This window comes from Canis aureus, chromosome 32 (genome assembly GCF_053574225.1).
Source record: "Canis aureus isolate CA01 chromosome 32, VMU_Caureus_v.1.0, whole genome shotgun sequence".
Taxonomy (NCBI): domain Eukaryota; kingdom Metazoa; phylum Chordata; class Mammalia; order Carnivora; family Canidae; genus Canis; species Canis aureus.
Genome location: NC_135642.1, coordinates 29,064,639 through 29,208,817, shown reverse-complemented (window position 1 = coordinate 29,208,817; position 144,179 = coordinate 29,064,639). Strand labels below are relative to the sequence as shown.

Here is a 144,179-nt window from a genome sequence, read left to right as displayed (position 1 = left end):
AAGTGTTACAAACAAGCAAACTGAATAAATGTAAATAAGAGAGAGGTTGTAGGTAAACTTAGTTTTCCTAAATCTTTTTGGCAACCTAAAAGTTTTAAAGTTTTAGGAAGTTAGGTTAAATGAGAAAAATTCATTGAATAACTAGATAATTTCAAAACAAGATAAAATATTATTAAACATAGGTTTATTTGCTTTTGGTTTCCCTTTCAGAAAAACTAAAGATAAATTGGGGTCTGTTAGTAAACATTATCTGTGCTTTACTAAAAGATTGCACTACAAAGAGGCATGTTTCTAGAAATTCTGAAATGTATTCATAAATTTGCCAATCTAAAGAATATTGGTGGAACAGACAGTTCACAGTTGTTTACTTTTGGTTTTCACTGAAAATTAAAGTTCCTAAGGGCTAAAATATACATGTGGTTAAAGCTACTTAAAATAAGGAAAACTTCTCCATATGCAAAAAAAAAAAAAAAAAAAAGTAGAACATGTGCTTTCAGTAAACGAAAGGATGAATAAAATTACACTTTTATCGGGGGGGGGGGGGGGGGGGGGGGGGGAAGCAATTTTGTCCTCAAGTGAGGCTGACTACTTAAAGAAGGAAAACAAAGGGCAAAATCTGAATGCAAAAAGAGAAGCTGTTGGTTTATGAACAAGGAATTGGGAAAAGAAATTTTATGTGGGGTCAAACCAGATAAGACTCAATAAATTTATTACAAGCATTTTTAAAATAAGCTTTTTTATATAATTGTTTCCCAAGCAGACTAAAGACTCCATATCTCTCTGGCCTGTGTCCTCTAGTTTATAGCTTAACCAAATAGAATTTTTTTGGGATTTCAATAGAACAGGGACCCTGGGGAAACAAGGAACCAGATGTCCCTAGAGGATTGAGCTTCACCATGCTAGAGACTAGCCTGGCCTACTAGCAAGTCGGCTTGAGATCACATTAAGAATGCTTCCCCTGCCATGATCCCGGGGTCCCAAGGGGTCCCAGGATGGAGTCCCACATCGGGCTTCCTGCAGGGAGCCTGCTTCTCCCTCTGCCTCTTTCTCTCTGTCTCTCATGAATAAATAAATAAAATCTTAAGATTAAAAAAGAGTCCCTGCTGGGCTCAGGGTTTGGGAGATGGTTTTCGAAAATTTGTCCTCTATCTTCCCAGCTTGTGGCTTTCTGAATAAGGCAAATTTTCTTTCCAACTAACACTTGTCTCTCAAGTTTTGACTTTAGAGCGTAGAGCAGCTAAACTTGGGTTTTGGTAACAATATTAATAGCATACTTACATAAAATTAGAACTTAAATTCCCTTCATTTATTAAAAAGAAAGTTTTTTAAACTATTAGCCTACTTTTTTTTTTTTTTAGCCTATTCTTGAAAAGAGATTGTAAAAGGTTTTTTCCTCCGTCTTTCTTTTAAATTTTCTACCTAGAAAGTAAGGATTTTATGTTTATCAAAATAATTTCCTGGGCTTCATGATATCTTTATCATCAGGTCTTTGATCGCTTAAAAAAATAAAGTCTCCTAATGTTAAAATGACTATGGTTTTGGGTTTTTTTAAAAGATTTTATTTATTTATTCTTGAGACATAGGCAGAGACACAGGCAGAGGGAGAAGCAGCTCCTTGTGGGGAACCCCATGTGGGACTTGATCTTGGGACCCCAGAATCATGACCTGAGCCAAAGGCAGAGACTCAACCACTGAGCCACCCAGGCGTCCCTAAAAGAGCTAAGGTTTTGCTCAGAACTATGTAACTTTCTATATTTGCCTGGGAAGTCTTTAATGGTCACTTTGGTTGAACAGATAACTGTTTCGCAGTGAACTGTGATCCTATTGGATTAAGTATTTACAAAAACATTTTCTTTTTTTTTTTTTTACATAATTCCCAAAATCAAATTCTAAAATGAAGGTTTCGACCACAATATAATTAAAGTTTTCCAGAGGCTCCCTAGAATATTTCAAAGGATACTTTCTCATGGTAAAAGAAAGATACTAAATCAATTAGGCTTATGTGGTATGTTAAATTATATGTGAGGCATTGTCAGATAAGTGATGCTAAACTTTCTTAAATTATATTTGTATGGATATGTTATTAAAATAAGTGTTCTACATATTGTATAAAACTCCTAAAAATCTGGTACGCTCTGGCATGTGATTATCTTGAAGTGCTATGGGTCACAGAAGTGACTGAACTTCCTTGTTAATTATATTATAAAGAATTCTCATCAGCTCTTTAACCACAGCCATTTTTAAGTCTTTTGTCTTCTACAGTCCTTTTTATACTCAGATGCTTTTGCAAATGTGTTTCGCCTTCAGAGAGATTCTCAGAAAGGACTCTTGACAAATACAGGTTTCTGATAACCTTAAGATCATAAAACTCAACACTGGTAAGAATTTCCAGAATGAATCAAAAAATTATTTCAAGCAGAACAAGAACTAATAACATGGGACTGAATAAATATCATTTTTAGTACTTTTTTTGTTTAAAACATTGATTTTTTTTTTTTAGAAGGCTTTGTGGATTTTTTTTTTCCCCCAGATTTAAGAAAACTTTATGTTAGGCTAACTATGACCTACAGCAGTGTGAGAAACTATACCTTTGTAAGCAGAACTGAAACACTTAATCGTTTTCTTCCTACCTGATCCCTCCGAAATATGGAAACTCTCAGTGAGTATTCTTATATTTTCATGGCAATACATTTACTTGCCTACTTTCAGTAAGAATCTGTTTTTTCTTGTAACAGGACACAATTGGAAACAATTGATTGGCTTATACCATCAAGACTGACTGGAATGTCATTATTTGAGAATGTACATAGATATGACCAGACGACTTTAAGAAACTAAGGTTGACTTTATAGAGCCAATAAATCACCCAGAAAACACAACCTGATACTTTGGTTACAGGGTTTCTAGCAGCCTTACTGGGTGAGTAAAGAATGTTGCTTCCTGGCAGATGCAGGAGCCTCAGGACATTTGGGGGATTTTGAGAAAAGAGGAATTAACCCAAATCTATAGGTATTGCAGCAAAGTCTGATGGCAAGTGTTTGGCTTAGCCCTGCAGGGCTGTGAAAATTTCAATCTGGAAATTTCTTATGAAAAGTTCTGACAAATCTATTTAAAAGAGCCTATATGATCAATAGATATTCTTACTGCGCTTACGTAAATAATCAGGCCAAACTTACTGAAATTGGTCTTCATTTGGCTCTCTTCGGAGGAAATGCAGGTGATTTTAGAGAAAGTATGTAACACAACTTTGTGGATATTATTATTTTTTTTTTTTAACTTTGTGGATATTAGATTCTAGTTCTGATGGTCATTGAAGGTTTGTGGTCTGCCTATAAACTGAACTGGATTTTGAATTCATCAGGTTTCCTCAAATATTTGGCTACGGCTTCCCAAACTAACATTTCCAATTTTCTCTCATCCTTTTGGCTTGGGGTCATTGAGAACTAGGCTGCCCCTTTCCCTGAAGCCCTGCAAACTGAGTAGGAGTAACTTTAGGTAAACTTTAGAGAAACCATCACAACAGTTCACATATAACCAATCTCCATGCCTGCTGCTCTGTGAGCCACTCAAAAAGATCACCAGAGACATTCGAACTACAAACCAGGGAAATCTGTCAGTTTGCCTCTTGCTTGCCCTCACTCTCTCTGAAGATGCCTCCACCCTGGCATCTAGAAGTCTTTAAGGGCTGCCTTCAGAACTCAAACTGATTTATAATTTGCTCCAATCATTAGCCATCCCTTTTCTTGTGTTTCCATAGAAGCTCCTCAACAGACCAGGTGGCTCAGAGGTTTAGTGCCATCTTCAGCCCAGGGCCTGATCCTGGAGACCCGGGATTGAGTCCCACATCAGGCTCCCTGCAAGGAGCCTGCTTCTCCCTCTGCCTGTGTCTCTGCCCCCATAAATAAAATCTTAAATAAATTCCCCTGCCCCTCTCATAAATAAAATCTTAAAAAAAAAAAAAAAGGAAAAGAAAAGAAACGCTTCTCATTTAATACCTGATTAGTTAAGAAGGTAAGTTAACTTTGAACATACCTGCACCACCACCTCCTAAAATAAGTTTAATTGAACGGACATATTGTCAGGACTAAGACCGGATCAGCAAGACAAAATAGTCTCCTAGCTCAACTCTTAAAGTGTGACACTTCCAGGGATTTTTCAGAAGAGGGGCCAAGGGCAGGCTGCTCTGAAATGTGCCACTTTGGCATATTATTTTAAACAAAAGTTACTTAAGAAACCAATGCAAAAAAGAGCATGCTGACAGCCCCACCCCACTCTGCCTCTAGAAAGCAGGAAATAAATCTCCCATGTGAAAGGGGCCCTTCTGTACCAGGAGATGAGGAGACATCTTTATCACCAGGGATAGGAAATTCAGAGCCAAGAAGCCTATATAAACAATCTTGCTGCTTTTTACTAATTTACTACCCCAGGCCAAATTCTGCTTGGAATTCCTAACTGAAGCTTATTAACGTAAGTGTTCTTTATCCTGTCAATGTCTCAGAGACTTATTGCCTCTGTCTAAAAGGCATAAAAACTGCTTGCCTTGGTTATTATTGGGCCTCCATCCACACATAACTTTTTTTTTTTTCTGCTAGTAGTCTGGCTTATATCATTTTAATTCTTGGGCCACCTGGAAGAACCTTGATGGATAGAGAAAACTGTTTCCTCTCCAACACCCAGAGCATGAGAAAAGCCTTACTACTATTTTCATTTACTTTTGAGGCAGAGGGCCACATATCAGTGACAACAGAGCCAGGTTTTACCCATGTGCTCTTCACCATTCACGTTTCCTCTCCTGAAGGTGGGGGGAAAATGGACAACAAATTCTAGAGATAGTTAGAGGCAGAATTGACAGGACCTTGTCATCAACTGTGTATGAGAAAGGGAAGAGTCAAAAATGACTCCCATGTTTCCAGTTTGGGTAACTGGATGGATGGCAATGCCTTTCACTGAGAAAGTTGCATGGAAAATGGTCAACATCGGTTGGAGAGATGGTGAGCACAGTTTTGGACATATGGAGTCTGAGATGACTGTGGAAAATCCAAGTGGAGATATTCAGTAAGTGGCTGAATGTACAGTTTTGGAGTTCAGGAGACAGACCTGGAAAGGAATTCTAGATACAAGAGTCACTGAGTAAGAATGCCCAGGGAGAATATGAGTGAGAGGAAATGGCATTAGAACCTTGAGGAACTAACATTTGAAGAAGGGCCAGGAAAGAAAACTCCAAGGCGACCTTTGGAAGAAACCTCTGAAAAAATAAGTCAACAGAATGTGATGTGCTAGAAACCCAGAGAAGGCATTTCAAGGAGGAGGGGATGGTCAACACTGGCAAGTACTGCTGGAAAGTTACAAAAGAAAAAGTCTGAAAGGTTTATAGGTGACCTTAAGAGCAGATGCGGTGGATTAATTGAGAATGGGTTAAGGGGCCGAAGCAAGGTAGAGAAGTAGAGGATGTGTGCAAGCAACTCCAAAGAAAGTTCAGTTGTGAAGTGGGGGGGAGAGGGGACGTCCTATCAGGAAGTGCTTTGGTTTTGGTTTTATATGAATATGGCAGAGTCCTGAGCAGCTCCTGGGTCATGCAAGAGTGAATATGAAGAGTGAAGACTTAGGGGGATTCCCTGGCTGGCTCAGCACTTTAGCACCTGCCTTTGGCCCAGGGCACAATCCTGGAGTCCCGGGATCGAGTCCCGCGTCGGGCTCCTGGCATGGAGCCTGCTTCTCCTTCTGCCTGTGTCTCTGCCTCTCTCTCTCTCTCTCTCTCTCTCATGAATAAATAAAATCTTTAAAAAAAAAAAGATTGAAGACTTGGCTATGAGTAACTCAGGTGGAGTACAGTACAGAGTTAAAGTATTTGCTATCTGGTGGTTCCAGATTTTATGAATGGGGTGACTCATAAATTTGTTAGATGGCCCACCTAAGCTTTTACAGGCTTTTGTTGGCTGAGTCAGGACTAGGATCCAGATCACCCAGCTTCTACTTCTGGATTCCTTCTGTTACAGAACTTAAAAATTTCTTTTGCTTTTACTCAAGCAAATAGTTTTGGAATGTCACTTTTCTTAAAAGTGAAATTATATTTAGCATTTAAGTAATCTTGTTTAATAAACTGCTTTGTCTTTCCAGAGAAGACTTGACTTGATATAGATTTGTGGAGAAAGGAGGATGTACTACATAATATTTGAAATTAATTTTATATTCTTGAGGTCTGGAAGCTCACTTATTGAGAAGGAGAAGAAATCATGAATTTCAGAGTACAATATAGCCTTTAGAATTTCACTTATAAGCTATATACCCAAAAACTCTATAAAAATGAGTGGTTTTCTCCATTTTGTTTTGTAATAAAAAGAGAAAAAACTCTAAGGGGTCAAATTTAAGATCATGGATGATGTTTTTAACCTTTTATAGTAAGATTGGAGAGAAACTCAATGTCCAAGAACTACAGTCTGGGTGGCAATATATCTAAATACAGATAGGTGAGAGGGAGAGAGAGGAAAAGAGAGGCTTGTAAAAACTTAGGACAATTAAGGACAAATTTCATTCATCTCCTCATAAAGCAAAATCTTGTTGGTCTACTTCCAGTCTTTTTTTTTTAGTGAATAAAATATCTCGGTAATGCTCTTTTCACGTTAACATCACATGAACGGCAGCATGAGATCCCAGGCCAAAGATGTCCTATAGTCTATATTGCTCATTCATAGACTTGCTCTTCAGCAGTATTTTTTTCTCACCTGCTTGTTTGCATAGTCAGGTGGGGACCAGGGGCGTGGAGCTAATAGAAATGGAGACCTTGTCCTCTGAATAATTTCTTTGACTGGTTGGTCTTAAATTTTACTGTGTTAGAGCAGTAAAATCCACCACCAGGAAAATGCTTAAGTTTGATCATTCAGGGATTACAATTTCCCCCTTCATTCTATTTTCCAGGTTTCTGAGACAATATTTATTTAAAGCTCCCATGGGAACTGGGCCCGGGCTGAGAGTTTTGGACAAACTAGGATGTTGCACTTCACAGCCTTGAGCAAATAAGTTAATATGTTTAATGTGCTTTTGTTGTCCAAGAGGAAAAAGTCTGACAGATAGGAATCTGCAGGTCAAATAATAAATTATAACACCTACTCATTGCCACTTGCCACAATGCTTCAGAACTCTTCCCCATCCGTATCCCCAAAGCATAAACTATGACCTTCCTAAAGTATTCCAGCTAATGATCCAGGCACTGGTCCTTGAGCGTACTGGGCTTCCTCTCCATGTCGCAGCCTTCCCATTGGTCTAGTCCTAGCCCTGCCAGTGCAATTTCTCCAGGCCAAAAGGTCATCTGATTTAATCAATTGCTGGAGAATAACTGATTTAAACTCCAGCTTCTTAATCTATAAAAGGGGTAAAATATTACTTACATGGTTCTAGAAACTTCTGAAATATTTCTGCCAAAAGGAGAAGTAAAGGTCATGAGAAAGTAGTAAATGTTCCAACACAGAGGTGACCTTGATACTTTGAGGTGAAGAAAGTTGGTATTGCTTGTCATACATTAATTTCAGTAAATGCTACCTCATAAAGTGGATTTAAATGCACTGGGCCACTAAGAAGCCATTCTGCATCATCTAAAGGGTTAATACTGGGTGTGATTAAATTTAGTGAGGAAGGAGCCACCACTTCTGATGGAGCCACTACAGGAGTTTCAGAGCCCTAGCCTCAGAGGGGCCACCTCAGTGCATGCCCTCCTTGCTCAGCACAATGCAGTGGTACAGGCACCAGTGCAGGAGCAGAATGCTGGTTCAAATCCCAACTCTGCTACTTCTGAGCAGTAGGTCTTAACTGGATGAGCTATTTAACCTCTGTGTGCCTTAGTTTCTCATCAAGGAGTTCATATGTCATAGAGTTATAATAAAAGATAGATGTGAAGCCGTTAGAGGAGTACAAGTACCTGGACAAAAATAAATTCAGGATGCAAAATTAATATATGGAAATCTGTTACATTTCTATATATTAATAACAAAGTAGCAGAAAGACAAATCAAGAACAATTTGATTTACAACTGCAACATAAAGAATAAAATACCTAGGAATATACTTAATGAAGGAGGTGAAAGATCTGTACTCTGAAAACTATAAAACACTGATGAAAAACATTGAAGAGGACACAAACAAATGGAAAGATATTCCATGCTCATGAATTGGAAGAATATGGTCAAAATGACCATACTAAAAAAAAAAAAAAAAAAAAAAAAAAAAAATATGACTATACTACCCAAAGCAATCTATAGACTCAATGCAATCTATCAATATACTGATAACATTTTCCACAAAACTAGAACCACAAAAGACCCCAAATAGCCAAGGGAATCTTGCAAAAGAAAAACAAAGCTTGAGGTATCACAATCCCAGATTTCAAGCTATACTGCAAAGCTATAATAACCAAAACATTATGGTCCTGGCACAAAAGTAGACATATAGATCAACAGAGCAGATTAGAGACCCTGGAAATAAATCCATGCTAATATGGTCAATTGATCTATGACAAAGGAGGCAAGAATATAACAGTGGGAAAGAGATAATCTCTTCAATACATGGTGTGGGAAAAACTGGACAGTTACACGAAAAAAAAAAAAGAAACTAGACCATTATTTTACACCACATATGAAAATAAACTCAAAATTATTAAAGACCTAAATGTGAGACATGAAACCATAAAACTCCTAGAAGAAAACCTAAACAGTAAGTTCATTAAAAATCTCTGACACCGTAAGTAAAAGCAACAAAAAACAAAAATAGGGATGCCTGGGTAGCTCAGGAGTTGACCATCTGCCTTTGGCTCAGGGCATGATCCCAGGTCTGAGGATTGAGTCCCACATAGGGCTCCCTGTGAGGAGCCTGCTTCTCCCTCTGCCTACATCCTTAGTGCCTGGAGCTGTGCCCTGCCCATACTAGGAACTCAAATAAAATTATATTGAATCACATTATTACTGAAGTTGATTTTTCATCATGAAGAGATCTGTTTATCCAGGATATTTACATTTCTTGATTTGAACACAATGCCTGCCTGTTGTATTTTTTTTTTAACGTTCCTCCATTCAGCTCAACACATTTGCCTCCCTGACACATTTAAAAGTTCATTTATTCTAAACATGCTGTGAATTATCCCCACTATAGAGATTCCTCTAAGCAACTATTGCCATAGGACTCATTCTCGCTTCTTCTGATTGATGATGAAAAGCAGTCAGTATAGAAACTTGAGCAATTTGACAACTGCTACCAAGTCGCAGCTGTTCCCCCACCCCTCACCCCCACCCCACAGCATTCCTGTCCTGTGAGGGTTCTAGGTTGAAGGACACTTGGTTTCCTTTTCCTGCGGTAATTTGCACCAAGATGTGATGCTGTCCTGTCACCATCCCCACGCTCACCGGTGGTCTCAAGACCAACCTCGGTAGGTTCCAGCAGGGCACAGCAATTCATGATTCACAGAGAAGGATAAATACTGCTTCCACCATCTAGTCTGGGGGTGGGGGGCAATAAACAAAATATACAAAACTGATCCAAAAATCTCTGTACTTGAAAGGTTAAAAGAGGAGATTCAAGCCACAAAAAACAGATTCTAACAAAAGTCAGAATGAAAGAAATGCTTAACGGAAGCACCAGCAATGTTCTGTGAACAGGCATGCTGGGGGGCAGAGGAAAGAACCAGAGGTTTGATTTGTGTTTGGGGACGGGGATAGGGATGCTTGGGTTAGACTGTGGCAGATTCGAGGGGATTGGGAAGAATTTAAGACACAAGAGAGAACAGAGGTCACAGGCCTCTTGGCAAAGAGGACCACAAGTACTTGAGTGGACAGGGGACACCACGGTCTTCTCCAGGGAAGTGGAAGGCACGGTCACCAAGGGAGCGATGGCACAGGATGCATGAAGTTGCAAGGGCCAATTCCTAATGCTGGGGAGACCGTGAGAACAACTAGGGGTAAAGAAAAGCAGGAGACATGCAGGGTCTGGCCAAAGATGGATCATATAAGCTTGTGATGAAGTCGAGCAACATGGCTCCAGGTTTTGTTGGGCCATGTCTATTTCAACAGCTCATGTGCCCACGTGCAGGACATTACAGGTGCCTTAACCTGTGCTGGGAAATCGATGAGGCCCCTGACAGGAAAATCAAGGGGGAAAAGAAAGGAGGGTGATGAGAGCAGAGAAATGGTGGAACAGGATGCCCACGCTGGGTAGGCCAGCAAGACAGGCTCTGGGCAGATAAGGAATTGAGGAACAAGAAGTTGCAATGCTATCGTAGAGCAGGTGGAGAGGGGGAGAGGAGACACAGAGAAGGTAAAAGGTCACCCTTGCAGCAAGGAACTTCCGTGTAATTTTGTGTTCTGCAAGGGGACCTGCCCAAGAGGACTCCTAATAAGGTGGAAAGGAAGAGGACACAGGGAGGCCAGGGATCAGATGAGTCACTTCTCTGGACACTGGGGATGCCCCGGATGACAATCAGGAACTGAATGCTGGGCTAGTCTGATAGCCAAGGGCCAAAGGGATCAAGGCACCTGGAAGAGACTTGGAGGTACAGGCAGTAAGCAACATGGCCGGCTGGAAGCGCTTCCAAGGGGGTCATCAAGTCCCAGTCTGAAAACCATCCTTCCAGCTCCAGCATGCAAGGACTGTGAGGCTGTGGGGAGGGCTGTGGGGGTGGGGGGGTGGAGCACCCTGCATGCACTGGGAAGAATGAGCGATGCCAATAGCAGGGCTTCCCAGGGCAAGGGTGGGAGGGGCAGGTTGGGCCAGGGAGCCAGCGCATTTCACCAAGGCCCTTGCCTCGAATTCCTCTGTGCTCCCAGGGCTTCCCTCCTGCCAGCACCCCTTTAACCAGCTCACTGTAACTTCTTTCGCATCATGGGATTTCTTCAAGCTTTCCTCAAGTTAGGGAATCTGCGTTAGCCAGCTCCCTGCCCAAAGAACCCCCTGGCACTCACTTTCTGGGTCAAGGTAACCGATTGGAAAGAATTCTTAAATTACAGCTCCCCACTGTGCTGGGCAAGAATTCTTCAGTTAACCAGGAACAAGGAACTGTTGGTGAGGAAGAAGCCTATCCAGGAAAGAATTGAAGACCCAACTGTTCTCAACACTTCAGTCCTCTTTTCTCCCTCCCCCTGCCTCTCTGCGTGGCCATAGGCAAGGGCTGGAGTCTATCCCAGTTAAGCTACTAGCAGGCTGGAAGGAGGCCATGCTGAGTGGCATTTATCAGCACCAGTTTGGGTCTCAGATGCAGTTGTGTTCCAATTTTATCTCTGCCTCCCCCCACTCTTGAGCAAATTTAGTAATTTCTATCAGCTTGGAGGTACAGTACCTGAACCTCTAAGATACTGGTCATAAAATCCTATATGAAATAAATCATATTAAGTACGGTTCCAGAATCTCTGGCATATGGTAGATGTTAGCATTACTATTACTAGTCATGTTAATGTCAACACCATTAATAGTATATTATCATACATGTCCCTATATGTATCACACAGGTCCTCGGAGAATGTCTGTTGAACAAGTGAATGCTCATTCTCTTCTCCAGGGTTGCATAAATCTATTCATGGACATTAAAGATACAGAGAAATTTTTCATATGTAAGAAGCAGAAAACCAAAAATAGTTTCTCTATAGATATATTTCTCCATTGGATGGAAGAGTCAGAAAGGTCACCCCTGCTTGTCCTTACAACTAAGATCTATAAGGTCTACCATAGTTACCTGCATTTCCTCATCTTTGGATCAACCACCGCTTAGCGGTTAGTTCACTGTCCATGCTGCTCAGGCACCAGAGCTCCTTTCTGAAGGGGCACTAGCCCCAATAGCACTCTCTAGTACAACATCAAATAAAACCAGTAAGAGCACATACTCTTGACTTATTCCTAACCTTGGGAGGAAAGCATTCGATCTTCCACCATGAATACAATGTTAGCTATAGGTTTGGTTTGTTTGTTTCTTTGTTTTACTAAGATGTCATTTGTCAGAGGGCACCAGGGTGGCTCAGTCAGTTAATCATTCAACTCTTGATTTCAGCTCAGGTCATGATTTTAGGGTTCTGGGATAGAGCCCTACATCAGGCTCTGTGCTGGGCATGGAGCCTGCTTGAGATTCTTCTCTCCTTTTCTTTCTGCCCCTCCCTACCCCCCACTGGTGCTTGCTTATACTCTCTCACTCTCTTAAAAAAAAAAAAATCATTTGTCAGATTGAGGATTCCTAGTATGGGGAGAGTTGTTTTTTTTTTTTAAAGATTTATCTATTGGGGTGCCTGGGTGGCTCAGTTGGTTAAGTGTCTACCTTTAGCTCAGATCATGATCCCAGGGTCCTGGGTCCCCACATCAGGCTCCCTGCTTAGCCTGCTTCTTTCTCTCCCTCTGCTGCTCTTCCGGCTTGAGCTCTTTGGCCTTCTTTCTCCGTTAAATAAATAAAATCTTTTGAACATTTTAAATAAAGATTTATCTATTAGAGAGAGAGAGAGAGTGCACACACACAGGAGCACAAGGGGGAGAGGGAGAGAGAATCCCGAGCAGATTCCATTTTGAGCACCAAACCCAATACAAGGCCCTGACAACCCTGAGATCATGACCTGAGGTGAAACCAAGTGTCCGCTGTTTTACAGACTGCACCACCCAGGCACCCTGCAGAGTTTTTTTTTTTTTTTTTTTTTTTAAAGTAGGAATGAACCTTGTCAAATGCATTATCTGTATCTAACTGAGATAATCGTGTGTTTTCCCTGGTCTTTTAATATGGTGAAATGCATTGATATTTTAACATTAACCTTGAATTCCTAGACAAGTCTCATGTGGTTTTGATGTAGTATCCTTGTTATATACTCTTGGATTTGATTTGCTAATCTTTTAAGAATTTTTGCCTCTATGTTCATGTGAGAGATTTGTGGTATAGTTTTTCTTGCAAGGTCCTTGCCTTGCTTTGGCAGCTCAGAAACACTAGCCTTATAGAAATGGCAACTATTGCCTCCTTTTCAATTTCTGAAAGTTTGTGTAGGGATGCTATTCCTTAAATGTCTAGTAGAATTCACCAGTGAAATCACCTGGGCTTCGAGACTGCTTTTGTGTGTGTTTTAAACTACTAATTTGTTTTAATAGATTTAGGGATATACAGGTTATCAGTCTTCTCATGTGAGCTTTAATTTGTTTCTCTTGAGACGTCGTATTCATTTAGTCTAAGTTGTCAAACTCCTTGACCTCAGGTTGTTCATGATAGTCCTTTAGTGTATTTTTACTAGCTGTAGAATCTGTACTGATGCTGCCTTTTCCATTTCCAGTACTGGTAATTTAGGTCTTTTTCTCTGGATCAGTCTATAGGCTTATCAATTTTACCTTCTCAAAGAACCAGGTTTTGGCTTTTGATTTTCTGTTTCTTTTTTAAATAATAAATTTATTTTTTATTGGTGTTCAATTTGTCAACATACAGAATAACAACACCCAGTGCTCATCCCGTCAAGTGCCCCCATCAGTGCCCGCCACCCAGTCACCCCCACCCCCCGCCCTCCTCCCCTTCCACCACCCCTAGTTCGTTTCTCAGAGTTAGGAGTCTTTCATGTTCGGTCTCCCTTTATGATATTTCCCACTTATTTTTTCCCCTTTCCCCTTTATTCCCTTTCACTATTTTTTATACTCCCCAAATGAATGTTTCTCTTTTCTATAATTGACTTTTGTTCTGATATTACTTCCATCTTTAGGCATACTTTGAGTTTCATTCCCTGCTCCTCATCTAGCCTAATGTGGAAGCTGAATGGACTTGAGACCTTTCTTTTTGCTAATAGAGGTTTGGTGCTACAAATTTTCTCCAAGTATGGCTTAAGTTATGTTCCAGATACATCAATTTACTGTGATTTCATTTATTTCAAAAGTTGCTCATTTTACTTTTGACTTCCTCTTTGGTGTAAGGGTTATTTAGAAGCATTAAAGTATTTGCAGATGTTTGTTAACTTTCCATTATTTTTTAATGTTTATTTAAGTAAGCTCTACACCCATCATGGGGCTAGAACACACAACCCCAAGATCAAGAGCTACATGCTCCACCAAATGAGCCAGCCAGGCACCGCACTGTTATGGATTTCTAATTTCAGTGTGATAAGTTGTACCTTAACATTTGAATTCCTTTAAATTAAGAATCCTTTTATGGTCCAGAATTTGGCCTACCTTGGTATTGTAAGTACACTTTGTGTTTATTGGGGCACCTGGGTGGCTCAGTGGGTTGAGCATCCAACTCTTGGTTTCGGCTCAGGTAGTGATCTAATGGGTCAGGAGAGGGAGCCCTCGCATTGGATTCTGTGCTCAGCAGGGAGTCTGCTTGGAGAGTCTCTCCCTAGGCCTTCTGTGCTACTCATGTGCACACTCATCACATGCTGTCAAATAGATCTTAAAAAGAAAAAAGATGTATATTTTGCTGTTACGAAGGGTATTCTATGATCAGATAAATTTGGTTGATATTTCTGTGGCAGAGAAGGGAGAGCTGTAGGATCCCTCAACAGTTCTTAAATGCTTAAGCCACTAAGATTTCATTGGCCAGAATGGGTCACACAGCCTACCTAGCCTTGTAGGTTTCTTAGAATAGAGGCAGAAGTGACTTCTCTGAACACTCCCCTAGTAGAGATCTGAAATCTTAAAAAAAAGTTTCAAGAACTCACTTAAGATTTTATTTATCTAGTCATGAGAGACACACAGAGAGAGGAGAGGCAGAGACATAGACAGAGGGTGAAACAGGCTCCTCCCAGGGAGTCCGATGTGGGACTCAATCCCCAGACTGGGATCATGCCCTAAGCCAAAGGCAGACGCTCAACTGCTGAGCCACCCAGGTGTCCCTAAACTTTTTTTTTTTTAAAGAATTGAGGGAGAGACTATTTGCAAGGGGAGTGGGGGAGAGGACTCCCCACTGAGCAGAGAGCCTAACATGGGACTCAATCCCAGAACCCTGGAATCAGGACCTGAGCTGAAGGAGACACTTAACAGACTTAGGAGCTCAGGGCATCTGGGTAGCTCAAATATTTTACAACTTTTTATCTGCGACTGAATAGAAAGTGCTTTCGGATTTAGTTCTCACTCTAGTCATTTCTAGTGAGGGGATATTTAGTCTAGATTAAGTAAAAAAAATATAATATTTTAGTAGGTTGTGTTTTTTGGTGTGTGTGCATGCTTTATAGTCCATCTGTCCCTGGGAATTAGAGGTATTATCAAATAGATTGACTTGGAATTAATTGGAAGCAGCAAGAATACGACAAGAGCAAAGGTCATGGTCATTTATTAGCTTTACTTTTGAGATGAATAGAAATTATTATATAGAGTCCTTTATAATCCCTTCTGGTAAGTCAACACTGCATATGTGCAGGCTGGGACAATATTCAGTGACTTTCATGCCTAATATGGATTGAGTTCCTGCCCTCTATCACAAGGTCAGCTTTCAAAAATCCACATCTGTAATAACTGCCAGAAACCTGCTGAGCAGCCTCGTTCCTGTGACCCTTTCCCTTCAGACCTCCCATAGCACATCCTAGGCTTTACTACAGAGCCAAGGATGAGGTCACCCACAGAACCTCAGGTCTAGTACTGAATCCCTGGAAACCCACCTGATGTGGAAAAAAATGGATATTTACTGGCATTTCCCACTCTTTGTTTCATAACACACACACATACAGCTACCCCCGGTATTCTGTGACCACGTGATGAACACATGTCTTCAAGTCCAGCCTCTCTCCTCTGGAGTTTAGCTCTGTGCATTCCTTGCTCTTTAGAGGTCTCGTGCACTCGGACTTACAATGTCTACAGTTGGGGCACCTGGGTGGCTCAGTGGTTGAGCATCTGCCTTCGGCTCAGGTTGTGATCCGAGGGTCCTGTAGTTGAGTCCCACATCAGACTCCCTGCAGGGAGCCTGCTTCTCTCTCTGCCTGTGTCTCTGCCTCTCTGGGTCTCTCATGAATAAACAAAATCTTGTCTAAAAAATGTCTACATTTAGGATTTTGATACACCCTCCATTCACCAGCACCTCCTCCTCCAACCAAATCCATTTCTCTTCCAGTGTCTCTCCAGTAAATGGCACTGATGGCTTTTATGAGAAACCTAGGAGTGCTTTTTGACACAAACTTTTTCCTCCTGTCATTGTATCATCAGGTTCTGTCACTATCAATGCCCTATTTCCTTAATTCTAAAACACTTAGATATTCCACAAAGCAGAATTTTTTTTTAAGCAGAAGTGTTTTGAACAGAGAAATGGTTAATGTAAAGAGGGTGTTCAACATTTAGGATTATCTTTTTACAAGCCACATTAAGTGGCCGTTAGGCAGAAAGGTGGATTGTGGCACAGATGGCTGGGCTGTCACTGTTCTGCATGTGCAAACTTAGCTGGACAGCACAGGTATTCCTATATCTGCCACCCAATTGTAGGACTCCTCAGAGGCATTTTTGTTCAATTTGGGTTTGTCATGCTTTCCTAAAAATAGCTTCAATGAGATTGCAAGATAATGCAGTTTTCCTTTTAACTTTTACCTAATTCAACTTACAGAAAAGTTGCAAAAAAAAAAAAAATTTACAAGTATTTCCCCTATACCTTTCAGAGATTCCCCAAATATTGCTTGCTTTGGGGGCACTGGGTGGCTCAGTGGTTGAGCATCTGCCTTCCGCTCAGGTTGTAATCCCAGGGTCCTGGAATCAAGTCCCGCATCAGGCTCCCCAAAGGAACCTGCCTCTCCTTCCGCCTGTGTCTGTACCTCTCTCTGTCTCTCACGAATAAATATTTTTAAAATATGTTGTTTGCTTTCTGAACCATTAAAGGTCAGTTACAGACATGGTACCTTATACACCTAAAAAACGTTGGTTTATATATTTTTTTATTTATTAAAAATTTTATTTATTGATTCATGAGACACCCAGAGAGAGAAAGAGGCAGAGACACAGGCAGAGGGAGAAGCAGGCCCCATGCAGGGAGCCCAACACAGGACTCGATCCCAGGTCTCCAGGATCCGGCCCTGGGCTGAAGGCAGTGCCATACCGCTGAGCCACCCAGGCTGCCCTGGTTTATATTTTCTAAAAATAAGAACATTGTCTTAAGTTACCATAGTATAATTACACAATTACTAAAATCTAAAGACTAAATTATACAATGCTAATTTTTTTTTTTAATGCAAAACTTTGCACCGCCCCCTGCCCCCCCACTCCACCCTGGGGAAGAGAGGCAGAGGTTTATGGCTGGCCTCCCTTCCTGTAGTTCATCATGTTTTGACAGTAGTTGCAATGCTGTTAGTTTGAGGCTAAGCAGAATGTTATGCTATTGACAGCCACTGTGGAGAGGAGACCACTGGGACACGGGTGTGAGGGCACAAAGCTTGGGATTAGACATATTATCACATGTCTAACACTGGCTGTGGCCTGGTCCAGCTCCTCCCAGCACAGAGTCTGAAGTGGCTGAGGCCTGACATGAAGACAGGCTCAGTGAGGAGGGAGGGGCTGGGTCTGACTATGCCTAGGGAAAAAGTCTCCCCCACTGCTCCCAGCCAATCTGAAAATAGAATTGCCAATTCTCAGCTGAAAAAGTATGGCAATGCTTAGATTTTTTATTATCTTAGACTTTTATATTATTATTATTATACAGACCTTTATTTATTTGCTAATTGTATTAAGTCCTTAGCAAAAGAAAATTCCGGATCATGCATGGCATTTAGTTGTCACAGCTCTTGCCTTTCATCTTAAATGCAAAACCTGGGGAAATGCTTAATGACCTATGTTGGAATAGGGCAGGCCAGTTACTTTGTAGAAGGTCCCTCACCTTGAATTTGTCTGAGGCTTCCTCCTGATTGCATTCACTGTAGGCACTCTTGGTAATGATTGTTTTAAAATGCAAGTTTATTGAATACATATAAGCTCATCTAGTAATGCAAATAGAAGTTACCTGTTCTTTTCAGACTGGAGAGGTTAGAAAGATCTTGAAGGACTGTCACTCAAGGCTGAACGTCTAAAGGATCCAGGTAACTTTCAAGAGAAGCCATTTAATGTGTAACACAGAGGGATACCTGAGTGGCTCAGCAGCTGAGCGTCTGTCTGCCTTTGGCCCAGGATCTTGGGATCGAGTCCAGCAATGGGCTCCCTGCAGGGAGCCTGCTTCTCCCTCTGCCTATGTCTCTGCCTCTCTTTCTGTGTCTCTCATGAATAAGTAAATAGAATCTTTAAAAATAAAAATAATTTTTAAAACAGAATTCAATTAAGGATAAAAACCAGATCTAAGAGTTATGTCAAATAGGAAATGGAGATCCACTTTCTCTTCCTTAAAATTATACTTTTCATAAAAGTGGTAAAGACATCGAGATTGCAAGCACATGTATTTAGGAGTAGAGGGTTTTTGGGAGGGACACCTTGAGCTGTTAATGGCTGAAAGGGATTCATAGGTAGCTTTAGGCTCAAAGCTTCAAGATCGCAAACTCAGACTCTGTAATACTTAATAGTTATAAGAATAGATGTATACTACTGCCAGTTAATGTAGAACTGGTACATTTAGGAGAAAAAAAAATTGATACATTTAATGTCAAGCCCCTGTGCAAGTAAGTATCTGTATTTTAAGATTTTATTTATTTATTCATGAGAGACACAGAGAGGCAGAGACATAGGCAGAGGGATCCCAGGACCCTGGGATCACGACCTGAGCTGAAGGCAGATGCTCAGCCACTGAGCCACTCAGGTATCCCAAGTGTCTGTATTCTTATGCACAATGCACATTCATGCATATACCTAATCAGGAGAAACAAAACATTACTGTAGAATGGCAGGTACATGAGTAATCTTTAACAAATAGTAATATTAGATGAAGTTGGCACTCTTGCCAATTAAGTGTCATACAAGTAAGAGTCCTTAGAAAACAAAGAAAAAAGAGGCAGAGAAAACATCCATGGCTGTCTTCATGGAACCAGGAAGGTTAAATCCCTAAGATACTCATTTAAAATGTTTCCAATGTAGGGGGAAAATCTAAAAAAAAGTGGTTTATTTTTCAACTTCCAGGAAATCCCCAAACTCAAGTTCTTTTGGCGTCAGTGATATCAGTAGCATGGTAATACTTAGATTTCTATTATCAGCTCAGAATATTGACTTTTAAGCTGGCATGTTATTTATCTACAACAAAAGGAAACATTTCTCTCCTCTCACCACTGCCATTGCCAGACCATGTTCTCTAGTCTTTTAAGATACAAATGAGAAGGTGAAACAGGAAAACTTCTATGAATTAAAAATAAAAATCAGGCCTGTTATTAGATCAGAACTTATTCAACCCAATCTCCTACACCATTTTAGCTACAGCTTGTACAATTATAGGTGATATTAGTCATCAAGATTGTGATGTATAATCAAGCTAAAGTAAGGAAGTTATATGCTATGTAATTTTAGTGTAATGCCATTCGGTAGTCATGGATTCATTCTTTAAATTAAATTGCCCATATGTAGTAAACATAGAAGATCTCCACTGGTTAGAATTTTCAGTAAACCAGGCCATATCTGGTTTCCTAACCTTTTTGGGTAAACAGGCCAATGTATTGAAAGTGCTATGCTAGTAAATAGAAATTAATAGAATCCTTACATTTATAGTGTTTGCCAGTTTCTATGGTATAAAAACTTGAGATGAGACATGATAAGTGTCACTAATAGTTTACCAACCAGCTCACAAAATTTCCTAAATACAAAATTTAACAATAAGCTCTGGAAAGCTAATACAAGCAGACCACCAGTTCTGAAGAAAACCTTCAAATAGAAGCACAGAGTCAAAAGATGAAAAACAGACAAGAGTTAAGAGAAAGGATACAGTGAAACGGTCTTATGTTTGGTTTTAGACCCAGAAGAAAAGGAAAGAAAAAGGGATAGGAGCCACCTTTGACAAGATATTACCAGAGAATTTCGCAGAACTGGTAAGAGACATCTATGTATACTGGAAGCCTTACAAACCCCAAGCAAAATTAAACATAACCCTTTTCTAAACACAGGATAGGAAAACTGCAGGGAAACCTGGGTGGCTCAGTGATTGAGCATCTTGCTTTCAGCTCAAGGTGTGATCCTGGGGTCTTAGGATCCAGTCTTGTGTCAGGTTCCCTGGATGGAGCCTGCTTCTCCCTCTGCCTATGTCTCTGCCTCTCTGTCTCTCACAGATAAATAAATAATATCTTTAAAAAATAAATAAACCCAGGATAGGAAAACTGTAGACAACCAGATCCAAAGAGAAAAATCCTAAAATCTGGAAGCAACCAGATAGGAAAAAGGCTTACTGCTTCCAAACAATTAGACTAAGAACTAACATTGGACCCTACATGACAGAATACAAAAGATACCAAACTTCAGACAGAATAACTGCCAAAGTAAAATTCTATAACTAATGAAGTTACCCTTGAAGAATAAAAATAAAGGGGGGAGGAATTAAGATGGCAGAGAAGTAGGGGAACTCTGGGCTTTCCTCAATCCTCAAACACAAGGTTAGATCACTTGAAACACCCAAGAAATTGATCTGAAGACTGGGAGAAGGATCTCCATAGATGGAGAGCCACGGTGGCAGGTGTGAGGTACATGGAAGTGAATTGGAGAGAGAAAACTGTGGTGCCATGAAGGAGAGGGAGAGAGGAGTAGAGAGAGTGTGGGGATTGGGTTCAGCAAGGGACTTGCTCAAAAATCTATATAAGCAATGTATCTGAACAAGAATTTAGAAAAAGAGTCATAAGAATACTAGCTGGACTTGAAAAAAAGCTTCCTAGAAGACACCAGAGAAACCCTTGCTGCAGAGATAAAGACCTAAAATTAGTCAGGCTGAAATAAAAAATGCTATAATTGAGATGCAAAATCAACTGGATATAATCACAATGAGGATTGAAGAAGCAAAAGAATAGGTGATATAAAAGATAAAATTATGGAAAATAATGAAGCTGAAAAAGAGAACTATCACGAAGGTAGTCTTAGGGGCCTCAGTGATTCCACATAATGAAATAGTATCTTAAGATCACTTTTTTTTAAATTTTTGTTTATTTATGATAGTCACACACAGAGAGAGAGAGAGAGAGAGGCAGAGACACAGGCGGAGGGAGAAGCAAGCTCCATGCACCGGGAACCCGATGTGGGATTCAATCCCGGGTCTCCAGGATCACGCCCTGGGCCAAAGGCAGGCGCCAAACCGCTGCGCCACCCAGGGATCCCGTATCTTAAGATCATAGGAAGCCCAGAAGACAACAGTGGGGGTGGGAGGGTGGAAGATTTGAACAAATTATAGCTGAGAACTTCCCTAATCTGGGAAGGGAAACAGGCATTCAAGTCCAAGAGGCACATATAATGTGCTTCCAAAAAAAAAAAAAAAAAATCAACAAAAACAGGTCAATACCATGACATATCATAGTGAAACTTGCAAAATACAAAGATGAAGAAAGAATTCTGAAAGCAGCTAGAGACAAAAAGGTCCTCAACCCGCAAGGGTAGACACATAAAGTAAATAGTAAATCTGTCCACTAAAACTTGGCAGTCCAGAAGAAAGTGGCAGGAAATATTTAAACTGCTACATGGGAAAATTATGCAGCCATGAATACTTTACCCAGTGAAGCAGTCATTCATAATAGGAGAAAGTTTCCAAGATTAAAAAAAAAATTAAACTAAAGGGGTTTGTGACCACTAAATCAGCTCTGCAAGAATAACAGTAAAGAAAATTTTTAGACAAACAGGAAGAATGCTACAAGCCAGTTACACTAAAGGAGCCATTGAAGAAAAATTTCAGGCTGGAAAATTTGATCAGATGGAAGCATAAAAGTGAAGGAACAAAGCAGAATAAAAACAAATGAATCTAAATATAAAAATAGGGATCCCTGGGTGGCGCAGTGGTTTAGCATCTGCCTTTGGCCCAGGGCGTGATCCTGGAGACCCGGGATCAAATCCCACGTCGGGCTCCCGGTGCATGGAGCCTGCTTCTCCCTCTGCCTGTGTCTCTGCCTCTTTGTCTGTCTCTGTGACTATCATAAATAAAAAATAAAAATAAAAAAATAAATATAAAAATAGCAATGACTTATGCAGTTCAAAATAATACATATAGAACAAAAATATTTGCCAATAAGCATGTAAGTCAGGTGAGGTATAAATGGACTCAAAGTATGTTAAGGTCCTAAGATTGTCAGCAAAAAGGTAAAGCATCAATTAGCATTAGCTTTCCAAATAATAATTGGATTCAATGCAGTCCCTTCCAATCTAAGTCTCAGCTGCCTTTTTTTGTGGAAATCAATCAAGCTGAGTCTAAAATTCATGCAAAAGACCCAGATTAGGGACTCCTGGGTGGGTCAATGGTTGAGCATCTGCCTTTGGCTCAAGGCATGATCCTGGGATCAAGTCCCACATCAAGCTCCCTGCAGTGAGCCTGCTTCTCCCTCTGCCTAGGTCTCTGCCTCTCTGTGTCCCTTAAGAATAAATATATGAAATCTTTTAAAAAATGACTCAGATTAGCCAAAACAACTTTGAAAAAAGAACAAATTTAAGGGCTAATCTATCTGATTGAGACTATCATGAAGGGACAGTGATCAACACAAAACATTGACATAGAGATAGAAAATATCAATGGAAAAAAAGATCAATGGAATAGAGTCCAGAAAAGCTCATGTACATATGAACAGAGTTTTAAAAACACAGTGTGCCAAATTAATGCATTGGAGAAAAGATGATCTTTTCAATACATAATCCTGAAACCGCTGGATATCCATATGAACAAAATACTTACATAATTAAAAAAAATCATAAAACCAAATGTTAAATCTAAAACTATCATGTCTAGAGGAAATCCTAAAAAGAAAATATAAGGTTAGGTTAGGCAAAAAGGTCTTAAATAGGGCATGAAAAAACATAAGAAAAAAAATCAATATATTTAATTTCAAAATTAAATACTTCTGCTCTTTCTTAAGAAATGAAAAGACAGGCAGCCTGGGTGGCTCAGCAGTTTAGCGCCACCTTCAGCCCAGGGCCTGATCTTGGAGACCTGAGATCGAGTCCCACATCAGTCTCCCTGCATGGAGTTGGCTTCTCCCTCTGCCTGTGCCTGTGTCTCTGTCTCTCTCTCGCTCATGAATAAAATATAAAATCTTTAAAAAAGAAAAATGAAAATACAAGCCACAGACTGAAGGGAGAGCTTTACAAAGACTGTATCTGAAAAGAACCTGTAGTCAGAACATGTGAAGAACCCTCAGAACAAAGCAATAAGAAAACTTAATTTTTAAGATGTACTAAGGGTTCAGACAGATACTTCAGCAATGAAGATCTACAAATGGCAAAAGAAAATGGATGAAAGACCTAAATGTGAGACAGGAATCCATCAAAATCCTAGAGGAGAACCAGGCAGCAACCTTTGTGACCTCAGCTGCTGCAACTTCTTGCTAGACGGGTCTCCAAAGGCAAGGGAAACAAAAGTAAAAATGAACTATTGAGACTTCAACAAGACAAAAAGCTTTTGCACAGCAAAGGAAACAGTCAACAAAACCAAAAGGCAACCTACAGAATGGGATGAGATATTTGCAAATGTCTTATCAGATAAAGGGCTAGTATCCAAGATCTATGAAGAACTTATCAAACACCCAAAAAAAGAAAAAAAAAAAAGTCCAGTCAAAAAGTGGCCAAAAGACATGAACAGATATTTTTCCAAAAAAGACATACAAATGGCCAATAGACACAAAAAATGCTCAACATCATTCAGCATCAGGGAAATATAAATCAAAACCACAATGAGATACCACCTCCTAACAATCAGAATAGCTTAAATTACCACTCAGGAAACGACAGATGTTGATGAGGATGCAGAGAAAGGGGAACCCTCTCCCTGTTGGTGGGACTGCAAACTGATACAGCCACTCTGGAAAACAGTATGAGTTTTCTCAAGAAGTTAAAAATAGAGCTACCCTATGACCCAGCAATTGCACTCCTGGGTGTCTATCCAGAGGATACAAGCACAGTGATTCAAAGGGGCACCTGCACTCCAGCGTTTATAGCAGCAATGTCCACAATAACCAAACTACAGAAAGACCCTAAATATCCATGGACAGATGAATGGATAGCAAAAATGTGACACACAAACACAGACACACACACACACACACACACACACACACAGGAATATTACTCAGCCATTAAAAGAATGAAATCTTGCCATTTGCAACAATGAAGATAAAACTAGAGGGTATTGTGCTAAGTGAAGTAAGTCCATCAATAGGACAAATACTACATGATTTCATTCATTAGAATTTAAGAGGAAAAAACAACAGTCGAAGATAGGGGAGGGTAAGGAAAATAAGATAAAAACAGAGGGAGACAAACCATATGAGACTCTTAACCATAGGAAACAAACTGAGGGTTGCTGGAGGTGGGGGGGGGGATGGAGTAATTGGGTGATGGGCATTAAAGGGGCACTTGAGGGGCACCTGGGCGGCTCAGTCAGTTAAGTGTCTAACTTAGGCTCAGGTCATGAATCTAGGACCCTGGAATTGAGCCCCATATCAAGCTCCCCAAGCAGAGAGTCTGCTTCTCCCTCTCTCTCTCCTTCTTCCCCATCTTCTGTTCACAGTCTCACGCTCTCACATGTGTACATGCTCACTCTCTCAAATAAGTAAAATCTTAAAGGGGAGGCACTTCAAGTAATGAGCATTGGATATTGTATGCAACCAATGAATCACTAAATTCTACCTCTGAAAATAATAATATGTTAAATTGAATTTAAATTTAAAAAGTAAAATAAGAGACAGGTACAGGGGTGCCTGGGTGGCTCAGTCACTTAAGCCTCTGACTCTTGGTTTCAGCTCAGGTCCCGATCTCAGGGTTGTGGGATCAAGCCCCACATTGAGCTCTGTGCTCAGCACGGAGTCTGCGGGGGGATTCTTTTTCTACCCTCTTCCTCCCTCTCTGCTCCTTTCCTGTTCCATACACACACTCCAAAATAAAAAAAAAATCTTTAAAAAAACTCAAAAAAAAAAAAAAAGCAGGTGTAGAACAGCATGCATAATATGCTACTAGGTAAAGGGAGGGACAGTGAGAAAGGAGGACAATGAAGACTACTCACAGAGGTGAAGAGGATATCTGTAGTAGAACAAAACATTCCTTTCTGTGGAGGGGGAAAAAAAGTTAAAAGGGGAAAAGTAGTAAGGGATGTTTACAAGAGAGGATATCCAAATGGCCAAAACATATGAAAATGTGTTCAGCCTTATTAGTAATCAGGAAAGCACAAATTAAAACCAACATGAGAGGGGACACCTGGGTGGCTCAGTGGTTGAGCATCTGTCATGATCCTGAGGTCCTGGGATCGAGTCCCACATTGGACTCCCCACAGGGAGCCTGCTTCTCCCTCTGCCTATGTCTCTGCCTCTCTGTGTCTCTCATTAATAAATGAATAAAATCTTTTTTATTACAAAAAAAAATAAAACCAGCATGAGATACCATGACAGACTTCCTGAATGGCTCATGTTTGAAAGACTGATAATACCAAGTGTCGGTGAAGATGCAAAGTAACTAGCTCTCCTACACCGCTGGTTGGACTATAAATTGCTGTGGCCCCTTTGAAAACAGTTTGGCAGTATCCACAGAAATTCGAGATATTCCTGCTCTGACTCAGCAATTCCACTCCCAGGTATATAAGCAAGAGAAACGTGTTACATATTCACCAAGATACATGCATAAAATGGTTTCCAGGAGCCTTATCTTTCATAGTCCCTCTAAGTTCTGCACACCCAATTTTTTTATTTATTTATTTATTTTTATTTTTTTTATTTTTTTTTATGATAGTCACAGAGAGAGAGAGAAAGAGAGGCAGAGACACAGGCAGAGGGAGAAGCAGGCTCCATGCACCGGGAGCCCGACATGGGATTCGATCCCGGGTCTCCAGGATCGCACCCTGGGCCAAAGGCAGGCACTAAACCACTGCGCCACCCAGGGATCCCTGCACACCCAATTTTAACATACGCGGAAGGGCTGTCCCACACCACCAAACAATCCTCCAGCAGCACCAGCTGGGTATCCTACAATTCAACTCAAATCTGATGTGGAGCAAGAGAGCTCCCTAACTACAGACTCCAACAGCCAAGACCAGAAATAGGGAAGACTGTTTAACCCATGCTCTAACTAAAACTCATTGTGCTTATTTCTTATCACACTTTGAGGCACTGATGAACATATTTTACAAGGACTGGAATATCCCAACCACCAGACCAGAAAAGCCCTGATAGCAACAGAAAGCCTAGAAGGCCACACCCCCCACACTGCCTTCCCTGCCCAGGATCATGGGCTGGATACACACCAGTCCCCACCCATGCTCCCTGACTGCTCTCTTGCAGGTACCCCCCTCAACCCCTCTATAAAATTCTAGGTGTCCATCATGTGGGCACACAGGTCGGTTGTTAAGACTTGAAGCCTGCTACCTCCCCCTGGCTGCTGCCACCTGAAATTTCTCCCTTTCACTTTTCCAAACCCATTGAGTTATTGGCTTCTCTTATGAAGCATTTATCTGAGTTTGCCGGGCAACACTGTTGGCAAACCCAGCCAGGAGCCACGCTCTCAATTTGTCCAGTCACCTCAGGACTTCTCCATGGGAACTGGTGGCCATGGCAGCGCCAAACTCACCTGTTCATTTCCTGCATGAGCAGATCATTCAGCAACACCAACACTATCTTCTCAGAGTCAGTGTCCGATTCCACGGGTCAAAGGCCCAATCCCACAAGATTGCCCCCTGCTTCAGATGCAACTGCAAGCCCAGGCTACAGATGGGAGGTTCCCACAACCTCATCTTTGGGTGTGATTAATTGGCTAGAGTGGCTCACAGAATTCTGGAAACTCACCTACTCACTGGATTACTGGTTCATTACACAGGGTACTAAAAGGCACCTGAACAGGCACATGCAGTGAGGCCCCAAACAAAGTAGCTTCTGTCCTTATAGAGTTTGGGGCCCAATGTGGTGGCATATGAAGTATTCCATTTCCCCAACCCAGGAATTTGCTGAACCCACACTTTCTTTCTTTTTTTAAAAGATTTTATTTATTTATTCATGAGAGACAAAGAGAGAAGCAGAGACAAAGGCAGAGGGAGAAGCAGGCTCCCTGCGGGGAACCCAATGCAGGACTAGATCCTGGAACCCCAGGATCATGCCCTGAGCCAAAGGCAGTTGCTCAACCCCTGAGCCACCAGGTATGTCTCCCTCTGCCCCCATCCTTTTTTTTTTTATTTAAACAAAGTCTTCATTACATAAGCCTGACTGCAAATCTTTGTTCATCAAGGATTAATTCAACTTTACTTCCCTCCCTGGCAATTAAGGGAGTGGGAATGAAAGTTCCAACCCTCTATTCACTACTGGTTCTCCTGTCAACAGCTCCCATCCTTCAGTGCATTGCTAAAGCCACCTTGTTAACAAACCCTACTGTGATAGAAAGGGGCTCATTTCACCTAAATGAGGGAGTCTAAAGGGATTTCAAGAATGGAGCACAACAAAAAAACAAATATAGTAACAAAAGATACTCCTATCACTCAGAAAATACCAAGTATTTTAGGAGTTATGTGCCAGAATGTGAGACAAAGACCAAATATTTAGAAGAATTAGATGTTTTGACATCTGAACAACCAAATACTAGTTCTCATAAATCACATTATCACGGGCCCAAATGGAAAACTGCTCAAGTGTTCACCAACAGTAGAATGGATATGTATATTACGGCATCTTTACAAAAGGGAATCACACACTCAACAATAAAAATTAATCACAGGGCAGCCCCGGGTGGCTCAGCGATTTAGCACTGCCTTCAGCCCAGGGCCTGATCCTGGAGACCTGGGATCGAGTCCCAGGTCGGGCTCCCTGCGTGGAAATTGCTTCTCTCTCTGCTTCTGTCTCTGCCTCTGTGTGTGTGTGTGTGTCTCTCATGAATAAATAAATAAAATCTTAAAAAAAAAAAAGTTAATCACAGCTCTACACAAATGTATGAATCTAAGCAAAGAAGTGCAATACAAGAGTGTTTGTAAACTGTGAATCCAGGAATGCAACAAACACCAACATCTAGAGATGCACATCTAGGTGATCAAACTCTACAGCAAGACAGGGATCATCCTAATAATCAGGCTAGTGGGCACCTTTCCAGGAGAAGTTGTGATGAACAGGGCTTATGGGTGGTGGAGCATTCTAGGTCTTGACCTGGAGGATGGGTTCCGTGTACACTTTAGGATTTACTTAAGCAGAGCATTATGTGGTCTGTTCTTTTCTATATGTGCCATGTTTCAACATAGAAATATTTAGGATATACAGTGAGAAATCCTGCCACCACCCATCCTTTTCCTCTGCCACCCCCTTCCCACAACCTCAGATGCAAAACCACTTTTATTAGTTTTCTATGTATCCTTCCATAAGTTTTTTAATTCATATAGGAGGACAGAGAGATATACATCCTGCCAACTCTCTTTTACACAAGATGTAAGTATATAGCTGTTTTCCACCTTGATATTTGTGGAATTTTGTTTGCTTGGTCTTTTAGTTACAAATTCATCTTTCCACATTAATCTATGACTGCATAGCTTTCCACTGTATCTATGCACATGGCTAATCCTCTACTGAGGGACATTTGGGTCGTTTCTAATTCTATGAAAAGAATACTACAACTAATACATTCTCATATACATAATTTCATACAAGTACACATACAATGTAGGATTAGCCCCAGAAACTGAATTGCTGTAACAATGAATGTGTGCATTTGTAACTTTGACATTTTCAATAGGGAACCAATTTGCACTTACACCAGCCATGTATGAAAATGCCTATTTCCCCACCGTCCTGCCAGCAAGTGCTCAACCTGGCATTTTTTTTGCCAATCTGACAACTCTGCAAAGGGGAGTCTGCTTCTTCCTCTGCCCCTCCCCCCGCTCATGCTTGTTCTCTTAAAATCTTTATTTTTTAAAAAGATTTTATTTACTTATTTGACAGAGCACAAGCACAGGGAGCAGTAGGAAGAGAGAAATGGAGAAGTAGGCTTCCTGCTGGGCAGGGAGCCCAATGTGGGACTCGTTCCCAGGACCCTGGGATCATGACCCAAGCCAAGGCAGACACTTAACCAACTGAGCCACCCAGGAGTCCCTCAAATAAAATCTTAAAAAAACAAAACAAAACAAAAAAAAAAAAAAAAAAACAAGGCAACCTGAAGAAAAGAGCTATAATATCTATCACAGAATAAGGGTAAAAGGCTAATGTCCCAATATGTAAAGAACTAGAAACTGAGAAGTAAAACAAACTCAAAAGAAAGATATGTGAAGAACATGAAGAGTTCATAGAAAGGAAACAAAAATGGCTCTTAAACATATGGGAAGTTGGGACTCAACTTTACACATAATAAAAGTAAACTTGGGGCACCTGGGTGGCTCAGTGATTGAAGGTCCGCCTTTGGCTCAGGTCATGATCCCGGGGTCCTGGGATCAAGAACCACATCAGGCTCCCCACAGGGAGCCTGATTCTCCCTCTATATCTCTGCCTCTCTCTGTAGGTCTCGCATGAATAAAATCTCTTTAAAAAATACAGGTATTAACCAAGGTTGTGATGACATGGTGAATACATATTCCCATTGAATTTAGTGGACAAAATCAGAGCAACAAAGACCTGTGGATAGGATCAGATGTACAGTTTGGAAAGGAATGAAAGAACAACGTGAATTGTAGAGGTGCCAGAGAACCAGGTGTTTTATTTTCTCCAAAAAAGGTATTTCCCCCTCGATTTATCTTTCTCTCATTTGATCCACAATGTTGAGTACCTCCTGGGGGCAAACCCAGGTGAACCCCTACTGAGCTGTGGGTGAATATCATTTGGAGGAAATCTGAACAAACATAACTAAAGAGAAGTTATTTCTTTCAGTGGTGTGTTTTAGTGGAAAGGACACGGAAGAATATGAAACTTGTGTTTTGCACTTTATTCATTGAATAACCTAGGACAAACGCCTTAATCCTTGTCCAAACCCTAGTTTCTTCATCTGTAATATCAAGGAACAGTTGTTCTTCCATCTACACCCATGATTGGGTTAAGAATTCAATGAGCTAGTTGATGCAAAAAGGCTTTTTTAAGACAGAGAAGTAGGATTCAGACTCTTGGGGTTGGGGGAGGAGCCATAGGCTCTAATCCAGCATCTTCGTTTTACTATATGGAAACTGCCAACATGGGAGGGTCTGAAAGCCTTAGCAAAAGGCAGAGTTGGAATTGGAACACTAACTTCCTGATGCTAAACTTAGTGCTTTTTCCAAGCTGCATCGGCAAACTTGGCATGACATTATAAGTCATCAGCAAGTTGACAGGACAGTGAGGCTAGAGCATCACTCCGTCACATGGTCCGGTGTGTGTCACCAACTGTGTACTTTGGATCAAGGCCCTTCTTCCCTCCAGGTTTATCAAACCAAAGTAGTTGGGCTGAACTGATTCTATGTGGCCTTCCAGCAATTATATTCCAGAGTGTTCAGTCAATGCAAATATTCTCATTCTCCCCACATACCCCTTTTACTTATTGCATAAATCACAAGCCACAGAATGGGCACATTGGTTATAGGCATTCCCAACCCCACCCTCATCTTCCAGGGCTTCTTCTCCTTGCCTTTGGATCAAGTCTAAATTCCTTTTCTGGACACATTCAAGATCCTACCAAACTGCCTTTCTGATTTCATCACTAACTCACTGGAACTTCTTAGCCCACTGTGCTTCTCACCATCCCCAAATACTCCCGCCACCTTCCCACTTCCATGCATTAATGCTATTCCTGAATTGCCATCCTTAATGAAGAACTAAGAATGGAGTCAAAGGACCTGGACCTAGTATTTACCGCTGTACTCTCTCTGAACTGGAGTTCTCATTTATAAATCTCCCTATCCTCTAAGACTCAGATCTTATTTCAAATAGGATACAACCAGGGGCGCCTGGCTGGCTCTTGATCTACGGGGTTGTGAGTTCAAGCCCCATGTTGGGTGTAGAGATTAAAGATAATTTTTTTTTTAAATAAGTGGGACACATCCATACCTTGGAATTAGTGTAGACAATAAAAAGACTGGGGATAGATCCCATGTAGGAGTATGGAAAGGGCACCCAGAATCCATCAGTTAGTGAAAGAAAATAGTCACAGAACAAAATGTGCTGTGTTGATCCTGCTTGGGTAGAGGATAGGAATTCTATGCTCTGATGTGCTAGGGGCCTTACGCATGGACTCAGAGACAAGGCAGAGAAGAGCAAGCGTCTTGTCTTGTCTTGCCTTGCCTTTTCATACCGTGGGGTTCAGCCTGATTTCTAGCTTATCTTGTGTGTTACTTTACTTAAAATGTAACTTAAAATGGGTAATGGTATCTAACTCATGAGTTAGTTGAAAATTAAGCAGTAAAAAAAAAAAGTCTGTATAAGACACTTCTGCAGAATAGAACACAATTCACTGATAGTCCTTTTATCATTCTAAATAGCACCATTTATTGAACTCTTTTTTTTATTGAACTCTATTCTAAAATTAAATGAGAACAGCCCAATTTAGAACTTTCATCTTTCATATTTTTGATAGTTTGAAACAGCAGACTAGCCGCAGTCCAAGGATGCCATGCAGGCCACAGAGAGCTTGGCGGACTCCTCTGTAGGACCACCCTAAGACCACACCACCATCTAATGGGGCTCCTTCTTCTAATCTTGACCCTGGCTGTTCTCTCTATAGCAGTTACAGGGAACAGGCAAAAATGTAAACCAGATACGTCCCTCATGACTTTCTAACAGCTGCCAACTCAGCCAAAGCCAAATTCCTTACAAGGCCCAATAAGGCCTTATGTAACCTGCCTCTGCCAATAGCCCTCAGCACACTTCTTTGCCCTCCTTGGGAGCCACACGTGGACACTAACACCTGGCTCCCCCAGGGCCTCTGTACATGCTCATTCCATGACCTGAACCTCATCCTCACTTACCTGAGTGGCTCACTGCTTCAGGGCATTATTGAAAAGTCACCTTCTCAGGGGAAACTTTGCTGGTCACCCACTTTTTTTTTTTTTTTTAAGATTTTATTTATTTATTCATGAGAGACACGGGGGGGGCGGGGGGAGACACAGGCAGAGGGAGAAGCAGGCTCCATGCAGGAGCCCGATGTGGGACTTGATCCCGGGACTCCAGGATCACACCCTGGGTGGAAGGCAGGCACTAAACCGCTGAGCCACCCAGGGATTCCCCCCGCCACTTTCATATTACACACACACACACACACACACACACACACACACGCACACACACACACATGCACACAGAGAGACACTCTATTCCCCTTTCTTGGTTTATTTACCTCCATAGTCCTCTTCACTATAGATCTTATTTATTCCTCCATGGGAACAGAGAAACTTCATTTTGTTCACTGCTGTATCCCCAGGCCCTACAACAGTATGTGGCACCTAGAAGGTGCTAGATAAATATTTATAGAATTCTGGCCCCCGGGAGATGGGATACTGAGTTAAACTAGTTCACTTAGATACCTGCCCAAAGAAAAGGTAGGGAGGTGTGATGGTAGAAAAAGAAACAAAGACTAGACTTTGTTGTGGGTTGTAGTCTTCAAGGATTCCTGTAGGATTCTTGAGGTATCCAGATTCTAACACTTACAGCTCCCACAGGACGCCCTTTCATGTTCACCACCATGCTTTGCTCTGGTTAGTTACTTCCCTCTGACAACTGTAAACACCCTCACCCAAGATATAAGCGAGCCATCATCTTTCAAACATATGTTGATTATCTTTACAGCAGCTAGCCCCTCAAGGTCCTGGAAGCCTTGCTTCCAAATTTCTTAAAGATTTACACTATTCCTAAGTCCCACTCATAAAAAGTATATACAGTTGCAGTCACTCCTCACAATCCTAGTGCAGCTCTTTCTGCTCACAGGTCCTATCCTCATGTTATATAAGAGAAGCACCTTTCTGCACTGAAAAGGTCTCAAGATTTCTTTCTTGACCATTTGTTCTCAGCCCCACAGCAGATGGGCCAACCACTTTTGGAAGATACTTTTTAATATTGGAGGAGTGTGTATGTAATGAAAGCAGGAAGAGAACCAGCCAGAAGAGACAATCACTTAAACAAGAGTTTAGGCATGAGTCATGCCTTCACTAATTGTCATAAAGAGCTTCCAACAGTCATACAAGGTCTTACAAGGTTTAGCATTATAGCTCTCCCAGAGGGAGACGAGGGAGCATTCTTGCAACAAGTGAACACAGAATGGATACAAGTGGTAAGATAGATAGTAGGATAAAGCAAGTGAAGTTCAACATTACTCTGGGTATGGTCATTTTTCCAGGGTGGGAAACAGGATGCATTCCCTGAGTAGATGGAATCAGATTAGACATAGATTTTACCTCTCCTCTGAGGATGCCACTGGGGTTCCAGCCCTCGTGCCAGGGTTGCTGGGAGCTTCACAGCTCTGCTCACCCAGCTCGTGGCTCAGGACTCTGCTTATATCTGTCCAGACCACAAATAGGAAGCCCCTGAGAAGGGGACAGTGGGAGGACCAATAAGTCAATGAGTGACTGTCTCGCTGGTGTAGTAGAGTTGGTCACTGCGGGGCAGGACCCCCACCTTTGTGTGAGTCATGAGCACACCGTGAGCAGGAGAAAGGACCCTTAGACACCTCTGACACCCAAATAGGAGAAGCTGCACTTTCTTTAACATACCTGTACACAGTGCTTGTGTTTGGCCAGGTCAGTGCGGGATGCTCTTTGTATTGCTTGAGGCCTGATCTTCTAGAGCTGGTTGAAATCACTCCTGAAGAATTAAATTCCAAATCTTAACTATTCTAGAAGATCAGACCTCCTCTGTAACCTCTAATTTCCCCTCCCCTGTTAGATCTCAAATGTAGTCCTCTCCCAGTCTCCAGTTGGAAGGTGTTCGTTGGGGTGGGGGTGCAGGGGGAAACTCTTCTATTTCTTCTGGAGGTGTTAAATTTCGGGAAGCCTAAGTTAGTGTTCATTTATTTACCTCCACCCATGCTTTTCCTAAAAAGAATTAGTATATAAAATATACTAAAGTAACAAAAACTAGGGATGAGTAAGAAAGCATCAGCAAAGGAACAGGAAGGACAAGACAAACAATGGAATCCAGAATGCATACCAGGAAGTCTTAGGCCTTTAATAAAAAGGTTACAAATCCAATTCTAAATCTTCTAACTGGGGATCCCTGGGTGGCTCAGCAGTTTAGCACCTGCCTTTGGCCCAGGGCATGGTCCTAGAGTCCCGGGATCGAGTCCCACATCGGGCTCCCTGCATGGAGCCTGCTTCTCCCTCTGCCTGTAACTCTGCCTGTGTGTGTGTGTGTGTGTGTGTGTGTGTGTGTGTGTGTATGTGTGTGTGTGCGCGCGCGGGTGTGTCTCATGAATAAACAAAATCTTTAAAAAAAAAAATCTTCTAACTGGAAGGAAAAAAAGAAACCCCACAGAGTAACATGAATCCCGGGGTCTGATTCAAAAAATAAAATGCCTTGGGAAACATACCCAACAGGAGAAAATTTTCTACAGGTATGTAATGAATGAATGAGGTCTCAACAAGCTTTTGTTTTGTTCTTAAGATTTTACCTATTGGAGGTAGGGGGACCTGAGGGGTCGTTGGAGGGGGGGCTTGGTGGGGGAGCTGAGGGGAAGAGGGAGAGTCGAGCAGACTCCTCACTGAGCATGGAGCCTGACATGGGGCTCCATCTCAAGACCCTGAGCCCATGACCTGAGCTCAAACCTAGAGTCACTAACTCAACCAGCTGAGCCCCCGAGGCACCCCTCAGCAAGGTCTTTAGAATGGACAAAATGACAGTTTCACAGAAATACCCAGAAGATACCTCAAGGAAAACCATGGCCATCTCTCCAGAGTCCCCTGTTAACCGCAATTCTAGCAAGTCTGGGCTCCAGAGCACCTGCTAGTCTGGCCACCAGCCTTAAGCCCAGAGAGGGGTTCGGTTGGGGTGGGGGTGCAGGGAGGACTATTTTGATTGTCATCACTGTGGTTTTAAAGTTAAAGCCTTTAGGAGGGGCCTGGGGCTTCAATTCCTCACCCTCTATTGACTTTTCCTCCAGTGGCTTCATATATTTATTTTGCCTAACTGGCCCCAAAGGCATTGCCTTAGAGACTCAGTCATTCATCTACTCATCCAGTAGATATTTTCGAGCACTTTTAGTTTGGCACTCTTCTCTACAAGTAAGCAAATAACCTGCCTCAGGAAGCTTAAATCCTCGTGGAAATCAATAGGCAACAGATAACAAGTGATCCATCAGAAGGGTCAGGGATACGGCAAATAAAAAGGGGAGGAAGGGCCAGAGAGAGGAAAAATGTATGGAATTACCAGGAAAGTGCCTAAGGAAGATCACATTTGAATAAGCACCAGAAAAAGAGAAAGCTGTGGCTCTCTAGGGGAAAGGCAAGTACAAAGGCCCTGAGGTAGGGAGGGGCTTGCCTCAGAGGACCAGCACACAACCAACCGTGAGCAGAGGAAAAGGCACGGGTGAGCTCTAAAGAGAGAAGAAACAGTAAAAGGGTAGGGCACAAAACACAGGATCTGCTAGATCATTGCAGGTATTTCAGAGGAAGCCACTGGAGGGATTTGAGGGGTAACAGGACATCACGTAAGGATGTTGCCTGCTCAGACCCACCAAAGATCAGCTAACAGAGCATTACAATCACCCCCTGATTTAGAAAAACAGTAGTTGTAGCTTCTTCAAGAAGTTTCCTATAAATATGTTGGCTTCCAGACTTTGTGGTGGTATCACTGGCCTATTAGTAGTAGGTGCCCTCAGGGCGAGCCAGTGGGATCTAGTGGTCAGCAGAGCTGAGAGCGTGAACCGAAGAACCAGGCCAAAAAATGATCCCGGTGGAGACAGGGACTCCTCCCCTTCAGAGGTGAAGGGGGAAAGCCCTCGCCCCTACAACTACAAAGTGTTGGCTGGAAAATGTTCAAGTGGCAGGCCAAGGGAACTTTCATCTCTTAAAAAAATAAAATAAAATAAAATAAAATAAAGGAGGGGTGCATCTTTGGAATACTTGGAGCAAAATTACTTCCTGGGGAGCCCTCCAAGACAAAGGAGCCACAAAACAAACTGGAAGGTAACTTAAAGCAAAGACCGGCTTCCTAGGATCAAAAGAACCAGTTTAAAAAAAAAAAAAAAAAATTGGAGTAAAAGCCAGAGAGCCTGAGTTGGTCATGGGCCTGAGAGAACAATAGCCCCTTTGTCTTACCTGAAAGGGAACAGTTCCCTGTGTAACTGCCACCTGAGCCACCTGAACACGAGTAACCCCCCCCCCCCCCGCAGGGGGCCCGAGGAGCTGTGAGGGCACCCAGGTGAGGTGGAAGAGGGCTCCCAGGACCCCACCTCCCCCTCTCCCTGGGTGCCTAACCTAGGGCCACTCACATCTCTGGGAGTCAGTTTCTCTCCTCTAAAAATTTCACATTTTAGGAGGATTAAGTGAAATTATAACTGTGAGGGACATAGCACGTTTCACAACAGGGAGTTCATTTATGTTGGTTGCCTTGGCCCCCCCCCTCAGCTCCTCCCAAGCAGGAAACCACGGCCAGTCCCCAGGCACACACCCCTCCCTCCATTGCTCCTGCACGTATGACTGCTTCTCCGCCTGACTTGCCTTGGGTGCTGGCTAAGGGGGTCTGAAGCAGCCCTGTCCCAGGTAAGGCCCAAGAAACCTGCCCCACAGCCCTCCACGCACTGCCCTTCCCCCGAAGCACAGGAGGCAAGAAGGCCCCTGAGGCCCGGCCCAGTTCACTGCTCCCGAATTTCGGCTCCTGGAAACCCCACACAACGGTCTCTCTGAATGTCTCACTCTACCCAATAAGAAAGAATACTACTAAATAATAAAGAAATAAAATAAAATAAAAATAATAAAGAACTCTACTAAATAATAAAGAAAATACAAGGTTGCCTGAGAGGACTGTGTGCTTCAAGAAAGATCAAGGAAAAAAAAAAAGTTTTCCCAGGTGTTTGATATGGAAGCCAAGTCCGTTCGGGTTGAAAGGACGTGACCTGCCCAAGGTCTCCATCTGGTCTAGGGGAGCTAGGAATGAGGCCACGGTCCCTGGACTCTGGGGGTCGGGACATGCCGCAGCATGGTGGAAGCTGGAGAGTCTGGGGAGCCAACTGGCACAAAAGACAGACATACAGACACAGAGGGGAACAGAGCTGTGCAAAAGGAAGCCCAAGCAGGAAGCTCTAACAAGTCATGCTCCACCTGCAGAGCACCCGGGCCCAGACCTCCTCACGCCAGCACATGCCCTGGGTGGGTCCTCACAGTGAGCCCACGTGCTTGAAAGAATTGGACCCTAGTCCTTCCACACAAGATAGTCAAGAGGCTACTGTTGCCCCTGCCCTTTCCAGAATTGCTTCTGTCTAAAGGGCCAGCCCCAGGCAACCCGGAGCTGAGCCCCTCTTCTCTGGATGGCACAGGCTAAACCCCCTCCTGCAACCCTCCCCCTGGTTCTCAGCCTCAGCACTGGTTTTTCGGCTCCTCATTGCCCACCTGTCTCCTGCCCACACCTGACTACCTCATATCCAATCACGGCAGGACATACGAGGGAGCTTTGGGGCCTGAGAACTTCGGGGTTGCCGCTGCTGGATTTGGGGGCTTCCAAAAATCTCCCATGCACACTTGCACAAGATGCAAGCCTCCCTTTTGTGGGCATCTCCCCACATTAGGTTAGTTTTTGTCAGCTTTGATCCAAGACCATATACTTGTACCTCAAAACATGTCTCAGCTCCACAGGTGCTGACTAGGCCCCCCAGTGACCCGATGGTCCTGCCACTTCAACTGGAGAACTCCGAATTGCAGGGTCACAAGGGAACTTACGAGTCATTGACTACAACATTGAATCCTTCTGCATAATTCAGGGAAGCGCATCCTCCTTGACAAGACTAGAAGCATCACCCAGAGGGACCAGCCATCAAGATGGACAGACATGAGTCCTCCTGAGCCACTAGCTTATCCTTTGGGACACAGAAAGCCAGTCCCCACCCCCACCCCTTCCTTGGGGTTGCCTTCCCAAGGTCTAAGGCACTTACCTGCCTCTTTCTTTTTCTTATCCCAGCTAAACATCTCCAGTCCCTCCATGCTGCTCAGATGCTTCAGCTTTGAATCCCCTTACCTGCCTACCTGCCCTCCTTTAAATCTGCACTGGGCTCACAGTGCTTTTCACACCGTAATGTGCATAAACATCACCTGGGCTCTCATCCTTCCCGCTCAGGTCTGGGCAGGGCCCAGGAGTCCAAGTTTCTAACAAGCTCCAGATGATGCTGGCCACCACGTTGACTAGTAAGACTTCCACTTGGGAAGGACTCTCCACTCGGAATCACCTCCAGCTTATTAGAAACATGACTCCTGGGCCCCATCCAGATAGCCCGAATCAGAATCTTCATTTTAACAGGATCCACGGGTTTAGAATATGCCTCTTTATTTATTTATTTATTTTTAAGATTTTATTTATTTCAGAGAGAGAGTGTGCATGAGCAGAGTGGAGGGGCTGAGGGAGCTGCAGACTCCCCGCTGCGCAGGGAGTTTGGAGACCTCAATCCCAGCACCCCAGGGTCGTGAGCCAAAGGCAGATGCTTAACTGACTGAACCACCGAGGCGCCCCAGTATCCCCCCACTAAAGTTAGAAAAACAAGCTGGCAACCATGGCTGCGTATTAGAAACACCTGGGAAATTAGAAAACCCGTGACCCAGCAGCACTCCAGACCAAAATTATATCAGAAGATGGGATCCAGGCATCAACAGTGTTTGGTTTTATTTTTGTTTTTCCTAAAGATATATTTATTTATGAGAGAGAGAGAGAGAGAGAGAGAAGAGCAGGAGTAGGGAGAGGGGCAGAGGGAAAGAATCTGAAGCAGACTCCCCGCTGAGCACAGAGCCCTGGGCAGGGCTCAGTCTCCTGAACCTGAGATCTTGACCTGAGCTGAAACCAAGAGTTGGAGGCTTAAAGGACTGAGCTACCCAGGTGCCCCCAGGCATCAGTAGTTTTAAAGCTCCTCAGGTGATGGCATTATGCAGCCAGGGTCAAGAGCTCTGCCACAGAGCATTTAAAGTGTAGGCTTAGGGACGCCTGGGTGGCTCAGTGGTTGAGCATGTGATCCTGGAGACCCAGGATCGAGTCCCACACCGGGCTCCCTGCATGGAGCCCGCTTCTCCCTCTGCCTGTGTCTCTCATGAATAAGCAAATATAATCTTTAAATAAATAAATAAACTGTAGGCTTACCCTTGAGATCGCTGCCAGAGAAAGGCAGGGATGTGTCATCATCTTCAGCTCCTCGGGTCATGGCTGGGTCTCCCCTTTGCTCTGGGCAACCGCCCACAATGCTGGCTCCTTTGGAGGCACTACAGAGCAGTGGTTAGCAGCTCTATTTTGGAGTCAGGTGAACCCGGGTTCAAATCCTGATTCTCAGGCTTATTAGCTAGAGGGCCTCAGAAAATTTACCTAATTTCTCTTCCTTATTCCCTCTTGTGTAGAATGGAGCCGAGATAGTATCTACCTCCTAAAGTCATGGTGAGGGTTGAGTTAAATGAGAGAAAGCAGATTTAGTTCTCAGCACGGCACCAGCCCCACGGAAGCGCTCAGCACCGGTTAGTTGCTGTTACTAACATTGATGCTAAAAGTTCTGGATATTTGGAAGGAGCCGCTGCTAAGCCACATTGACTCATTGTATCAGCCACATTGACCCTTTGTGAGTGACTCCTGTTTAACACATTCTGGCTTAACCCAGGCAGAAGAGAAGCCTGTTAGGAGGCTGTGCCCAAAACTAAGCACAGGAATGGGGCCAGTTCCAGGGACGTCAGCTGGAAACTCTCAAGTGACACAGTCCTTAGAGCTTCTTACACCGTTAGATTCGGGGTTAGGATTTCCAGGCCACAATCTGAGCTGGGGTTGTTTGCCCCTTCGTGGGAGGAGGGGCCTTGTAACTACCACTCCCAACATGACCACTGGGAAGAGGCTAGTTCTCCAGAGAAACCGGAGGTTGTCACCTAAAAGAAAGAGGAGGTTGGTCAGATGTCTACCCCAGCCCACTTGTATTTTGAACCCAATGGCCAGACTACACATGCATTATTACATTTTTAAATGGGAGCTTTTTATTTCTTTGAGTGTCTTTTTTTCTATTTATTTATTCATGAGGGACAGAGAGAGAGAGGCAGAGACATAGGCAGAGGGAGAAGCAGGCTCTGTGAAGGGAACCTGATGTGGGACTCGATCCCAGGACCCCAGGATTACAACCTGAGCCAAAGATGTTCAACCACTGAGCCACCCAGACGTCCCTCTTTGAGTGGGTTTGTTTTTTTTTTTTTTTTTTAATAACAACTTTATTGAGATGGGAGTTCCTGGTCAGGTTCTAGAAGGCACGACTGAGGGCCTGGGAGGTGCTGATGGACCAGCGGGGGCCTGAGGCAAGGACAAAGGGGCTGCCCCATCTGAGACTTCTTGGTGACTGTGGGGATCGGTGCCTAGCACAATGTGGGGCATATTCAAAAAACATCAGTAGGGGTGGTGTTGGTTTACGGGAAAGCCCAAGCCAGGAAGTTCCAAAGAGCCCCACAGCACCAGAGGAAGAGCATGAGGTGTGGACGAAGCATGACAATCACAGGCACAGTCCACTCTCCTGAAGCATTACGCTAGTTGGGGTCCTTTCAGGAAAGCAGAAACCTCACTGGGTGTTTCAAACAGGGAACTGAATCCAGGGAATTGGTCACCCAGGGTGTGGGAATGAGGAGCCAAGTGACGTTCACTTGAGACGTTCAGAGTTTCTCATGGCAGGAGGCAGGAGGCCCTTACTAACTAACTGTGCAGCTGGAAGGACAAAGCATTGGCAGCTAGATGGACCCCGAACACCTAAATTAGCTTTATTTTCTAGAAATGACAAGATGTAGGTAAATTCTTCTGCAAGTATCTGCCTGGCCCTCCCTTATCTCTACAGGTCTCTGCTTCTCAGCAAGCAAGGCCTTTTCTGGCCATCCTGTTTGGGTCTGCACCTCCCCTCCTGGCGCTCCCCACCCTTGCCTTTGCTGTGTCTTCCTCCAAAGCCGTCATCGGACACAGTTGGTATCTGACCTTCTTACCATCATCTGACATACTTGGTATTTTCTTCCTTGCCTACCTTCTCTCCCCATCCCCACCTCAAGCTGGATTTAAAATCCCATAAAGGCAGAAACCTTGGCCTGCTTTCCTCCTGCCAAGGGCCAGCCAGTGCAGAGTTGGTATTAAATCACTGTTATGGTTACAGCCTGTCATACTACCATACTCACTCCCCTGCCCACCCTACTTCTAACTTCTCTGGCACTCTGTTTTCTGTTCCAGAAAATAAGAGAATTGAGGTCCGTGACCTGCAAGGGCCTTTCCACTGAGGCGCTCCTTGGCGGTGGATTCTTCCTACACAAACGGATTCCCCGGGAGTTTCTATTCCGTCCACGCGGGGGCGTCAGAGGCCAGCGCATCCCTGAGAGCTGCACTCCCTGGAGGCCCTTCCTCGGGTCTCAGAGAGGAGTCAGGTCTTGGCTTTATTTGGGTCCCAACCTAGTTCCAGGGAGAATGAAGTCATGAGTCGGAAAATTAAACGAAGCATGGCAATTAGGGATAAAAAGTGAGAAGAGACCATCCGAGGCAATCAGAGATGCTGGAGATAAGCTAACTACAGTAACTGAGCCCTGACTTCAGCTCCAACTTTCTAGACATCTGGGCAGAGCAACAATCAGGATGAGATGAGTGGGGCACGCTCTTCAAATGCTAAATGTAAGGAGGGAAGCAGCCAAAATCGGGTCATCGAGACAATATGTTAATGAAATATTGCTAAAAATCTATATTAAAGACAACAAAAATCCACAATGAACAAAATGTCAAACATTTAAAATTACGTGCAACCTGTACTTAGAAGCAGTTTTCTTTCTGTGTGGCCTCGGTTCCAAAATGGCTCTGCACAATATAGTTGAATCTGGTCCTTAAGGTTTGAAATTTTTTTGCATTGATTTTGATCTTAAAAATACTGTGTTAAAAAATATATATTGTGTTAACACTTCTTAATCACAGCGTTCTTGGTGTCCCTTTTAATTTTCCAACATGAATGTCACTTTGCCTCCCCCTAATCCCAATCTGACAAGTCGCTTTCACTGGGGAGCCTGAGAATCACCCAAGAGTTCCCCTGGCCGACAACTCTTTGCTCCTGGTGTGAACCTGGCAGACATGCAACACACAGCCTTGCCTCTTGGCTGGCACACTGTGGCCCTTCCCCTGCAGTCTGGCACCAGCCTCCCCATCCTTCTCAATACAGTGCTCCCAGGAGCAGTATCCACTCATCAGAACCAGCAGGTATGACAAAACCTTATAAATGAAGACCTGCGAAATTCTAATAGGGACAACTGACGTAAGATTGTAGAGATAAGACAGAAGGAAAGTTCCAGGTCCAAATCTCATTCTAGGCTGACAGATAAAGGTACAGAGTTTGATCAGAGCTGTCAGTTGAAAGAGCAAGGGCTGTCAGAACTTTCTGCAAAGGAAATGTTCTACATTTGAATGGGACGATATCATAACCGCTAATCGCATGTGGCTCTTAAGCCACGTGATATGTGGCTAATGCAACCAAGGAATTTATTTAATTGTGATTATATTTAAATTTAAATGGGTGAAGGGCTACTGTATTACAGTCACTTCTATATCAGCAAGTCTCAAATTTAACTTGCACTAGAATCAACAGCAGGAGTTGTCAAAGTCCTGAGGCTGAGCCCATCTGAGTTGGGGATTCAGGAAGTCTGGCATGGGACTGATAGCTGACATTTCTAACAAGTCCCCAGGTAACGGTGAGGCTTCTGGTCTGGGGACACTTTGAGAACCACTAAGCTAAATAGTATTCTGACTCCGAACAATTGTTAGATATTGAAATCAACTTATGTGTAGGTGTTGGCTTTCTTGAAGCAAAATGGCAGCCTAGACTTTGAAGACATATAGATATGGATTCAAATCCCTGCTCCTCCCTTAATTAGCTATATGATCTTTGTTTCACGTTCAACTTCTATAAACAGCTGGCCCTTGAACAATGCAGGGTATTAGGAGCACCAACAACTATCCCCCACACCCCTAAAGAGTCGGAAGTCTGGGTATAACTTTTGACCTCCCCAAAACTTAACTACTAATAGCCTACTGTTGACCAGAAGCCTTCCTGATAACATAGTCAATTAACACATATTTTGTAAATTATATGCATTGTATATTTTTACAACAAAGCGGGATCCCTGGTGGCTCAGCGGTTTGGTGCCTGCCTTTGGCCAGGGGCATGGTCCTGGAATCCCGAGATTGAGTCCTGCATTCCGGCTCCCTGCATGGAACCTGCTTCTCCCTCTGCCTGTGTCTCTGCCTCTCTCTCTCTCTCTCTGTCTCTCTCATGAATAAATAAATAAAACCTTTAAAAAAAAAGCAAAGTAAGCTAGAAAAAAATTTTATTAAGAAAACCATAAGAGAAAATACATTTACAGTACTGTATTTATAAAAAAAAAAAAATCCACATGTAAGTGGGCCTTAGCAGTTCAAATCTGTGTTGGTCAAGAGTCAACTGTAATATTAGTCAACATTCAACTTTTCCCTCTCTGCTCCATCCACAAAATGGAAATAATAGTACACACCAAATAGGGTAATTACAAAGATTAAATGAGATAAGGTATATATGCCATTCAGTATAAGTTGTTAAGATCATGTCCTGCTCAGAAAATGTATTAAATGAGATTATATATGTGAACATGTCATTTGTAGCACAAGAAATACGCATTTCCACAAAACAGTTGTGTCAAAATTACCCAGTGCCAGTGCATCAGTTTTCTATTGCTACATATAACAGATTACCCCAAAATGTAGCAATTTCAAACAACAAATACTTATCATCTCACAGTTTCTTTGGGTCAGACGTGTGAGCATGGCTTAGCTGGGCACCTCTAGTTCAACATCTCTCAGAAGGGTGCAGTAAAGCTGCCAGGGCTGCAGTCTCATCTGAAGGGTCAACTGGAAGGCTAAGAAATCCATTTCTTTTGTTTTGTTGTTTGTAAGACATATGTACATTTTGGGGTGCCTGGGTGGCTCAGTCCATTGAGCATCTGACTCTTGATTTTGGCTCAGGTCGTGATCTCAGGGCCGTGGGATCAAGCCCTGTGTCAGGCTCCGTGCTCAGCAGGGAGTCTGCCTCTCTCTCTCTCTCTCCCCCTCTCCTTTTGCCCCTCCCCCCACTCACACATGTGCTCTCTCTCTCTAAAATGGTCTTTAAATTTTTTTTAAATAAAAATGGTTAACTAGTAAAATGTACATATATCTTTTTTTTTAAAGATTTATTTGGAGGGGAGGGGCAGAGGGAAGGGAGAGAGAGTCTTAAGCAGACTCCCTGCTGAGTACAGAGCCTGTCTCAAGGGGCTCAATCCCTGGACCCTGAGATCACGACCTGAGCCGAAACCAAGAGTCAGATGTTTAACCGACTGAGCTACCCAGGCACCCCTAGTTTAACCATTTTTTAAAAGATTTGTTTATTTTAGAGAGAGAGAGAGCACACAGAGGGGAAGGGCAGAGGGAGAGGGAGAGAGAGTCTTAAGCAGACTCCCCACTGAGCACAGAGCCCAATACGGGGCTAGGTCTCACAACCCTGAGATTACAACCTGGGCTGAACCCAAGAGTTGGACACTTAACCAACTGCACTGCCCAGGCATCCCTAATCCTTTTTAAACGTATGGTTCTGTGTCATTAAGTACATTAAGGTACATTGTGTCATTAAGTACATTAAGTGCATTAAGTTCGTTCACGTTGTTTGCAACCATCACCACCATCCATCTTCAGAACTTTTTCCTTTTCTCCAGCTGAAACTCTGTACCCATTTAATACTAGCTCCCCATTCCCCACCTCACCCCCAAGCTTCTGGCAACTATCATGCTACTCTGTTTCTATGAATTTGACTCTTCTATGTTCTTCATAGAAGTAGTATCATACATTTGTCCTTCGGTGACTTGCTTATTTCACTAAACAAAATGCCCTCGAGAGTCATCCATGCTATAACATGTGTCAGGATTTCTTTGCTATAGTATTCCATAGTATTCCATTGTACGTATATACCACATTTGCTTATTCATTGCTTCTACCTTCTGGGTCTGATCCCACCCATTGCAGCCCTCTCAACACTGGCCCCTCAGTGGACACACCTCATCCTAGGCTCAGTCCTGGGGAAGACAGCCTGCTCGAGATAAGCCTGACTAGCCTGAGGATCTGCCCAGAGCTCCCCCACTTTCAAGGACTATCCTGATTCTGGTCCTGGCTACTTATCTCTTCATCCAGGCTCTACTGCTCTTCTGTGTTTCAGGCTGGGATACCTTCTTGGAGGTTAGAGTCACTTCCCATAAATGATCCCAGCAGGTAATAGGATGCTTTGAACCAAAACATGGACCCCTCCCATTTACTTGCTATGTTATACCACCAGGATCTTCCCTTCTATACCCTATATTTGACCATTTAATACCCAATATTATATTAACTACTTCAGCATTTCAAAAGTTATAACCTAGCTGCCTCTTTTAAACAATTATAATTTCCATTCTGCAGATGAGAAAACAGAGATTCAGAAAGGTTAAGGGAACTGCCCAAGATCACACAGCTAGAAGAGGGCAGTGACAGAAGAACTCCATATAGTTACCACTGAGTTTCCAGGATGTCATAGGTGGTTTGTGGGTTTCAGACTGAGAGCCAAGTGGGATAACCAGAGTTTAGAAGGAATCATTCATCTGTTCTGCTCTGTAGTCACCCAACATGACTCACCTCCCAATACACAGAACCACAGTCCACTGCCTAGGACAGCCCAAGCACAGGGCATGAAATGCCTGGGACCCTACAGTCCTGTGGCACCAACTGACCCCACCTCTCTTGCCTCCGGATAAACCAGAGGAAGACATCTGACCCAAGTGAAGCTACTAAGGTGCCTCTCTTAGGTGTTTGGAACTGGGACATTAAAAAGCAAAAGGACTCAGATGGTAGAGCTGTAAGGTCATGTAGAGAGGGGGCTGCAGTTGGTGGCCTGATGAGTCAGTTACATGGGAAGCAAGGATGCCTCTTTAGAGGTAGGATAGTGGCATACTGGTTGCCCAGACTGGGAAGTAGGCTGCCTGGTGTGAATCATGGATCCCACTTATTAGCTGCAGGATTTGAGGGCAAGTTGCCCAACCTTTAGGCGACCCATTTTTCTCATCTGTAAAATGGAGAAGCGAATAGTACTTGTTGCTACAATGAAACAAGGGAACACACACCAGGTTAGCAGCAGCACAGGTGCACAGTGCACACACTGGCAACTGCCCGCTGGCATTATTCCAGAGGTGAGAAGGCACCGCAGCCTGGGAAACCCACAGAAGGAGCAGCTTCTCATGACTTTCCAGTTCCCAGGCGGTTGCCTCACACTAAAATACTTTTAAGTTTAAAAATTATGTGCCACATTTATTTGGAAATTCTATTCTTTTTATTGCAAATTTCTGGTAAAGGAAAGAATGTGGAAGCTGATCCTCTTTTAAACTTTGGTCATAAGAGTACTCTGTAGCTCAGTGGCTTACAACCTCAGCAGCCCCTGACATCCCCCTGGGGCCTCTGGTACCTACTGATGCCTGTCCTGTGTCCCACCTCCCAGAGGTTCTGGCTTCATTGGTCAAGGGGACAGCCTGGGCACTGGTAGCTTTCTGAACTCCCCAGGTGACTCCAACATGTTGCCAGAGTGGAGAACCCCTGCTGGAGCTCATGACAGCAGGTTGGCAGCGTCAGAAGCACCTGAGCAATTTCAGTGGACAGCCAACCACCACCTGTTCCTGTCACCCCCTGACCCGAGTCCAGCTATCCCGCTCTCCCCAGGAGTCCCATATGCTGGTTCTTCCTCCTCACGAGACCACAGAGAAGGACATTGGAGGGGGCATAACTCTCTGTGCTGTGGCTTGTGCTTCAACAGGGAAAACTGGGTTAAATGTGGTTACTCCACCATAAAAAAAATTCACTTTCTGATTGGAAAAGAGCATGAACCTTTGTTTTTCATTGTTAAGTGGAAATAGTTTTCCTATATAGAGATGCAAAGATTTATGACAAAATAAGGAAATATATGTTGGATGACACATTCCTTATATGATTTCTCAGGTCCAAATTAAAAAAAAAATGTGTCCAGCCATTGAAGGTAAAATATTATATACTTTAGCAGCATATTTTAAATGGGTAAACAGTAATAGCCAGTTATATATCTCATTTATGATTTATCCTAAAAATAGAAAATGCTTTAATTTTCCTGAGTCCTTGGCAAACAAAAAACAATTTTTTTTAATTTTTAAAGAATTGTTTTCCTTTTCTTGGGCACCCTCACAGTTTAGAACAGTGTGTCTCACCATTGGTTTGTACATACACAGGTGAACAATTTCACTGGTGCCAATTTTCAATGATTAATCAAATATGGCGATTGAAAAGAAAACACCCATCATCTACAAAGCTGCTCAAAATGAAAGTTTCTTGACAATGTTATAAATGCAATATCAATTTGATTCTCTGTCCATACAAAAGTATGAATTTCTATTTCATTAATAATACTGAATGATCAATGTCTTAACAGTGATAAAATTTTTAGAACATTTAAAAATTACATAGGATCCCATTTTTACATCATAATTCTGATGTATTATCATGCCTTCTATTTTGTCTGTAAAACTTTTATAGGATACAGTGCATTGACGTGGTAAAACCAAGGCACAAGAATACAGTTACAATAAGTGTATATAAACCTTAGTTAGCACTTTGTGCCAATTTTGGAAACATTTAGAGAAGAGATCATAAAGCCTGAAAAATTCTCACATCCTATTATGATTAACAAACAATTAATTGTGCAATAAACAGACTATTAACCACCATTCCATTATTAAATATATGGCTATCACTATACAGGCTGTGGATAATTGAAAAAAGTTTTCAATATTAAAACCTGGTATAACTAGGTGGTTGATGTAGACATTGTGCCTTGCATTATCTAGATAATTGTCTTAAGTTTCCATTTTAATTTGCAATGTATATGGCAGTTTTATCAATTTTGAAGCTATTTCCATTACATAAATGGTATGTGCGTGTGTGTGGGGGGGTGGTTTTCCAAAAGTTAAATCCCTTCTCCCTACAAAAGACAGAAGATTTACAAGAAGATAACCATATAAGAAATGCACAGATTAACAGTAATAAAATCCAAATATGGACTAAAAGTTTGAATTCTAATCTACCAGGACATTCTCTTAATTTAGGGTGAGGAGCAACACATTCCTGTGACAATTCATTTGTTTCTTAATTTAAAAAAAAAATCACCATGACATTTTTCAAAATAGTAAAGTCTTGGCTAGAGCGTCAAGCATTGAAGGAAATTGTTAAGTCTTTTCATTCATAAAATGAAGGGAATAGAAGCCTTTCCCAATCTAGGGGCAGGGAGGATATTCCATTGAATTTAGAGAAATGGAATAGAGTGGTAAAAATTGTACTTAATACTTTTAAAGAAAGTGTTTTCGAGACTCAAGGTAAACATTTAGACCCATGAAAAAACATTGCTTGGCACATGCACGCCATGAGTAGAACAATCCTGAATGCGGTGACAGCCTGGCTACAGAGGTATCCAGCTCTAGCCCCACTGGCAAAACCCCTTCTGAGGCCCTGGTCCTGGCTCCCTTCACAGGGGAGCTTCTGGCTTCTGCATCTGCTGGATTTGCTTCAGTAGCTGGTCCTTGTCCAACTTCATCTTGGCTTCAAGAACTTGCCTGAGGGATCCTATGCTTTCATAGATGGCTGTAAACCCTTTAGGAAGAGGTAAATTTCACCAGAGTTAATATGAAAAAAAAACAAAAAACACAAAAAAAAAAACAATGCTGCGTCAAATTCTACTGCATAGAATAATAGTTGACTTGGGCGAAGGTTACCACTAGATGCTGAAACTTCACTGGAGTAAAAGTTTGAGAGGGAACAGGATAGTTAACACAGTTTTGGATTATCTCCCTGCAGATTACTATTTGATTACAAAGGGGGAAGGGAACTCTTACAGTGGGGAAATCTGGCAGCTACCACTTTAACCAAGGGGTCAAAGCCAATGGCATAATACCTGGAAACCAACATCACATACCCCTGAGAAAGGATCCCCGATAAGTGAGGGACATGCCGCTTCTGTGGCATTTCTGTCCAAAATGCACAACCTGAATCTAGTAAGAGGACGCAGACAGACACAAACTGACACAACATTCCACAGAACTCTGGCCTATGTTCTTTAATGATGGAACAGCACCAAGGAACTGATCCATATTAAAAGGCACTAAATAGGGACGCCTGGTTGGCTTAGCAGTTGAGCATGTACCTTCTGCTCGGGGCGTGATCCCCCGGGGCTCTGGAATCAAGTCCTACATCAGGCTCTCCACAGGGAGACACACAGAGAGAGGCAGAGACACAGGAAGAGGGAGAAGCAGGCTCCCTGTGGAGAGCCCGATGCAGGACTCGATCCCGGACCTGGGATCACACCCTGAGCTGAAGGCAGACCTCAACCACTGAGCCACCCAGGCATCCCTAATAAAAATCTTAAAAAAAAAAAAAAAAAAAGATACTAAATAAAGAAACATGATAACTAACTATGCTGTATGGTTTGGGGATAGAACTTAGACCAGGAAAGGTCTGCATTAAGGAAACAGTAGTGAAAGTTGAAAATTGAGTACTAAAAAAATATTCCTCAATATTGCACTGGACTATAGTTATTTAAGAGAATCTCACTGTCCCTAGGGTATATAGATTGAAATAATAAGGGAGTAAAAAAGCATCATGACTTCAACTTTCTGTCAAATGATTTAGGAAAATAAATTATATTTACACACACATGCACTCCTATCACACAATGAGATTAAGCAAATTTCCAAAATGTTAACAATTGGTTAATCTCTATGAAAGATGTATAGAGGGGATCGCTGGGTGGCTCAGCGGTTTGGCACCTGCCTTTGGCCCAGGGCGTGATCCTGGAGTCCCGGCATCGAGTCCCGTGTCAGGTTCCCGGTGTGGAGCCTGCTTCTCCCTCTGCCTGTCTCTCTCTCTCTCTCTCTCTCTCTCATGAATAAATAAATAAAAATCTTAAAAAAAAAACAAGAAAGATGTATAGAGTTTCTGGACTGTTATACTTTTTCTAAATTTAAAATATTTTCAAGATAAAAAGCAAAACAAAAGGAAAAAATTCCCGGGACGCCTGGGTGGCTCAGTGGTTGAGTGTCTGCCTTTGGCCCAGGGCGTGATCCTGAGTCATGGGATCGAGTCCCACATCAGGTTCCCTGCATGGAGCCTGCTTCTCCCTCTGCCTCTGTCTCTGCCTCTCTCTCTCTCTCTGTGTCTCTCACTAATAAATAAATAAAATCTTAAAAAAAAAAAGGAAAAAATTCCCCATCAAAAAAGCATTTCATATTATTCTGTATTTCTATGGGTTTTATTTTTTTAAGATTTTATTTATTTATTCATAAGAGACACACACATAGAGAGAGGCAGAGACACAGACAGAGGGAGAAGCAGGCTCCACGCAAGGAGTCTGATGTGGGACTCGATCCTGGGATTCCGGGATCACGCCCTGAGCCAAAGGCAGACGCTCAACCGCTGAGCCACCCAGGCAACCCTTCTATGGGTTTTTAATATACAAGTTTATATTGGTCTTGTCTGCACTAGCAAGTTTAGAATTCTCTCTCAGGGGTGCCTGGGTAGCTCAGTTGGTTCAATGTCCAACTCTGGATTTCGGCTCAGGACATGATCTCAAGGTCATGGGATCAAGCTGAGTCGGGCTCCGTGCTCAGGACAGTCTGCTCCAGATTTCCTCCCTCTGCCCCTCCCACTCACTCTCTTTCTCTCTCTAAAAGTAAACAAATCTTTTTTTTTTTATAATTTTTATTTATTTATGATAGTCACAGAGAGAGAGAGACAGGCAGAGACATAGGCAGAGGGAGAAGCAGGCTCCATGCACCGGGATCCCGATGTGGGATTCGATCCCGGGTCTCCAGGATCATGCCCTGGGCCAAAGGCAGGCGCCAAACCGCTGCACCACCCAGGGAACCCAGTAAACAAATCTTTAGAGGAAAAAAAGAATTTTCTCTCAGAAAATTTTCTCAACTGACAATTCATGTCATCTAAGTAATAAATATTATTTATGAAAAATAATGTTCTTATTGAATAGAAAGATACAACATATAAAAGAATAGATGACAAGTCATCACATATGGCATGAGCTTTCACTTGAAAAAGCACATATATATCATATATGTATAAAATGATATATATAAAGATGACCTCTGGGTGAGAGGAGTTATGAGTATTTTTAAAAATATTTTGTGCTTTCTTATTTTCCATTAATAAATATATTGGTTTTGGAATAAGAAAAAGTAAATATTTTTATTTTTAAGAGGCTCATACGCCCTTCTTTTGAGGGACTGAATATTAACCACCTCAATGGCACATTGGATAGGATGGGAACAAACCCACCCAGGGAATTAAATGATACAGAGTTAAACACTGATGAAATATTCACATACCATATTCTAACAGCCCCAAGAAAAAAAGAAAGAAAATTCATTTTTATCTTCCGAAGTTCTTCAATGCGTAAATTTAATCGTGACTTCGTAGTGTCTATGTAAATAAAATAAAAAACTTTTTGGTGGTAACAACAGAACTTTTCTTGGGATAACTGACTACTGTTATTTCCACGTGGCCAAAGTAGAATGATTTTGCAGAAGGAAATGATGGAATTCTAGAACTGGAGGGAGCTAGGAGATAATGCGGTCCCCCTCATCACACTTGAAGACTGTCTTGTCTTTCCCGACCATAACCAACCAGCCTCCACTTGAAATAAGCCTTCAGGAGCCCCTCAAAGATAGAGGTTCATTTCTGAGACCTGCCAATCATGGCTATGAACAGAAACGAACCCACAGGTGGCACCAGAGAAAGTGCACATCCCGTGCAAGCTGAGCAGTTTTCGTCTGTGTGCCTGTCCCTTGGGTGGCTTTCTGTGTACTTGGAATTGAAACGACACTTCAGTTCACTACAGCACAGCTACTTAGAAAATCACCTAAGGACATTTCTCCGTGATTCCCATCAGCCAGGCTCACAGGGAGCGGCAGGGGGTGGGCTCATCAACTGGTTTTCAGATCACACTGAAAATGACCCACGAGGGTGGTTTGCTTTGTGGCCTACCAGCGTCAACTTCTGCCTTCATCTCCTTCATATCCTCATTCATCTGTAACTCCAGCTTGCTGATGCGCCCGTGCACCCTCTCCTCTTCTTGTTTTGTTCTCTGCACTTCCATGTTCTTCTTCTGACTCTCTTCTATTTTGTCCAGCCTGGCTGACATCTGGCTGAGCTTCTTCTCCATGTCCCTTTCACTGGCTCCCTGAGGTCGGTGAGAAGAATTGTACCTGGTTACTCCAAAAGGAAAGTCTGTCCTGCACCCACATCAGTCATAGTATCATTTAACAACCATCTGCAGGGGACAGAACCGCGAAGGTGGCTTGTTGCTCACTCTAACATCCACTCTCCCGTTTCCTTAACAGACCCCCGATTTCCAGGTGGGGGTAAGCTCACCCAGAGTTAAGAATACATTTTCGGCTGTCTCCTAAGTTTAGTGTGGCCATAAAGATGAAGTTCTGGCCAATGAGATGTAAGTAGAAGGGAATGTGGCTTCTCTGCTAGGAGAAGCTAAAAAGGTATCTGAGGCATATCCTCACCCCTTGTGTCTTCCTTCTGTTCCTGGAATTCAGACGTAATGACTGGAGCGCTAGTGGTCATCCTGAACTATGAGAACAAGGATCACTCTAGAATTGGCAGGGAATTAAGCCAGAAGAATCGTGGGTTGCTGAGGACTGAGAAGTTACCACATCAGCCCTGCATTCCCTACCCCCGCCCCCCCAGACAGCTTTTATGTGAAAGAGAAATAAGATGCTATCTAATGAAAGCTACTATTATCTTGGGGTTTCCTATCACTTATTCACCAATCCACAGAGAAAATAAACAGCGATCCAAAGACACAGAAGCCTACAAATGTAGTAGTATGAATCTAAGTAAATCAATCAGTAGATCTGATGATATATGAAAGAACACTTAAATATTTGAAACATTAAATATTGTCTTTCCTTTTCTTTCCAACATGCCTGGTTTTTATGGGAATCTGCATCTGCGGGTGAGCTTTGGAGGCCAAGACTATGAACACTGAGCTGTAAGTAGGCTATTGCATGATCTAGCTCTCGATGTTGTACAGTGCAGTCTGCATTGAGAGCTGCTCCGCACTGCGACACAGCAGAATCAGAGATGCAAACTGCACCAGATACTTCTGCTCCATCAAAGCCCAATAGGAGGAAGCAGTGAAAAGAGAAGAGAGAGGAAGATGGTCAGGCTAAATTACCAAACCAAAAAAAAAAAAAAAGTATATATATATATATATATTTTTTTTTTTTTTTTTTTTGCTTGCCAAATACCAATTTCAGAATCTACTGGTTCAGAATACTCTACATGCAAGGCTTTCTTGATGGCTTTTGAGCAGTGCTGCAAACCGTAGTCCCCTGGGAGAGGGGGGTAAAAAGAGAAGGAAAACAGAGAAAAAAAAAAACGGTAGATGTTGACGTGCTGCCCCGTGACTCCACATCCTGTGGTTCTAGCGTAGCCGAGGGGCCCAGCGGGAAGAACCTAGTCCACACTGTGTATTCCAGATGATGAAATTCAACCAAACTGGGATGACATTTGTAGTTAGTTTTATTTAGAAATGCAAGCAGACAATTTGGTTCATGAAGGCCTTGGTTTAAATGCATCTTAGCTGAAAGTCCTGAAATTTTCTGCTTAGCCTTTTGTTAACTAAAAGAAGTCCAAAAAAATAAATAAATAAATAAATAAATTAAAAAAAAAGAAGTCCAAGTGCTCTCCTTATAAACGAATACAGAGAAAGGAGGGATTCTAAAGCAAGAAACAGCTGAACAGCTTAAGGTGGTGCTAAATGAATCAATGCTGAGTTACTAGGGATTATTCATAAACATCGCAGCCGCACTCCCTACCCCCCACCCCCGCCTCCGCCAAACACCTTCACTGGAACACACTATACATCGATACCTACACTGTTTTCCTTCACAACCAAGGAAAGCTGATCAATTTTCTGTAAGAGTTCTTTCTCTATCCGTTCTTGTTCCTGTTGCAACCAATTCCGTGCAGATAAAATCTCATTACTGAGTTCCTCAATTGTCCCTTTAAATCTAAAATCAGAAAATTAGCAAGTTAGATGTAAAACAACTATAAAGTTATATCATACAACCTCAGTCTCCAGCTATCAAATTTCTCATAAACGTGTCATCATTAACCTTGGCTCCCTTAGAATTACAAGCTTACCTTCCCTTAGAATTGCCCTTAGCACTAAACTGGGGGTGGGGTTAGGGGGCAGGGAAGGAGTATACAATGGACAGGCACCTGATAACATTTCCTACCAGTGAAGAGCTGATGGGTGGGTGTTGAGGTGTTAATGGTGACACACGGCCACCCAGGTGTTCATCTTTGCCTTCACAGGGTCCCCAGCGCTCCTAACTCAGAGGACACCCTTCCAGCCTCTTCCCTTTCCCCAGGCTCTTCTTCATTTTCCCTGTTATCTCCCAGGCCCGAGCCTGGCTAGCCTGGCTACCTTTTTCTTGAATGTTCTCAAAATTGCTCTTGCCCCATGCAGATATTTCCTAAATTAAACCGAAAAGAAAACTGAAAGAAAACCACTCTCCATTCCGCTGGTCCTCACCCTTTCCAAATACCTTGAAATAACACTCCACACTGCTACTTCCCCTTCATTACTTCCATATTAATTTTATTATTAAATGGAATAAAAGTAGGAAAGAACATATGACTTAAATAATAATAGTAATAATAAAATGGACACCGTGGTATAAGATCCTAATTATCTGGTATATCTGTTTTTCTCTTCTTTCCTATTAAGAAATCCTCAGATGTGAGCTGTGTCCATGGCTGGCTGACCAGAGACTACATCCCCAGCCTCTCTTGCAGGTAGGTGTGGCCATATGACTAACTCAGGCAATGGGACACATGCAAGAGTAGCAGGTACAACTTCCTGGGTCATGCGACTATAAAAGAAGCTTCTGGGCCTTACCTGGGCTGGAAGTCAAGCAAGCCTGCAGCTCAACCCAACTGTGGAGCTCAGCCTGCAGCCCCTGTCTGACCAGGAAGACTGTCCACAGAGCACCACAACTCTAATGCATTCACTTATTCTGACAGTGTTTCTCTCTATAAGATCATAGCATCTGTAAACAGATAATTTTCCTTTTCTTTTTCATATTTGGATTCCTTTTATTCCTTTTTTTTTTTTTTTTTTTTGCCTAGGTGCCCTGGCTAGCACCTCCAGTACTATGTTCAATAGAAGTGGGGAGAATGAGCACCCTCCACCTTGTTCCCGATTTTAGAGAAGCTTTTAGCTTTTCACTGATGAGTAGATATTATCTGTGGGCTTGTCATATATGGCCTGTATTATGTCAAAATACATTCTTCCTATACCCAACTTGTTGGGAGTCTTAATCCCAAAAAGGATATCAATTTTGCCAAATGCTTTTTCCACATTATTGAGATAATCATATGATTTTTTAAATCATTCATTTTGTTAATGTGGTGTCTCACATTTATTGATTTGCATATATTGAACCATCCTTGCATCCCAAGGATAATCCCATTTGATCATGGTGTATGATCCTTTTAATTTGCTGTTGAATTTGGTTTGCTAGCATTTTGTGGAGAATGTTTACATCTATGTTCATCTATTGGCCTGTCTTTGGTATCAGGGTAATGCTGGATTTGTAAAATGAGTTTGGAAGTGTTTCTTCCTCTTTAATTTTTTAGAAGAGTTTGAGAATGATTGGCATTAATTCTTCTTTAAATTTTGGTGGTATTCATCCATGAAGCCATCTAGTCCTGGGCTTTTCTTTGTTGGGAGGTTTTTGATTAGTGATTCAATCTCCTCACTTGTTATTGGTCTATTCACATTTTCTGTTTCTTCCTGATTCTGTCTTGATAGGTTCTATATTTCCAGGAATTTATCCATTCCTTCTAGTTATTCAATTTGTTCGCATATGACTCTTCATAGTAGTCTCTTACGCTCCTTTGTATTTCTCTGGTATCAGTTATAATGCCGCTTCTTTCATTTATAATTTTATTTATTTGAGTCTTCTTTTTTTTCTAGATTAGTCTGCCTAAAATTTTGCCAATGTGGTTTATCTTTCAAAAAGAGAAAAAAACAAACCCCAACAATTAGTTTAATTAATTTTTCCCATTGTTTTTATATTGTTTACTATGTTCTATTTCATTTAGTTTTAGCCTAATCTTAATTATTTCCTTCCTTCTTCTACCTCTGTGCTTAGTTTATCCTTTGTTTTCTAATTCCTTGAGGTATAAATTTGGTTGCTTTTCAAGTTCTTTCCTTTTTCTTAATGTAGACATTTATTACTGCAAACTTTCCTCATAAAAGTGCTTTGGCTGCATCCCCTAAGTTTTGGTACATCTGTTTCTATTTGCATTTATTTCAAGATTTTCTAAATTTATCCCTTTTGATTTTCTTCGACCCATCTGTTATTCAAGTGTGTTAATTTCCACATATTTGTGTATTTTCCAATTTTCTTCCTTTATTGATTCCCAGTTTCATGTCACTGTATTCATTCCCAGTTTCACTGATCAGAAAAGGTACTTGATATGATTTTGATCTTCTTTAATTTTTAAGCCTTGTTTTGTGACCTAACATATGATCTATCCTAGAGAATATCCTGTGTACACTTAAGAGTATTGTATTCTGTTACAGTTGGATGGGAAGTTCTATATATGCTTGTTAGGTTTCTGGTTGGACAGGGCTTCTTCTTATGCTCTGAAATCAAGGAGTGGGAGGAAACTCTAGTTGGTCTCCCAGTCAAATGGGCCTACTTGCTGGGCTCCACATTCAAGCAGGGCTGCTGGCTGGGGTCCCTGGCCAGGTGGGGCTGCTGGGCTAGGCTACATGATCAAACAGAGCCACTAACTGCACTGGGCAATTACCTCTAGTTGGCTGAGGTCTCAGACTGTGTTCCCTGGCTTAGGCAGTGCTGCTATTTGGCCTCCATGATTAAGGGCTGCCAGCTGACCTCCACAATTGCACCAAATTGAGTGGGATCCCAAGCTGTGCTTCCCAGACAAATGTTGCTACTGGCTAACTTCCAAGCTCAGCTGGCTTCACAATCAGGCCTCGGGCTATGCTCTATGGTTGGGCAGGCTCGTAGTAGCGCTGCACTACTGAGGGAGGTACTGGCCAGGCTCCCTGGTCAGGTGGGGCCAACAGCTGGACCTCACAGCTGGGTGAGGCTGGGGCTGTGTTCTGTGATTAGGGAGCATCATGGCATGGACTTCACGGTTAGATAAGGTCTTAGGCTATGTTCTGTTTTTGGGAGGGGTTATTGGCTGAGTTCCCTGCTTGAGTGAGGCTGTAGGCAGTGCTCAACAAATAGGTGGGAGCAGTCTGGGCTCCGCTTGCCAGACGGGGCTGCAGCTGGGCTCTGCAGCTGTGAAGTACTGTGGGGTGCACCCCAAGGCTGCCTGGGGTCACTATTCCGGCTCCCTAGTCAGGTGTGGCCAGAGGCTACAGCTTTTATCTTCAATTATTATATTTTCTAGAAGTTCTCTTTGGTTGTTTTCAACTCCAGCTAATCATTTTTTATAATCTCTCATTCCTTAGTCATACTTTCAAAATGTGCGTGTGTGTGTGTGTGTACCCACAATACATATACATCCCATACAAACGTATGTACACACACATATACTTATTTTATCCAATAATTCCCATATATGCAGTATTTAGACGTCTGATTCCACTTTTTCCTGTTTCTTTTGACTCTATCGCTTATGTAGCTTTTTTTTCCTTGTTTTGTTTTACAATTTCTGATTCTATGCTCGTGTTCCTTGGAACTTCATCTGCCTGTGGGAAGCCTTGAAGACTATTTGCATTTGTTTATACCATGCATCTCAGGCCACCACCAAACAGGATCATTCTAAGATTAAATTATCCACTGTAGTTTTCAAGTTGCTTGAGTAATGTGAATTCTACCTCTGAAGCGATATAAAGGCTGTTTTGTGGGGGCAGCTGCCTGGCTCAGTAGGTAGAGCATATGACTCTTGATCTCGGGGTTGTGAATTCAAGCCCTGTTGGGTGTAGAGCTTATTTTTTTTGAATGAATGAATGAATGAATGAATGAATGAATGAATAAATAAATAAATAAATAAATAAATAAATAAATAAATAAATAAATACTGGATTGTCATCCTGGATTTTCAAAGAATATCTTTTACACCTTTACTTACAGCCAAGATTTAGACAGGTGAGTTTTCCTAGGCTCTCTTTGTAGAATGGGCTTTTTCCCTAGCTCACCAACCAGGGTTTTACCTATTGGGTCTCCAATCTGACCTTCTGCTCCAGGCTTTGCCGCCTCTCCCCTGTGAACAGCCTTTGTGTCTAGACTTCTAGACTTTAAATTTTGTAGGAAGAAAAATAAAGATGTTCATGTCTGCTGACTAGTAATATCTCCTAAGGAAGTAATTTACAGAGGAAAAAATACCAAGATGTTTATTTTTTTTTCCTCTGTGATAGAAAGAAGAGTATTGAAGAGATTTTTCAGTACTTGGCAAGCTTGTAGGATCTATGAGAAGTGGTGACATAACTCAACGATTATATAAATACAGATAATTAGAGGAAAAGAAACATGCTTTCCATAAGAGAATTCCTGTTAACTCAGCAACCACCCTAAAACAGCATTAAATTATGGTACAATGAGATGTAAGAACCAGGAGAATGATTAATTTAAAATTTCCACAAGTCTCTAACACAGATCTGCACTGAAATCATCTTTAAAAAATATATTAAGTCAAATATATACATATATACACAAATGTATATGTATATGTATATATACACACTCATCCAAACACATGTACACACACATACACGTATATAGTGACTACTGGCTCTGCTTTGGCAGGAAAATGCAAAGCTCATGAAGATTCATGATAGGAAAAGATGCATGGTTTTGTGACTGAGCAGAAGGGCAGATGATGTGTTTTACTGTGGGCAAGTACAGTTTAAAGCATCACTATAACAAAATGGGAAAATATAACAATCATAGGGTGCCCACTGGATAGCTCCCAATCACACTAGTGCACACCTCTCCCACCTACACTGCTGCAGCAATGCCCCCAACTGATGTTCCCACCTCTGCTTCAGCCCCTTGTGATCCATTTTCCAATTGTATCAAGTCCATTCTATCACCCCATATGCCTCAAACCCTCCAGTGGCTCCTCACTGAGCTAAGGCCAGAGACAGAAGCCCCACACATGGTCTACAAGGCCCTGCTGCAAGCCCGCCTCCTCTCCGGCCCTCGCTTCCCCTCCATTTCTGTTCTAGCCACCTTGGCCATCTTGCAGCTTCTGGGATGCCACACTCCTCCACCCCAGATGTTCTTACCCAATTCTTTACCTAGGAAATTCCAATCACTCTTCAGCTCTTACGTCAAGCATTGCCTCCTGAGGAAGGAGGCCCTACATCCAGGCCTCACTCTCAGAGTGCCACTATATTAGCTTCCTGTGGCTGTGGGGACAATTTACCCCCAAATTTGATGGCTTAAAACAACACATTTATTCTTACTCTGGAGGTCAGACGTCTAAAATCAGTTTGATTGGACTAAAATAGAGGTGCGAGAAGAGGTGGTTCCTTCTGGAAGCTCTCTGGGGAGAATCATTGCCTTGCTGTTTTCCACAGCTCATGGCCACCTGTGTTTCATGGCTTGTGTCCTCTTCCCTTCCTCATCTTCAAAGAGCATCACTCTTTTTTCTTCCTCCATCATCACATGCTCTTCTCTCATGACTCTGCCTATCCTGCCTCCCTCTTGGAGACACTCCAGGGATAACATCGGATCTTCCTGGTAACCCAGAGTAATCTACCTATCTTAAAATCCCTAATCATGGGGCACCTGGGTGGCTCAGTGGATGAACGTCTGCCTTCAGCTCAGGTCATGATCCTGGGATCCAGTCCCACACTGGGCTCCCTGCATGCAGCCTGCTTCTCCCTCTGCCTATGTCTCTGCCTCTGTCTCTGTGTCTCTCATGAATAAATAAATAAAATCTTTTAAAAAATCCTTAATCACATCTGCAAAGTCCCTTTTTGCCATCTAAGGTAATATATTCACAGAGACTAGGATGTGGTGATATTTGGGGGACCATTATTCAGCCTACCACAACCATGTACCTTTCCTTCAAAGCAGTAATCACCATTAGCAGTAATATAGCTGACACTCGAGTCAGTATTTGATTAATGCTCATCAACTCCCTAGACTATAAACTTCACAAGGATAGGAACAGAGCCTGTTTTTCTTAATTTCCGGATCCTCAGCACTCAACATATATTTACTGAATGAATAGATAATTATCTAACAACTAAAAACAATAATAAGGAATGTAAAGTGGCAATAGGCAACAAGGAAATTTTTTCCTCTTAACTTCCATTATTGTTTTCACTTTGTTTTGTGCAATAAATAAAAATGAAGAGGCAGAAAGCTGTACTAAAGTTCTGGAGGCTTCTCCAGAACTTTAACCAAAAAAAAGAAGTTTGTAAGTTGACTACTTACTTCGTATCCAAAAGCTGAAGCTGGTGGTTACTGTCTCTGTGGGACATCTTCAGTTTGGTGCTTTGCTCTGATATTGACAAGTCCACTCTGTTCAAAAGCTGAGAAATCTGTGAAAGAAGCTTTGCTTGTAATATCACATCTCATTTTCTCAGAGGTAATCTCAGATAACATTTAGTAAGCTATATTCTAGCTCATGACATTAAGGTTCGATATAATTTAATCAATTCATTTAGGAGCTTACTTTGTCTTTCCACTTCCATTTCCTATCATACACACTCATCAAAAATCAGGACCAGGAGCACTGCCAAAATATTCATTACACTCTGAGTACTTAACTTTATAGTTCTCTGCTGAGCAAGCCTACTTCCTGCCCGGGACCACTATGTCCACCTACTGGCACAAGATACAGTTTGTTTGGTATTTTTTACCTTGGAATTTCTACCACAAATGTGTCGGCTAGTCACAGAGAATGGAACCCTCATCATTTACAAATACCATTAAGGTCCCAGATTTACCTCCCTATCAAGTTGAGTCACCAGAAAATAGAATTTGTAAATTATATCCCTCCTACTCCTTTTTTTCACTATCTACCCCCTTGCCTTATCTTTCTACTAAAATTTAATATAAAACTAGTCCTATATGAAATGTGTTTACTTGTGGCAAAAATTATAATGTTCAATGTTCCTTATATAGAAGCTCATGAGGACGCCTGGGTAGCTCAGTGGTTGGGTGCCTGCCTGGGTCGTGATCCCAGGATCCGGGATTGAGTCCCACATGAGGCTCCCTGCGAGGAGTTTACTTCTCCCTCTGCCTATGTCCCTGCCTCTCTCTCTCAGTCTGTGTCTCTCATGAATAAATAAATAAATCTTAAAAAAAAAAAAAAAGAGATTCATGGAACAAGTATCTATTAGATCCAGAACAAAGAAAAAGTATGTCTTTTTTTATAGATTTCTATATGTATTTTACTTGGTGTGGCTACTGGGAAGCTTAATATTTCCTAAGCATTTATTTTCTGATGTGATCATTCTATCCTCATTCTTTGAAAAAAATTACTAGACTTGTTGTTTTGTTGTTTTCTTTTTCATGGCTTTATAGTATCTGTGTTTTTCACGTAAGTAGATTTAGATTTTTATTGAATCTATTTTGGACACAAGTACTTTTAATCCAATAGATTGACCAGATGCCCCATTTTACTGGAATGGTCTCTCTTTACATGAATAATGGCAAGTAGGGCAGATACTGTGGGGCAAATCTTAGAAGACAGGCCCCTTTATGGCAAAGGGAAACTTTAAAATGACCAAAAGCAAACTGTGAAATGCCAAGAGTTTTGCTTTATGAAATTGATCTGTGAATTTCAAGGTGGAATACTCTAAAATTCACCAGGCAGCCTACCTTCTAGCTTTGTCTGAGTTCTTTCCCACAACAGACTGTGATGAAGTAGCACGAGGTCCAGTACAGTGACTATTTTCTGAACCAAAAATTGGGACAAGGAGCATATAAAAGAAAGTCTGATCACTTACGGTACGCCAGGAGTAGTTTTGGAGCTATAATTTAGAATTTCTGAAATATATTAATTGTTTTAGGAATGAGGAAAAAGAATCTTTAAAATTAGGACTGTGGGCAGCCCAGATAGTTCAGTGGTTTAGCTGCCTTTAGCCCAGGGCGTGATCCTGGAGACCCGGGATCAAGTCCCACATCGGGATCCCTGCATGGAGCCTGCTTCTCCCTCTGCCTGTATCTCTGCCTCTCTCTCTCTCTCTCTCTCTCTCTGTCTCTCATTAATAAGCAAGTAAAAAAAATCTAAAAAAATAAAATTAGGATTGTACCAAAAATCTTGGTGCTTTGCTTGCCATACTCCTGTAGGGCCACTGCAGGGAAACAGAGGAAAGGAAGAAGCAAGGAAAAGAATGGCACATACTGGGTGCCCACGCTGGTTTCTCCAAACCACGTTATTCTTAGCTAACACAAATTACCTACTTTAAAAAGGCTACCTGAAATAGGCCATACCTGTCCCTCTGCGTCTTTGATTTTCGTCTCCAAGATAAGTTTGGCCGCCTGCTGTTCTTTGTTCAAGTGCTGGAGCCCCTCGTAAGTTGTTTTGTGCTCTGCAGAGAGTCTGGCTATGCTGGCATCACATCTGAAAATAACAAAGCTAACTCTTATTAAAGTTTAAAAACAAGCACTGAGGCCTCTTGACATACTGTAAAATGCATGACCCCACTCAACAAAACTGTACTATGACGACTGATTATTTTACACGGAAGTTCAAATGAATACAGAGAGCTACCCTCATTATGGTTTTTAAGTTAAACCACAGGGGTGTTGCTTAATAAGAGTAGGAATGTGACCATCAAAGTAGGAAAGGCTTTGCGAAGCCTTTCATAAGTACAAAACTGAACGTGCAGTGAGAGCCCAATGACGAAAGGCTTACATGATGTGCTGGATGTGGCCTGTCACTCTTTGGTACCACCTCCATCCTTTCAAGTGCTTTGGGTCTTCTTTGGATCTCAGAGGCAACTTCTACCACATTTCAAAGAACTGCTACAAACCTTTTACTGCATTGCCTATGAGGTTGTATGCTTTGAGTGGGGTCCAGAACAGGAGAAGGGTGTGCAGGTTGTCTAAGCTGCAGTGAGGCTGCTCTGCTCCTTGGGCCTTAAAACTTGGCAGTTCCAATGGTGCTCTAAGTATCTGTGGCTGTGTGGGAGATTTCTGTCAAACCCTAATAGGTGAGTCACAGAACAGTCCCCTAGGAATATGGAGCAAAGTCATGTCCCATTTCAACCCAAACATTCTGCTCTGAGAAGTAGCTATTGGCTTGCTACTGGGTTCTGGTAGAAACTACAGCCTAAGCATGGGACATTCGGTAACCATACAATCTGGCCAATCTATCATGAGCACCAAGCTATTAAGGAGGCATATGAGCAGCATGCCATCTTCAAGAGGGAGGGATACATAGATGGCAGGCTTAAATAGGTCCCAAAGGCATAAGTAAATTGCATGAGCCCAGACTCCCATGGTACATACTCTTGCTACTGTCAACCTTCCTTCAACTCATACATATGGGCTCCTGAGGAGTCCTGATGACTAGGTGGACTGAAGGAGGAAGAATCAGGCCTGGTTTACAGAAGGTACTGATATCCTGACCCCTTCCAGAAGAAGACTTAAAAGCCCACTCAGGAGTGGCCCTCAAGGGTATCAAGGAAGGGAAACCCTCAATTGGCAGAAGTTCAAACAATGCGTCTGAGGATTTGTTTTGCCTGGAATAAAATATGGCTGGGTACTCATGGCCATTGGCTAATGCAAGAGACATAGAAGAAAGATATTGGAGGATTGATGAAAAGGGGAAAGGTTTATAAAATGGCTCGCTCAGAATTGACAGAGCAGAGCATTTTTGTTTCTTGTGAATGCTCTCGGTATCAAAGGGGTAGAAGCCTAAAAACTACTTCCCAGACAACCTTGTCAGCTGGGTTCTGATTTATATCCCACCAATGAGAGGCACTTATCTAGAGAGGTGGAGAATCCCTTATGTTCCCCTGGCAGGGACGAGCAGACAAGTGGTAAACTTGCACAAGTGAGGTTAATAGCCACCTCCAGGTACGCTCCTGGAAATCACTTACTTCCATGATACACGCAGCTAATATCGTCAATGGCTCCTTTCTGTGACTCTTCTACATCCGACTGTCCTGGGAGCCACTAGAAGTTTCCTTCCCTTTGCTTCCTTAAATCTGCCAATGGTTTTGTAAACTCTAATTTCCTAGACTAAACCCCTTCCTGTTAAAATACTTAGAGTGGTTTCTGTTTTCTTGACTGAATCTTGATGCATATATAGTTATTAAAATTTTACAAGGAAGTGAATAAAATATTAACCAACTATCTCTAGATAATGTGTGATTTTTTAAATTCTTCATTCTTTTATAAGTTGTACAACTTTTCTGCAATATGTATATATAATGTTCTGATCAGAAAAACAATCATATGAAGAAAATATTTCAATCAACAGCCATGTACAAAGAATGCATGACAACTTCATTGAATATGCACCATCATACCATCTTTCCCTGGGCTCCCCATGAAGCAGAAATGAGGCTGGAGCAGAAGAAACGCAGAGCTAGAGAAATGTGGGTAGAGTCACTGTCATGAAAGTGAGGCCAGGGTCAAGGCAATACACAGCAGAAGCAGAGAGGTTGGAGTTGGAACCCCACATCATAATTCAGGCATTCAGTCAATCAGTATTTGTAGAATGACTACTATGTGTCACACACTAGTTACACAAAATGAGGGCATAGTGGGAACATTTTTTTTCTTCAAGACACATACCACACAATCTAGAAATTAAAAAAAATTCTCATGCCACTACTGTAATACTGTTATTCAGCTTACATGTGTATTTTTTCTATTGTTGATGGAGATCTAACATTTTGTTTTTGCTCATTATCCCCCCCAACTCAGACAAAGAAGCTCAGAAGACTGGGAACTTGCTGAACAAGTCATTATAAACGCACTTGAAGAACAAGATTGAAGAAATACAGGTTGAAGAACAAGCCTGTGACCGCTCATGGTTTCAGTAAGTCAGCAATCTATGATCTTCCTAAAAGCACTGGGAATGTGTTCTTTAAGATGTATATCTGCACTGGGGCCTCAAAAAGGTTCCCTAAATGACTAAGCATACTGAAAAGGATCTCACTCACTAAAATATATCAAGTATTTGCAACCAACTATCAAAAACAGTGTATTAATTGATAAAGGTTAAAGTATAAATCCCTCTAGAAGTTTGAATAATGAAATATTGATCTATAGTTTATAAGCCATGAATAAAAATGAGAGGGCATGCCAGTGCTTGGTAGGCTTTCTAATAAGGTAGAAGATTTAACCAATTTACCAATTATTTTGTACTAAAATGTTGTGAATTAAAACTACTACCTGCTTGGGGATTCCTGGGTGGCTCAGTGGTTTGGTGCCTGCCTTTGGCCCAGGGCATGATCCTGGAGTCCCAGGATCGAGTCCCACATCAGGCTTCCCGCAGGGAGCCTGCTTCTCCCTCTGCTTGTGTCTCTGCCTCTCTCTGTGTGTCTCTCACGAATAAATAAAATCTTAAAAAAAATAAAAATAAAAAAAACTACTACCTGCTCATGTCAGTTGAACATGGTGGACTCAACACATGCCCTCATTTTGGCTCCCTCCTGAAAACCTTCAAGATGACTCCAGATGAATAAAAAAGGTATAAATCCAAAAGGACAAAAAAGAATGGGGGGAAAAAAGTATGGGAGAAAGTAGAAAACAGACAGATGGTGCAGAAGATGGAGCAAAGCATATGTTTTGCTACAGCTGGTGCTGTAAGCTTGAAGGACTCTATATCTGAAAACCAACAGAAGTAACAAGTTTTAGTTTCCACGGGGCAAGATGGGTGAAAACCTGCTCCACTTGTGACAGAACACAGGAACCAGGGTAACAAAACCAGAGACCTGAATGGGGCTACACCATCTATAGAGAGCTCAAAAAAAAAAACCCAAAAACAAACAAACAAACAAAAACAAATGAAAAACCTGATCTACAGAGTTTAAAAGAAATATGTTTAAGATGCCAAAAAAATCAAAGACAGATTAATAGATACCAAGAGTTATTAAACAAAAATAGGCAGAGAGGAAAGAACAGGTGGACAAAAGAAAAATGAGAAATCCTAGAAGTAAACCACAGCATCTTCACAAACTTGACTAACTCTAGACCGGACATGACTGAAGACAGAGTCAGTGAGTTAGAAGACAGCAGCAAAGAGCTCACTTGAAAGGCAGCAAAGACAGAGATTCAAAACATGGAAAAATAGCTAGGAGACAAGGAGGATGCTAACATAAGTGAAAGAGGAGTTGAGAAGACCCCAAAGACGGAAACGGAGAGAATGGCCTCTCTTAGGCATGAGTGCTGCCAGTTTTCTAAAATTGAAGAAAAACATGAGTTTTCGAGTGTTCGGCGACTACAAAGTGGGATAAGTAAAAGTAAAGAGAAAATAGGGCATGGTGATAACAAATGATACAGATAACATTTTAAAAAGTACCAGAGACCAAAGACAGGTAACCTACCTACTGTAAGACTGACAGCCCACAATAGGTGTCAGAAGATGCCATAATGGTGGAAGTGGAAAAACACCTTCTTAGGATGGAGGAAAAATAACATCTCATCCGAGAATAAATGCAAAATAAAGACAGAGATAGTTTTAGACATGCAAACATTAAGAAATGTATCACCTACAAACCCCATACTAAAAGAGTCACTAGATCACGTACTTCAGTAAAAAGAAAACAGTATCCAGGGACACCCTCCTGGCTCAACTGGTAGAGCATGCAACTCTGGATCTTCAGCCTGTCAATTCGAGCCCCACATTGGCTGTAGAGATTACTCAAAAATAAAATCTTAAAAAAAAAGAGCCCCCAGCGAAAGGAGTGGGATGCAAGAAACAATGGTGAACAAACTGAGATCATTGGTAAGTTTAACTTTTTGGAGACTGAAGAAAGTAAGTTACCAGCTCAATTATTCCAACCTTAAAAGTCTCTTAGTCCTGACATTTACCTTAAACTGAACAACCTAACTCAGTCATTTTGTTAAAATGCTATAATCTTTATTGGAAGTAACAGGAAAAAAAATTAATGGGACAGATATTTTGGTAAATATTGACTTAAATGCCTAAAATTTTTTAAAAAGATTTTAAACAATCTGACAAAACTGCATATATGCACTTAATTTTTTTTCAGTATTCATAGACACAATGTATACAATTAAGCAATAGTTATGCTATTCTTCTGTATTGGAATTTTTTTTTAAGAGTTGTTTATATATCTGAGAAAAAGAGAGAGAAAATCTCAAGCAGACCACCTACGGAGCACAGAGCCTGATGTGGGGCTCAGTCCCACAACCCTGAGATTACAACCTAAGCTGAAATCAAGAGTTGAACAGTTAACTGACTGAGCCACCCAGGCACCCCAGAAATCTTTTTTTAATATGAATTGAATGCCCAGTGTTGGAGAAAGTTTGTAGATTCAAGCTACATCACACACTACTGTTGGAAAAATAAATTTTACAAGCTTTCTAGAGGGTAACTTGGCAGGATATACCCCAAATCTTGAAACATAAATATATTTCTATGTGCCTTTCAATCTAGGTATTAACCCCAAAGAAACAAAGCTGTGAGAAAAAAAGGCAAACTAAATACAATTCTGTACATGTATAAATTTCTGCTATTTAATTTGCTGTTATCTATCTATTTATCTACTTATTTATTTTTAACAGAGAGAGAGAGATAACACAGGCAGAGGGAGTGCAGGCAGAGGGAGGGGGAGAAGCAGATTCCCTGCTGAGTAGACAGCCTAATGTGAGGCTCAATCCCAGGACCCTGAGATAGTGACCTGAAGGTAGATGCCTAACTGACTGAGCCACCCAGGTGCTCCAACTTGTTGCTGTTTTAGAATATAGACCAAAATCTATTAAAATCCCCAAAAAGGGTTGCTCCTTACCCTCTAACTTCCAGCATCATCTCACACATTTCTGTCCCCTTCCCTCTTCAACCAGCCATACTGGTTATATGCCAGAGCTGTGAACTTACCTCACTCTTTCCCATTTTGTTCTTTGTATGGAATGTTCTTCTCTGACCCGCTCCTTGGTTAGTTACTATTCATCCCTCAGAGCTAAGCAAACAAGTCTCTTCCTTAAGGAAGCCTTTCCAGAGCCCCTAGAGATTAGGCACACCAAGTATACACTCTAAGAATGTCCCTCATATCTCTTTTGCTGAATTTCTTATAATTAAAACTTTTTGTTATTGTTATTATTTTGGATCTCTTACTCATTTTTTCATAATATACTCTCTTCATTGGCTCGTGCATGGCTCCCTTTATTTAGTTAATTATTTTTAATAACTGCTCCCATGAAAGTAAGCATTTTGAATCTTGTGTCATCATTCCCTTGTTTTTCCATTAAGAAAACTAACTGTAAGCCAAGAAACAGACTCTTAACCACAGAGAACCATCTGAGGGTTACCAGAAGGGAGGTGTTAGGGTGGAAGAGTGAAAGAAGTGATGGGGATTAAGGAATGCACTTGTGGTGATACAATACTCCCACTAGCAATATATAAGATCTCCTAAGAAGCTACATCCTCTTTAACGCTTGCCATCTTCAGATATTTCAGATGCCAATAAACTGGGTGAAAAAAACCACAGTATTTTGCTGTGTTTTTGAATTTTCATTTCCACATCAACTACAGATGTTAAATCTCTTCACACATTTATTGATCATATGTTTCTGCTTTGGTAAAAGGTCATTCACTTCTCTTACCCATTGTTATATTGGATTGTTTGCATTATTCTTATTAATTTGCAGGAAGTCTTTATATATTCTTAAACTAACCCTTTACCAGACAAGATCTTCCTCAGTTTGTTACATCTCATTTTCATTTTTAAGGGGTCTTTTGAAGAGTCATGTTTTAAATTTTAAGGTAAGCAAACCCATCAATGCTTTTCGTGCCAAGAAGAAATCCTCCCCTACCTAAAGGTCTAAAAGATACTCATCTATATTTTTCTGTTAAAAGTCTTTAAGTCTTACTTTTAGCATTTGGGCCCTTTACCTATCCTGGGTTGATTTTGTATCTGGTGTGAGGTACGAAAATTTTTTCTCTTTTTTGACAAGGATAATATATTTTTCAGCTCCATTTATTAAGCAACCCCTCCTTTCTCCACTGATCTGTTATGCCATCTATAACATATATCAGAATCCCACACACCTGTGGTTCAATTTGTGCACTCTCTATTCTATTCCATCGTTCACTTTCTCTATCCGTAAGCCAAGAGCATATAGTTTTGTAACAAGTCTTGCTATCAGGCAAGGGCAATTCTCCCTTCCTCAGTCATCTTCGGAAGTGTCCTGGATATTTTTGACTCTTAACCCCTACGTATAAACATTAGGGTCATCTTATCAAGCTCAGTGTAACACTCTGTTGGGATATTAACTAGAATGTCACTGACTGAAAATCAATTTGAAAGAATTGATATCTTTAAAAATATTAAGACTTCCTACCCTTGCATATAATATCTATCTCCATTTACTTATGTTTTCTTATTATTTCTTAATCAAATTTAAAAACATTTTCCCCACAGAGGTCTTGAACAATTTTTGTTAGATTTCTGCCTAGTTATTATATATTCTCTGATTTTAAACATGCTTTCTAGTTATTTGCTATTGTTTTATAGTAAGAAAACTGACTTTTGTATATTAATATATCTACCCACCTTAATAAGTACACATTAACAAATCAAAAGAGAAGAATACCTGACCTGAATGGATACAAAACACACTTGGGAAACACCAATACAAATTTATGAATTCTTAGTGAATTAGGAATGTAAGAAAGCTTATTTAATCTGATAAACCTATGTTTAAAAAAAAATTAGACCAGGAGTGCCCTCCTGGCTCAGTAAGTTGAGTGAGCAACTCTTGGTTTCAGGTTGAATCATGAAACTCAGGGTCCAGATCGAGCTTCATGTCAGGCTTCATGCTCAGTGTGGAGTCTGCTTTGGGATTCTCTCTCCCTCCGCCCCTAACCTTGCTTGTGCACTTTCTCTCTTTAAAATAAATAAACCTTAAAAAAAGAAACACTGGAGCAATTCAAAATGGAAAACCACTGGAAGAATTTCATTAAAGTAAAAAGAAAGATAAAGATGCCCACAATCACATCTATCTTGCCATTGCAAAATGACAAGAAAAAGAGACTAAGGATTCAAGGATCAGAAAAGAAGAAATAAAATTGTCATTATTTATAGATGATATAATTTCTATAGAAAACTCCAAATATCTACAAATAAATTATTCAAATCATAAATGAAATAAAATAATTGTTTTGCCATAAGTTGTTTGATGTCTGTCTTCCCTACTAGAAACAATACAAACTGCAAGCAAGAGGGATGATATCTGCCCTTTTCATCACAAAAACCCTAATGCCCAGTTCATGGCTATACATGTAGCAAAGGCTCAATAAATATTTGTGAATGAATAAATATAAAGAATATTTACTATGTATCACACACTGTGCAAGATCCTTGATACATATTACTTCATCTTCACAAATCATCCCCATTTCACAAATGATGGTTAAAAACACCACCAAATACAGACCCTTCTTTTTTGAGTTCATAATTTTTTACAAAATATTATTTAAATCATATGTGGGGACATCTAGGTTTGAACATATGATGAAATAAAAAAAAATTATAGAAAGGCTTTATTTTCCAATCCAAACACAGCTTACTGGGTAGAAACTGCCAGGTATCACTACATCAGATCAGTTCTGTTATCTTTGCAAAGTTGTTTGAGGGACAGACTAAGTCGTGAAGTCGAGCCCTGTGTCAGGCTCTGTGCTTAGCAGAGATTCTCTCTCCCTCTCCCTCTGCCCCTCCTGCTCATTCTCTCTTTCTCTCTCAAATCAATCAATCAATCAATCAATCTTTAAAAATAAAAAACAGTAGAGCAATCTACCAGCAACTAATGAGATTCTCTCTTCCTCTCCCTCTGCCCCTCCTGCTCATTCTCTCTTTCTCTCTCAAATCAATCAATCAATCAATCAATCAATCAATCAACCAATCTTTAAAAATAAAAAACAGTAGAGCAATCTACCAGCAACTAATGGAGCCTAAGAGCTGGGTGTGATACCTACAGAGGCAGACAGCTTAATAAAAGTTCAGGGAAAAGGGCACCTGGGTGGCTCAGTTGGTTAAGCACCTGATTTTCGCTCAGGTCATGATCTTGGGGCCCTGGGACAGAGCCCCACTGGGGGGGGTGTCCATGCTCAGCAGGGAGTCTACTTGTCCCTCTCCTTCTCCCTCTTCCCCTCCCCCTGCTCATGCATGCTCTCCCTGTCTCAAATAAATAAATAAAATATTTTTTTAAAAAGACCAGGGAAAGAGACAGTCAAAAAGAGTCTTGTTACAGCCACTGTCTTCACAGAGTGAATGTGCACCAGACACTTTCTATTGCAGGGGAAACAGACATCACTAAAATAATCCAGCCAAGTCACTAAACAAATAAATAACAATAAAAGCAAGCAGCAAGTAAGGACTGTCAATATCCAGTATCCAGAGATGCCTGGGTGGCTCAGTGGTTGAGTATCTGCCTTTGGCTCAGGTCGTGATCCTGGAGTCCTGGGATCGAGTCCCACATTGGGCTCCCCATATGGAGCCTGCTTTTCCCTCTACCTATGCTCTGCCTCTCTATGTGTATCTCTCATGAATAAATAAATAAAACCTTTTTTTTTTAAATAAAACCTTTTTAAAAAAATATCCAGTACCCAGGATTGCTATATTATCTAAAATGTCCAGTTTTTAATAAAAATTATGAGAGATGCAGACACCAGAAAATGTGAACTGAACACTGAAAAAAAAGCAGGCAAAAGAAACTGCCAGTGAGAGGGAACAGGTGTCTGATTTAAAAGACACAGACTTCAACACAGCCATTATGAATGCAGGATGATAAAAGAAATAGAGAAAACATGCTTTAAGAAGTAAAGGAAGGTATAATGATAACATCTCATCAAATAGAGAATATCAAAAAAGAGAAAGAAATAATTTTTGAGAAGGATTAAATGCACCCAATCAAGAAAATGAAAAGAAAACCCTTAGAATGGGGGAAATTTTTTCAGCTCAGATATCTGATAAGAGAACTGAAGTTAGAATATATAAAGAACTCCTATAGCTCAATAATAGAAAAGCAATTAATCCACTTTAAAAATGGGCAAAAGATCTGACTAAACAGTTCTCCAAGGAAGATGTACGAATGACCAATAAACATGCTGAATGATGTTCAGCACTATTAGTCACTAGAGGAATGCAAATCAAAACCACTAGACGCTACTTCACACCCACTAGATTGGCTCTCATCAAAAAGACAGACAAGTGTTGGTGAGGAAGCGGAGTGATCAGAGCCCTTGCACAGGGCTGCTGGCACCATAAAATGGTGCAGCCACTTTGGAAAACAGCCTGGCTGTTCTGTTCCTCAAAAGGTTAAATATAGAGTCACCACATTACTCAACAATTACACTCCTAGGTATATATATCGAAGAGAAATGAAAACATATGGCCACACAGAAACTTGTCTGTGAATGTTCGTACAGCTTATAAGAGCCAAAGATCTTTAATCTGCTAATGTCCAATTTCTCTATTTTCTCCTGTACACCTGGACTTGCTTACCTTGAGGGAACTTGTGCACCTGCCTCAGTATATGCAGCTATTTCTCCTCTAAGGCTCTGACACCATGAACACAGACCTCGTAGAGGAAACTGGAAGTGGCCTCTGAGCACTGGAAAATGAAGAAGGCAGGCCAAGTAATGGACCAACTGTTCCAGTAGAATAGGAAACCTGAACTCCCTTAGCTCTGCTTCAGGGGAAAGGGGAAACCCTATGAGGAAATCCTGTTCAGAGTGTGCCACTCTTAATGGGGTAAGGATGTCTCTCACCTCGATGGAGAATTATAGGGGAAGCAGCAGGCCTGTTTCCCATCAATGGCATCACCAATGAAACCATAAACACTAGAAAAATAAAACCTGAAATAAAAGAGCAGCCTTGTAATTTTTTTTAAAGATTGTATTTATTTATTTGACAGACAGAGAGAGCACGAGCAGGGGGAGCAGCAGGCAGAGGGAGAGGGAGAAGCAGGCTCTTCATTAAGCAGGGAGCCCTCCATGTGGGGCTCAATCACAGGACCCTGGGATTATGACCTGAGCTGAAGGCAGACACCCAACCTACTGAGCCACCCAGGTGCCCCAGCAACCTAGTAATGTAATACTATCACTTAAAAAGTTCATACTCTTGGGGCACCTGGGTGGCTCAGTCACTTAAGCATCCAACTCTTGATTTCGGCTTAGGTCATGATCTCAGGGTTGTGAGATCAAGCCCTGTGTTGGACTCCACACTCAGTGGGGAGTCTGCTTAAGATTCTCTTTCCCTCTCCCTCTTCTCCTACCCCCACTTGCATGTTCTCTCTCTCTCTTAAAGTAAATAAGTAAGTCTTTAAAAAAAAAAAAAGTCTATACTCCTCCAATTCAATGCAAGAAAGCCAAAACTTTGCTAAATATTTTTTTCACCTAAGTTGATTTCAACAATCAGTCTCATTAGCATTCCAGGGGAAAGACACAAAACGAAGCAAAAATGGCGGGGGGGGGTTTGCTCACAACCAATGTTTGTGATTGTTTCAGAGTAAAGTACTTGTTACTGAGAAGGAACCTGGCTGGGTAGGGAAGTTAATAAGAAAATGCACAGGAGGGATGCCTGGGTGGCTCAGCGGTTTAGCACCTGCCTTCAGCCCAGAGCATGATCCTGGAGTCCTGGGATCGAGTCCCATATCAGGTTCCCTGCGTGGAGCCTGCTTCTCCCTCTGCCTGTGTCTCTGCCTCTCTCTCTGTATCTCTCATGAATAAATAAATAAAATCTTAAGAAAAAAAAAAGAAAAAAAGAAAATGCACAGGAAAAATGCACAATACCTGGAAATATTTCAAGGTCATCTCTCCAGCTTCCTGAGGATAATTTCACGCTGCTGCCCTTGTGTAATAAGTGCTCTCTCATGCTATGAGCTCTTTACATGCCATGCCCTGTGCTAGGCATCATACATACTCTCCCCCACCAAATCTTCATCTGCAACTAAAGTATACAGGCAGATCTTCAAAGGTTTCCAAAAGTCTCTCCTCTGCCCTCTAGTCTGAAGCCCTTCTAACTCCTCACTCTTCTGAGAGGTATTACACAATGGGGTTGCTTTTAAGCCAACCACCACAAAAAGGATTTGAGTTTTTCAGTCCTGTTACAGTGATTTCCTAGATCATTAATTCACCCAAACAAACATTTATCGAGTATCTACTGTTTTCCAGATATTTTTCTATGCACACACATTACAAAGATAAAAGATAACATACTCAGCCCCAAGACGGTGAAGACAACAGAGAGGTTCGATAGAACAGAATAATGGGAGCTTAGGAGAGTGGGGTACCAGGAAAGACTTCCTGGAGGAGGTGACATTTGAACTGAACTTGAAAAGCTGACTAGAAGTCAGAAAAAAAGGGAAGACAAAAGGCATGCTGAGTGTAAGAACAGCATGTGCAAAGATACAAATAGGAGAGCACGGCCCATTCAGGGAATAACAAGTCGCTGATCACTGTTGGAAGTTATAGCACCAGAGTTGAGAGAGATAAGGAGGTCAGTGGGGGAGAGAGGAGTGGTTCGTCACCTAGGGTCATACTAAAAAGACTGGAGTTGACCCAAATGAGAATAGAAAACCACACAAGAGTGGCAACTAGGCCTACATTTAATCCATGGAGCCCTCTGCTATGAGACTGATGTTCATCCACCAGATCCAAACACACATGCCTCGCATCCAAGGTCCTTCATGTGTTATCTGCACAAATATACCCCCAACACTACCTTCCTCTGCTCCATTGAGGCCTTGGACCATGTGGGTCCTGTACTTTTTTCCATCCAACCTCATTTTCACCTCAGTCTGATTCTAATTGCTTATTGGCTCCGCTGCTCCTGTGTAGACTTGTGCTTGACTCTTAACAGCAGCAGAGGGCAGAAGAGGCTCATAAATATTTTAGAGATAGTGCATTTCCAACAAGTTCTTGGGTGATTCCAAAGCTGCTGGTCCACAGAGCACACTTTAAGTAGTAAAGGGCTGGAACAGCGCCTTTCATACTATCTGAGATCAAAGATCTCTTTTCTAAATTTCTAATCTATCATAGACCAGTATTTTCAGAAAACAAAATAAAAATAAATTACAAGGAAATGAAAATTTTAAGAGACACACTTTGTATCACTGGAGTCAATGAACATAATACTTCCCTGCCAACTTACAAAGGTCAGTTCCACTCTCCCAACACTTCCCTCCAAGAACACAACTCCAACTGTGGCAACATAAGAAATCATGGCATGCTCATAATCAGGTGTAACTTCTACCTTAGAGTTTACAGGCAAAGGAGGGGAATGTACTAGAAGCATGCAAAGAATCCGCTTTGGGGCTTTGTGAATATATACTTTGTGAAATGGAGTTGATGAAAAACAGCCTTTGATGCGTACAGTCCCATACATCCCACCACGTACCTTGCCACTCTTCCCCGAAGGTCTCCCAAACCAGAGAGCTGACGCATCTCCAAAGTCTTTAAGGCAGAATTAGTTCCATAGCTGATGTTGTCCCGGGCCCGGATCTGCTCCTGGAGTACCTGGGAAAAACAAAAAAAAAAAACCACCAAGGGGGTCATCTGAGAATTTACATGCTGCCACAAAAGCATTTTATACTTTTGGCAAAAATAAGAACATTTAACTCCATTCATAAGAGATTCCTTTTTAGGGGCACTTGGGTAGCTCAGTCAGTTAAGCATCTGCCTTCAGCTCAGGTCATGATCCTAGGGTTCTGGGATTGAGCCACACATTGGGCTCCCTGCTCAGTGGAGACCCTGCTTCTCCCCCTGCTTGTGCTCTCTTTCTGTCAGATAAACTAATTAAATTAAATTAAATTAAGAAAAAAAATTCTAAAAAAAAAGATTCCTTTCTAAGAGTCACCTGATATACATGTGTACAGAGTACCAGGGGCTTAGAGACCTCAGAGACCTCACACAGACCCAGTCCCTTGACCTACCAGTAAAAACCCTGAGACTTGGATGTCACTTGGAGACCCCACTCCCACCGTCACCCTCCAACTACTGCTGCAGGACAGGGCAAAGCTCAGACTTGGACTAGCGCCCTGGACCTTTGCTATTGCAGGTCAGAGCTCTTTCTACCACTCCAGGCTGTTTTTTGATAGCCACTGCTTTAGGTGAACTTTCCTAAATCTATCAGGAAGCAATAAATCAAGAGCAAGCAGGGACGAGGATGGCCAGGAGTTGTCAAACAGGTCCAGATTCAGTTCTTCCTGCTGTGTGATCCTGGGCAAGTGTGTACAAAGTTCTCTTAGCTTCCTTATCCTCATCTGTTAATAGTAATGGTCACTGTACTTTTTTTTTTTTTTAAGATTTGATTTATTTATTCATGAGAGACACACAGAGAGAGGCAGAGTAATAGACGGAGAAGTAGGCTCCCCATGGGGAGCCCGATGTGGGACTCGATCCCAGACTCAGGGATCACGACCTGAGCCAAAAGCAGATGCTCAACCGCTGAGCCACCCAGGCGTCCCGGTCACTGTACTTTTAAGGGAATTGTGAATGTTACACAAGGCAATGCATAGAAAGGACTTAACAATGCCTAGCATGCCGCAAAGACAGCAAATACCAATCTCCTTCTAGTACTGATCTGATAAGAGCATTCATGCTGGAATGGCAGCCAGAATGGTGTCCCTTAGAAAGGCATTCAGCGACAGCAGAACTGCTTGAAGATCGGGTGGCCCAACAGCAGCATGGCCTCATAGAGCATCCATCCTGGGAAATCTTCTATGGAATGATGGAGATGGAGATGGCGAGGACACCCCTGGTGTTTACTGAGCGCGTGCCAGACAGCGAGCCTGGGGCTGCACTGCACACTGCCGTTCACCAAATCAAACCCACACTCTCGGGGCCCCTGTGTTATGGGCCGGGATTGGGATTGAGGGTCAAGCAGCCGATAGGATACACCCAAAGTCGCATGGATGGCAAGTGACTAGCCAGGACTGACCCAGCAGCCTGGCTCCAGAACGTATGCTGTAACCGCTCTGCTGTGCTGCCTGCCAAAAACAGGAAAGAGGTTGAACAGAAGCATGACAGACAGACGGACGGACTGGAGAACCTGAGGCCTAGGTCACAGGAGGCCACTCAAAAGCAAAAGGTTACATCGATGTTTCTTCTAGTTCCTCATTCTTTTGTACATGCCTTCTTTCTGTGCTCCTCTTCTCCACCTTCATTGTCCTTCACACTGCCCTCACCACCACCACCTTCCCTCCCCTTTGCAAAGACAAAGCTCTTGATTTCTTACATCCTTTCCCTTTCAACCATTTAAACATTTTCATCTTTTTGATTAATGTCAGCTTCATATTTTTGAATTTTTCTTGCTTCCTTTTTGGTTTTATTCACTTTTTGTAACTGTAAAAGATGAGCATTGAGCTCCTTTATTTATATTATGTCTCCTTTAATAATGAAGACTTTAGGTTTTGGGTTTTGTTTTTTTTTTTTTTAAGATTTTATTTACTTATTCATGAGAGACACAGAAAGAGGCAGAGACACAGGCACAGGGAAAGCAAGTTCCCTGGGAGGAGCCTGATGTGGAAATTGATCCCAGGACCCCAGGATTACTGAAGCTGAAGGCAGATGCTCAACCACTGAACCACCCAGGTGTCCCTCCAGACTTTATTTAGAACAGTATTTGCTGTGTCCACAGGTTGGGGGTGAAGTGCTTTCCTTTTTACAGTTTTCAGCTTTGAATTCCTCATTGATCTAAGGATATTTAGTAACTAAGGATTAGAGTTGTGCTTTTTCATTTTCAAGCAATTAAGTTTTTTGGTCATTTTTCTTACTTATTTCTACTTTACTAGCTTAGGATCAAAAATATGGTCTGTGGAATAAGAAATTTTTTTAATGTATTAGAGTTTGATTTGTGGCACATATTTATTAAATGTTCCATGCAAAAAAACTATTCAAGGAACAAAAGGTTCAATATTGTCTGTTAGATTGAGTTTGCTGATTCCATGATTTACTTCTGGATCTTATTTATTTTTGTCTAGTAGATCTCTCCACCTCTGAAAGACATTTTATGAATTCTCCTCTTATAAAATATTTTCATCAAGTTCTTCTTAAATTTTTAACCCTTTTCATTTTACGTATTTAGCTGCCATTTTTTTTCTGGCACATACGGATTTGTGATAAAAGTGGCCATCACCATTTCACAATAACCTTCTCTTTTGATTTAGCGGGGTTTTTTTTTTTAAGATTTATTTATTCATGAAAGACACAGAGAGAGGCAGAGACATAGGCAGAGGGAGAAGCAGGATCCTCGGGGGGAGTCTGATAGGGGACTCGATGCCAGGACCCCAGGATCATGCCCTGAGCCAAAGGCAGACACTCAACCACTGAGCCATCGAGGCGTCCCTGATTTAGTGCTTTTAATGTTGTTTCTTCTTACCTAATATTAACATTGTGACTACGCCTTGTAAATAATAAAGCAAACACTTGCTTGGTCTGTCTACCAGGCACTATTCTGCTTGCTATTGGTATGTTCACCCATTTAATCTTCACATTGTACCCTCTGAAGTAGGTACTATTATGATCTCCATTTCACAGGAGGTGAAATCTCTAAGATATTTAGTATCTTGCCCAAAGCCACAAGTAATAAGTAACTGGGCTGGGATTTGAACTAGGGACTCTAGTTCCACAGACTGTGCTGTCAATCATGGCACACCCTGTTTGTGTTTTCATTTGACCGTTCATCTCACCTTACGTATACAATTTATGTTGCTTATTTTCTCACTCCCTTTCCTTATTTAGACTGGTTTAATCAGGTTGCCATCCATTGTCCTCCCTCTTGCTATGAATGTTTCTGGACACTGCTATTCCATGAATGGCTTCCTTCCCTTCCCCATGTCCATAACCACACATGTCTACTCCAGGCTCTGTTCCTGCATGGCTCCCCCCTCTCCTCTGCACAAGGTGCTCAACAGACCTTGTGTCCACCCTCCTTTACCCTCCAACCTAGATGGCTTATAGGGAAGGATTTTACTTTTCTTTCCTCCTCCCAAGTAGGCTTTGCTAACTCCATACTTCTAGTTGGGCTATAATTAGAATTTTGCTTGTAAAATGTCTCTTCTATTTCAATAATTTTTTCTCCTTTTCTCAGTGCTCCTGTTGCCCAGTCCCAGGCACCCTTCAATATCCATTTACATGAAATAATATAGATCTTGTTTTATGGATCATTGACTACCTTTGTGCTTCTCCTTTTCATTCTCCCCTATCTTAGGGTCTTTCCCCAGATCAAGTGCTTAGATGAAGACTCTGAATCCCTGCCACGTTGATAATCCTCCTTTCCTCAATCCAAAGGGTAGGGACAAATCAAAAGGGTATGGAATTCTTGACTTGAAGGTCTTTCCTCCCAGTGAACTTTGAGGCTGACAAGTCTAATGCTTCTTGCTCTGTACGTTTCTTGGATCCTTATAACCTAGAAGCTTTTAAGATTTTGTCCTATTTTGGAGTTCAGTTTTATAAGAATGTACCTAACTGGATTTTTTAAATTTTTTATTTATTTTTTATTTTTTTATTTTTTTAAAGATTTTTACTTATTCATTCATGAGAGAGAGAGAGAGGCAGAGACACAGGCAGAGAGAGAAGCAGGCTCCATGCAGGGAGCCCAACGTGGGACTCGATCCCGGGTCTCCAGGGTCACGCCCTGGGAGGAAGGTGGCGCTAAACCGCTGAGCCACCCGGGCTGCCCTGGATTTTTTTTTTTTTTTAATTTTCAATTCTACCTGGAACTCAGTGAAATTTTCAATCTTAGACTCAGATTATTCTTCTATGTAGCTATTGTTTCTTCTCCCATCTGTTTCCTTGTCTCCTTCTGGAACTCCAATTATTCACACGCCCTAGATCTATCCCCCAAGTCTTCATCTTTCCCCACATGGTTTCTCTCGCTTTGTATTTGGCTCTGATGTTCCAGCATCTCTTCTACTTTGCCTTGTGGGCAACTAATTCATGAAAGAAATCATCCTGGCCTCGCGCTCATCTACTGACTTTTGGGTTTTGTTTTTGTTTTGTTTTGTTTTTTGTTGTTGTTTTTTTTTTTTGAAGATTTTATGTATTTATTCATAGGAGACCCAGAGAGAGGCAGAGACAGAGGCAGAGGGAGAAGCAGGCTCCCTGCAGGGAGCCTGATGTGGGACTCAATCCCAGGACCTCAGGATCACGGCCTGAGTCAAAGGCAGACATACGACCATGGAGCCACCCAGATGCCCCTCATCTACTGACTTAAAAATTTAAGCTCAAGGGAGAAATTTTATGTTGTACCCAGATCACCTAAGTGTCCTGTCTTATTCAGTTGGGGCTGCGAGAACAAAATGCCACAGATTGGCTTCTGAACAAGAAACATCTATTTCTCGAAGTACTTAGGCTGGGAAGTCAGAGATCAGGTGCCAGCATGGCCTGTCCCAGGGGGGTCCTTTCCCTGGTTTGTAGATGGCTGTCTCCCTTCCTTCTCACTGTGTCCTCACATTGGAAAAACAAAGCAAATGAGCACATAAACAAATAAAAAGCAGAAATAGACCCATAAATAAAGAACAAACTGGTGGTTGCCACAGGGGAGGTGTGGGGGATGGGCAAAAAGGGATGAAGGGGAGTGGGAGATCTAGGCTTTCTGTTATGGAATGAGTACGTCATAAGAATAAAAGGCACAGCATTGGGAATACAGTCAACGATACTATAATAGCACTGCAGGTGACAGAGGGTAGCCACGCTTGCAGTGCACATAGCACAACGTACAGACTTGTGCACAGATGTACATAAATTGTTTTTGTGCTGCCTTTTCTCAACTATTCTTTTTTAAGTATGCAGACAACTGCACTTACATACATTTTTTTAGGATTTTCAAACTTCCTGACAAAAAAAAGCAGAAATTAGCAATGTGAAGCTTTTGTGCTTTCCTTATTGGAAACCTGGTTGGAGCCAGTATAGATGAGAGTAACAGTGACAGTAAAACGAATATTTCATTGAAAGGAATCTGGAACTGCTAGACCTATCTGTTATTTGCTATAGTTTCTAGCTTTTTCTGAATGAATCCACTCTATTAAGAAGAATGCAAACCAGCTACAATACCTGTGAATGACAAAACGTTAGTCATCTGAACACATTCTTGTAAGAAAACTTCAGATCTGACTAATCTGGTTCTGACACTCTCCCACTGATGAAAAAGTGCTGGTGTTCTCTTTTCATAGGAAGTAACACTTATTTGTTATAGTTTATAGAAAGTAGTACACATTTTTTATATGTAATGCTTCAAACCTTTGTTTATTATAAGGCCTAAGACCAGGGATTCTTAAGCATCTTTAAGGAGCATAAGAATCCCCAGGTGGTTTGTTAAATACACAAATCCCTGGGCCCCACCCCCCACAGAGCCAAAGCTAGGGTATAGGTACAGAAGGGCAGAAGTTCAAGGCCCACAGACTCCTGGAGGAACATTGCATCAGGTGCTGTAAAAATGGTAAAGACTATAACCAATCTTATTTCATCTGGGTTGTGTCTCAGTCAAGAAATCACAAAGCAAATAAAATGAACAGCAACACACAAAAGAGGTACTAAAAATAATTAAACCCAACATAGTTTTTAAAAGGTTTGATCTTGGGTGCCTGGGTGGCTCAGTCAGTTGAGCATCTGCCCTGGACTCATGTCTTGGTCCCCTGGGTCCTGGGATGGAGCCTCCCATAGGGCTCCCTGCTCTGTGGGGAGCCAGCTTCTCCCTCTCCCTCTGCCTGTCACTCCCCTTGCTTGTGCTCTCTCTCTCACTCTCTGTCAAATGAATAAAATCTTTAAAATAAATAAATGGTTAAATCTTTCTAGCAAGCAAAGAAACAAAAGTCATGCCATAATAATGCACCACTGTGGTGTGTTGACAATGGGGAATGCTGTGTAAGTGTGGGGACAGGAAGTATATGGGAATGCTGTGCTTTCTGCTCAATTTTGCTGTGATCTTAAACTTACTCTACTAAAGTTTACTGAAAATTAAAAATTAAAAAATCATACCATTTTCATTTACTAAAAAAGCAAATATTTTTAATGTATAATACTAAAATGTATGTCGAAATTAAAAATGCACAGCTGGCCCTTCCTGATACATCTTTCTGGGACATGATCCATCAAAATATATTCATAATGTTCATAACCTTTGATCCAGTAACTCAAGCTCTTGAAACTAATCCTAAGGGAAATAATAACAAAAATGACAAAAATGTATACCCAAAAATATCTTCCTAGTAAGATATACCAAGTATTTTCCAAGGTAGCTGTACATTATTATGCAACCAATGAGAAGTTCATGGAGAGCTTTTTAAAATAAGAGAAATATGGGACACCTGGTGGTTCAGTGGTTGAGCATCTGCCTTTGGCTCAGGGCATGATCCCACATCTGGGGATCGAGTCCCACATCAGGGTCCCTGCAAAGAGCCTGCTTCTCCCTCTGTTTATGCCTCTTCCTCTCTCTCTGTGTCTCCCGTGAATAAATAAATAAAATACTTTTTAAAAAAAGAGAGAAAATGTGTACAATTTAATATCATGCAAAAAGAAAGGGTAAAAATAAATATTCAGCATGATTCCAGCTATGTATAAGATACACATAAATACTAGAATATTAACATTTTGTTACTCTCTAGAGTGGGATTATGTTTGCTTTCTCTTTTTGTATATTTTCCACAAAGGCCTTATTTTTATAACCAGGAAATAGTGTGTGTGTTTTAATGCTTACAAATAAGAAAAGTCTATTGAACTTTCAAAATTCTTAAGCAGATGAATAAGATATTGTATTAGAAGTGCTTTCTTTGAATAATACAGAAAAGAATTACATCAACACTTAATGCAATATTCATGTTACTGAAAAGTTACATGAAAACAAAAGGTATTAGAGAATTCTATGGTGAAGCCTTGGAAAAACAAACCCTCTATACAGTCAGTGATGTTCCCTAATTTGTCATTTGAAACAATGTATCAAAGTGATGTGCTTACTGTAAAAAGGTTACATCCCTACTCTATCACTGACACTCCATTATTGTCAATTCCACAAACTATTTTCTGCATGCCCACCATGTGCTATGCCCCAGGCCTGCCTTCTTTTTCTTTTTCTTTTCTTTTTTTTTTTAGATTTTATTTATTTATTCATGAGAGACACAGAGAGAGAGAGAGGCAGAGACATAGGCAGAGGGAGAAGCAGGCACCCTGTGGGGAGCCTGATGCAGGACTCCATCCCAGGACCCTGGGATAATGACCTGAGCCAAAGGCAGACACTCAACCACTGAGCCACCCAGGTGTCCCCCAGGCCTGCCTTCAAAGAGGAAACTCGGCTGCGGCAGCAAAGACTACAGAGTGGTAAGTAAGTCCATGGCCTAAAACCATTCAATAATGTTTCACAGAGCACAGACACTTGGAAAAAGTGATATCCCTAGTCTTCATTTATTTTTTTCTAAGATAGGCCTATCTTTACAAAATCTCCCTTCCCAAGGACAGTAGGAAACGGCACTCCCGTAGAAGCCCCACAGCACTACATCATGCTGTGTACAGAAAGGTGATGTGGACCCATGCCTCCCCACCCACAACCTCGCCTACCCAGACAAGCTAGTATTACCTAGGAATGACCAGAAAAGAAACAGCTCTGCTTGTTTCTCCTTCTCTAACTCTTCCCAGATTTGTGAGGACTTGGAAAAGAAAGTGTAACTCCGGTATCACCTGGAGAAAGGTCCAACTACAATGGAGCAGGGCCTCATAAGGTAGTAGTTCCCTATATGGCTTTTTCATCTTCACAGTAGGTCTTAAAACTTCCCAGAGTTCCAGCCTTATATCAAACTGCCTTCTTGGCATTTCCATATGGACATTCAAGGGGTCCCTAAAATTTGTCAAGTCCTCAACGAAGTGTCTGCCTCCAATGTGCCAGATGTCCTGCCCAACCTACTTCCAAAACAGACCCAGAACCCATCCACTTCTCCCCATGTCCACCGTGACTTCCCTTATCCTAATCACCTTTGCCCCTGTATTGCCATGGCAGCCCCAACCCATCTCCCTGCTTCCATTCTTGCTCCCCTACAACCCATGTAGTAGCCAGGGTGATCTTTTTGAAACACAAATCAGTCTGTAAGCAACAGGAGGGCAAGGGTTTTTATCTGTTTTATTCACTAATGTATTCCCAGCACCAAGGTTTGAATTAAGTTCCTCTGCTTAAAATTAAATAATGCTTCCCATTTCCAAACTCCAAACTTCCCATCATAACTTTCAAGGCTTAAAGATCAGGTCCTATTCCCACACATCCCACCCACTTGCCCCACTCATTCCATGACTCTCTAATCCCATTGGTTCTTTTTCTGCTCCTCAAATATGCCAAGCTTCTTTCTGTTTATGGCCTTGGAACCTGCAGCTTCCTCTCTCTGGAATGTTCTCTGCCCTGTGTGTCTCCCCCAATACACACACCACCACCGTGGCTTGGCTGGCCCCTTCTGTCACTCAAGTCTCAGTTCACATGTTACCTAACCCACTCCCTTCCTGAAATAGCCCCACAATCACGTTCCTTCATCCTATCTTACCAGAGCACAGGACTGAGGCTGAAATTATCTTGGTTACTTAGTGTTTACTGGCTATAAACCCTACTAGACCATGCAGCAGGCCTAAGAGCAGGGGCCTTGCATGTCTGGGTCCCTACGGTAGCCCGGGTGCTGCTAACAATGCCTGGGTCCCAAAAGAGATCAATGAACTTAGCTCCATGTTCTAGGACTTGGTCTTCCATATTCAAGTCTCAGAGATTATATTTAGCCAGGCCCCAGACAGAGGTGATCAGGTCCTCAAAGGTGGACTTGGACAAGCTAAAATATATTAGAGACAAGGGCAGACAACAGAACACCAATTTATTAATTCACACTGAAAAACCTCTATCAACAGAACTGAACAAATACTCAAATTGCATTCAATTCACTGTCTTCTCTCCCTAGAGTCAAGGCATGACAAGCCACATCTAGTGGGTAGACTTAACACAAAATGAATTTTGATAATGTGATGGTTAATTATATGTCAACTTGAGCAGGCCGTGGGATGCCCAGATAACTGGTTAAACATTATTTCTGGGTGTGTTTGTGAGGGTATTTCCAGAAGTAATTAGCACTTGAACTAGTACATGTCCTTCCCAAAGCAGATAGTTATCATTCAATCCTTTGAGAGCCATGGTGGAAAGAAAGGGGGAAGGTGGCATTCCCATTCTTCCTGAGCTGGGACATCCATATTCTCCTGCCTTCAGCACTTCTGGTGCTCAGGTCTTCAGATATGGAGTAAAGTCTACACTATCAGCTTTCTGGATCCTAGGCCTGAGGGCTATACCACTGGCTTTCCTGGGTTTCCAGCTTGCAGATGGCATATGAAAGGACGCCTCAGTCTCCATAATCATGTGAGCCAATACCTTATAAGTAATAAATAAATAACCTATTGGTTCTGTTCTCTGGAGTATCCTGACTAATAGAGATGATAATCACCAAAGTCCCTCTGCTGATAAACCTGTTCCAATGGGACAAGATCACAGCTGCAGGCTGAAATTCCCTGGTTAGGTAAAATATATGAAGTCTGGCCACCTAGACTCTCTCTGCTGACAGTGCTAGATGCACACTGAACCAAGTTCCCATATGTTTATCGAACTGTACATTAACTTGATTGTCCACACCTCTGCTGTGACATGCTAGTAAGACCCAACTCCGCATTACCACTTGAGTTCAGAAAACTCTCCAGTAGTGGCCCATTTGCAAATTATTAAGCTAGCAATATGTACAATCAAGTTAATAGGTGAAGGATTGAGACAGTTTCCCATAACCTAACTAGGTTGAAGCCACCCCAAGCCTGAGAGACATTATGAAGCCTGAGCACGTGAAAACCAGGAGCAGATCTGCCAATTCCAACCAGCAAGGTAGCAAACTCCACTGCCTGGCTCCCCAAAGTCTAAAGACACAGGGAAAACCTTGCCAAGTCATCAAAGTGTCATGGAAGGGGAAGCTTACCACCAACAAAAGAACCATGGACTGATTATCAGGAGTTGGCGTCCAGGGATTGATAAAAGCTTAAAGACAGTACAGATAATCTAGACATGTATAATTCATAGTTGACCACATTACCTCTTCTAAATTTATAATGATGACAATTATTTGTGGAATGTTTCCGAGGAATAAATAATTGATAACATACTCCACATCATTAGGCAAACTGCCAAAGGAGACAGTGGGTGGAGATGCATTAAAAACAATAGATTCTTTCATTCAACATTTATCAAGCACCTACTGTGTACTAGCACACAAGAGTCATCTGTTTTGACACTGGAATCTGCTGGGCAGATAATCAGAGTTTTGGAAGGGCCATGGTCCTCAGGGCATTTGATTATAAAACATTTTTTGAGTTCCTACTATGTGCTAGACAGTGTGGTAGGTGCTAAAAATAGAAAAATTAAGATTCAGTTCTGGCTCTTAAGGATCACATAGGCTAGTGGTCAGACAATATATTTTACTTTTCTTCCTGTGTACTATGGTCAGAGCCACATGACAGAGAATCATAAAGACTTATCAAGGGATGCCCAGGTGGCTCAGTGGTTGAGTATCTGCCTTTGGCACAGGGCGTTGATCCCAGGGCCCCAGGATCAAGTCTCATATTGAGTCCCACATCAGGCTCCCTGCAGGGACCCTGTTTCTCCCTCTGCCTATGTCTCTCTGTATCTCCCTCTCTCTCTCTCTCTCTCTCTCTCTATATATATATATATATATATATATATATATATATATATTTCATGAATAAATAAATAAAACTCTTTAAAAAAAAGACTTATCAAGGTAAATTTGCCAAATTATAGTATTAACATACCTTAATTCAAATAGTTCTATTAGGAGCCAAGAGTGAACTTTACATCTTGATATGGCTACAGCTTTAGTTTGATGATACAAAATCATCTACGGGGACAGATTTTAACAAAACAAATACCCAATAAAATTTTATTTATTGAACTGAAAAACAAATGTAAACCAGCAATAAGAATAATTTTAAACAGGCAGTTCACTAAAGAAATTCATTAAGAATCTAAAGACAAGGGGCACCAGGCTGGCTCAGTGGGTGAGTATCTGCCTTTGGCTCAGGGTGTGATCCCAGGGTCTTGGGATGGAGTCCCACATCGGGCTCCCTGCAGGGAGCCTGCTTCTCCCTCTGCCTGTGTCTCTGCCTCTCTCTGTGTCTATCATGAATAAATAAATAAAACATTTTTTTTTAAAAAAAGAATCTAAAGACAAGAGGGCACCTGGGTGGCCCAGTCAGTTAAACGTCTGAATCTTGATTTCAGCTCAGGTTATGATCTCACAGTCCTGGGATCCAGCCCTGCACTGGGCATCACACTCAGTAGGGAGTCTGCCTGAGATTCTCTCTCTCCCTCTCCCTCTGCTCCTCCTCCTCATGCTCTCTCTCTCTTCTCAAACAAATAAATCTTAAAAAAAAAAAAAGAGTTTAAAGACAAGGGGCACATGGCTGGCATAGTTGGCAAAGCATAAGACTCTTGATCTTGGGGTCATGAGTTCAAGCCCCACATTAGGCATAGAGCCTACTTAAAAAAAAAAAAAAGAATCTACAGACAAAAATACATCTCTCACATCATTTAAATACAGTTTGAATATCTTCACACCTCTTTTCTTTAAATATGCAAATATTGCCTTTGCATAATACCCACATCCCAATTTTATACTACTTATAAATAAAGACTTCCTTTTAGTACTTTTAAAATTTTAATCTACACCATGATTTTACTTTAACAAATTCTGGCTACAATGTGGCAATTCTGATATGTCATCAAGCATCCTAATTTTAGTTATGTGTGGGTAAACATACTTAGGCTCATAATATATGTAAAGCCATATAATTAGTGTTTCATACTAGAATCTATTAAATTTCCAAATTTCCTTCTGTTACTTTATAATGATATATAGTTATTACCAGTTATAAAAAGTAAATGCTCATACATGCAAAGTATGTTTTTATCAGAATCAGATTTTACTGTTTTTCCTCTCTATAACCGAAATCGTTTCATTTGCAAAACCACAAATCCAAAAATATATGTAAATGGAAAAGAGTGCTGTCTGATTCAGGCAAGAATAATCATTCCATACAACGTGTTTCAGATGGAAAAACAGCAGAATTGAAATTACTTTAAAACTCATTACATAATAAATTGCCCAAAAATCACATTTTAAAAACACACCTTAAGACAAAGAATTAGCGGGCAGCCCCGGTGGCGCAGCGGTTTAGCGCCGCCTGCAGCCCAGGGTGTGATCCTGGAGACCCGGGATCGAGTCCCACATCAGGCTCGCTGCATGGAGCCTGCTTTCCCTCTGCCTGTGTCTCTGCCTCATTCTCTCTCTCTCTCTCTCTCTCTCTCTCTGTGTCTCTATGAATAAATAAATAAAATCTTTAAAAAAAAAAGAAAAGAAAAAGAATTAGCAAAAACCAACATGACTGATGACTGGATTTGCACGAATGTTTGCTAATAACTGTAATGAAGCAGTTTAATGACCTTGCATCAAAGGAATGAAGAGGCAGGAGAGAACTCAGTGAGAATTAAAGCCAGAATTCCCTATTTTCATGAAGAAATTCTTCCTGAAGGGGTAGAAATACTGAGAAAGCAAAGAATAGTTGATAACCATTCATGATCATGATTGAGAGTTGGCTATGTAAGATGAGATTTCTAGAAGAGCTTCCAAGAAGCAAAGTAGAAAAGAAAAGGAAAACATTTTTAGATTTTAACAATCTGGGTTTAGTCTTAGCACTGCCACTTACTGGTCTTGAGATCTCAGACAAGTCCCTTCACTTCCCTGGGCTTTGGATGCCTCATCTGAGAAGGTTGCAGTCTGTACAGATGACCTTAGGGTTTCTTCTTCTCTTTCTGCTACCAGCAAATCGGCAACTGGCTTCACTATGAATTGGGCATTTATTCACTTAATAAGCATTCATGGCATTTTGCTTCAAACGCTGTGCTGGACAATGCATAGATGAGTCGGACAAGGTTTCTTTCTTTTTGAGGAGTTCACAATCTATTGGGGGAAACTGACTTGTAAAGAAATAATGCCAGTCCTATTCATTAGATGCTGTGGTAACAGTGGCAAGTGCTGGGTGCACAGGATACCTTCAGGGAAAGGGAATTGGAAGCAAAGGAGGAGCTGGCAGGGAGGTCTTCCTAAATTAAAAAAACTATTAAATAGCATTGTGGGCTCCACTGAGCTTGGAAATGATATGTTTTAAAATGGTTCTGATCATTGGATTAGTACATAGCAGCTACCGAAGAGGAAATTATTCCCTGGATCTCACAGTTGCACCAAGACACTATTACTTTTTATGATGACAGCAAAAATTAAGTCCAGGGTTTTCTTGTTTTCCCTTTTTAAAAAATTTTTTTAAATTTTACTTATTATTTTAAGTAAGCTCTACGCCCAACATGGGGCTTAAACTCATGACCATGAGATCAAAAGTCACATGCTCCACCGACTGACCCAGCCAGATGCCCCAAGTCCAGAATTTTCTAAGGACACGGTTACATTCTATGCTTTTACCTGAGAACAGTACTGCCAGAATAGGTTGGCTCCAGTTTACAGTCTGTCCTCCACCCACATGAGCAGAGGGAGCCTAGCTGAGTACCTCCAGGGAAATGCTGGGCGTAGAAAGAAAGAAAAGGTCACACTATTTTCTAGCATGAAACAGAAGGATGTTTGTTATTTTTTTATGAAACACTTCTTTGCCATTGGTTAAAGGGATGGGAATGTGAGAATCATGATTTATCCCCAACAGCTTTGATTTTATCCATCTTCTTCTCTAGATTTGGGTACAGCAGGGATATCAGCCCCCTAATATATCTCTGCCTCTTTCCAAAATTGAAATCATTAAATTGGGGTTCCTCAGTTTGGTAAAGGCGCCAACTTGGGGTTGGCAAGTTATTCACCCTCTGCGATACTTCAGCACACAAAAAGGAAATTGGAAAGATCATTCTAAATACCAATACCACCTTTCAAAAACATGTATAGTATCTATAGCAATCTTTTAAACTTCCTATGCCCTTCTGATATCATTTGAGTTCTCTGGTTACAGGCAATGGAAAACTGACTTTGGAGGAAAAAAATGGGATTTAGTGAAAGGATTAGGGAAGAGAGGCACACAACCAACAGGAAAGCTGGGGATCCAGACTGAAAAGGACATAAAGGATGCTTCCTAGAGTCTAGGCAGCAGGAACACTGGCCAGTGTCCGCAGGCACAGCTGCTGCAGGGAAGATGCTCCAAGCATTTCCACTCTTTGGATCAGTCTGCTCAGGTTTCAAGTTCCAGGGAATGAGAGTCTCAATTCTCTGGCCTAATTTATGGGTTCCAATTCTCTCTAGCTAAAAAGGTGATACAGCACCTGAGGAACAGCCATCCAATCTGTAACCAATGGAAGAAAGGTAAACACCAAAAGGAAATCAAGTTTCTTTTTTTTTTTTAATATTTTATTTATTTATTCATGAGAGACAGAGAGAAGGCAAAGACATAGGCAGAGGGAGAAGCAGGCTCCCCATAGGGAGTCTGATGTGGAACTCGATCCTGGAACTCCGGGATCATACCCTGGGCCACCCAGGCATCCCGGAAATCAAGTTTCTAACCAAAAGAAGTTGGAGGGGTGCCTAGGTGGCTCAGTCGGTTAAAGGCCTGACTCTTAGCTTCAGCTGAGGTCATGATCTCATGGTCATGAGATGAAGCACCATGATGGGCTCCATGCCAATTGTGGAACCTGCTTAAGATTTTCTCTTTCCCTCTCCTTCTGTCCCTCCCCCCTTCTCTCCCCTTCTAAAAAAAAAAAGAAAAGAAAAGAAAAAAGAAAGAAATTGGAGTGGATGTCCTCAGACACCAAAACAACAAAGATTCACTACATCTCCTGAATAACAAACATATAATCCTTTTCTTTAAACAACGTAAGAAGTACAGACATTTTAGAACCCTGAAGACCAATGTATTTTAACTAGGGTACAATTACAAATGAAGCCCTGTTCTTGGTAAAGGTACGTGAGAATCTCAATGAACAGTGAAAGCTGGTAACCCCATGTGGTTCATCAGGACCTCATTTAGGTATAAACTAAGTGAGAATTATCACAAAAGTAAATTAACTATGCACACAGTAGCCATGAAAGTGTTGGGATAGCTATATTAATATCAGATAAAATCAGGGGGATCCTGTGTGGCTCAGCGGTTTAGCGCCGCCTTCTGCCCAGGGCCTGACCTGGAGACCCGGGATCGAGTCCCACGTCGGGCTCCCTGCGTGGAGCCTGCTTCTCCCTCTGCCAAATCGGAATAAATAAATAAAATCTTAAAAAAAATCAGATAAAATCAAATTTAAGATAAGAAATATTAGAAAGAGACAACTTATTTTTTAAGATTTTATATATTTATTTGAAAGAGAGAGAGAGAGAACACTAGCAGGGGGAGCAGCAGAGGAGAGGGAGAAGCAGATTCCCCACTGAGCTCACACAGGGCTCAATCCCAGGGCTCTAGGATCATGACCTGAGCCAAAGGCAGACACTTAACTGACTGAGCCACCCAGGTGCCCGGAAAGAGACACATTTTATAATGATTAAGAGGTCAGTATGTCATTATGAATGTATATGCACCAAATAAAAGAACCCCAAAACACTTGAAGCAAAAACTAACAGAATTGAAAGGAAAAAAAGATAATTCAACAGTAAGAGTCAGAGACTTAAATAATTGATAGAACAAAAGTTTCAATAAATTTAAAGAGATCAAAAATATAAAAAGTATGTTCTCAGCCCTCATGGAATTAAACTAGAGCTCCACAAAAGAAATAAATTTTGATAAATCCCAAACTTCTGGAAATTAAACAACACACTTATAAATAACACATAAACCAAACAGGAGGAAATTTAAAATATTTTCAACTAAATAAAAACTCAAACACAACATACCAAAATTCATGGGAAGCAGCTAAAGCAGTGCTTAGAGAACACTATATGACTTTAAACACCATTATCAGAAAAGACTAAAAATCTCAAACCAATTACCTAAGTTTCAACCTTAAGAAACTAGAAAAATAAAAGCAAACTAAATAAAAACAAGTAGGAAAAAAAAAAGAAATCATATGGAGTTGAAACCAGTGAACTAGAAAACAGGAAAGCAATAGAAAAAGATGAATAAAACCAGGAGTTGGTTCTCTGCAATGATTAACAACTCAGTGTGGTGAAGATAGCAATTCTCCCCAAATTCATCTATACATTCAAAGCAATTTCTGTCAAAATTTCAGTAGGCCTGCAACTAAGAGATTTACTTTCATCAGTTTGTATCACATAATTCTTCCATGCTTAAATTTTTTCATAATTAATATAATTATATAATTACCAAAAAAATTTCAGTTGGCTTTTCTACAGAAAACGATAAGCTGATCCTAAAATTTGTATGAAAATGCAAACGACCTAGAAAAGGCAAAACAATTTTGAAAAGGAAAACAAAATTGGAGGACTTAAGAGTACCTGATTTAAAAATGTACTGTTAAGCTAGAAATTAAGGCAATGGTATAGGAAAACCATGCAGATCAATAGAATCCAGAAAGAAACCATTATATTTTATGGTCAGTTGATTTTTGACAAAGGGACAACTGAGAAGATTTTCCTTGAGTGCTCATACAGGCGAAAAAATAACTTAGACCTTTATTTCACTTTTTATAGGAAGATAAAATAGATCTATAGACCTAAATATAAGAACTAAAACTAAAACTTTACTGTTTTAGGAACACATAGGAAAAAATCTTTGTGACATGGGTTAATCAAACAGCTCTTAAGACACAATACTAAAAGTACAAACCATAAAAGGAAAAACTGGTAAGCTGAACTTCATTAAAATGAAAAAAAAATGTTGTACTTCAAAAGATACCATTAGGGAAATGAAAATATAAGCCACAGAAAGGGAGAAAATATTTGCAAATCACATAGATGACATGGGATTTGTATCTAGTCTATCTTAAGAACTTTTACAAATCAGTAATAAGACAAACAACCCAATTGAAAATAGGTTCTGGTATATGCTACATTAAGCTAAGTGAATAATCCAGACACTAAAGGACAAATATTGTATAGCATACCTAGGATAGGTGAATTCAGAGACAGAAAGTAAAGTAGAGGTTATCAGGAGCTGAGAGAGGTGTGGAATGGGGAATTATTGTTTAATGCAAACACTGTTTCTGTTTGGGATGATTAAAAAGTTTTGGAAGTGGCAAATGGTGTTGGTTGCATACAACGCAGTGAACATACTCAATGTCACTGAATTGTATACTTAGCGGCTAAAATGGTAAATATCTTGCCATAATTTAAAAACTAATTTTTAAAAAATGGGCAGAAGACATAAGTAGACATTTCACCAAAGCAGACGTACAAATGACCAATGAGCACATGAAAAGGTGCTCAGCATCATTAGTCATCAGGGAAATGCAAATTAAACTACAGTGAAATACGACTACACATCCACTGTAACGACTATAATCAAAGAGAGAGATAATACCAAGTGTTGACAAGGATGTGGAGAAACAAGAAATCTCACACACTGCTGATGAAATTGTAGAATCTGTATAGCCACTTTGGAAAATTATTTGGCTATGTCTTAAAAAGTTAAACATAAGCTACTTTAAGACCCAGCAATTCCACTCCTAGTAATTTACCCAAGAGAAATGAAAACATGTCCACACAGGCTTGTACACAAGTTTCATAGCAGCTTTACTCATAATAGCTAAAGCCTGGAGACAATCCAAATGCCCATCAATAAATGAACAGATAAGCAAGATGAGGTATACCAAACAATAGGATACTACTCAAAAACAAAAGGAAATGAACTACAGGTATACCTTGCTTTATTGTGTTTTGCTTTATGGAGCTTCCCAGATACTGCATTTTCTACAAATTGAAGGTCTATGGCAACCCTGCACTAAGCAGGTCTGCCGCTGCCATTTTGCTAACAGCATTTGTTCACTTCATGTTTCTATGTCGCATTTGGGTAATCCTCACAATATTTCAAACTGTATTATTATTATTATTATTATTATTATATTTGTTCTGGAGATCTGTGATCAGTGACCTTTGATGTTACTGCCATGCTTGTTTTGGCACACCACAAACTGCACCCATATAAGACAGTGAATTTAATAAATGTGCATATATTCTGACTGCTTCACCTACTAGCCATTCCTCCATCTTTCTCCCTGTCCTTGGGACACAATATTGAAATCAGGCCAACGAATAACCCTGAAATGGCCTCTAAATGTTCAAGGGAAAGGAAGAGTTGCACATCTTTCACTTTTTAATTTTTTTTAAATTTATTTATTTGAGAGAGAGAGAGCGTGCGTGCACATGAGTGGGAGGGGCAGAGGGAGAGGGAGAGGGAGAGAGGATCTCAAGCAGACTCCATGCTGAGTTCAGAGCCTGACATGGGGCTTGATCCCACAACCCTGAGATCATGACCTGAGGCAAAACCAAGAGTCGGACACTTAACTGAATGTGCCACCCAGGCACCCCAAATATCTCTCACTTTTTTATTTTTTTAAGATTTTATTTATTTATTCATGACAGACACACAGAGAGAAAGAGAGAGAGAGAGGCAGAGACACAGGCAGAGGGAGAAGCAGGCTCCATGCAGGGAGCCTGATGTGGGACTCAATCCCGGGTCTCCAGGACTAGGCCCTGGGCTGAAGGCGGCGCTAAACTGCTGAGCCACCAGGGCTGCCCTCTATCTCTCACTTTAAATCAAAAGCTAGAAATGATAAAGCTTAATGAGAAAGGCATGTTCGGAGCCAAGATGGACTAAAGGCTAGGTCTCTTGTGTCGAAGAGTTAACCAAGTTGTGAACATAAAGGAAAAGTTTTTGAAGGAAATTATAAGTGCTGCTCCAGTGAACACACAAATGATAAGAAAGCCAAACAGACTTGTTGCTGATCCAGAGAAAGCTTTAGTAATCTGGACAGAAGATCAAAACAGCTACAGCATTCCCATAAGCCAAAGAAAGCCGAATTCAGAGCAAGGCCCTGACTCTCTTTAATTCTATGAAAGCTGAGAGGTGAGGAAGCTGCAGAAGAAAAATCTGAAGCTAGCAGAGATTGGTTCATGAGGTTTAAGGAAGAAAGCTATCTTCATAATATAAAAGTGCAACATGAAGCAGCATGTGCTGATGTAGAGGCTGCGGCAAGTTATCTAGAAGATCTATGTAACATAACAAATGAAGGTGGCTACACTAAACAACAGATTTCCAATGTAGATGGAACAGCCTTATATTGGAAGAAGACGCCATCTAGGACTTTCATAGCTGGACAGGAGAAGTCAATGCCTGGCTTCAAATCTTCAGTGGACAGGCTGACTGTCTTGTTAGGGGCTAATGCAGCTGGTGACTTGAAGTTGAAGCCAATGCTCACTTACCATGATGAAAATCCTGGGGCCCTTAAGAATTATAAGCCTACTCTTCCTGTGCTGTCCGTTAGTGGAACAAAGCCTGGATGACAGCACATCTGTTTACAACATGGTTTACTGAATATTTTGAACCCACTGTTAAGATCTGCTGCTCAGAAAAAAAAGATTCCTTTCAAAATATCACTGCTCACTGACAGCATACCTGGTCACTCAAGAACTCTGACGGGGAGGTACAATGAGATAAATGTTGTTTTCATGCCTGCTCACCACCACATCCATTCTGCAGCCATGGATCAAGGAGTACTTTCAAGTCTTTCAAGTTTCAAGTCTTACTATCTAAGGAGTACATTTCACAAGGCTACAGCTACCAGGGATCAGGATTCCTTCTGGAAATCCCCCTGGAAAGGATTCACCATTCTACATGCTGTAAAGAACATTCATGATTCATGGGAAGAAGTCAAAATATCAACATTAGCAGGAACTTGAAAGAAGTTGATTATAACCCTAATGGGTGACTTTGAGGGGTTCAAGACCTCAGGGAAGGAAGTAACCGCAGATGTGGTGGGAATAGCAAGAGAACTGGAATTAGAAGTGGAGCATGCAGATGGGACTGAATTGCTGTAATCTCATGATAAAACATGAAGAGCTGCTTCTTATGGATGAGCAAAGAAAGTGGTTTCTTGAAATGCGGTCTACTCCTAGTAAAGATGCTGTGAAGACTATTGAAATGACAACAAAAAATTCAGAATAGGTAGTTGATAAGACTTTTGAAAGAAGTTCTACTATGGGTAAAATAGTATCAACACCATCGTATGCTATGGAGAAATTGTTCACAAAACAAGAACCAATTAATGGAGCAAACTTTTATTGATTGATTGATTGATCTTATTGTCTTATTTTTAAGAAATTGCCCCAGTTGCCCCAACTTCACCAACCACCACCCTGACCAGTCAGCAGCCATCAACATAGAGGCAAGACCCTCCATCAGCAAAATGATTACGATTCACTGGAGACTCAGATGATGGTTAGCACTTTCAAGCAATAAGGTATTTTTATTTATTTATTTTAATTTTTTATTTTTTCTAAGTAAGCTCCATGCCCAGCATGGAGCCCAATAGTGGTTTTTGTTGTTGCCATTGTTTTTAAATTTTTATGTATTTATTTGAGAGAGAGAGAGAGAGAGAGAGAGAGAACGAGCATGAGTGGAGGGGAAGAGAGGGGAGAGGGACAAGCAGACTCCACGTTGAACAGGGAGCCTGATGTGAGGTTCAACCCCAAGACCCTGGGATCATGGCCTGAGCCAAAGGCAGATGCTTAACTGACTGAGCCACCCAGGCACCTCCAATAAAGTGTTTTTAAATTAAGGTATGTACATTCTCTTGATATAATGCTACTGTATGCTTAATAGATTACAGCATAGTATAAACATAACTTTTATATGCACTGGGAAGCCAAAACATTCATTTGACTTGCTGTATTGCAATATTTGCTTTATTGTGGTGATCTGGAACCAAACCTGTAATATCTCTGAGGTATGCCTGCACTGACACGTGCTAGAACATAGCTAAACCTCAAAAAGACTATCCGAGGTGAAAAAAGTCAGTTGCAAAAGACTTCATATTATAAAACTGGAAAGCCCAGAAAAGACACATTTAGAGACAGAAAGCAGATCAGTGGTTACCCGGGCCTTGCTTGGGTAGAAGTTCTGACTGCAGACAGAACTATACAAATTTCGGGGGTGATGGAAATGTTCTACAATTAAATTATGTTGATGGTTGCACAATTCTATACATTTTCTAAAAATACTGAATTATATACTTACACTGGGTAGATTTTTGTGCCTTATAAATCATACCTCAATAAAGCTGTTAAAAAAATGAATAAACACACTTTGACACTGAAAAAAAAATGAGGCTTAATTTCAGGAAGCATAATTCAGATACAATCTCTATGAGTTGGAACAAAGGTTTTCCTTAATCTATCCAGATACCTTTTATTTATATATATTTAAAAATTACATGTGAAGGATATTACCACTGTTCAGTAATGAAAGCCCAAGTCCTAAATGATCTTATTATGCTTCTGAACTAAACTGTGTGGTCTCTGTGATTATTCAATAAATAGCAGATTTACAAACTTTAAAAATTAGACAATATTGGCTTTTTATTGGGCTCATTTCAGAGAAAAAAAAATAAAGCAATAAAAGGAAAGTCTGAGAAGCAATTCAAATCCCTAAATTGTTTGAGTAATAAACTGTATTATATATATAATCATTATGGCCTAGAAACATTTCATCTGAAGCAGCAAAGGCTGACCTAGTAATGGACTTAATAGCTATCTTCGACGATACGAAGGGTTTTACAGAGAAACTATTTGACTAGTTCTTCTCTTTCTCCATTGAGAGCCAAACAAAACAAAGTGATTTAATAGTCAGCAAGGTAAATTTAGATTAAACATAAATAACACTGACAGTAACTGCTATCAAATACTGAAATAAATTTAATTAGGATATTTGCTCAAGCTTGTTTCCTTGGTGATCACTAGAATACACAAGACTGGAAAGCTCTGATGTGAATGCATTACTGCCTAGGAGGCAGGAACTTGACTTGCTGACCCCATGTGGGGAAGAGGAGCAGGTCTGTGAGGAGGAACGCAGCCACCCTGACTCTCACACACCTAACTCACCTCAATATCCCGATTGAGTTGCTTCACTATGGCAGTTATGTTTCTGATGTGCTCCTCCAAGAAAAGCCTGGCCAAGCGGTCACCTCCGCCTTTGTTTTGCATTTTCTGCAAACTGCTGACGATGTCGTCTTTAATCCGGAAGGCGTGCTCCACAAGGGCTGCAGTTGTTTTCTCGTGGCAGAGGATCCTATCTTCCAGTTGTTCCACTAGGCTTACAGATGAGTATGGTGCCATGGTCAGGGACTGGCTATGTCGGGGCATGGTTCTAACTCGCCTGTGGAAGGGAGCCACATTATTAGGGTTGTCAATTGGGAAAAGGTAATTTTCAAAGTCAGATTCAAAACTTCCCAAAGAAGGAAATGCAAATTATCTATCCCTACAAGCTAAATGGGGTTTGAGGCCGGGTTTCTGCCACAAAGAGTTTTCTCAGGGAGCCAGTTATCTTTAAACAGTGATACCCAGAGACTTAACTGTGCTGATAACAAAGCTCCATGGCCTCCAAAAGCAAGAGGCTGGTGGAACTGGACATACAGAGATATGCCCAATTCCAATATAAGCTTCTTAAGACCAAGCTTATTGGGGCACCTGCATAGCTCAGTTGGTTAAGTGTCCCAACTCTTGGGCAGCCCTAGTGGCTCAGCAGTTTAGCGCCGCCTTCAGCCCAGGGCATGATCCTGGAGACCCGGGATCGAGTCCGCATCGAGTCCCGCATCGGGCTCCCTGCATGGAGCTTGCTTCTCCCTCTGCCTGTGTCTTTGCCTCTCTCTGTGTCTCTCTCATGAATAAATAAATAAAATCTTAAAAAAAAAAAGTGTCCCAACTCTTGACTTCGGCTCAGGTCATGATCTCAGGGCTGTGAAACGGAGCCCTAGTTTGGGTTCCACACTCAGTGGGGAGTCTGCTTCTTTCTCTCTCCCTCTCTGTCCCTCCTCCTGCCCCTCCCCCTACTCACACATGCACAGGCTCTCTCTCTAAAATAAATAAATCTTAAAAAAAAAAAAAAAACACCTATTCACAAAGTCTCCTGACACGCCCTCCCCTCCATTCCCCTACAGCTATTTTTTAACATAACAACAAATTCAAATGCCTACAAGGGTCAAGCAGAAGACATAAACAAATGATGCATATCATATTTGATAGGACAGGGAGGGGACCTTGGAGACCTGGAAAGGGCATTCCTCCACTAAAGCAGCCACAGTTTTGCTCCATCCATGAATGACCAATGGGGAATGCAGGTCTATTTTTCCAGATTATCTCTTATTTCAAGAATAGTAGGAAATTCAGACTTGTATGTGAAATCACCTGATTTTTAAATGTTAACAAGTCATTTAAAAAGTATTTATGAGTTAGCAAATTGAATCCAAAAAATATATATACAAAAAAAGAAGTATATGATAATGCAGGCCAAACAACGTGCTTCCATGAGCCAGTTCTGGTCTATGGATCCCCAGTCTGCAACTTCTGATTTAAGAGGGTTAGTGGGACATTAGCCCCCAAGCGTCCAGAGTTGCATTTTCCTAGTGACCAGAGGTACAGCTGTACTGTAGGGCTATTACGAAGTCTCCACTTATCATCACTGAGCAGATCCTACAAATTGGATGCTGGAGAGGGGCGCAACTGTACTTCTCTTGCCCTTGAACAAAATCATCCTTGGGTAATGTAACAGCCACAAGGCTTCATTTATAATAACCATCACACCCACTAGCAGCCCTCATGGGATTGGTGGAAAGGAAAAGTATACCTTAGATGCATATTTTCCATATATTATACCTTTCCTCGGTGACGAGAGAAGGAAATACAGTGCTCCGTTGGGCCATTTTCTTTTTAATAATTCACATCTGTGGAAAAAAGAAAGCATTAAATTATTTAACAGTTTATATCTGGAATTTAAATGACATCTAAAGTTTATTATTAAATTACTAAGTGGATCGTATATTAATGCTGACATACTGATCAGTTATATTATTAAAGGTCTTATATCCTATACATGAAATAAACAGCAAATAAGGAGAAAAGGATCAAGAAAAATCAAAATTAAAACTGCTAAGCCTTGGGGCACCTGGGTGGCTCAGGGGTTTAGAGCCTGCCTTCCGCCCAGGGCGTGATCCTGGAGTCCTGGAATCAAGTCCCACATCAGGCTCCCTGCATGGAGCCTCCTTCTCCCTCTGCCTGTGTGTCTGCCTCTCTCTTTCTGTGTGTGTGTGTTGTGTCTCTCATGAATAAATAAATAAATAAATAAATAAATAAATAAATAAATAATCTTAAAAAAAAATACTGCTAAGCCTTGTTAGATCAACGAGGACTCTTAAACAGATTTTTTTGAAGTTTCCTCCTCCCATAACTGCATTTTAAGCTTGAGAAACCACTTTTACAGAAACAAGATAGTTTAACAGGCTTATTCAATCATGTAAGGTAGAAAACTACCTTAGTAAATATGATCTCAGCAAATTTAGTAAATTCATAGCAAATTAAGAGCACTTATTTCTAAATTCATCTTAAATCAATACGTAATCAACCGGATCTGATTCAGGAGAACCTATCTATCCACAAATAGAATAAGATTGATATTTATTAAAGCTTTATTAAAAGATATCATCATTGCCATTTTATCTCGCCTATAAAGAGCATTTGGTCATCCTAACACATTAGAAATTGGAGCAAAACTGGAGAGTTTTTAAAATATTTCATCACTTAGGTTTCTCAATAGTGATGTTAATTGCCTTAAAATAATGAATGCCTAGTAACCGTGATCTGATTCAGTAATTAGGTCTCATTTAGATGCTAGATTCACAGAGCATTTCTGATTGAAACCATTGTTTTGGCACCAACTCTTCCAGTATGTTATTTTTAGAGTTTCAAAATGTGAACATTTCATTTTCCTAGACAAAAAAACTTTGAATTTAAACAAATTACATTTAAGAAAAAAAAGTGATTCATGCCAAACAAGTGATGATGCCAAAGGAGTTCTTCAATTCTTAAGATAATAATCTCTGTCATTTAGACTACATGAAATTAGGCCAGTGTGGAAGACATTAAGATTTAGAATCATAGAATCTTTACCATTTTAAAGTTGGAATATACCTTAGTTGAGATATTAATCTATGGAATAGCCCAGTCTAAGAAACATTTATCTGGCATCTATTATGCAGCTGAGTAACCTAAATATATAAGACAAAATCCCAACCCCTCAGGGGCTTCACAGCCTACAGAGAAAGATAGATATATATCTCAGCCAAGCATGAAGCAATGGGATAAGCAGCTATGAACAAAAACACATGGGGAGGAAAGAAGGAGAGGCCTTACTTTTTCCCAGGTAGCAGCTAGGTCAGGGAGGAACTAATGAAAATGAGTAAGATTTCCACAAGTAGAAAACAGAAAGATTGTTCCACACCTTCTTTCAACACTCCAACATCACCTCTACTTTCTAGGCTCTCAGCACACTCTGGCCTAGTTCATTCCTCCAGTTCCATATGGTACCACTCCAGCCAATGCTAATCCTCCCCACTGCCACTCCACCCGCCACCGTCCTTGAATATGTCATGCACTCTTTTGCCTTCACACCTCTGTCGGTGAGCTCTATGAGAAACACGCTTCTCATCCCTCCTGCCTAGAAAACTCCTATTCATCCTTTAAGGCCCCACCTGCCCTTCAATTCAATAAAATAGCTCCTTCATTTGTATTTCTTCAGCACTTTATTCTATGTTTTTATACTACCTATTATACTGTTATTTTTAGCTGTTTAATAGTCTGTCTTCTCTATTAAACTACATGTTCCATAAGAGCACATTTCAAATCTTAATAGACATAGAGCTGACCCAGAACAGTCCATACATGTCTGCTAATGGGAGCATGACCTGCATTCCAGTATCAGAAACTGCAGCAATGAAGGCATTAGAGAATGTTTTGGTTAAAAAGTATAGTTCTTTACTAAGACTGCATCCCAAACAGCCACTTAATATAAGATTTATAAATGAATGGACACTTTTGGAATCCCTTTTTTAAAAAAAGATTTTATTTACTTATTCATGAGAGACATAGGCAAAGGAAGAAGCAGGCTCCCTGTGAGAAGCCTGATGTGGGACTCCATCCCAGACCCCGGGATCAACACCTGAGCTGAAGGCAGATACTCAACTACTGAGCCACCCAGGTGCCCAGAATCCCCTTTTCTGAAGGTCATTTCACCCTTCTAGAATTTTCCTGCTGGAGGTACAGAAGCCCAGCCACATCAACCTCCTGAAAAAGGATTCTATCTACTATGCATTGTCCGAGATTGTCTTTCAATAACAAACCTATTACCAAGCACTATGCACTCTCTATGACAGGAAATGTCACATGGCATGAGCTCACAACACACACTGAGGTCTGTTCAGAACTGGTGCCCTCTTCATGAAATGTGGTGGGAACTTGTTTATTAGCTTGCTTGGTTGGCTAGTATCCTGAGTCTGCTAGAACAATGGGGCTTATGTCACAAAGGAATAAGGCTTAAAAATATTAAAAATAAATAACTCACTGGGTTAAATAACTTCTCAAAGACCATTTCCAGATCTTCCCATTGTCAATTCTGGCTTATTTTGCCTGTGGTCATCAGTTCCTACACATTTATAAATCTGAGCTCTAGCACTGCAAGTTGGTCTGCGACATTATTAGGCAGATCTGGGTTGTATGCTGGTCTGTTTGTGCTGTATTTTGCTGTTATAACATTCATCTCCAGTTTATGAGTTTAAAAAACTTGGGGAAATTAGGGGAAGGGACAGGTAGGTAAAGCAAGGAGAGAAGAGTTGAAAGAAGAAAAAGTATCACAATGCCTACAGTGTGCAATATATCAATACAGTTTGGGAGTTCACCAAAGAGCAAAGGGATATGCTATTCTCTAAACCAAAATAACTTTCTGTGATTGTGAGGATTCTTATCATATTTTTATAAGTAAGATGACACTGGGGATGCCTGGATGGCTCAGTCTGTTAGGTCTCCAACTCTTGACTGCAGCTTAGGCATGCTTTTCAGGAGGTGAGATCAGAGCCCCATTTTGGGTTCCCAGCCCGTGGGAAGTCAGCTTGAATTCTCACTCCCTCTCTTCCTCCACCCCTCCCCTGCCTCTAAAATAAATAAATAAATCTTTAAAGAAAATCACTAAGATGACACTGGGTAGAAATAACTACAGTATCATTTCACGGAAAATGATACATCATTTTGATAATGATAGTTTTTACTGAAAAATTAAATACCAATTATATAAAAATTAAGTTAATTTTTCAGTTTACTATCAAAATACAGCACTGATGTGTTCTGCTGAGTGTCAGAACTTTTTTTAAAAATAGGCAAAGCATTCATGAATAAAGTGGTTGTAATCTGGCAGTAGGGGAATAAAGTCTATTTTCTTATAGTTAAAAATAGAGGGAAAGGATAGAGAGCAGAGAACAGCTGAAGGTGTGTCTAGAAAGATTAGGTAGGAGGGAGTCGTGCTTTAACTTACAGCTCTAACCCACGCTCAGGGATTGGGACTTTGTCCTTGGGGCAGTGCTGGGGCAGTGAGGGTGGGGCCAGAGCTGGAACTGGGAAAAGCAAACTGCCTTAGGCAAAGAAGAGGGAAGAAGTCCCAGGACCAAGAACTAACCAGAAATTCACCAGGAACTCTGGGGGGGGGGGGGGGGGGGGGGGAAGGGAAGGCTTCTGCTTTCCTCTCTCCTTCCTCTCCCTCTCCCCACTCTTCCACTCCCTGGCCTCTTGGCTTCCCTTTCCTAACCCTCATGGCTCTCCCTGCATTTTCCTTTGCCTCTTCCTTTTTCTTAACTTCCCATTCTCACTGTCCATTTATCTTCCCCCTAATGTCTGTGCTCTCCCTCCTCTCCCACTCATGCTTTGTGCAATCGCAGGCACACTTCTCCAGCATGGAAACCATGGGCGGTGAAGTCAGAAAGACCCTTCTTTGAATCCTAGCTTCCCCGTTAACAATGTGATCTTAGCAGGCTGGCCCTAGCTTGTTGGGCTGGGGACCACATAAATAATAGCTGTTCACTCTCACCAAGTGTTTACCAGTGTCAGATGCTCCCGGAGTACACTCATGTGCCCCAGTTGAATTCATCCTCACTATCAGTGAAGGAATGCTCTTATCATCACCATTTACCCAGAGGAAAGATATTTTAAAATGTTCAGCAACTGGCCCAACCACACGTGGCCAGGAAAGGAGGGAGGACAGATTTGAACCTCGGGTCTCTTCTTCACCAGACATAACCCACAGGAGGACCATGGGGAATCCAGAACACTGTCTGGCCTTAGGGCACTCCATATGCTCCCAGTAAGGGCTGGCTCCTTTCCTTTCTCTGGCTAATGCACATCTGATAGAAAATACACCTATTTTAAAAATTAAAATTTTATATAAATAGTTCAGCAAGTAGCATTTATTGGTTTAAGGACATATATTGTTTCCTGGGTGGGACTAGTGGGGAAATTATTGGGTACCTGCTTTAACCCTTTCATTTGGCCAATGCTATTCCTCTTGGCATCAGCATGTGTTGCTGCTGTTACCGCTCGCTACACTGAAGCAATGCTGTCACTTGTGTTTTTTAATCAGGGCACATCATGTGAAAAGAGCAATTTGTAACATACATATTTTGTATGAAGATATTTGAAACATGTTAAGAAACACCTTTTCTTTTTTTTTTAAATTTTTATTTATTTATGATAGTCACACACACAGAGAGAGAGAGAGAGAGAGAGAGAGAGGCAGAGACACAGGCAGAGGGAGAAACAGGCTCCATGCACCGGGAGCCCGACGTGGGATTCGATCCCGGGTCTCCAGGATCGCGCCCTGGGCCAAAGGCAGGCGCCAAACCACTGCACCACCCAGGGATCCCCAGAAACACCTTTTCTTAAACTGAAAAGTGCTTTCAATGATTAATATAATATTAAAATTTAAGTTCTACATAAAGGCGTAAAGAATACAGTGAAAACCACTGGAAATTGATGATGTTAATATATCAATTTACATTTTTTAAAGATCTCTCTCCAGGGATACATTTTCCTTTTTGAAAAACCATGAGATCATACGCTATACCATGTGTATCCTGCATTCCCTAATTGGCACTGTATCACGAACATCTTTCCATCTAAATATATAAAGACGCATCATGATTTTTAATGCCTGCATAATATTACACTGACTGAATGGATACACTAAATTTTTAGGCAGCCTCTTACTGATGAACATTTACACTGAAATGTTATTTTAAATCATGAGTCAGTTCAACTTTTTGGTCTCTTATTTTCCTTTCCTTTCCTTTGTTTTATGAAATGATGCAGGTAGGGGGTGCCTGGGTGGCTCAGTTGGTTCAGCATCCGTCTTCAGCTCACATCATGATCACAGGGTCCTAGGATGGAGCCCTACATCGGGCTCCCCACTGATCGAGGAGCCTGCTTCTCCTTCTACCTGCTGCTCCCCTGCTCTTTCTCACTCTCTCTCGCTCTGTCTCTGTCAAATAAATGAATGGAATCTTTAAAAAAATGATGTAGATAGTATAAAAGTTTGTGGGACAGAATGCAAGCTACTTTCAAAATTAAGGTTAAAGTGAGACTCTGACAATGAAATCTAAAGAATCAAGATGGGATTAAAATCAGTGGATCATTAAGAACAATCCAAGATACTGCTGACAACTAAAACAGGGCAAACAGTCGTCACACTTGTGATTACTGGTTCAATGTCAGTCTTTGGCTCCATACTGTGGGCTCCATGAAGAGCTGTATTTTCCACAGCTTTATTCCAAGCATCTGGCACAGTGATGATCAATGAGTGTTTGCTGGATAAATGAATCTCAAGGACAGATGACAAAAATGAAGACATTTCATAATGTCGACTTCAATCAAATGAATTATATTCTGACTAAAGAATGAATGTGCAACCAGAAAGGGGGATGGTATACACAGCATGTCTAGTAAAAGCAGAGTTTGCAGAGGCAAAATGTTTCAGTGTTTCCAACAATCTAAGAATCTGGAGCAGCAGAAAGAGTTCTCTGATGGAGAGGAACGCATTAAGTTCTCATGGTCCAGGGCACCTGGGTGGCTCAGTGGTTGAGCACCTGCCTTTGGCTCAGGTCGTGATCCCAGGATCATAGGATCGAGTCCCAATCGGGCTCCCCACGGGGAGTCTGCTTCTCCCTCTGCCTGTGTCTCTGCCTCTCTCTGTCTCATGAATAAACAAATAAAATCTTAAAAAAAAAAAGTTATGCGTTAAAAAAAAAGTTCTCATGGTCCAATGACATTAGCCACTAAGATATTCCTGCTCACTCCTCTTGCCCTGAGCCCACACTCACCAAGCACTTCATTTAGCTTCCCATTTGGATGTGTATAAAAGGAGATCATGCAGGAATTAGCACAAGTCCTAGTCTGCCAGCTACTTTTCTCACTGTGATGGAAACCAGACTTGCACGAGTCTGTTTCCTGAAATCTGACTGTCTCTGACTGCAGTAGCAGTGCTAAACATCCAAACCTATGACATTGAAATATGATGATCACAACATGGTAACTATTGTGGGGGACAGCCTAGTATGTAAGGTGGCCCCCATGATCCCTGCCTCCTGGAGTCTATATTTGTATGATCCCCACCCCTGGAGTATGGTGGGATCTGTAACATGCTCCTAACCAACAGAATAAACCAGAGACCAGTCATATGGCAGTCACCTGTACACAGTTGGCAGCTGTAATCACCTAGGATTCTGATACCAAATCACACAAGGTGTAGTTCTGCTCACTGGGAAGAGATTATTTATTTTATAGTCCAACTTTCAAGTCATTTAATAAATTTCCAAATGGTTGTTATGTTTTTTTAAAAAAATCTCAAAAAAATACTGCAGAAAGATAAGAACTTTATTTTTTTTTAAAGATTTTATTTATTTATTTATTCATGAGACACACACACGGGGGCGGGGGCAAAGACACAGGGAGAGGGAGAAGCAGGCTCTATGCAGGGAACCTGATGTGGGACTCGATCCCGGGTCTCCAGGATCAGGCCCTGGGCTGAAGGCAGTACTAAACCGCTTGAGCCCAGAAAAAGGCTGCCCAGAATAAGAACTTTAACAAGGCTGCCCAGGATAAGAACTCTAACAAGTTTTTTCATAACACTGGCTCTGTGCTGGCGAGTGAAAACAAATTATAACATAAATCTAATTTGCCACAAGAGATAAAGTCGCAGGGATACCGTTTCACCCCATCAGACTGGCAAAAATCAAGTGCAGCAAGATCAAGTATTGACGGGAATATATATGGAACAACACGAACACCAGATGGGAATGTGAATCAGTACCACTACTTTGGAAAGCGATCTTCAATATCTAGTAAAGCTGAAGATGCACAAGAGACAGAGGGGATTAGACATATGGATACAGAGGGTTTCAACTAAATGAATGATGTTTTACTTCTTAATTTTTCATTGTACCATTAAAAAAGAAAGAAAATTACTTACTCCCACGCCTACACAAACAATCATGTAAAGACCATGAGGAGGAAGGAAGTCAAAGTGTTAGTCTCTCCAGCACACACACCCAGAACTCAGTCTTGCCCTAGACGTTCCAAGGACCATGAAATTAGAACAGTAACTAATCTTCATCAAATCTCTAGCCATAAAGCATTTTATCCATACTTAATATGTGATCTTATCTAAATGTTAATATTCCTATAAATGGCTATTGGTTAAATGTCCAACAATAAAAGAGTACTTAATTAAAATATGGCACATCCACTTAAGAGAATATCAATAGCTATTTAAAATCATAGTTACAAAGACTATGAAGTAACATAGAAAATATTTATATGCTAGCTATAATGTTAAGGTTTTTTTTTTTTAAAAGAACACGATTTGAAAAAGGATTTATAGTGCTATATAAAACCATAATCAGGACCTGGAAACCAGGGCTTTGCTCTATGGCACCACAATTTAGATGGTACAAAACATTTTAACTTGAGTTTAAAGAACCTGTCAATTTTTAAGGTCTACCTCTGCCATCCTCTCCTTTTTCTTCCTCCTCCCCAAAGTGAGGAGCTCAGCTGACCCTAGGCCCATGGAGATGGATGGAGTGGTCAAGGACAAGACAATCACCACCCCTTTGTGTGCACAGGCCACTCTTACCTGCCTCCCTCCCCTCTCCTATCTGACCCACCACAGGGCTCTGTCTCCATGAATGGACACTTCCTTGACTTGTGGCTACCTTTGATGCCACTCCCCCAACCTACCTTGTGCCACATGGCTAGCATTGCTTTGTGATGTGAATAGCTGGCATCAGGGTAAATCATTTGTTTTCAGTACAAGTAGGATGAAGAGGGCTGTGCAACTGAGGCCAGGGATGACTTATTCCAAACCCAAAGTATTAGATTGATAAAGACGGCCAAAGAAAGACCATGGATAACAGCAGGTGAAGACTGAGGGTTAAGATTCGTGCCTCCAAACTATGTGCAAAGAAAATAAAACCGTTCAAAGAAGCACATCCTGTCTCCTTAATAGACAGCTCCCTCTCCCTAAAGCTGGACAGAATTTTGGTGATTAAATGAGCCATGCTTGCAAGAAATGTACAGGACTAGCACATTTGGGGATGGAAATGGCATTAGGGTTATGAGGTGGATCTGGGAGAAATTTGGGTAAGTCACCAAAAGAAGGAATGTTATAAGGCCTTACAGAGTCTCTAAGTCATTGGGCATCCTCACACCAAAATGTCCTTCTCTGGACACCTTAAATCAATGGCAGGTGAATCTCACCTGACACACCTTGACATTTCTTTCCAATTCCAGCAATGCACAAATCATTCAACTGTCCTGAGGGGAGTGGGAGAGGGGTTCCAGAACTAAAAGTACTATTATAATTTGTTTTAAGATTTTATTTACTTATTCATGAGAGACACAGAGAGAGGCAGAGACATAGGCAGAGCGAGCAGTAGGGGCCCGATGTGGGACTTGATCCCCGGACCTCAGGATCACGACTTGAGCTGAAGGCAGAAGCTCAACCACTGAGCCACCCAGGTGCCCCTATGATAATATTTTTTATAACAATATAAAGAAATATATCAAAATATAAATAGTGGCATTGGGTACATTTATACTCCACTTTTCCTTATTTTCAAAATACCTGAATGTTATTTTCATAATGACAAAAATCTAAATAAAAACTCCTTGAATAAAAGAATAAACCAATGAGCAAAAACAAAGCAAAAAAAAAAAAGAAAGAAGGAAAGAAGGAAAGAAAGAAAGGAAAGAAAGAAAGAAAGAAAGAAAGAAAGAAAGAAAAAAAAAAAAAAAAGAAAGAAAGAAAGAAAGAAAGAAATTCCCCACTTACAGTTATCAAAACCCAAGAGACAAGCCTGATTCTGGGTTTAAAAGATATGCTATGTTAAAGATATGCTCAGTTAAAATAAGTTTGCTGGGCTCTTTTTTTTTTTTTACTGTGGTTAAAAACAGGTAACACAAGATTTATCATCCTTGGAATGCCTGGGTGGCTCAGCGGTTGAGCATCTGCCTTAGGCTCACGGTGTGATCCTGGGGTCCGGGATCCAGTCCCACATCGGGCTCCTTGCGTGGATGGAGCCTGCTTCTCCCTCTGCCTATGTCTCTGCCTTTCTCTGTGTGTCTCTTATGAATAAATAAATAAAATCTTAAAAAAAAAAAAAAAAAGACTGGGCAGCCTGGGTGTCTTAGTGGTTTAGCGCCGCCTTCAGCTCAGGGCGCGATCCTGGAGACCCGGGATTCAGTCCCACATCGGGCTCCCTGCATGAAGCCTGCTTCTCCCTCTGCCTGTGTCTCTGCCTCTGTGTGTGTGTGTGTGTGTCTCATAAATAAATAAAATCCATAAATAAATAAATAAATAAATAAATAAATAAATAAATAAATATTTATCATCGTTAAAAAATGTAAATGTGCAGTACGGTAGTGTTAACTGTATACACACTGGTGTGTAAAGATCTCCAGAATTTTTTCATCTTCCAAAACCGAAACTCTATACTCACCAAACAACTCCCATTTTCCTATGAGTTGTTCCCCAAACCCCATTCCCTTGTGGGCATATAATGAGGCTTGAGCCCAGTCCCCCTGCTGAAACCCTCATCAGAGCCCTGGATTGCCCTTATGTAGGGAATCAGGCACTGTATACAGGTCCAGTGGCTGCCATCAGTGGGAACGGCCAGGACAGCATTCCAAAAGTCTTAGATTCCAGAGACGGTGTGTGAGTCTCTCCACAGGGTCCCAAGGCAACTATTTCTTCTCCCTTTTGTGAAAATGGCCTTGATTCCACTTTGCAAGCCTTGTTTTCTTTCCCCTCTGCAAATGTGAAGAGGGGCTGTATTTCTGACCCATTTAAAACAAACAAACAAACAAACAAACAACAAAAAAGCCTTCAAAATGCTCAAAACATTTATGGTGGCTGCCAGCAAGTGCAAGGATTACCAGTAAATCTGTAACATACACGTGGCCTTTGTCAGGCCCAGATGAATTCACAAATGGTCTGGAATTATCTGAACCCCTAAAACCCTCAGAACGGCCACTGATGTGGCTTTAATCCACTCTCCATATCTTAGAACAATATTAATGTTTTCCGGAGAACTTTTGCAAAAACACATCCATTTTTGTTCCCATCTATTAATAATAGCTATTTTGAAATACTATTTAAATCTTCTATTATTATTTGAATTTTCATGGATTATGTCTCCCCAGCTAAGCTACTTTGGGGCAGCAGAGACATGCTACCATATGCATCTGTAACACCCATGAAGCCCAGCACAGCACCTCTTCACAGACACTCATAAACATTTGTTTATTTGCTTATTTTTCTAATTTGGTAAGACCCATCATTTTAATTACTGAGTTGCTCTGCCCAGATGACATACTGATTGCTGACTCAAGATCCCTTCCAGCCGTGAGCTTGGCAGATTCCTTCAGGTTGCCCTGCAGTGTGCACGGGCACTCACACATCCGTGCACCCACACCAAAAAGAAGTGTCTTAATATTACTTTCAGGGTGTTTTATTATGCTCAACAGCTATATTTGGCAACTTTCTTTCTAGCATTAGAGAAGACACATTACCAAATGTTAAAAAAGGGAATCTGCCAAATGCAACAGAACAGAAAAAATATTTCTAAAAGCTGGTGTAAACTTTCTACCTACTAAATTACCTACACCCCCAGATGCACCAAGGACCATCGAAAGGAAGGCATGACTTTGTACATTCGTGTAGACAGAACTCTAGTTGCGACTCCCGGGTTCTACCCTATATGCGTCTGTGATTGAAAAGCTAAGGATTTGGCCCTGGAAGAAATATTCAGCCTCCAGCTTCTGCCCTTTTTCTCATACGCAGCAGGAGGGGGCTGGACTTCTCCACTGAACACAAGAGTCTATGAGAGACTCTTTTATTTGGAGTAACAACTTGACATCAGTGCATTAATTTTATAACTATTTTAGAGAGAGCAGGGGAGGACTCCTGAGCTCTTCCAGAGATAATTAAAAATGGGGAAAAAAAAGAAATCTGAAATCAACAAAAAACAAGCTGAAGGCACCAGGGGTTTCTGAATAACATCTTCCCGGTTAAACAATTTTAAGAATTCCATAATGTGAAAGCAACCCCCACACATTCTCTCCCACATAAACACGCTTTGTATGTAAGCCCCACTCAGCCAAGCAGCAGAATCTCTTGCCTTCACTTCGGTAGCTACTTTATCCAGAGAAGATGTCATCTGCACAAAAGCATTCTCTTAAGAATGAGAAAAAAAGCTGACCACCAGCCAGCAAGCGCAGGCACGCCTTAAGCAAAAATACTGTCATTCCAACAAGCTCAACAAGTCACCACCCTAAAATCTGATTACTGACTTCAAATGCCAATTTTGCTTTCACAGAGACTGAAAAACTCAGGCCTTCTGAGGTCTGTCAACCAACACATTCCCAGTCATTTCCTGGTGGACCAGAAAGGTACCCCAATAAACCATTTTATTATCACTGCTAACCATGTTCTTAAAATACCAAGAACCACTTAACCAATGGGGGTGGAGGGGAGGGACAACAGAAGATCACGGAGTAGTAACACAAAAATCAAAAGTGTCTTATCTTTTTTCACCTGCTTTTATATTAAAAATGCATGGAACATAAAATCACATCCAACAAGTCAAAAAGTAAAATAATGCATGCAGAGAGGGATGAAAGCAGAAGAGTTATTAAGAGAAAGGAACAGGCAGGAGAATCAAAGGAGCAGAGGGAAAGAGTGAAGGCAGAAAGGCAGCGCTGATGGGTGACAGGAGGGAGAGGCGGCTAGACAATGAAGAGAGAAACAGGTGGTCCGAGGGCTCCCAGGGAGGATGCAAGCCTGAGAAAACTGCTCCTCACACATGCAGCTGCTCATTTGGGGTGTGAAGAAATAGATGGGCCATTTTTAATATGCTATGTTAGGTTTCTTCACTCTTTTTTTAAAATTGAATATGCCATTTCTTTGTCTTGACACATATACCCAAGGCTTAGGTGTCATCGGGGGAAAATCACTTACTGCACTTATAACAGGTTAGTACCTTTTCGAATTATCCACCGTTTTGCTCTATTTTGAACCCACATCTACCTGACTCCTGGAGTATGGCATGGGTTTCACACCCACTATCACATACTGGATGCTTGCTGACAATTCTAAGATCATCCTGCACATTTCACTACATGATTAATCAAGTAAATGAGTCCAGTCAGCAAATACTCATTGAGCCTCTACAGTGCTGAACAAGACACAGCCCCCACACTTCAGAGCTTCAATTCAACAGGGAAATAAAACAGGCAGGCCACCATGCAAGAGCAGAGAGGCTGGTAACCTGCCCCGTGAGTGGTACAAATCAGGCATTGCCTCTGGGCAGAAGGCAGGACCAGTGTGAACTGGGCCATCCAGAAAAGCATTTGAGTTGGACACTCAAAAGGATGGGTTAAGGAAACACAGGGCAGCATGAGAAATGGTGAAGGGAGGGCAAAGCAGAGGACGCACTGACTGGTGAAATTTCCCAGCACAGGGGTTCCTATTGGAAAGCAGTGAAAGTAAAGGCTGGGAGGGTCGCTGGGATTGTTTGCAGAGGCATGGACTCCTGAGACAGGAGAGAAGCAGTAGGAACAGAAAGGAAGAGAGTAATTGAGAGACACCGTGCAGGGAGCACCTCCATGCTCAATGACCAACTGCCTGTGGGAGTGCAGAAAAGAGAAGTTAGAATAACGCTGGCGACCAAGAGCAGGTTACAGAGGATGGCAACAGGCACAGAAATCATTAGGGAACACAGTGAGAGGGGCATACTGTCCCCCCATGGGGTGCCTCCCTAAATCCACCATGAGAAACACAGGCAAAACCAAGTTAAAGGATATAGAACAAAATCTCAGCCTATACTCTTCCAAAGCATCAAGGCCGTGAAAGACAAAGAACGAAGGAACCATCCAGACAAAAGGAGATTAAAGAGGGGTGAGAACTAACAGAGCAAAAGATTTAAAGATTTTTTTCCTTCTCTTCTACTATAAAGGACATTATTAGGGGTGCCTGGGTAGCTCAGTTAAGCACCTGCCTTTGGCTCAGATCATGGGTCCTGGGATGGAGGCCCCTGGGTAGAGAGCCTGCTTCTCCCTCTCCCTCTGCCCCTCCCCCTACTCATATGTGTGTGTGTGTGTGTGTGTGTGTGTGTGTCTCTCTCTCCCTCTCAAATAAATAAATAAATCTCAAAAAAAAAAGCAGACATTATTAGGGCCACTGGTGACATGTGAGTAAGGTCTGTAGATTAGACAACAGTACAGATTCAATGACAATGTCTCAATTTTGGATGCTTGTTATACAAAAAAATGTCCTGGTTTTTTGGGAAATAACACTGAAGTACTGGAGGAGGTAAGTAAAGGGGCATCATGTCTACAACTTACCTCTGAAATGGTTCTGAAAAACCATAACAACATATGTGTGTGTGTGTATGTATAGAGAGAGCATATAGAGAAAGAAGGATAAAGCAAGCTGGGCAAATAGTTAATATTTATAGAATTTGGATTAAAGAGGAGAATTATTTAAATTATTTTTGCAACTTTTCTGTAAATCTGAATTATTTCAAAATAAGTTAAAAAGGGGAAAGTGATTAAGGAAGCCAGGATGAAGAGCTGTTTAGACACCAAATAGTTGGGGTTCTGGGTAACAGATTCCAAATGGAATCTGGGAGAAGGCAGGCTCCAAATGTAGATTTGAAGGCGTCTGGAGGCTTCAGGAAAGCCTCGTTAGGCTAACCTAAAGCAGGCTGTAAGGTCAGATTGCTCCAATTCCTTTCACAGGTCTGCTCCTTCACAACCACTTACCTAGGTTATTCTCATTTCTCTCTGCTTCAAGTTCTTCACCTACATAATAGGACTGATGGGAGTATCTGCCTCACAGAGGCGGCGCAAGGACGGAAGGACAGGATACAAGTGAATCGTGGTGAGGCCCCGGGGAACCATGCATTGACAGCTAATGTTAGCTCCAAGGTGAGCTGACAGCTGGGAGGGAGAGGAGACAGGAGGCTGGCAGAGGAAGAGAGGCCAAGGACGGGACCCCACTGAATCCCACGTTCAGAAGTCAGGAGGAAAAACAAGATGAATGAGGTTCAAGTTGCACGTGGACAACCAGTGACACAGTGACAAGGAAAGAGAGAGGTCTGGGCAGTAGGCGGCGGGGCAGATCAAGGAGGGAGGGAGAGTAAAGGCCTCAGCTCTGCAACCAGGACACCTCTGCGGGAGCCCTACAAGAAAGCAGTTTCAGCACAAAGGTAAGGGTGGGGCCAGACAAGCGAGTGGGCGGTCAGAGGAGGGAACCCCGAGGACAGTGTAACAGAGCAGCGGGTGCCCGGTGGCGCCGCCAGACACCGCAGCCATCGCCCCGTGTGCTCTTGAAATTAATTTAAAATGAACAAAAATTAGGGACGCTTGGGTGGCTCAGTGGTTGAGCATCTACCTTCGGCTCAGGTAGTGATCCCTGGGTCCTGGGATCGAGTCCCACATCAGGTTCCCTGCAGGGCGCCTGCTTCTCCTTCTGCCTGTGTCTCTGCCTCTCTGTGTGTCTCTCATGAATAAATAAATAAAATCTTTAAAATTAACAAAAACTAGAAATTGAGTTCCTCGGTCACACTAGCCACATTTCATGTGCTCAGTAATCACAAGTGGCTAGTGACGATCATACTGGACAGCACAGGTACAAAATATTCCCATCATCGCAGAAAGTTCTGGTGGACAGAGCTGGGACTCTAACACAGTGTTTTTTATTATGAGAAAGATGACTGGCATATATGGTGGGGAGAGAGCTGGGCAGAGTAAAGAGGGACCAACAAACCAAAGAAAGGGAGTAACGGAGCAAATTCCCATGTGAGGCAAGAAGGATAGAAAAAAGTCCAGAGAACAGAGAGTGTGCGGTGTATGTGGGTTAATTATGGGGAGGGGACTTGTAGACATTCTTTTTTTCCCTTGGAGAAAGAGGAAATAAAGAAGAACGAAGATGGGTAAAGAAAAATGTTTGGGGTGGCGAGGTGGGTAGGATGACAGCTCATCTTGAGGCAGAGGGCAGTAAACCAGGACGTGGACATCCTTCATCTCTTCAATGCAAAAAAGGCTATCTGCTGATAGGAAATTGACTGGAAGTGGAAGGAATGGGAAAATCTGGCACAATCTCTAAAGGAATGCAGTAGAGAGTTAATAAAAGATGGATTTTTTTTTTTTTTTCACAGAAAAGCAAGACCTCGGTGAAATTAGAGCCAGCATAAATTTGCAATGGAACCAGTCCACAGGTCTTTGTGACTTTCTCCTGGATAACTTGGCAAGCTGGGAGAAGAAAAAGTAGATAATGAGGGTGATTTTGGATTGAGGACTGGAATATGAGAAGCCCGATATGTTAAGAATAAAGATTCCAGACAGAACCGAAATGGCTGGCAACATATAGACTCCAAGTGAAGAAATGGAGCCATAAAGGGATTGGAACAGCAAGCAATTAAGGGACCAGAGTCCTCAATAATGGTTAAAATCAAATGCCGTAAATGGAGACAACCAGCTGAGCAGGCCAAAGCCCTGATCAGATCTTGAAGGTGAAAAAGATTCCCAAGCCTTAACAAATCCAAAATGTGAGGGGTTGAAAAGTAAAGTGGACGTTGAGGCCACAGGAGTCGATGGTTGAAGACCTTGAGGAACTTCAAGGTCAATGAGTTAATAGAGCCTCAACATAAACCCCAAAGTCATGGGCAAAGGACAAGGTAGAGACGAGAACCAAGCTAGTTGCCCATGTTTATCTGTCTGTTACTTTTTTGTAGCATCCAGTGAAGTGCTTGCCAAACCTGGGTGTACATCAGAATCACCCACAGAACTCTGTTTTCTCTCCCCATCCTCCTTCCTCCTCCTTCTTCTTGTTGGGTTTGTTTTTAAAGTAAGGATTTGTAGGTCTTGCCCATCTTGACGATTCTCATTTTGTGTATTTGAGAGAGTCTAAAGAGCCACATTTTTCATAATACTCCGGGCGATTCTCGGGAGCCCCCCCAGGTTTGGTAAGCACTGATCCAGAACAGAAGGAGGAGGGGATGGGGCACGAGCAGACTGCATGACCTTGTAAACTGGAGATCTTGTTATTGGCAGGGTTAATGCTTTGGAAGCAGCATCGAGAAGCAGGAAATCCAATCCCTGCTCCCGGTGAGGGAAATTGTTCACTCAGGCTCTGGTGCTAGGGGAGGGACAGAAGATGGGCTGAGCTTCAGAAAAGGAAAATTCAGGAGTATGGCTGCAGGATGTGAGAAACGAGAGACTGGAGAGACAGAAGGTGGAATAGTTTGTCAACGAGGTTTCCGAGTGTAATGAAGTGTGATTCATTAAAGATTTGTGGGGCTTCAGTGGGCTGAATTCCTGCAGGAAATATTCTTGGGTCTGAATGCTATCAGATTTCTAACATGTAAACCATTAAAGATTATTAAAGCGGCAGGTAAACAAGCTTACAGAAGCTTATTCATTAACACCGAAAATGTTTTCTTCCCAACCCACATTTTTGTACAGAGGAAAGCAGACTGGAATGAACATTTAAGGGTGGCTTTGGAGCAGGAAGCCTGAAGAGGCAAGCCCAAGGGCCCATGAGAGGGACAGGGCATTTCCTCCCTTCCCTCTCCTTGGAAGAGGGAAGTTTAAGTATTGAGAATACAGAAAGGGGCCTGAGTGTCTTTTTAGTACCAGCTGGTGCTAAAAATAGAAGAGGTGTCACAACAGCCTACCGGGTCTGGGGGTACCTTCCTCCCATACACACACTCCACCACAAGGCCCCCACAATGGGCAAACCCGAGGGATGGTTCTGGGGGGGTGGGGGGGGAGAACATATTTACTTTCACAAACCCAACTCCTATTTAAAGAGCAAGCTGCAAATGTTTGCCCCTGCTTCCCGGGGAGAGCTGCACTTCCGTGGATCCAAATCCCTTTAGCATTATTTCTGGTTACTCCTATGAGATTCTAACACTGACATACGCGGACTTTAAGATGAGAGCGTGAGCGCAGCCGGGCACGCGCACACACGCGCACGCACTCACACACACACACAAAACCTCGTGCATGTTGAAGACATGACTCACTTAATTTGCTGCTGCCTGCCACTACTGGGGCTTGATCTTACCTGTTCAGATACAAAGTTTCCTATGAGATCAACTACAGGAGGGAACAACTCGGGACTATGAACCCTGGTTTTGTTCATGACTTTTGAGAGCACCCAAGAGGTTTTAACTGGGGCATCGATCGTGGGAAGCCGCTCTCTCGACCACCCACTGCTTTCTGTCCATAATCTCCCCTAAAACGGTACCATTTCTTGCCACTCTGAGAGCCAATTAGTGGAAATCGCTTGCAGAGCGAACACGGTTAGGTCCTGTGCTCCCTGCCCCTGCGGAATCATACTTTAGGGCCCTTTCTCGGCTCACAGTACAAAGGCACACAGCCCTGGGCAACTGCGAGGAGCCCGGGCTCCGCGTTTTAATGAGGAAGGGGTGGGGGTGGGGGGGCAGAGAGGTTATCCAGTCCAAGGTCACTCAGCTCCGAGTCCTGGGACGGCTGGCTTCACCCCCCCCCACCCCGCACCCCGGCAATCTGTGCACCGCCCCAGCTCCCGCAAACAGTCGCTCCCGGCTTCTGGTGTGCCAGCACGCAACTCCCCCCTCCCCGGCCCCCGCAGAAATGCGATGCCAGTTGCGTTCTGTGCCCAACTTCATCCCCTCGCGTCAGCATGCAGTTAGCCCCCTCGCCCGCAGCACGTCACGGGGGCCACGCGCGGCCCTGGCGCTGCACCCCCACCCCCGCCCCCCCGCCTAGCCGCCCGGGCGGCTGCCCCAAGGTCACCGGCCGTCCCGGGAGCCGAGCACGCCGGGCCGGGGCGGGGGGCGCTGCAGGGGGCGCTGCAGGGGGCGCTGCAGGGGGGCGCCCGGGGCGCGGCACTCACCGGCGCGGGGGGCGGGCGCGGCGCGGCTGCCCATGTCCTCGCGGGCGCGGCTGGGTGCGGCGGCCCAGGCGCGGGCTGTGCGGGGCGCCCGGCTGCGGGCCCGCGCCGCGGGGAGCGCCGTCCAATCAGCGCGCGCCTGCCGCCTGGCCCCGCGCGCGGCCCGGCCGGGTTCGCGCCGCCCGAGCGGCTTCCGGGCGCGTTGCCTGGACGCGGTTGCCGTGGCAGCCCGAGCTGGAGGCTTTCCCCGCGCGCCCGCGCCCAGCCCGGCGGCGCCGCCCCTCCTCCCTCCGCGTTCCCACACCCAAAATAGCCTCTCCGCGTCGCTGCCCCCCCCCCCCACCGAGCTGCCAGCCCAGCCGCGCGGAGTTGGCGGGCGGGGATTTCGCTCATCGGGAAATAAATCCCGCGGTGGGGCTGGACGACTTGGAGGGATTGGAGGGACGGGTGGTGACACGGCGCCGGCGGAGGATGCCCGCCTCGGTGCTTGCCCTGCGACTCTCTCCGGGGCCCCCGCGCCCCTCGCTCCCCGCCACCCCCTGCAGACCGGGGAGCAGCTCTCTGATGGGGCCACCGTCTGGGGACGCCCCACCTGTGCAGGTGAACCTGTGGCCGCGACAGCCCCGCTGGGCCCCCGGGTCGCGCTGCGCCGCGGCAGGCACGACGCAGGGAGGAACGGCTGCCACCCCTCTTGCAGACACCCCCTCCCCCCTCCCTCGCTCCTTTCCCAGGGCGTCCTAACTCTTTCCACCTTCCTCTCAATTTGGATTCTGAGCTGGAGGCACAAGCCGATCCGCTCAATTTTGCTTCCTCTGAGTGGGCGGGATTTAACCAGAGTGGGGGACCCCCACCTCCCCCGCCTCACCGCCTCCGGTCCCCATCTCTCTCGTGTCGCGAGTACGTACCCAGGGCGCCGGTCCTGTCTGCCTGCCCAGCAGTCTGGAGCCCCCCCAACCCGGGCCGGGACGCGGTGTAAAGGCCCCCCGGGGTCGTGGAGTCAGCCTGAACTGTTCTGGAATCCTCCATCAGTTACTTCTGTGTGGTCTGGGGTATTTTATGGCTGTTTCCCCACTTATAAAAAAGGATAATGACACCCCCCCCCTACACACACACACACACACACACAAAGGGTTAATACATGGTAACACTCATTCAATCAATATTTACTGGATGCCTGTCAAATTCTAGAATCTATGCTTAGCTCCAACACACAACGGTAAAGAAGAGGAAGACACGGCTCTCTGCACTCCTAGAGCTTACAGCTTGACACGCAGTAAGGAAACAACCACAGACATGTGTGAAACTGCCATTGTGATAAGGAGACTGCATGGCCTTGAGATCTCGGATATGGAGATTTGACTAACAGCATCCTTTTATGGCTGCAAAGGCTCAATGATTATTGTTCGGTTTCCTTCCTTAGATTCCCACTGCCTGGCACATGGTGTGCATTCAGCAGATGTATACGGAATTGAATCCTATGTCATGGTGGTCACAGTATCACTCAGTTTCCCAGTGGACTTTCACATATAACTTGCCACTGGGTCTGGAAGGGTGTGCAGGTATAACTGGAGAGTGCCCATTCGAACCCAGAGCCCACCATCCAGAGTCCCAAGAAAGGTTCGAAATGTTTCTTGCCCGTCCCCATTGGGTTGCCTTCCAGTGTGTAAGGCGTGCATCTCAGATGGGCACATGAAAGTTCTCATTTCCCGTGTCTCGTTTCCCCGCTCTGCTTACTATTCCACTCTGTTCCTTGGTTCCAGCTCCATCCTGCCACTGCTCCTTGAAGCAGAGCTTCAGGGCACCCATCCCTGGCTTCCTAGGAGGGGGGCAGTGGACCCTTCTATTCCTCAGAGTAAAGCACCTATACAGTAGAGGGGGAAACTCCCCACAGCTACTTCTGCTGGCCTATCAAAGCATAATTTTGATGCTCTTTTGCTGCAAGACTCCCTCATTCACAAGGGTAAAGAAAGGGAGGGGCTGGAACTGGAAGGGCCCTGGCTATATATATATATATATATATATATATACACCCTTTTATTTAGCCTGACTTTAACTTCCTTCTTAAAAATCACACCAGGAGGGACACCTGGGTGGCTCAGTAGTTGAGCGTCTGCCTTTGGCTCAGGTCATGATTCCAGGGTCCTGGGACTGAGTTCCACAACCAGCTCCCTGCAGGGAGCCTGCTTCTCCCTCTGCCTATGTCTCTGCTTCTCTCTGTGTGTGTCTCATAGATAAATAAATAAAATCTTAAAAAAAAATCACACCAAGGGGCACCTGGGTGATGCAATCGGTTAGGTGTCCGACTCTTGGTTTTGGCTTGGGTCTGATCTTGGGGTCGTGGGATCGAGCCCCTGTAGGCTCCATGCTCAGTTTCTCTCCCTCTGCCCCTCCCCCTTAAAATAAATAAAATCTTTTTAAAAAATCATATCAATTAATATAAGTAAAATCCAAAATTTTAGGATTAATTATGGAGAAAACAAATAATTGTAGCTCTTTCAAACTCTGAATCTCTCAGTAGGAATCCCAAAGTTTCACAGTAACCTCGAATCAGACCCAGAACTTCCCACTTAATGACTTTTATTTTTTCCTTTTCAGATTATTTGTTTTGAATCCTGAGAAGACAAAATTTAGTTCGCAATGATTTGAGTCTATCCACGTTTTTTCCACTATTTTTGTAGGCTAAATTTCAAAATCTATCCAGAATCATTGATCGTGACTTATTACAGGAAATGGATTTTTTTGTATTACTTTAACTAAAAAGCTCTGATGTATCACAAATTACTTTATACTGGCAAAGATTACTAAAAATAGTTTCATCAAAGAGAACAATTTTATAAAGTAGGTGGCTGTCATATTATTCACCAACCAGTCATTAAATACAAAAATCTTGTGCTGTATATTGTGATAGACACTATGGAGATTTTTTTTATTTTTAGTGATTTATTGCACAGCTGAATCTGGTCCTACCTGTGTCTCAGCACCACTACGAATCACAAAGATATGATGTACAAGGGCATCTGTGAGGCCAGCAGGCATGCATACCTACCTAAAGGTCAAGGGCTTGTATTTGTAAAAAGGTCAAAAGTGGTCTTTGTAAATAGTCTAGAATGCGGTTAGTCCAACAATGTGGTGAGCCCTGCAGGATAGAGTTGGCATTTATCTTGGAGTCAGCAATTTCTCAACTGAAGCTTGAAATTCAGTGAGGTGTCAAGATCCATTGTGAGGTGTGTCACATCGCATCACACAGAGTTCTAATGAGGAAAAACCAGAGGAAGGATGGGGACAATGTCAGAGAATCTGCATGTGGAAAAGTTTAAGGCGACAAGTCCTACAGAAAGCAAAGGAAATTTAGTGAATGGAAGGTCACTAGTGATCTCCGTAATTTTCTTTTAGTTATGAGCTTGCTGTGGGTTAAGAAAAGACGAATTCTTGGAGAAATGCAAGAGCAAGCATTGGTCACTTTTTAGAGAAGTGGGCAGTATAGGGAAGATGAGAAATACAATCGATAGGTTTCTAGTGCCAAGTGAACATTTTCAAAATAGGAGAAAAAAAGTCTCTGCACTTATATATACTGTTGGAATCGTGAAGAAATGGAGAACATGATACATCATTTTGTATTAACTCGATCAATTCTACCATTAGGTTCAGCACCACCATATCTATTTCCTTCTTTTTCTTTAAGATTTTTTTTTTAAGATTTATTTATTTATTTGAGAGAGAGAGAGCTCGCACACAGAGCAAGGGGCAAAGGGAAAAAGAATCCTCAAGCAGACTCCCCAATGGGAGCCTGACAGGGGCCTCAATCCCAGCACCCTGAGATCATGACCAGGGTGGAAACCAAGAATCGGAGGCTTAACTGACAGGCTACCCAGGTGCCCCTAAGATTTTATTTCTAAGTAATCTCTACACCCAACATGGAGCTCGAACTCAGAATCAAGGTCGAGAGTCTCATGCTCTATCAACTGAGCCAGCTAGGCATCCCATTCCCCTTTTTTCTTTCTAATGTTTCATCAAATAAGAGAAATCTGACATAGAGTAAAGGTGGGGTTCAGACCTTGGGTCACTATTTTCTTAATAACCAACTAGAGGGAAGCGAAGGCTCAGTGGTTGAGGGTCTGCCTTTGGTTCAGGTCGTGATACCAGGTCCTGGGATCAAGTACTACCTGGGGCTCCCTGCATGGAGCCTGCTTCTCCCTCTGCTTGTGTCTCTGCCTCTCTGTCTCTCTGTGTCTCTCATGAATAAATAAATAAAAATTTTAAAAATAACCAACTAAAAATTTAGGTTAACCATCAGTTAACACAATGTATATTATTCTTTATGGCTTTTCTTTGTTGATAATAGTAACACCTTAGAATTAAAGAAATCCCTTGGGGCACCTGGGTGGCTCAGTTGGTTGGGTGTCCATCTTCCGCTCAGGTCATGATCCCAGGGTCCTGGGATCAAGCCTCAGGTAGGGCTCCTGCCTCAGCAGGGAGTCTGCTTCTCCCTCTCCCTCTACCCTCCTACCCAACTCCCCACCCCGACCCGCACTTGCATACTCTCTCATTCTTTCTCTCTCAAATAAACAAAAATCTTTAAAAAATAAAATAACAGCTTCTAAGTTAACACTTCTAGGAAGAATCGTCCAAAATTTTATGCCTTCTCTGCTGGTTGTATCTTAATTATAGTTACTTCTAAAAATCCTTGTGAGATGGGGATTCCTGGGTGGCTCAGCGGTTTAGCGCCTACCTTTGGCCCAGGGTGTGGCCCCGAGTCCCAGGATCCCAGGATCCCAGGATCCCAGGATCGAGTACCGCTTCGGGCTCCCTGCGTGGAGCCTCCTTCTCCATCTGCCTGTCTGTGCCTTTCTCTCTGTGTCTCTCATGAGTAAATAAATAAAATCTTTTAAAATTCTTGTGAGATTAATTCACCAACAAATCGATAAGGAAAACAAAAATTATTTTTAAAAGATTTATTTATTTATTTATTTATTTATTTATTTATTTATGATAGACATAGAGAGGGAGAGAGAAAGGCAGAGACACAGGAAGAGGGAGAAGCAGGCTCCATGCCGGGAGCCCGACGCAGGCCAAAGGCAGGCGCTAAACCACTGAGCCACCTAGGGATCCCCTAAGCCACCCAGGGATCCCCTGAGCCACCCAGGGTTGCCCGGAAAACAAAATTTTTGAGAGAATTAGCCAACACAGAAAGGGAAACTATTAGCAAAAACAAGTAAGTCAATTCCAGTTTACTTAAGACATATGAAAAATCCATTGTTTTTACATATAAAAGAATAAAAATGGGATTTCCTTCTTTAAGATTTTATTTATTTATTTGAGAGAGAGAGCATGAGCAGGGGGAGAGAGAGAAGCAGGCTCCCTGCTGAGCCAGGAGCCCAGTAGGACATTATTGTATGGGACAGTGATTCTCATAGGTAGAAGAATTAATTACAAGACAACCTTCACTTCTGTTCAATGGCAAGAAAGAAACAATACAAACTACATGACAATATGTACAACATACATGTTATAATATCCAACGCCACACCAAACCACAGTGAAGCTAAGTGAAGGAAAAATCAAGATTATCTATCCTGTCCTTTTTTTTTTTTCCTTAAAAAGATTTATTTTGGAGAGAGAGAGACACAGAGAATAAGCAAGTGTGGCAGGGAGGGGCAGAGAGAGGGAGAGAGAGTCTCCAGCCCACTCAGCAGACTCCAGGCTTAGCCGAGGCCCATCTCATGATCCTGAAATCACAACCCGAGCCGAAACTAAGATGTGGACACTTAACCTATTGCACCACCCAGGCGTCGCAGGATGATCAATCCTGTCCTTACTGGCCCTGGCCCGGGTGATACAAATAGCCAATGTTTGTATGTCAGGCCCCATGCTAAAGGCTTTACCTACAGCATTTCATTTCTTCCTTGCAACAATCTATGAGTAAAACTGAGGTTTGGAGGCATTCTATGGCTTGTTCAATATCCCAAAGCTATTAAGTACTGAAACTGGAATTTGAATATGGGCACTCAGATGCCACCCTGTGCCTTAACCAGGTGCTAGGTGGCCTCTTCGTGACTACATGAGGCTAGAGAGGGAAAATGGAACACAAACTTCAGTATGTAAAATGTATGGCACAGTGAGGCCTGTGTAACACATTCAAAAAAAAATTCTTATAGCTGAAAATAAGCATTTTTCCTTTTCTCTTTTCCTTCCCCCAAGGATAGCACGTATCAAAGAATATGAATAGTAACATATTAAAAATGATTTTTGAGAGAGTAATTTAATTTTAACATTTTATCTGATTTCTTACACCTTCATCCCAGGTCTGTACTAGTAAAAGAGTCAAGATTTAGTGTAATTTTCCAAATGAATCTGATAAAAGAATCTTTATTTTGGAACATACAGAGCCAAAAATGATTTGAGATTTGATTTGAGCATCTTCTTAAATAATGAAACTGAAGCAAATTACTTATGAGCACATGCTTGCCAGTAAAAGGTATATAGAGCCATATCCTTTCCAAAAGTCTTAATTAGTAGACATACATATTCTGCACTTAAAATAAAATTAATATTATGCAATTGCTCTTAAAAAAGAAATATCAAGTATAATCTTGTTTCCCCTCCAATATCTGGATACATTTCAATTATTTTCATGCACATGTGACAGATTTCCCAAGGCAATATAAATGGATTGTAGGATTTTCTAGCAGGAGCTGGAGGCCCACATAGTCAGGTAATTAAGTTATCATCACTATGGACTCAGGAAATAGCTTTCTCTTCCCCTTTAGAATCATAAATCATAAATCTGTCACATTCTTATTTTCATTAAGAGGTTCCATGCTGGGAGGTTGCTGGAAACTGTTGGTATGTGCTTCGGCAAGTTACTTAACCTCTCCTTGACACAGTTTCATCATCTGTAAAATGAAGGTAATGTTGTGCCTACCTGGGTTCTAATTAAGATCAAAGGCATTGATTCATGTAAAAACTTCAAATAATATTTTTAGTATTTGTTGTTTTTAATATTTGTTACATCTAATGTCACCTAAGTTTTTGTTTTTTTTTTGTTTTTTTTTGTTTTTTCAGTATTTTCTCCCAAGACTCGATTGGAAGAATGGAGGTCTAATTAATATTGGATTAACTATTTTATCTTATATATGGAGACAGAATTTGGTAATTAATCTGATTGATTCATTCCTTACACTATTACTCATGTTGCTTCTCTCAGAACAATTCTAATTATCCTTCTGGTGTCAGCCACACCCCAAAACCATCCCTTTCTTTTGCATGCAGTTATCAATATTGTAGTCAAACGTGCATACAACTCCTAGTGTCCTGGATCATTTTTGGCTGCACCTAACACAAATTCTAATGCCTCTCCTCACTAAGAACAATGAGTGAGATTTCACAGTATGTCTTCTGTCTTATTTATCTGACTCCTTCCTGCCCCACCTATATGATTCAACCAAATTATGTATCCACCCAGGCCCTTAAAAAGGGAAAGAGGCTTATATATTTGGCTTCATGGGAGAGGTGGAAATAGTATCACTGGTCCATCCTCCTTCCTCCCCCTGTCAGTTGAAGTCACTCTCTTCACAATGGACATCTCTGAAGATTAACATAGGCAGCAATGTCTACAATCAATGGCCACCACCGCTGCCACCAACACCAGACAATTATCTGGTCCCTGCCTTCAATTGTTTGATTTATTCCCATGAACTATATAAAGTAAGATTTCAAAGGAGCATCATCAGAACAAGAAAGACTTTCACCTCCCTGGTCCAACCATCTGACCCAGGCTTTGCCTTCTATGATCCTTTTCCTCCACCTGCTACCCTGTTCTTGGTGTCAGGAGTGGATGTAGTCCTGCTCCTGACCAGTATCTCTGCCCACATCTCTTATATCAGAGGTTAGGGCTTAGCCTTTCCAGGCTTATTTTCTCCCAAATCCAATTACTAGAATGACTAATTAATATTGGTTCAATTATTTTATGTTATACACGGAGAGAGAATTTGGTAATTCCAGTGCTTAACCATCAGCAGATCTTTTTTGGACAGGTTTCAATGACAAACACAAAATTATTGCTAATTCATTGAATTTAAAACTCAAGCCGGGATGCCTGGGTGGTTCAGTGGTTAAGAGTCTACCTTCCAGCTCAGGGCGTGATGAGGGAGTCCTGGGGGTCGAGTCCCACATCGAACTCCCTGCACGGAGCCTGCTTCTCACTCTGCCTATGTCTCTGCCTCTCTCTCCGTGTCTCTCATGAATAAATAAATAAAATATTTAAAAAAAAATAAAAGAATAAAACTCAAGCACACCCAATATCTGACCTTACCATAATCAGTTTGACATTGCTTTTTCCAAGGAAGAGTCTACTTTTTTTGTGGGGGAGAAAATAATAATATTTGCAGGAAAACCTCCACAAGACATACCAGCTTTTCTTTTATTCAGTTTAAAAAGAGAAAATTATCAAGTCTTTAAAAATTCTTAACACAGACATTTTTTATGAGAAATTATTAAGGATGGGACAACCAATAAGACTGCCAATAGTAAGCCCCCTAAAGTTGTAGAAATTATTCAGAAAAAATTCTTATGGCTTAAAGACATGAGTATCTAGATTGAATAAAATCACCAAGTATCTGGCCAAGGGAATTTAAAAAAAGATCATATTAAGGCAGCTCACTTTGAAATTTCATAACACCTGGGGCACCTGCATGGCTCAGAAGATTAAGCATCCGACTCTTGGTTTCAGCTCAGGTCATGATCTCAGGGTTGTGGGATCGAGCCCTGCATTGGCTCCATGTGGGCATGAAGCCTGCTTAAAATTCTCTCTGTCTCCTACTGGCCCTTCTCTGTCTTTCTCTTTCTCCCTCTCAAAAGGAAAGAAAGAAAGAAATTTCAAAGCCCTAAAGATAAAGAGAGGATCCTAAAATCTTCCAGACTCTAAGAATATCACATATGAAGAATCAGGAGTCAGAATGACATCACACTTCTCAACAGTAACAGTGAAATAAGCATTAGTACCTCTCAAATTCTGAGAAACTTATTTTCACTGTAGAATTCTACACTCAGCTAAACTATTCATCAAGTCTGAGGGCAAAATAAAGACATTTTTATACATGCTAATTCCCAAAAGTGTACCTACCCCATATACACCCTTTCTCAGTACTCTACTGAGAAATGTAAACCATTTGAGAAAGTAAACCAAAAAGAAAGAAACATCTACCTCAAAATAATACCAAAAAGAATTCTTAAGAACATGATAAAAGGAATCACAGAACTGATGTCCAGCAGGTCCTGTAAGGAGCAACCATGGGCGCCTGGGTGGCTGTCATTTGAGCATCTGCCTTGGGCTTGGGTCATGATCCCAAGGTCCTGGCATGGAGCCCCACATCAGCCTACCAGCTCAGCAGGGAGTCTGCTTCTCCCTCTCCCTTTGCCCCTCCCCCCACTCATATGTACACGATCTCCCCCTTCCCCTCTCTCTCTCAAATAAATAAAATCTTAAAAAAAAAAAAAGTGCAGACTGAAGCAAAAAGTAGAGTACCACAGGGAGGATACACCCAAGAAAATGAAGGAAAGAGTGAGAAGAGAGACAGATTACTTAATAAGTTTGACCACAGTGAGAAGAATTCTAGTTCTGTCATATACGAACTAGTGGGTGGTACAAAAAGAACAAAACTAATGGCCAAAGAGGCAATTATTAATGCTAAGGATAAAAACCAGAGTTGTATAATCATACTTGGCTCAGCTTGCAAACACTACACATAATGTAAACATTGACTATTAGTTTAATCCAAAATTGTTATATCAACATATTGAGAAGTTTGGGGGAGAAGAAGTGTATGTGACAGAAGATAGTTTGAGGCATCTAGGAAAACTAAATCTTCCAAACAAAACAGAATACCTGGGTCACTTAGCGGTTAAGCTTCTGACTTTGGCTCAGGTCGTGATCCCCGGGTCCTGGGATCGAGTCCCACATTGAGCTCCTTGCATGGAGCCTGCTTCTCCCTCTGCCTGTGTCTCTGCCTCTCTCTCTGTGTCTCTCATGAATAAATAAATAAAATCTTTAAAAAAATAAACTAATTACTGTATTCCTTAAATGGTAAATAAAAAATAAAAGAAAATCCAGATATATGAGAAAAGATCTTGAGAGTGTTTTAAAAATACATGTACATTTTATTTTAAAAGTCCTTAGGTTATTTATTTAAGAGTCTTATTACTGCCTTTCTTCCTAGGACATAATTTTCTGTATTTTTATTTAGGGCACATTCAAATGTGTGGTTAGCAAACCATAATTCTTCCATTTGAGAAGATATTATGAAACCTTTTTAAGGGGACTTAAGATACTAATTTAAAGACAAATTTTATTCAAAAAAACCCCACATAAACCCATTGACTGCATAGTAAAATGTTCCAAATATATTTTAATACCTCCTTGACCAAAAAAAAAAAAAAAAAATCAGTATATGGCTTTTTCCTGTTAGGCTTAACTCATTAAAAATAAAATAGTCAAGGTGAAGCCTATTTTATTTATATGAAAATATTTTTCAGATACATAGAATATTCATTTAAGGTATGGTGTGTATGTATGTGTGTGTATGCATGCACATTTGAACTATAATAATGTTTCAGAGCAAGGGAAAAGAAAAGAAAAAGATTCATTTTACTTAGCTTTTTATAAGCGTTACAAACAAACAAACCAAAAATCCAGGGGATCTCTTTCCATAACTCAGATAATAGAAATAATTTGCCTGCTGAACATAAATGATATGAACTAGCATGTAACAGAAGGGTTTAAGTTTTGACTTCATCTCTTCTCTTACTAACTGGATGATTTGGGGAAATCTGTTTAATATTTTTGTGCCTCAATTTGCTCATCTGTTGAACTGTAGACTGTTAGGCAACATTTTAGGCAAAAGGAATGCAGTAGTCACCATGTAGTCTATGCCCTCATAGAGCTTATATTTTAAATGGGTAAGACAACAAATACTCAAGCAAAGTAGTTTTATTTTTTAATATTTTTAAAGATTTATTCATTTATTTAAGAGAGCACGTATGCTCAAGTGGAGGGGCAGAAGGAGAGAATATCCAGCAGATTCTCTACTAAACACATAGCCCCACCAGGGGCTGAACTCAAGACCTTGAGATCATGACCTGAGCTGGAATCAAGACTCAGACACTTAACAGACTGAGCCACCCAGTTGCCCCTGAGCAAAGCAATTTTAGATAGAGATGAGGATCGTGGAGAAAAGAAAAAAAAGCCATAAGACAGTGAACATCATGGGGCATGGCTAGATTAGAAAGGATGGTTAGCATGGACTTCTCTCAGAAGGTGGTGTTTGACAGGCAGGTGATCTAAAGTCAGTTATGTGAAGATTTAGGAGGAGAGAATTGCAGGCAGAAGGAATACCCAGGAAAGAAGGGTCTTGGCAATATGGGGAGTAGGAGGAGGGCCGGTGTGGTCAGAGCTTAGAAAAGAAAGGAGCAAAGGAGTAGATGAATTCAGAAGGCAGTGTGTGTAGGATCTTGAAAGCCACTGTAAAGAGCTTTGGTTTTATTTGAGATGAGAACCAAAGGACAGTGTTAAGCAGAGTAGTAACCTGACCTAATTTGCTCTGGTGGCTGTTTTAAGAATGAATTCTATGAGGGCACAAGAGAAAGCAGAGAAACTGGTCTCAAGACTACTGTAGTAGCAAGGTAGGATGATGGCTTGGATTATAATGGTTGTAGGGGAGATAGAGACCAATGGAGGTGGACCGATGTTGGATATAACGTAAAGGTAGAGGTAAGCCTACTTGTCATGAAAGAGAAGTCAAGGTTGTTGCTGTTTTTAATCTGAGCCACTGGGTAAATTATAATGCTGTTGATGAAATGAAGAACTCTGTGGGAGGAGCAGGGGTAGGGGCAGAAATCAAGAGCTCAGTTTCCGACATATTAAGTATGGGGTGCCTATTAAATTTCTAAGAAGAAATATCAAGGTAGTAGCTGCAAGTATGAGTCTGAAGTTTGGGGGAGAGTTTGATATCATTTGATAGCATTAAGCACATAGAAGGTACTTAAAGTCACGGGAATGGATGAGATCATCTAGGGAAGACATACAGATGGGGAATTATGTGGCTCCTGGAACCAAGCCCTGGAGCAGAGCAGAAGGAACCAGATGCCCAGACTCAGGAACCAAGAACCAGGAAAGAAGATTGAGAAGAAGGAGCCCATGTAGTTAGAAGAGGACCAAGAAAATCTGGTGACACCAAAGGCAAAGGAAGAGTTTCCAGGAGGGTATTGATCCAGTGGACAGCTGAGTCAAAGGCTGCTGAAAAGTTTCAGAAGTTAAGGCCCAAGAGGTAAGTGATGGATTTGGCAACATGGAAGCCACTGGTGACCTTCACGGGGACAGTGTTGGAAGTGGTGCAGACACAGTATCCGAGCAGGTTGAGGAAAAAATGGGAGATGAATACAAGAAGCAGTTACCGTAAACAGTGTTTTCTGGGAGTTGTGCAGCAAAGGGGAGCAGAAAAATGGTAGCAAAGAAAAAAAAAAAAGGTAGCCAGAGGCACAAGGTGGGGTTAAGGGGAGGTTTTTGGTTTTGTTTTTTGTTTTTAAAATAAAAGATATTGGGGATCCCTGGGGGGCGCAGCGGTTTGGCGCCTGCCTTTGGCCCAGGGCGCGATCCTGGAGACCCGGGATCGAGTCCCATGTCGGGCTCCCGGTGCATGGAGCCTGCTTCTCCCTCTGCCTGTGTCTCTGCCTCTCTCTCTCTCTCTCTCTCTCTCTCTCTGTGACTATCATAAATAAATAAAAATTTAAAAAATAAAATAAAATAAAATAAAATAAAATAAAATAAAATAAAATAAAATAAAATAAAATAAAATAAAATAAAATAAAATATATTAAGGCAGGTTTCCTTTCTGATACTAGTGATTCAGTAAAGGGAGAGTAACCAATAATACAAGAGAAAAGGATAAAAGTTATAAATCATGACTTTAAAAATCCTAATAGGTGAATAATTAAATACAAGTCCCTTAAATTGTATGAAAAATTTCCAGCAAAAACTCCATATTTTTTAACAATTTTGTGAAGATTTCTGCTGTTTGGTTAGCTGCTTCTCTTTCCTGGTTTCAAAGTATTTAATCTGGAGTCTGAATGTATCCAATTTTATGCTTGCTAAGAGTTTAACTTTCTCCATAATTCACATTTGTCACAAATAAGAAGTTTGTATACACACGAGGTATTATTTTCTTGTAACTAAGAGATCCAGTCCTGGAGTCAGACTGGCTTGGATTATGCCTCGCCTTGGATTATGGCTCTGCCACTTGATACCTTTGTGGTGTTGGGCAAGTTAATTAAAATCTCTGAGCTTCACAATTCTTTTCTTCAAAAGTTAATATCTTTTTCATTAGGTTCTGAGTCTTAAAGAAGAAAATATATGTGAAGCATCTGGTACGTAGCAGGCATTCCATAAATAATAGCTGATAGTATCATTACCAAATAATGGCAAATAAAAAAACAAAGTGAAAAGATATTCATGTAGTTATAACATTTATGGGGATCCCTGGGTGGCTCAGCGGTTTAGTGCCTGCCTTCGGCCCAGGGCATGGTCCTGGAGTCCTGGGATCGAGTCCCACATCAGGCTCCCTGCGTGGAGCCTGCTTCTCCCTCTGCCTGTGTCTCTCCCTCTCTCTCTCTGTGTGTCTCTCATGAATAAATAAATAAAATCTTTAAAAAAAAATTCACAACTGTAAAAGCCAGTAAATTGCCTCATGAATTCAATAAGCAACAGAAATGTCTTGAATTACCCACATAATCTTTGCTTTCATATAGCTTCCAAAAGCATGCATTAAATATTTTATGAAATTAGATAGAGATGATGGCTGCACAACAGTGTGAATGTACTAAATGCTACTACATTGTATACTTTTAAATGATTAATTTTATTTTATTTGAACTTTACCTTTAAAAAACAAGTATAAAAAAAAAAAAAAAAAAACAAGTATACATTGAATACATACTATGTGCCTCTACCTTAATTTGTTTATGAAGATACGGCCACAATAAGCTTTCTTCTCCTTTTCTGGTCCAAACATGAAGTTAAAGCAGAGACATGTAGGTAGATAGATAATTAGAAAAATAGACAGATAGAAAAGGTTTGCTGGGTTAGACAATCTTTCCCTAAAGACAAAGTTTAAAGACTTCAATCCTTTTTCCCAGGCAGAGCCAAAAGCTCCAGGTATAGGCCAGCAATCAAATAAGACACAGTCCAGCATCAAAGACCAAGGAGGGTACATTTATAAATGAGGATTTAGACTGATGTTTTAGACAAAAGAGCAACAATTCAGGACAGGATCCTTTTAGAAAGGCAAATGGGAAAAGTTGGATATGGGACGAGGTAAATCTCCCAGCCAGTAGTGGTTCCCCACTATGCCCCCAAGAAGCAGCTACCCATTTTCCTTCAGAAATCCAGGTGTTCCCCAGCTTGTCTTGTTTTAAGCTGGGCCATCTAGGACTTAAGGATCTTTCTGATCTCCAGTGATAGGGACTGCATTCGCTCCCCCCAAAGAAATCTTTGGCCAAGCTCTCAGGGGCCTGCCATACACTGATTCCCGGTTCTCCCTAGAACATTGCTACCCACAGTGTGGTCTGTGGAACAGGACCCTGGCCACCACTTCTGTGTTAAAATGCAGATTTAACCAGATCTACGAAAGTCCTGCACCAGATCTACGAAACAGAATCTATATTTTAACAAGATCCTTGGGACGCCTGGGGGGCTCAGCAGTTGGGCGTCTGCCTTTGGCTCTGGGCCTGATCCTGGGACCCCAGGATCAAGTCCCACGTTGGGCTCTCTGCTTGGAGCCTGCTTCTCCCTCTGCCTGTGTCTCTACCGTTCTCTGTGTCTCTCATGAACAAATAAATAAAAAATCTTAAAAAACAAAACAAGATCCTGTGTTGATTTGTATGCATATTAAAGAAAAAGAAGCATTCACCTGGAGTACATGACCACACCAGAACTTGGCAAAGAGCCGTGTATTCTTCACCGGATAAGAAAGTGGCTCGGGAGATAGAAACCTTCATCATTGGAATCACTGGAAAAATTCTGGAACTTTGTGTTCTAAAAGAACCCCAGTAATGCCATGCCACTTGGAATTTGTAAGGAATATCTATTTGATTATATAACGAATCATATAAACAACCAGTAAGAAATGTAATTAAAAGGAAGAAACAAAAGGGAAAATTCTCTCTAAGCTGGTACTCAGGATGCAACAATATTACAACAGATATTCAATATGAAACATGTTTATTTTTCCATTAAAGTCAGCTGTCCTGATTCAAGAGAGCCTCCAAAAATATCAGCTGCTATTTAGCTTTCCTCAGTTTAGAGTTATTTAATTTTTTTTGAGACAATATGAAGTTAATTTTCATCATTGCAGGAAGGAGAATAGCATGCCATAAAGCCACAGAAGGATGTCCCCACCTACAGTGATATGACCAGCGGACACTGTGACAAGGCACGTCCTGGGCACAGAAACTTACAGGAGTATGATGGAGATTGCCAGAATCAGCACTAGAAGCTGCAGATAAGCAATGTGCTTATATTTGCTTTTTGCAATTCAATTTCTCAGCAGGAACATTTTTGTCCTGCTTCTTAGATGGCAGTCCCTAAGGAGTGAGTCTCCAATTTTATCCTGCCATGGATTTTCTAGGCCATCGCTTTAGGTAAACTTCTGTGAATCAATCAAGGATACACCAGGTACTTGTTCCGAGTCCAGCTCTGCCCTGGGAAGTGTGAAGGGGAAAAGTGTCTGGGTAGTGAGACCCAAAATATATTTAAGTTGCATGATCCCTGGCCTTGAGAGGTTTCTTGGCTTACTGGGTAGAGTTTAACAAACAAACAGGAAGTCATTGGGAAGAAATGAAAAACAGTAAAAAACTGGTAAATTCTACAGTTCAAACTCCTAGTACTTGAGAAGATCAGAAGAGTGAGTTCTTTTCCTCTGAAAAGAGGAGAGGAAAGCTTACAATGGGCCCTGGTGAATGTGTGGTATCTCAACACAGGGTAAAAGGATTAGGGGCAAGTCCTAGAAAGAAAAAAAGGGAGAGTAAAGGCACAAAGGTGAGAGTTATTTAATCTCTTTTTTTTTAAGGTTTTATTTATTTATTCATAAGAGACACAGAGAGAGAGGCAGAGGGAGAAGCAGGCTCCATGCAGTGAGCCCCACGTGGGACTCAATCCCGGGTCTCCAGGATCACACCCTGGGCCGAAGGCAGCGCTAAACTGCTGAGCCACCGGGGCTCCCCAGTTATTTAATCTCTTAATCTCACTGTCCACTTCCCTAAATGGGAAGAGGAATAATAGTATTTGTTCTGGTTGACTGATAGGTTTTTAAGAGAATGAAATAAGATGATGTTTGCAAATGTTTTCCCATCTGAAGAGTTAAACTGATGAAAGGCTTTTAGGAAGGAAACCTACTAGCACTGATTTAAAATCAGTGTATCAGCTTCCGATTTTGCATCTGAAGATAAAACCATGAGGCATCCCCTGTGGCCCACTTAGTTAAGAAGCTGGCTCTTGGGGGCAGCCCGGGTGGCTCAGCGGTTTAGCGCCGCCTTTAGCCCAGGCCCTGATCCTGGAGACCCGGGATCGAGTCCCATGTCAGGCTCCCTGCATGGAGCCTGCTTCTCCCTCTGCCTGTGCCTCCCTCTGCCTCCCTCTCTCTCTGTGTCTCTCATGGATAAATAAATAAAATATTAAAATAAAAAAGAAGCTGGCTCTTGGTTTTGGCTCACGTCATGATCTCAGGTTCCTGGGATCTCAGGGTCTCTGTGTGTAGAGAGGAGTCTGCTTGGTATTCACTCTCCCTCTATCTCCCCTCTACTGGCATGCACACGTACTGCTCTCTTTCTCTCTCTCAAATAAATAAATCTAAAAAAAAAAAAAAAAAAAAAAAACAGCCAAAAGATTTATATCCACCTTCTGCAGCATAAGATTTTCCCTGAATCTATTCTAAAACCAAATTTCAGGTCAAAAGGATAATGATGATCATAATAACACTGGCCACCATCTATTGTATGCCAGTGTTCTGGTACACAGGTCTTGTTCTGTTTTTTGCACACAAGGCCTCACTGATTCTTCACAGCAGTCCTGTGAGAAGGAAACATCACCCCCACTGTGCACGAGCCAGGCTTCACACCTAATAAGTGATAGAGCCTGCATTTAAACTCATGCATGCCATGCAAGGGGTTCAAAGACCAACCTCTTGCCCTTATGTTACCAGGTTTCAAAAAGGTATCAGAGCAAGAAAAGGTATTCACTAAGGGTTTTCCTGCCATGCCTAGTGTTCACATGAACAACACTTGGAGGAAAAAAATAGCTGAATAGGTGAACAGAAGTGAACATTGTACCAGCCTTGATAAGCACTTTTGCAACTTTGGTTGAAATAATTCTAACCTCCTCTAATCCCTTCTAAGCTTTCTTAACTCACCATCGAGAGAAGAGATTCAAGAAAGACCACAAAACCAACCCACTCATCCCTGAAATTTTTTGAGTATTGTTTTCTGAAAGGGGAAAGGTAGGGTTACAGGTAATCAATTTGATTGGCTGTAAAAGTTAAAAAAAAAAAAAGTCAGTTCAGATAAATTACAGCATCTTTTTTCTACATAAGGTAGGTTTCCTGTTGCCACTGATCACTGCCTCACCTCGGCAGCTCATCTGTCAGCACAATCTTAGAAGTACCTCATAGCTTGAGGTGCTTGTGCCATGAAGCTTATGCTATGATGTTCATTTGGTTCCCTAGAAGAGAAAAAATGGGTCCCCTTGCTTGATGCATTCCTGGTAAAATAGAATGAGCCTTTTGCCTTTTTTTTTTTTTTTTTACATTGCTATATTAACCACAGAGTAAGTTTACCACGTAGAGCGTGAGAAGGCAACATTAAGACAATCAAGTTAATATAAAAGGGGAGATGACAGGTTGGGATGGTATTCAAGCCACTGACTCAGCATCCACAGACTCTGGGAAGGAGCAAATCGGGATGCTGGAGAGCACAGCCTGGTTATTCAGCGCTCATCCATCTGGACCTTCAGCAAGCTGAACTCATTTTCTATCTATAGAGTCTTTCGTTTTGATTTTCCTTTATTTCCCAGGATTCTTTCTGGGTAACGATGGAAGCTCCCCTGCTTCATCACACACTCCCCCCTCCCCCACCAATCTCTTTAGTGATTCTGAGCACACATCACCTGGGGAAGACACATCTGCAGAAGTCTGGGACGGTGCTTTCCAAACTCTTCAGCTGCTTACCTGCAGAAAGAATTTGGGAAAACTATACACCCCCATGTACATTTTGAAGTTGTTATCTAAAATGTTTCACCAGACGTGCAAATAATTGCACAAGATATGATTTCTGGCATATCAGTATTGTAGAATTGAACTGTTCCAACACACTCTGAAATGATTCCAGTATCTTCTAAGCAGTACTGCTATTTGAAATGTACCCGATAAGGTCATCGTGAAGACTCAAGGACTTAACAGATGCACAGTGTCCTGCCTGTGATACGTACATGTATTTGTTGTGCTTATGGGTGTACGGAGTGAGAGGATGGCAAAGGTGGCAAGGTGCTGGCTGGGAATCGTAGAGGGATTGTAGCAGATGACATGCCACATCCCCTCAGCTCAGGTTTGAGTCTGCTCACAGCTGTGGGGCACAGAGTTGACCACACTGAAGACTTTACACCTCACAGGATGTGTCTCTCTGCTTCCAGCCAGAGGGTCTTCTCTGGCACAAAGGGATTTGCTAAGCCCTGTTGCTCAGGAACAACCCGGAACTGAGGCAGTTGACCCCCTCAGGGACAACCCTCAACCCAAGGGGGATAAGAAGCAGTGGGAAAAAGAGCCCCAGGCCCCATCCTCTGGTGAGCCAACTGTGGAGCTCCTATTACTTCCCAGACCATCTCCACTAGAACCTACCCCCGTGGGCTGCTCATTAATGCACACATTATGGCTTTGTTTCCTTTTCTTGTCTTTTTCAAAGTAAATGAATACTTTTAAAAAAAATTTATTTATTAATTCATGAGAAACAAAGAGAGAGAGAGAGAAGGAGAGACACAGGCAGAGGGAGAAGCAGGCTCCATGTAGGAGCCTGATGTGGGACCCGATCCTGGGACTCCAGGATCACACCCTGGGCTGAAGACAGCACTAAACCGCTGAGCCACCCAGGCTGCCCCCCACCCTTTTTTTGAATGTCTCAGAAAAGCAGTCCCAGGGTACGGTTGGGCATTGTTCTTGGCTGTGTGTTCCAGAGCCTGGTCTCTGGTCCTCCCAGGAATCCAATAAGCTACTGAAGGTCCATTAGTAAATCCATTTCTGCTTAAAAACAAATCTTTGGGGGGCACCTGGGTGGTTTGGACAGTTAAGCATCTGACTCTTGATTTCAGCTCAGGCTGTGATCTGAGGATTGTGAGATCGAGCCCCAGGTCAGGCTCAGCAGGATTCTCTCTTGCTTGAGATCCCCTCTCCCTCTTCCTCTGCTCCTCCCGGTACTTGTGCTCACACATTCTCTCTCTCTAAAATAAATAAATAAGTCTTTGAAAAAATAAACCTTTGGTATTGAATGTGTTTAGTATAAGAGATACAGGAGAGAGGTTCTGAATGGGGACAAACTGCCACTCAAGGACGCCTAAGTACTTCTCAGTCTCTCTACTTTTCCTGGTGCTGCCATAAAACAAATTACCATGTATTTGGTGGCTTATAATGGCACAGATTTAGTATCTTACAGTTCTGCGGTTCAGAGGTCCAATATTGGTCTCCCGGGGCTAAATTGATGGTTGGCAGGACTGCATTTCTTTTTGGGGGGCCTCCAGAAAAGACTCCTTTTCCTTTTCTTCTCCAGCTTTTTAGAGGCTGCCTGCAGTCTGTGGCTTGGGGTCCCTCCCTCCTTCTTCAAAGCCAGCAACAAGGGACGCCTGGGTGGCTCAGCGGTTGAGCATCTGCCTTCGGCTCAGGACATAATCCCAGAGTTCCCAGATCAAGTCCCATGTCGGGCTCCTGCATGGAGCCTGCTTCTCCCTCTGCCTATATCTCTGCCACAAACACCCCTCTATCTCTCATGAATAAATAAATAATCTTAAAAAAAAAACAAAAAACAAAAACAAAGCCAGCAACAGTGGGTCCAGTCCTATTGAGATGGCATCTCTCTGATCCCCTCTGCCTTCCTCTGCCATCCCTAAGGACTCCTGTGATTAGATGGGCCCCCTCTCAAGATCACCTGTTTGGCAAACCTAATTGCTTCTGCACCTGTAGCCCCCCCTTTTTTTTGTAGCCTCCTTTTGCCATGTGAGTTCACATAGTCATAAGGTCCAGGGTCAGGATATGGACAGCTTTGGGAAAGCCATTATTCTCCCTGTCAGAGCCTTATAAGTGTTGTCCCCCATCTCTCCCTTTTCTCCATAATAGAAGCACCTGGAAAGTTGTTTGCTGGCCATTTCCTAATGAATAGAGATAATGTCTACCAATGGCTTAAATAGGAACGCTTGCATGCAAATAAAGGACAGCTAGCAATGGCTTAGAACTCTGCCAATTTAGGCTTCAGTGGAGAGATTTCATCTGTTTCCACATTTATGTCCCCTAAAATAAGGAAATGAGGTATTCATTCCCAGGTTCAGAAGGTGTAATATAGGTCTTTATTTTTTTATTTTTTTGTAATATAGGTCTTTAAAATGCCATCTTGGGATGCCTGAGTTGCTCAGTGGTTGAGCACCTGCCTTTGGCCCACGGTGTGATCCTGGAGACCCGGGATCGAGTCCCACGTCGGGCTCCCTGCATAGAGCCTGCTTCTCTCTCTGCCTGTGTCTCTGCCTGTGTCTCTGCCTCTCTCTCTCTCTCTCTCTTTCTCTGTGTGTTTGTATGTGTGTCTCTCGTGAATAAACAAATAAAATCTTTAAATAAAATGAAATAAAATGCCATCTTGACTCAGTTTTGAGTGCCTGGCTAGAAGCCAGTTGGTTCCCCTTCTTGAGCAATGATGTCCACACCCCAACTACGTCCCTTACCCGACTCTCATCCTCCAGGCAGCTGTCTAGCCTCCCTAATGGCCCCAGGGCCAGGTGCCAGACGAGGAGGGACACCCCCGATACCTCAGAGCCACCTGAAATGATCCAATCAACCAGTCCTAACCTCCTCACCTGTCCCTTCCTGCTGAAACCGCAACAAGGTGCCTGCCTACCCTTCCCCTCTCTCCCTCTGCCTCGTGACCTACCCGGTGCTTCCCCTGAGTGGCCCTGGGAGGCGGGCTGTTTCTCTCTTGGGAGCTGTGGGTGTAGCACTCTTTCCAGTTGCTCTCTCTTGGTCTGAGTCTGACCTTACCCAAGGTAATATGGTTCAAACCCAGGATAAGGGGGTTTAATTGGGTTTTCTTACTTTTACATTTTTGATTGATTTTTCTCTCTGCAAAGGACCTTCTCAACAGGTTCAAGGCTAATTTTAATGCCAACAGAAGAAAGACTAGAAAGGTCTGAGTCAGTCCTGCTGAGGGCATCCCGTGGAGGCCCAGACACCACTTCCCCCTCCCTGGCCATTGTGGGACAGATGGCAACAGAGAAAGTTCAGGGAAGGGTAACCATAACACTGTCTTTGAAACTGTCTCTTGATTGGTTGGGAAACCAGCCTCAGGGATGGGAACCTGAATTCAAACTGGAATTCTGAATTACTTAACTGCTTCTCATATCCACGATGTTCCAGCAAATCTTTTCTGTTTCCAACAAAACTTCTGACTCTCCTTGACTATCATAAATGCTACACCATCTGCTCTGAACTTCCAACCTTATCTCTTCATCCTACAAATTGCAGTCCTCTTTCCGCTGGAGTCCTGACTCTCTCCAGCACAGTCCCCCATACTCAAGGGGGAGCAGTGTAGCTGGATCTGGGTGCAATCCTAGGCAGTCAGCCCACAGATTGGAAGTCCTCTTCCCTTTGGCTCCCCTCTAGCCCTCCTGTCTCACTCTGCGCCACCACCCCCTTTCTTATGACCAGGATGGTCTCTCTTCCTCCATTTGCCTCCTACTTACTCCCTTGAGGGCTGTAGTAGATGCCACCCAGAGGCTAGACAGGCAGACAAAGCACTGAATTCCTCTGGTGGAGGGAGGTGATCTCCCTTCTGTGAAGGACAGACTTGACCTGCACCTGTGTCTGTCCCCTGCACCAAAGGAGAACTGTAGCTGGGGCACAGAGATGCAAGAGCACCTGGCTCTGGGGGGCCCACACAGACCGGGTTTGGCCACTGGCTGCTGACAAAATCCAGACACAGAGACATAAGCAGTGGCGAAACCAGAAAGGAATTTCTTTCAGTGAGGCCAGTGTGGGGAAGACAGTGGACTAGATCCCAAAGACAGTCTCCAAAGTTCTGAAAACACTTCTAGGGGGCAGCTCTGGTGGCTCAGCGGTTTAGCGTCCTTCAGCCCAGGGCATGATCCTGGAGACCCGGGATCGAGTCCCACATTGGGCTCCCTGCATGGAGCCTGCTTCTTCCTCTGCCTGTGTCTCTGCCTCTCTCTCTGTGTCTCTCATGAATAAATAAATAAAATCTTTGGGATCCCTGGGTGGCGCAGCGGTTTAGTGCCTGCCTTTGGCCCAGGGCGCGATCCTGGAGGCCCAGGATCAAATCCCATGTTGGGCTCTTGGTGCATGGAGCCTGCTTCTCCTTCTGCCTGTGTCTCTGCCTCTCTCTCTCTCTGTGACTATCATAAATAAATAAATAAATAATATTAAAAAAATAAATAAATAAAATAAAATCTTTAAAAACAAACAAACAAACAAACAAACACTTCCAAGATCATGTAAGGAGAACGTGGGACAGAAGTCAGTGGGCACATGCAGGTGGGCAGTCCAGGTCAGGTCCATCCTGGTCTTGGCGTCAATTTTTTGGGCTCTTGCTGGCTCAGGGGAGTCCTTATTACGTGAGGCGGGGTGTTTGGTTTCCCTCAGGGGATGCTTTGCCTGCCACAGGGTCTTTTGCCTGAATTAAGAGATAAGCTGGAAAGGCTGCCTGGCTGGCTTAGTCATTAGAGCACGAGACGCTTGTTCTTGGGAGCTTGAGTTCAAGCCTCACGTTGGGCCTAGAGCTTACCTCAAAAAAAAAAAAGCAGGAAAGAACTCTTGTCAATTAGAAATTACCCGCTGAGGTCAAATGGAACAGTTGAAGTGCTCTCCCAAAGTGGTGCGGTTGTGCTGAGTCCGTTGAGTTTGAGGACTGCTAGAGAAACTCTCATCAATACCTTCTGCATTTGTGCTCCCAGCTGAATTGTTTGCATATTTTTCTTAGTGCTCCCTCCCCTCGGTCTCTGCTGGAAGATGCATACATGCCACTTTGTTTCTGCTGCGGATCGAGGTCCATCCTGCTTCTCCTTGCAGTCCTTAAAGTCCGGTTCTAGGCTCCCACAGCCTCACTTGCAAAGAACCTCCCTCCTATAATATGTCTGCAATCCCAGCAACTGTGCCCAAAGCAAATCTCAGCCTGTGCCCTGTCCACGCTCCTCCCTGACCTATGGGACTGAGCTCATTCATTGAACAAAACTCAAAAATAAAGTAACTGTAAAGCGAATATAATTCACATAACTGTCAAAAGCAAAATGAATATGTATGAATTGGATATGAATATTTGTAGCTTTTCTCTTTTTTGAAAGATTTTACTTATTTATTTGAGAAAGAGAGAGAGCATGAGCAGTGGGGAGGGGCAAAGGGAGAAGGAGAAACAAACTCCCCATAGAGCAGAGAGCTGGATGGGGGGCTTGATCCCAGGGTCCTGAGATCATGTAAGCCTAAGGCAGACATTTAACCAACTGAACTACCCAGGCATCCCTGGATTACATTTTTTTCAATTAGATTTGTAGGACTTCATTTTGTTCTCTATATTTTACTTAGAATGAAACCATTCCAATAAGTCACAGTGATGAAAATTAATTAATTAATTGATTAATTGATTAATTAATTAAAAAATAAAAGTCTTTCTGGGGTGGCTAGATGGCTCAGTCGATTAAGCAGCTGACTTTTGATTATGGGTCAGGTCATAATCTCAGGGTCCTGGGATCAAGCCCCATGTCAAGCTCTGTGCTCAGAGGGGAGTCTGCTTGAGGACTCTCTCTTCCTCTCCCTCTGCTCCTTCCCCTGCTCTTTCTTGCTATCTCTCTCAAATAAATCTAAAAAGGAGGGGGAATCCCTGGGTGGCTCAGGGCATGATCCTGGGGTCCCTGGATCGAGTCCCGCATCGGGCTTCCTGCGTGGGCCCTGCTTCTCCCTCTGCCTGTGTCTCTGCCTCTCTTTCTTTCTCTGTGTCTCTCATGAATAAATAAATAAAATCTTTTTAAAAAAATGGTGCCCTTCCTGCAACTATTTAGACTAGAAGCCCATGAATCAAGTTGAATTATTTCATCTGTTTTAAGAAGTAAAGGAACAGACAAATCAACATGTATGACTCCTTGACCTTGATTCTTCATTTCCAGAGCGGCAGTCTTCAGAAGCCTGGAATAGTGAACTCATAGACAAACAATTTTCCCTCCAGGCCTCTTGCAGAAGTGGAGGTATAATGCCTTCAGTCTTGTCTTATGTTCTTCTAGACACCTGCCAACTGAATGTTGAGCATTGAGCCCGTCTTCACCAAACAAAAGCATTTTTTCATAAAATAAAAGATAGTGCAGGATGATTTCATTTATAGAGGCAGAAAATAGATTAGTGCTTGTCTAGGACTAGGGGTAGGAGTGGGGATTAATTGCATGAGGAAACATTTTGGGATAGTGGAAATGTTCTAAAACTGGATTGTGGTCATGGCTGCACTACTTACTCTACAAGTTCACTAAAATCACTGCATACACACTTAGAATGGGTGAATTTTATGGTATGCAAATTATGCCTTGATAAAGCTATTTTAAAAAGAAAGGTAGTGTAGGTGACTGGTTCAAACTAGTGTGCCAAACAACACCACAGTTAGTACCTACATCATAGTCCGGGCCACTTGCAAACCATGTGAATTGGAGAAATTCACTTCACTTTCCTCATCCTCAATCACCCCCTTTATCAAGTGAGAGATGATAATGCATATCTCTAAAGCAGAATGCCAGTTAAATGAGACAACTGGCACAAAGCCATTGCTTCCTCAGGTATTATACTTCATCCTAAAGCTAGGAAATGGGGGGATGCCCTGCAGGGAGGTGTGAATGTTGATCATTCTTGGGGAGGAAAGTTCATTCTGGGTTTTTCAATGCAGATAAATATGCTGAATCTCTCAGGCTCACCAATGTCCCTGCGTCCAATGGTCCCACAGTTTTACCCTC

General features: G+C 42.0%; 1 protein-coding gene and 1 long non-coding RNA gene across 3 annotated transcripts; one reads left to right on the top strand and one right to left on the bottom strand.

Moving 5' to 3' along the window:
- Positions 1-43,402: 43,402 nt before the first annotated feature.
- Positions 43,403-119,001, bottom strand: FAM81A (family with sequence similarity 81 member A). 2 transcript variants are annotated; one of them, XM_077881295.1, is made up of 9 exons: positions 118,898-119,001; positions 100,243-100,310; positions 98,473-98,746; positions 75,774-75,892; positions 62,668-62,797; positions 60,661-60,767; positions 54,099-54,234; positions 52,193-52,388; positions 43,403-48,790 (listed from the first exon to the last, which is right to left on the bottom strand). In XM_077881295.1, exons 2-9 carry the CDS (start codon positions 100,287-100,289, stop codon positions 48,666-48,668), a joined length of 1,134 nt encoding a protein of 377 aa, XP_077737421.1. In that variant the 5' UTR covers positions 100,290-100,310; positions 118,898-119,001; the 3' UTR covers positions 43,403-48,665. The 2 variants fall into 2 exon arrangements, with proteins under 2 accessions (XP_077737421.1, XP_077737422.1); XM_077881296.1 differs by having other exon boundaries at positions 100,214-100,310; positions 118,898-118,991.
- A 249-nt stretch (positions 119,002-119,250) lies between these two features.
- Positions 119,251-121,779, top strand: LOC144303307 (uncharacterized). The gene is made up of 3 exons (XR_013370362.1): positions 119,251-119,494; positions 120,083-120,167; positions 121,490-121,779. It is a non-coding gene; the product is annotated as an uncharacterized LOC144303307 (long non-coding RNA).
- Positions 121,780-144,179: the final 22,400 nt, after the last annotated feature.

Excerpts from the sequence above, each read along its gene's own strand:
- FAM81A (XM_077881295.1), bottom strand. The coding sequence starts at position 100,289 with ATGGCCCAACGGAGCACTGTATTTCCTTCTCTCGTCACCGAGGAAAG. Across the intron at positions 75,893-98,472 it reads AACTCAATCGGGATATTGAG|GTACTCCAGGAGCAGATCCG; the intron begins GTGAGTTAGGTG and ends TGTTTTTCCCAG. Across the intron at positions 54,235-60,660 it reads CTTCAGCTTTTGGATACGAA|ATTTAAAGGGACAATTGAGG; the intron begins GTAAGTAGTCAA and ends TTCTGATTTTAG.